The sequence below is a fragment of the Chanodichthys erythropterus genome, chromosome 9 (assembly GCF_024489055.1).
Source record: "Chanodichthys erythropterus isolate Z2021 chromosome 9, ASM2448905v1, whole genome shotgun sequence".
NCBI classification, from domain to species: domain Eukaryota; kingdom Metazoa; phylum Chordata; class Actinopteri; order Cypriniformes; family Xenocyprididae; genus Chanodichthys; species Chanodichthys erythropterus.
In genome coordinates, this window is record NC_090229.1 from 23179537 (window position 1) to 23323715 (window position 144179).

At 37.1% G+C, this 144179-nt stretch overlaps 1 protein-coding gene across 7 annotated transcripts; it reads right to left on the reverse strand.

Moving 5' to 3' along the window:
- Nucleotides 1–24504: 24504 nt before the first annotated feature.
- Nucleotides 24505–118345, reverse strand: pbx3b (pre-B-cell leukemia homeobox 3b). 7 transcript variants are annotated; one of them, XM_067393910.1, is made up of 10 exons: nt 117662–118345; nt 116901–116974; nt 44264–44505; nt 41116–41306; nt 39404–39539; nt 37525–37554; nt 34300–34465; nt 33106–33218; nt 32051–32140; nt 24505–25688 (listed from the first exon to the last, which is right to left on the reverse strand). In XM_067393910.1, the coding sequence occupies exons 1-10, from the start codon at nt 117856–117858 to the stop codon at nt 25596–25598; spliced, it is 1332 nt and encodes a 443-aa protein (XP_067250011.1). In that variant the 5' UTR covers nt 117859–118345; the 3' UTR covers nt 24505–25595. The 7 variants fall into 7 exon arrangements, with proteins under 7 accessions (XP_067250011.1, XP_067250013.1, XP_067250015.1 ...); XM_067393912.1 differs by lacking the exon at nt 33106–33218 and adding an exon at nt 33661–33738; XM_067393914.1 differs by having other exon boundaries at nt 117658–117757.
- Nucleotides 118346–144179: the final 25834 nt, after the last annotated feature.

Sequence of the window (144179 nt, forward strand, 5' to 3'; positions counted from 1 at the left end):
AATAAGATGTATTTAACCCAAAATATAAATTTAATTTTACACTTTAGCATGCATTATGTGCTGTACTATGTGTGAGTGTGTTCCTCTAAAGCGAAGCTGAAGTAAGTAGCACTGGTTCTAGGGTTTTCCTGCTTCTCTGCACTGCTGCACATGCAGGGGTGGTGACATTGACTACAAATGAGTTTAAATATTGGATTCAGGGCTGGCAGACCCTGGACCCCACTCCATTACCCTTGGGAGCCTGGCAGTCACATGTAGACATGTGTATCAGATCACATAGGAGAGGATTTAGAGGGAGAAAGCAAGATAGAGTTTAAAAAAAAGAAAGAGAAGTGGGCAGTGAAGTGAGTCAGTGAATATGTTGTAGGAGTCGAGACTTCTCCCACAAGTACTGAACAGTATGACCATTCAAAGAAACTCATGATAACTTCACAAAAATTATTCCTGTGTTTTTTACATGCGCTTAATGTTTTGTACATTTTATGATATTCTCATACTGAAATAGACGTCTTATTTTTATCAATTACACATTGATTGCTGTACACCTTTACCCACAATGCATGTGCTAGCTATCAAAAAATTACTTGATAAAATCCAAGCACTTTGTCTTGCACCATGTTTAGACTCTGACACATTGTGTCTCGGGGCCAGTACAAAGCTGCTGTTGTCAGTTGCAGCGTGTTTGATATTAACACATTGTCTTTGTCATAATGGCGTCCTCCTGGTTTGTGCCGTGCTGCTCGATCGTCTCCAATGGCCAGCAGAGTGCTGATGAGGCCTGACATGTGAAGTATGACATCATGCCAGTGGGTGGCCTGTCGGAGGGGCTGCACCAGTGAGGTCACAGGTCCTGTAATGACTTCCTCGGGGTTCGGCAGCAGCTGCAGCAGAAAGCACTGAGCCTTAGATGCTTCTCTGTGTGTCTTTCTCGTTTTTGTCTCCCTTTTTCTTGGAGGTGTTGGGCTTCTCCTTATTATCTTATTCTCTTTCTGTCATTTATGTCTAAAATAATTATCCAGCTATGGTGCTCTCCTTGTTTGTACACCCTGCATGGTCATGTATGTTCATGTAAATGAATGGCCAAGATGCACAAAAAAAATTCAATTTTTAGTTGAAAACAGTGTCGCGAAAATGCTCACCAAGGCTACGTTTATTTGATCAAACATACAGTAAAAGCAGTAACATTTGCAATATTATTACATTATAATATTATTATTACATAGAATATTACATTATTACATAGAATATTATAACATTTTATATAACTGTACTTTAAATAACTTTCACATATTTTAAAAATCTAATTTATTAGAAACCATGATACATTTTTTTTCAAGATTTGTTAAAAAGTTCATAATAAACAGCATTTATTAGAAATTGATGCTTTTAACACAATAAATGTTTTTACTGTTACTTTTGATCAAAATGTGTCCTTGCTGAATAAAATTATTAATTTCTTAAAAAAAAAAAACCTATACTGACCCCGAACTTTTGAATGCTGGTGTGTATTAAATGGAAAAATAAATAAAATGTAACAAAATTCAAACACCAAGTTTAGCTGTCAAGCAAGCTACTTTTGAAACAAATTGTTGTTATATTTTCCATAACTTGATTTGTTTCTTATAACAACATGGTTGAATGGCTTCACGAATGTCAACACTACAATATTAATACAAAATTGAAAACATTTACTGAAAGTATTTTTCTTGCAGTCATGCAATAGAAATGGAAAAAAAAGGAAGTTAAAGAATTTGTTCACGTTCAAATGAAAATTACCCCAAGCTTTACTCATCCTCAACCCATCCTAGGTGTATATGACTCTCTTCTTTCAGATGAACACAATATGAGATATATTAATAAGTTATGAAGTAAAATATCTAGCTTCCGCCAGACCGCCTTCCGTATTCAACTTACAAAGAAAGTGTAAACTGTGGCGTCACGTCAGTTAAACTTTTTTTGTAAGTTGAATAGGGAAGGTGTAGGATGTAGTGTAAGCTTTTTGAACTGCAAGAGTTTTACACTCTCTTTGTAAGTTGAATACAGAAGGCGGTCTGGTGGATATTTTACTTCATACCTTGTTAAATATGACTTTTTGGGGGGGTTCTTGGTTTCTTGGTTACACAAATGTCTTTTATTTGTATTGGTCAAAAATAAAGCTGTAACAGGGTTGTAGTTATAGTAATTTATAAAGCATTAACGTTCTCATATCTTATGTTTTGTCATGTACTGTAGTCATAGAAAGTGCCTAACATGACCTTTGAAGACAATACATTTGCTACATGTTTTGTTTCTATATTCAGAAGAATTCAAAATGATATAAAAACACCCAAACTACATTCCACCTAAATTCTCAGCTTTGTGGTTTACATGGCAGCAGGTTCATGTGACATTTGTAGAGGAACTGCAGCTACAGGTCACCGTTGTGGGCTCTCATCTGGATTTATTCTGGGCTGAATCATAGCAAGCCCCGGGCTGTCTTGATAAATAGCTACTACAGGCAAACGGAAGAGTGTGCTCTTTGACTTCGTAGGTCATGCTGCCTTGTTGTGGGGACATGGACTAATGCGATCTGAAGTGTTAAGTTATTATGGTGAAAACTAGACCAGCGCTCTGTAAGCGGGAAAGTCAGGTAGAAGGAGAAAAGCGGAACGAAGGAAGAGGAAAAAGAGAAGGTCACCAAAGAAGGAGAGAGAGTGAACAAATGAGCCACTGAAGAGGACAAGAGTCACAGTGATGGTATTAGAAGAAGGTGAAATTGCTACCTGATGACTACAGGGAGGAGGAAGAGAGATGAATGGAGGGAGATAAAAAAAACAAAAAAACATAGGCTTTATTCAAGCAAAATAAATTTTATTACTCTCAAATCTGTTTAGTTGTTTGCAGTAGAAAAAGAGAGAGAATTCGATTTTTACAAATAAGAACCAAAATGCATTTAGAAATCAGAAAAGCTAAATCAGATTTAAAGTAGGTGACACAGTCACTATGTTTAGGACTGATAACCATATAACAGGTTTGATTCCTTAAACTGTCCCATTTACACAGTACTAGAACTTTTTAAAAAAAGATGTAATATAAGTCTAAGGTGTCCCCTGAATGTGTCTGTGAAGGTTCAGCTCAAAATACCCCATAGATTTTTTTAAATACATTTTTTTAACTGCCTATTTTGGGGCATAATTAGAAATGAGCCGATTCAGGGTGTGTGGCCCTTTAAATCTCGCGCGCCACGCCCCAAGAGCTCGCGCTTGCCTTAAACAGCATAAACAAAGTTCAAACAGCTAATATAACCCTCAAAATGGATCTTTACAAAGTGTTCATCATGCAGCATGTCTAATCGCATAAGTACAGTGTTTATTTGGATGTTTACATTGATTCTGTATGAGTTTGAGGCTGTGCTCCGTGGCTAACGGCTAATGCTACACTGTTGGAGAGATTCATAAAAAATGAAGTTGTGTTTATGAATTATACAGACTGCAAGTGTTTAATAATGAAAATAGCGACGGCTCTCTTGTCTCCGTGAATACAGTAAGAAATGATGGTAACTTTAACCACATTTAACAGTACATTAGCAACATGCTAACGAAACATTTAGAAAGACAATTTACAAATATCACTAAAAATATCACGTTATCATGGATCATGTCAGTTATTATTGCTCCATCTGCCATTTTTCACTATTGTCCTTGCTTGCTTACCTAGTCTGATGATTCAGCTGTGCACAGATCCAGACGATCTGCCCTTGTGTAATGCCTTTCATAATGTTGGGAACATGGGCTGGCATATGCAAATATTGGGGGCGTACACCCCGACTGTTACGTAACAGTCTGTGTTATGTTGAGATTCGCCTGTTCTTCAGAGGTCTTTTAAACAAATGAGATTTATATAAGAAAGAGGAAACAATGGAGTTTGAGACTCACTGTATGTCTTTTCCATGTACTGAACTCTTGTTATTTCACTATACCGAGGTAAATTCAATTTTTGAATCTAGGGCACCTTTAAAGAAAGTTTTAGGAGCCGTACACACACAACGTGTTTTTTTCCCCATTCCACTGCACTGCTTTTTTTATTGTATTTCTATGTAAACATGCACTAGACAGACATGTTTGACCAGTGCGCAAGAATCTCATGTATGACACAGTGTTCTAAAAATGCGGCTCTCAAGTTAAAAGAAGTTTTCGTTTTTTAGGTCTTGCGTTTTTTTTTTTTATTATTATTCCACAGACCTGCGTCTCGCGATTTTAACTGCAAAAACAGTTAAAGTTGGCATGAAACGGAAGTTGTGATAGTCTTTACTTCCCTATTGTGACGTAGTGTATATCCGAGTGAAATGGCTTCCCAAACAAGAAAAAATGTAGGACGAGACTTGATTTTGTTCATCTGCAATTTATTGGATCACTGGAGTTTGCTGTTGCTTAGATCTCATGTGAGTGATAGACAGGTTGTTTGTCCCGCATGTCCCGCCCTCACACCAGTGAACATCAGAGAAAGAGATGTGTACTAAATGCGGCAGAGAAACGAGCGCAGCCATCTTTAGAATTTTGTGCTTGAACTTCCATTTTGTATATTTCCTGGACATCACTTTTGAGGAGTAATTAGAAGGTGAAGTGAATGTACTTATTGCAGATTGTAATGTTTGAAGCGGATGTCATAACAAATGTCAGTAGATCGGGAAGATATTAAAAAGAGCGGTTCATTCATAAGATCTTACCTTCATGCTGTGAGGAAGACAGAACACAATGAGCGCAGCACCGAAAGGGGCGGGGCTACGTACACTGTAAAAAAAAAAAATCATGATTTGTTTTAACAACATTTTTTCTTTTCTCAAATCAACTTAAATAATTAATGTGGTTCAGATATCATAATATTTTGAGTTTCTGTTGATTAACCACCTTCATTGTATTAACTCAAATTTTAAATTTCAAAGAACTCAAAATTTTAAGGCAATCAGGTAACTTACTTTTTAAAGTTAAACCAACAATTCTTTTTACAGTGTAAGGTCTATAGTACAGAAAAACAATGGAAAAGCAGTGTAATGGAATTCTAAAATGCGACCTGTCTATGGAGGGACAGAAAGCTGTCAGATTTCATCAAAAAGATCTTCATTTGGTAAAAGTCTTATGGGTTTGCAATGACATGAGGGTGAGTAATTAATGACAGAATTTTCATTTTTGGGTGAACTAACCCTTTAAGCACTCAAATAGAAGACTGACAACTATACAATACTATATAGTCTGTACAGAAACAGTCTGTTAAGCTGGTATGTTGCAGATTAGTATTTGTTATCATATTATTTCAGTTTATTATTGTATTCATAAATACACTTATTTGTAGTTTTACAGTTTACTGCACTTTGATATTCCTCTGATTGTTTTACCTGTATTTCACTGGAAATAGTTTACTTCTGCGTTAAAAAATAAGTTGGACAGACCTTTGTATGGATATGTAAAATACTGCTTCTAACTTATGTTGTTTTATGCACCTTGTGAGCTTTCCATTCATGATGCAAATAAGCAGATTGCAAATTTTCCATCTTCCCTTTCCACAATGACAGATAGTCTCATATGTTGTTTGAGTCTCTTAGCACCATGCTGAGCTTAAGTCATTATGGCAACCGATGTAGATATACCAGATATAAGCGACACAGTCTGAACAAACAGATTGGATTTAATCACTTGTAAAATGACAGTGTGGACAGTCAGTCCTAGAGATCGGATTTAAAAAACAAATTGGGTGCAGTGTGACCAAAGGCAGAGAAACCAGGATTTGGGAAGAGATGGGGATGAGGGGGGAGGAGGACTTTCAGTAATATCCACAGAGAAGGGAGGAGATGTAAAAAGTTGTTATTTTTTGGAAATGAAAATTGTGAGTACAGTATCTAGCACAGGGGCCTGTACTACACAGTGTTGCCTTGTTAGAGCACATTGTTTGGCGGAGGAGCCTTGTTTGTTTATCCAAGCTCAGTTGAATAATGCAGTAGTAACTCAACTCTCCAAGTCTCCTGAGCAAAAGCCTCAGCACCTGTCAGAGATCTGCTTCGCCTGTCGAGAGAGATGCAAAGACGAAAACACGCCATTGTTACAAAGCCAAATAAAGTCCAAGTAATCGCTTACAGATGGCAAAAACAAATCACAGCTGTTAATTCCACGTGAAACACAAAATATGAAATATAAATGAAGCGCGAGGGGAATTCGGAAAGCAAATCTACGGATCCCACCACCAATATCTCTTTATTACAAAATATGAAAACATGCCAAATTGTAAAAAGCACAATATTGCCCTGCAGACACTCCTGGTACAATAAATGTCCGTGTCCTTATTTAGTTAGGAAAGGGATGAAATTGATAAAATGATAGATTTGATTACAGGGATAATTCACCTAAAAATTAAAATTGCTTACCCTCATGTCATTCCACAATGTAGTTTTTTTCTGTAATTTTTCCAGTGGAACACAGAAAGAGTATGTTTTAAGGATCTTCACATATACATATAAACAGCAACATTAAAAGTATGTTCCAAATCTTATGAAGCCAAACATTAGTTTTGTGTGATGCACAAACCAAAATTTAAGTCTGTGCTGTTATTGACATAAAATCTGCACCATATATGGTACGAACTGTAGTTTTAAGAGTTTTTTTTAGGTGAAAATGTAGTTGTTTAGACCTGAAATATGTGACTTATATTTAATCACAACCCCTATTTTACAATTTGTTTAGACGTTTTTGGAGATGCGAGCTCCAGACCGTCAGCGGCCGTTCAGTGCTCGTGTACCCGTCGAGAACAGCTTCATCTCGGCCAGTGCTTCCGGTATTTTCTGCTGGCTCTTAAAGTGGTTAAATATGAGATATAATTCATTTTGGGTACATAAAACGGCCAGAGTTTGGTCGTATTAATCTATTACTTGTTCCTGAGCAAATCAAATTGGGCTATGTTAAATTTAATAATTTAATATTAAGGCTATATTTAACTTATCTCCTATAGAGCACTGATTTGGCTGAATTGTACAATTGTGTTTATTTCATATCTCATTTAATTTATAATGTCTATTGTTGTTCATTTAAATATTGTTGTAGTTCAATAAATATTATTTTATATAAATAATATGTTGCATGTGGTACTGAGAGAGGGTCCAGTACGTAATATGGATTGAGTGAAAGTTACATTAATACGCCATTAGGTGGCAACAAACTTTACGCGTGAATGAGTCAGTTGCAAGAGACTTTTAAATTGAAACAGACTTTTGAAAACAAAGGACATTAATGCTGTTATGGATAATTCCCTTAAAGGTGCCCTAGAATTAAAAATTGAATTTACCTCGGCATAGTTAAATAACAAGAGTTCAGTACATGGAAATGACATACAGTGAGTCTCAAACTCCATTGTTTCCTCCTTCTCATATAAATCTCATTTGTTTAAAAGACCTCCGAAGAACAGGCGAATCTCAACATAACACCGACTGTTACATAACAGTCGGGATCATTAATATGTACGACCCCAATACTTGCATATACCAGCTCATGTTCAAGGCATTAGACAAGGGCAGGAAGTCTGGATGTGCACAGCTGAATCATCAGACTAGGTAAGCAAGCAAGCACAATAGCGAAAAATGGCAGATGGAGCGATAATAACTGACATGATCCATGATATCATGATATTTTTAGTGATATTTGTAAATTGTCTTTCTTTATGTTTCGTTAGCATGTTGCTAATGTACTGTTAAATGTGGTTAAAGTTACCATCGTTTCTTACTGTATTCACGGAGACAAGACTGTCGTTATTTTTTAAACACTTGCAGTCTGTATAATTCATAAACACATCTTCATTCTTTGTAAATCTGTCCAATAGTGTGTAATGTTAGCTTTAGCCACGGAACAAAACCTCAAACTTGTTCAGAATCAAATGTAAACATCCAAATAAATACTGTACTTACGCGATTAGACATGCTGCATGACGAACACTTTGTAAAGATCCATTTTGATAGTTATATTAGCTGTGTGAACTTTGTTTATGCTGGTTAAGGCCAGCGCGCGCTCCGTGGGCGGGGAGCAGGAGAATTTAAAGGGGCCGCAGAAAAATGAACATTATATCAGACAGGTAATGCTCCCTCAGGCGATCTCTTTCTCTCTCTCTCTCTCTCTCTCTCTCTCTCTCTCTCTCTCACTCTCTATCTCTCTTAATAATACGATACAAAATACAATGAGTTTCAATGGAGGGACTCAACATTCCTTCATTACTAGTTCTAAAGTGACGTTTTAGAATTAGTAACGGAGGCTTGGTAAAACTCAATTTAAGATTTGAATCTGTGGCAGAAGGAAGTAGTTCTGCACAACAGATGGTTTTAAAGATACTTCTTTGGTATATCTTATTTATTTACACCCTTGTGCTGTTGTACTGTTGTATAAACGCAATATCACACTCGTAGCTGTGTGATATGGCTGTATATCAGCACACTGATTACCTGTGGCCTTGTGCCTACGGCTGAATCACAGCTGTGCTGATATACAGCCATTTCGCACTGCTATTTGTGCCAAATGTCCTAACTTATATATTGAAATATTATGACAACCTACTAGTGAGGACATTTTACTGGTCCTCACTAGTTATAAAGGCTCATATACCGGCCAAAACATGTTTTCATCTGTATTTTTTTGCACTTGTTTCTGAGACGGGTAGGTTTAGGGGTAGGGGTTGGGTTAGGCGATAGAAAATATCATTAACCATAAAATCAATGGACGTCGATGCAATGTCCTCACTAATATAATTAAACAAACATTGAAACAAACAAAAAGCGTGCATGTGTGTGTTCCATGGAAAAATAACAGCACACAAGTTTTAAACAACATGAGTGTTAGTAAATAATGACAGAAGTTTCATTTTTGAGTAAACTAATCCTTGGTGAGAAAGAAAGAAAAATCTGAGCAAATATAGGGCAGAATTGAGATAGAAAGGGGAAAAAGTCAGATTCTGTGATGTGTCTGTGATGTCACTGCATTTTAAGAGCACAAAGGCTTTGCTATGCTGCCTGACAACCCTGTGTTGAGAGGTAAAGAGAACACCTGTCTTCTGTCACCAGTCTTCACAGCTCTGCCATTGCCCAAAACTCACAGATAAGTCCCCATGAACAGTGTACTCTTCCTCCTCTCTTTCACACACCGTCTGCTGCCTTATAACATGTAATATAGCTCAAGGTTGGACGTGAGAGATACTGAATTGTTGTTGAAGGGTTTTGTTGAAAATGTTGTGTTTAGAGAAGGGGAGACTGTGGCATGTGATAATTAGTCCAGCTATTTACACAAGCGTGAAGAAAACAAAACGTGGTGGTTTCAGAGCTCAAAAGTTTTAATTGGATTCTCAAAAGAGAACTTCATGTTAATTGTATGGACATTAGCAAGTGTTTTGTACTGCAGTCTTTGTTTTGAAGCTGTGAATGCCTAAAAACACACCTGGAAAATAATCCAGTCAAACCTTTATTTATCACAACAGAACCAATAACAGAGGAATCAGATTCACACTATCGCCATTGAATAGCACCTCATTAGAAACCTTTGCAGAAACATGAGGTTAAAGAAACAATGCACCCAAAACTGAAAATTCTGTCATTTACATCATCTGAAGTCTTAGCAGGGTTTGGCATCATCTCTTGTGTTGGGACATCGGAAATCTTCAACAATGCCATTTTAACCCTGTGCGACTTATAGTCAGGTGCGACTTGTTTTCTGGAAAATACGATATATAGGTCAATGACGTGACAGGACATTTTTTGTTGTTGTTTAAAGGCCTTAATAATAAAAAAAAACTAAGACATGACATCCAAAGTATGTAAGGTAGTACAAGTAGATCTCTTTTATTGAATCCAAAAGGTTTGAATTATATTTTGCTACATATAAAGGTATTTTAAAGTTTTTGAAATGTCAAAAAGGTCATTCGGTTTAACAGTCCAAAGGCCAATACAACCACTTCATTTGTGTTTAAAATATATTCAAATGTAATAAATGCATGTATTTTTTTATTCTGGCATGATTTTATAACATCATATATCAACATACTGCAATATGGTATTAAAATTGTGTGTAGAAGTCGTTGCTTTGTTAAAAGAATGTCCGGAAAAATGAATTTCATTGATGTCATTCGGAATAACCAATGGATCAAGTCATGAGGTCAATGTGACAGGAAGTGACATCATTCAGCGCCTGCAAAGGACCACATGGTCGTGAAGCAAAGTAACTAACTCTCTTTTAACTATTTGAAAAATTCATGTTTTCATTTGCTCATACACGTACCGAAACATCAAGTCATTCAGTACAACTACTATAAAACATGGAAAATGTTGTAATATTTTAAAAATGTGTACTAAATATAAAATGTTTAATTGTCCTTTTGTTTGCTAGCTAGCAAGCTAACTAGCTAGCTAGCTCTATATCAGTCTGTTAGCATTGTTTGAAAAAAATCGTCATTCAGTATAACCAAAAGTGTTATTCGGTAAAACCAAAATTTTGGTTAAACCAAATGACTCCTCTCCTAAATCTCCTAAAAAATGACAAAAGCAGTGTTAATTGATTATAAAAATCACATAATCATTGTAATCACTTAATAAAACTTCCAAATTAGTTTTATCTCCATTTTGTTTTATTACACTTTTAAAACCTTATTCGTCAATGACCCATATCCATGAATTTTGAAGAGCAACCAGTATAGTTCTTTTTGTGTTCCACAGAAAACAGTCATACAGGTTTGGAATGACACGAGGATGACAGAATTTTCTTTTTTTCTTCTTAATTGTCCTTGATCAAGGGTAAAATAACTCAAGGATCACCCCTTCTTCTTTTGTCAGATAATGCTTTCTGGAACCACGTGTGTCTGTAGCCACACACCACCCAAACATGATCATATTAGACATTCCTCCATGACAGAAACTCAGGGATCATAACCTATCCTTCTTATCCACCAGCCCGGATGTCCTCCGTCACATTAATCAAACGGTGACATGCTACAACGGTGAGCAAAGTGTGAATTGAACCACAGCGGCAAACTTCAGAGCTCAGTCGAACTCCCAACCCCAAAGTATACTTAATTTGACAAAGTATCCGTAATAAATCACACACTCATTCTAAAATAACCACTCCATTTATATTCAGATATTAAAGGGCTGGACATTCTCCTTTAAAATGTAGAGTTCACTTTGGTTGGAGAATAAGAGAGACCACTGTAATGACTTCCAGATAGCTGTACTCTCCGAGAGAGCCATACATCATACTTTAACAAGTACCAATCAACACATCTCCACTCTGTTCGCCCTCCCCGTCCCCTTCTTCAGTCTGCTGGGTAGGTTGTGGAAAATTGTGTGTGGAATACTTACATGTGGGCAAGTGGGAAGTCTGACTGGTGTCCTGTGTGTCATATTGCTGTTGATATTTTTTATCGTCTCAATGAAATTGAACAAGAGGTGAATCAGGACCTGTCAAAGATCCGCCCAGTCTGTCTAGATTTGACAAAATAGCCAGTTGGAAAAAAATATAAATAAACACCTTGTTCTGAGACAGTCAGAGTAATTGATTACAGTAATTAATAACAGATCAATTACAAATATTTGATACTGATTGATCAATAGCCATGTTTTACAGTACCTGTAAAAAGTTTGGAAACATTACAATTTTTTAATGTTTTTGAAAGAAGTCTCTAATGCTCACCAAGGCTGCATTTATTTAATCAAATATACAGTAAAAACAGCAATACTGTGAAATTATTACAAATTAAAATAACTGTTTTCTATTTGAATATATTTTAAAATATATTTTATTTCTGTGTTTAGAAAAATAGATTTTTTAGCATTATTACTCCAGCCTTCAATGTCACATGATCCTTCAGAAATCATATAAATATGCTGATTTGGTGCTCAAGTAACAATTTTCTTCTTATTATTATTATTATTATTACTATTATCATCAATGTTGAAAACAGTGCTGCTTAACATTTCTCAATGGTGATACTTTTTTTCGTGATTCTTTGAGGAATAGAAAGTTCAATGAACAGCATTTATTTGAATTTATTAAATTTATTGGTCCCACTTTATATTAAAGGTGCCCAAGAACGTTCTTTCACAAGATGTAATATAAGTCTAAGGTGTCTCCTGAATGTGTCTGTGAAGTTTCAGCTCAAAATACTCCATAGATTTTTTTAAATTATTTTTTTAATTTATTTTGGGGCATCATTAACAATGCACTGATTTACACTCGGCGCCGCCCCCTTAAATCGCGTGCTGCCTGCCACATGAGCTGTCCGTCAACTATATTATAGCGCATTTACAAAGTTCACACAGTTAATATAACCCACAGATGGATCTTTACAAGATGTTCATCATGCATGCTGTATGCATGCTTCGAATTATGTGAGTAAAGTATTTATTTTGATGTTTACTTTGATTCTGTATGAGCTTGAGGCTATGCTCTGTGGCTAACGGCTAATGCTACACTGTTGGAGAGATTTATAAAGAATGAAGTTGTGTTTATGAATTATACAGACTGCAAGTGTTTAAAAATGAAAATAGCGACGACTCTTGTCTCCGTGAATACAGTAAGAAACAATGGTAACTTTAACCACATTTAACAGTACATTAGCAACATGCTAACGAAACATTTAGAAAGACAATTTACAAATATCACTAAAAATATCATGATATCATGGATCATGTCATTTATTATTGCTCCATCTGCCATTTTTCGCTGTTGTTCTTGCTGGCTTACCTTGTCTGTGCACAGATCCAGACGTGAATACTGCCTTTCCTTGTCTAATGCCTTGAACATGGGCTGGCATATGCAAATATTGGGTCATACATATTAATGATCCTGACTGTTATGTAACAGTCGGTGTTATGTTGAGATCCGCGTGTTTTCCGGAGGTCTTTTAACAAATGAGATTTATATAATAAGGAGGAAGCAATGGGGTTTGAAACTCAATGTATGTCTTTTCCATGTACTGAACTCTTGTTATTTAACTATGCCAATATAAATTAAATTTTTGATTCTAGGGCACCTTTAAGTGGCCTTAACTACTATGCACTTACATCAAATAATAAGTACAATGTACTTATTGGGTTCATATTGAATTGCAAAACACTTTTGCTGCTATTGAGGTGGGATACGGGTAAGGTTAGGCAAAGCTTTGGTGGTACGGGTAGGTTTAAGGGTAGGGATAAGGTTTAAGGGATGGGTCAACAGTGTAATTATAAATGTAATTACAGAAATTAATTACAGATGTAATTACATGCAGGTGTTTTTAAAATATAAGTACAATGTAAAAACATGTATGTACACAATAAGTGCATTGTATCAAATTATTAATTTAAATATAAGTACATAGTAGTTAAGGCCACTTAATATAAAGTGGGACCAATTTATCTATTAAATAGATTTTTTTTTTAAACATTATATGTCTTAACTCTCACTTTTGATCAATTTAATGCATCCTGAGTATTAATTTCACACTTTAAAATCGCATCATTGTTTCCACTAGGGCTGGGCAATATGACCAAAAATATCACAATATTTTTTTCATTTTTTATTTTTTTATTTTATCAGTTTCTACAAAAATATTGAGTAGCAAAAACTGTTTTCAACATTGATAATACTAATAATAATAACAATAATAAATGTTTCTTGAAGCAAATCAGCATATTAGAATGATTTCTGAAGGATCAAGTGACACGGAAGACTGGAGTAATGATGCTGAAAATTCAGCTTTGCCAACACAGGAATAAAATATATTTTAAAATATATTCAAATAGAAAAGAGTTATTTTAATTTGTAATAACATTTCACAATATTACTGTTTTTACTGTATTTTTGATTAAATAAATGCAGCCTTGGTGAGCATAAGAGATTTCTTTCACTATTTTATTTATTATTATTTATATATATATATATATATATATATATATATATATATATATATATATATATATATATATATATATATATATATATATAACATGGCTATTGCCTAATCAGCATCACTGACTGGAACCATTTTTTGTTACTTTTTCTTTTAAATTAATTAATTTATATTTATATTATTTTAGATATTAATATCAGAGGGCTGCCCATTTAAAAAAAAAAAAAAGAAAAGAAAAAAAGTTGACTGATTAAATATGTGTGGGTTTGTGATAAAGAGAAGCAGATGAGGAGAAATAGCATCTGTGAAGTGAATGAAATATTAAAGCCCTCTAATGAAAAATAGGAGGTTTGCTTTTTTTCTTTTTACACTTTCAAATGTATTTTTTAATTTATAGTTTTAAATCACAGCCATTTCATTTCTAGCTGAGGAGCATCAAGCAAAAAGGATGGTTTAAAATTTTAATGAATAAACAATGTCCTTTCGCTGAAATGTTACATGGGTCTTTGAACAATGCACCAGCAGCAATTAATCAATACGAGAAGAAAATTACATTTCATATTTAACAGAATATGAACTCTAGCTTAATAAATGATATCTTCTTTTAATTTAATTGGCGTCAGCTCAGATCTAGCAGATTGCTAATAAAATTCAGGATTTCCATATTTAATGATGCATGCTTTTCGTGCTAAATTTTACAGGGGAAATGTTGTCTTTAATGAACCTTAGAGACAATCCTAATAGACATTGTCTTTAACAAATGTAACTTCCCTTACATTAAAGGTCCTTTGGTTGATTCTGCTGATTTAAACACATTTAGCCAGTTATGGAGGACCAGAGAATTATGATGTTCTTCCTACTGTTTTTGTTTGCTGTATTACTGTGGCATTATCCATTATTCAGAGTAACGCAAAAAAAAAAAAAAGGCTCTTGCGATCTACTTTTCCTCTCCTTGGTTGGGTTAAAAGGCACGGTTCATTTTGGAGAAGTCTGCAGCGAAAATGGGAATAAATGGATGTCAATTTCCATTTTAAATTGGTAGCCAATGACCCATGGAGGAAGCCCTTTCCACCACAGACAGACAGAATAACTTGAATTAGAAGCGCCTGACATTTCAGTTAATTGCTGTGAGTGTGGCCGGCTTCTGCAGTCACCTCCAAACCAGGTTCAATTAAGTCCTCACCTTTACAACCGAGTGTTTGGAGGGGAGGAGAGACGGAAGACGGTGAGGAAGAGTGATGCTCAGACCGAGGATACTGACAACTTGGGTTTCTTACACAATGAAGTCTCAATAGTTATGAAGTGTGAATCTTGTTTTATTTTGGCAGAGGGCTGAATCTGGGTGAGGATAAAAACTGATGTCTTTGACATTTGCAGCCTTTTTAATCACATCTTAACTTTTTGACAGCATATTTCAGACACAACTTTCATCAAAATTCTCAAAATACCAACATGGGTGAAGTTGAACACTATCCATAGTATGTGATGTGTCCCTGGTTCAAGCTGCAGTGATGCAACCATTTTTTATTTTTATTTTTTTAACCTTGACAATCACATTGTAAAGATCTGCATTATGCTTAATAAGCTACACTGTAAAAAAATTAAAAAAATAAATAATAATAAAACCGTTAAATTTACGGTAAAAAAAATGGCAGCAATTTACTGTAAAAAAATGCGGTAGCAACATTTTAGGATTTACAGATTTAAAGGTGCAATGTGTTTTTTAGAAGGATCTATTGACAGAAATTTAATATAATATACATAACTATGTTTTCAGTGGTCTATAAAGACCTTATATAATGAACCGTTATGTTTTTATTGCCTTAAAATGAGCCATTTCTATCTCATACACTGCGGGTCTCTTTACATGTTAAAGGGATAGTTCACCCAAAAATGAAAATTTGATGTTTATCTGCTTACCCCCAGGGCATCCAAGATGTAGATGACTTTTTTTTCTTCAGTCGAACGCAAATTATGATTTTTAACTGCAACCGCTGCCGTCTGTCAGTCAAATAATAGCAGTGATTGGGAACAATAAGAGTCGAAAAAACTTCCATAGACAAATCCAAATTAAACCCTGCGGCTCGTGACGGCACATTGATGTCCTAAGACACGAAACGATCGGTTTGTGCGAGAAACCGAACAGTATATAATTTTTTACCTCTAATACACCACTATGTCCAACTTCGTTCAGCTTCCGGCTAGTGAGGTCTGATCGCACTCTGACAACAGAAGTGATGTCTCGCGCTCATTGAAGTATATGGGCGAGACATCACTTCCGTCATCGCAACGCATTTTTTGACCTCACTAAAGTCATCTTTACAGAAAAAGCGGCACAGAAACCAACTCTGAAGCGTCATAATACCACAAAAATGTGCATTTACACAGAACGTTTAATGCTGTTCTGAAGCGGCATAAACGCATTTACACATTTAAAGTAACAAGTTAGTAAACTGCGTGCTATATCTCACGCTTTGATGTTTGTCATACAATAAAATTGAACGATGCAGCAAAATTATTCATTATTACACCAGGTAGTTCACAACAGGATTAAAAGAGGTCGAACATTTTTTTATTTTTTTTTCAAAGAGACAGAAACAACAAATTATGCTAGCATTTGCGTGTATCAGGCAGCAGCAGATCACCAGACAGACCGTCGTGTGTGGGTGAAATATCGTCCTCAAGGAGATGATTTTTGGAATATAATATAACAGTACACAATCAAAGTGACGCCGATTGTGTTAAGCATTTACCTTATCTGAGAGAAATGTAGCAGCGCGTTGACCCGACAGTCGGAGATTACAAACGGCGAAAGCCAATTGATGACACACGACGATTCTCTGCTGTTATTTTGGTGGTTTGCTTCACGATGTGAGTACAGGACTCTTTTACTTTAATGCCCCTTGTTGGAAGACATTATTTTTATTATTTGCCCTAAGTTATATGTTTCGTTTCCTGCTTCTTGAATCTCGCGCCGCCTGAGCTGACTGGAATACTTTTGGTTGTCATGGCAATGACGTAGTTTAGAGCGGCTATATTTTGCGTTCATTTACACTGAACCAGAAAAGAATCAGACTCACCTTTGATACTAGGGGCTGAGGTGGGTCAGACCTGGCGTATTTTAGGTCTTCTTTAACACGGCATTGCGTCTTTACACTGAATTCTGAGCAGGTACAGACCCGCTTCAGAACAGCCATAAATCGTCTGTGTAAAGATGCCTTAACAGGAAGCTGAACGAAGTTGGACATAGTGGTGTATTAGAGGTAAAAGTTATATAAATAATGTTCGGTTTCTCACACAAACCGATCGTTTCGTCTCTTGGGACATTAATGTGTCGTCACAAGCCTCAGGTTTTAATTTTGATTTGTCTAAGCAAGTTTTATTTACTGTTATAGTTGAAGTTCCCATCTACTGCTATTATTTGACTGACAGAGGGCAGCGGTCGCAGTTAAAAATCATAATTTGCGTTCGACTGAAGAAAAAAAGTCACCTACATCTTGGATGCACTGGGGGTAAGCAGATAAACATAAAATTTTCATTTTTGGGTGAACTATCCCTTTAAGTCGCTATTTTGCACCAGCATGTATCTACAGTAGCTCTAAATGGACAAACTGCTCTACAGAGCGCGTTTGCCTGACTGGCTACTCTATTCTGTTTCAGATGATGACATCTTTGTCCTGTGTTGGCCATTGCAGCTTTTCTATATTGCAATTTGCAATGTCACCGCTAGATGCTTATGTTTACTTATGTTTTATTAAATGTATAGCATCCGTTTTTTTTTTTTTTTTTAAATCACTGCACAAGAAGTGCACATTAAACTGTCTCTCACGGTCACCGTTGCATTATCATCAACATACACAGCGAATTACACAAAACATTTATTACAACTAACAGTAAACAAAGATATACAGACCTTATGCCTTTCGGGGGGTGCTTAATAAACTGACTAAATCTACAAAATAAGTCAGAAGAACTGCGTGCTCTCCATTTAATTTTCCGACCTTATGCGCCACAGAAAAAAGTGCGCCGCCATCTTTATAATATTGTCTTTGAACTTCCGTTTTTGCGGTAGCTGTGACAGGCATTGCTGTCAAAGAATAACTAGCTGGTGAAGTGGATTTACTTGTAGAGTTAATGAAAGTTATCATGAGCATTGTAACGTTTGAAGGAGATGTCTCAACAAATGTCAGTAGACAGGGAGGTTTTTAAAATGAACAGTTCATTCATAAATACATAAGATCACTGTGGAAATACAAACCGGTAGTCAAAAGACAACAAGCGCAGCGCCTAAGAGTCCCGCCTTAGTAAAGGAGATTTAAACTTAGGATTTATATGTATTTAATTTATACAGTGAAGAATATGCAGTGTTGTTTTATATTTGTTTACTTTCTGTATCTGAAAACTGCTAAACCTACCTACAGTAAAAAGCACTGTTTATTTCATATGAATCTTTGTTCTGTTTTGTTTTTATGTAGGCCTACTGAATGTTAAATAAATGGATCTTTATCATGTTCATTAGAAATTATTTGATGATGCAGCAATAAACCTGCTAGTATAATTTAATGCAGGTGTTTTTGAACTTTGCTGATTTAAAACATGATCAAATCACTATCTATTTTAATGACAAAATTTCAAATAAGAGAGCAAGTGGCAAATATCGCTATTGGAATTGGCCAATAATTAAAATCCGTATTGGTATCGCCCCCAAAAAATCCTATCGGTGCATCCCTAGTAAATACTAATACATAGAAGGTGCACAGTGTCATTCACACAAACACTAAACACTAACATGGTAACACACATGACATTAAAAAAATGCAATAAACATTAATTTAACAACATTAGATGTAACAAAATCCTAATATACATAACTGATTAAAAGAACTGATTTAAAAAAAAATGAAGAAAAACGATGAAGAAACAGAAACTATTTCAACAAAAATACATCAAATGTGAAGGAATGACTTTTTTTCACTTCCAAAAGCTGTAAATTTAACTGTATTTTAATGTAAAACTACATTAAATGCACGGTTAGATCTATTGCAGTTTTTCACCATATATAGTACAGAAACTTTCTGTTAATTAACATTTTTTTTACCGTAGAATTTTTACAGTCTTTTACCATTAAAGTCCCCGTGAATCGGAAGTTGACGTATTTCCAAGTGAAATGGAATATTGAATAGAGGGCAGAGTTTTACTTTAGCGTTCCTCCTCTCCATCTTTGGCTCATAGCAGAATAACGGTTGGAGAGGAGTGGTTTAAGCATTTTCAATCCAAGCAAACTGATGTCATCAGAGAAGGAACACCATTCCAGACCGGAAGTAACTTTTCAGATTTTGATTAAAGATTACCACGGCAAACAATTTTTTTTCTGTGTATTAACTTGCACGGATTAATTGTTCACCACAAGACTAGTAATATGCACTAACAAAGTAAATAGGGTGAATTTTGATTTCATGCTGACTTTAAAATCATGATAATTTTTATATTGCGCTGCTATTTATAAAGTCACCATGAATTCAAAATCGACAATTCTTAATTTTTTATAAAATGTTGCAGTATTATGAATGATTTATCGGTGCACATCTTTATTATTTTTGTTTTAAATGCATGTGCCCTGAATCTTTCATCAAAATATTTTTTTTAGTTTGAGTAGTCAAATTATATACGTACAATAAGGGAGAAAGGATGATGGCAATTTCCATTTCAATTTGCAAGTGAAGTAAAAGATATATAGTCATGTTTCAAAACTTGTATTCTATAATATAATCTCAATTATGAGAAACAAAGCCACAATTGAGAAACATTGCATGACATTCACATTGTGAAACAGTCACATTACGATATAAAATTACATTTAGATTTTAATTTGCATCCTTTCATATAAAGTCACATTGTAAATTCAAAATTCAAAATTATGATAAGTTGAAATGGCTAAATATACATTCAAACTGTGAGATCAAAACTCGCAATTACAAGAAATAATGTCGCAATTACAAGAAATAATGTTGCAATTACCCTTTTTTACTCGTGAGGCAGAAACGGGCTTCCATAATAATCAGCTTTCAGTCAGGATAAAAACACATTTTTTTCCTTTAAATGAGCATAAACAGACACACACACCCTCTATTAGCAGTCAAATTCCTCTCAGCGCACACATTACATTAATATACAAAAACACAGATGCAACAAATGAGGCTATTGAAGGCCCACATTGGCAGGTAAATCATTCTAGTAGGATCAGAGGGGGAATTGTTTAAATTGGCTTTCATTATTCAAGGTCTGTATATGATTTGCACTGCCCCTCTAATTACTAGAGGTACTGACCACCGGGAGCAGTTGACTGAGGCAATGCTAAATAGGTTTACCTGCTACAAGATTTGAAGGTCAAACTGTTTATTGCTGTGCCTCTCTCCCGGCCATCCAAGAAAAGAAATGAAAAAAGACAATACAAAGGAAAGATGACGCTGACTTGAATCTAGGTTTGATATTTTCAGATGGGTTGACATTGAAACAAGTACTGTAGAACAGAAAACAGTTTTATGATAATTTAGGTGGTAAAATGATCAAAAAGAGTGTGTAATTTCTCATGGCATAATGATTTGACCCATGTCTTCCAGACATTAGATATGATACAATCTTCCTTTTGAACCAAAGCCAATCAGGTCATAAGTAAAGCTCCTGTTCTAGCTGGTCTAAGTAACCACTACTTTAGGTTAAAAGTGACATTTCAACTGCAGTGCATGACCTTACTCTGAGCTTGGTAATGGTTCTATCTTTTGTCAGCTAATACCTGGATTTGTCTGGGGAAAGTCAGTATTTGCACAGTACTATTGCTCTATCTGGCGTGCATATTTTACCATTGATTTAGGGTGAGAAGATCATTTATTATAGCTATTTTGGTCCATTTACTACTACCCAAACAAACTCATTGGGGCAAATTCATTAAACACATTTGCTACTTAGCTTACATGCTAACCACCCACAATCACGTTTAATAACACACTGCTGGTGTCGCACACCAAACTAATTTATTTATTGTCCATTACAGAGCAAACTAGTACAAGCCAAGGTGGTTAGCGAGTTAGTTTCACGTGTTATTCAACTTAATTTTCATTGCGAAAGTACACTATTTCCTGTGAATGTGTCAGACTTCCATTTCATTAGCCGCTATAGCTAAATAACTAGAAGACACAAAGTGCAATAAATGTTGAATTATGTCAGGATCACTATCATCAAATATGATTTATAACTGCATAGAGTTTATATTGGCGTTATGGTTCTGTTCAGGTCAAGAGCAGCAAAAACCCCCATAGGTTAAACAGAACAGAACCAACATATGTGCAGATATCATTAATGTCAATAATTTACAGGGTTAGTTCACCCAAAAATGAAAATAATGTCATTTATTACTCACCCTCATGCCACTCTACACCCATAAGACCTTCGTTCATCTTCGGAACACAAGATATTTTTGTTGAAATCCGATGGCTCAGCGAGGCCTTCATAGCCAGCAATGATATTTCCTCTCTGAAGATCCATAAAGGTACTAAAAACAAATTTAAATCAGTTCATGTGAGTACATTGGCTCAATATTAATATTATAAAGCGACGAGAATATTTTTAGTGTGCCAAAAAAACAAAATAACGACTTATATAGTGATGGCCGATTTCAAAACACTGCTTCATGAGGCTTTCGGAGCATAATGAATCATTGTATCGAATCATGATTCGGATCGCGTGTCAAACAGCCAAACTGCTGAAATCACGTGACTTTGGCGCTCCGAACCACTGGTTTGACACGCTGATTCATTATGCTCCGAAGCTTCCCGAAGCAGTGTTTTGAAATCGGCCATCACTATATAACCCGTCATTTAGTTTTTTTGGCGCACCAAAATATTCTTGTCGCTTTATAATATTTATATTGAACCACTGTACTCACATGAACTGATTAAAATATGTTTTTAGTACATTAATGGATCTTGAGAGAGGAAATATCGTTGCTGGCTATAGAGGCCTCGCTGAGCCATCGAATTTCAACAAAAAAATCTTAATTTGTGTTCCGAAGATGAACAAAGGTCTTACGTGTGTGGAACGGCATGAAGGTGAGTAATAAAGTACATTATTTTCATTTTTGGGTGAACTAACCCTTTAACATGTACACATATTTCATGATTTAGTCTGATTCAAAAGGGAATCAAAAGGACAAATCCTGACTGACGAGAGGAGGAGCTGGGGATGGAGGAGGGTAATTACTGTAGCTAATGAGAAACGCGATAGCTGCTGATAATACTGAGGAGCTTATATATGAATGCTGTGATAGGCGTCGTATTCCTATAGGTAGACGTGAGTCACGTGATGCGAGCTTGACTGACTCTTCTGATTGGCTGTGAATTTTGATTGATGTTGTATCTGTTGCGGACAGACAAAATGCTTGTCACTGGAATCTTATTGCATCACGTCTGGGGCCTCATTTATAAAATGTTGAGTAGAAACCGTCCTACATTTGATCTTAAGATTATTTCTCCAATGTGCGTACGTGTGATTCAGAGAACGTGCGTACGCCTCTCTTCCAGATGTAAAATGTATAAATCACAAATTATCTGGAAATTGTGTGCAGCTGAATGGTTTCAGATCTCCAGCTTGTAAATGCCGCCTAATTAATGTCATTAACATATAACAGAGCACCAGTCTGCGTCCAAATCCTTTACTTGAGAATGGCAAGTGGCAGGAATTGCTTAGATTTCAAATACCTACAGTACTCTGACTCTCTGCCACAAGGAAATGTGTGTACGTCTGCTCAGACCCTGACATGGCGCTAAGCACTTTTCCATGTCAAAGACCATTTTTATAAATATGAACATTGATCAAATCGTTTTATAAATGAGGCCCCTGGTTAGGACATGGCATAAGAGTGTAAAATGGTTGCTGTTACGCTAAAAATAAGGTGGATGTTTGAGCAAATACGTTTGCACATAGGCTCTGCCCATTGGCATTCAGACACTAAACGGCTGCCATTTGCCTACAATGGATGCGAGCGTCGTGCCAAAAGCAAACAGAACCCATTACAATCACTGAAGCTGTCTACACTGGATACAGTACACACAGATTCAGTTTCTGACGTACTCCACGCACTTGATTCGACATTTGTCGACAAAAGGACAAATGAAATTCGGCCACATAACCTATGGAATGTGTACCAACCACTAGGCCTCGTCACCACATCCTCCCAAACGTATTATTTTTAAAATGAGCTGCATGTATCCCATTTTTCAGCTTTTTTCCTTGTGTTTTGAATAGAGTGAGCCTTAATCCATTCTCTACAATGCCAGACTCCCATAGGAAGCACAAGCTTGACTCATTGTCTAGAGATCACATCCTGTTTATTTGAGGAAGAAAGAAAAAAAAAAAAAAAAAAAATCCCAGATTTTGGCTGGAGTGCGAATTCACAAACAGGCCAATTAAAGGAAGCTATTAATTTAGTTGCATTTGTCAAAGGGCTCAGGCAACAATTAGTACTATTAATGCAATCTTGTCACATGTCGCCATGCCACATGGAATAGCTTCTCACAAGCTGTTCCATGGATCCCTATCAAACCAAATAATTCATTTGGCCCCAGCAGCCCTCGCTATGCTAAAATCCCTCTCTTTCTCTTTGACAGAGAACAAGCCTGCGGGGGGAACCATGCTTTCTATGAGGGGACTGTCAATTCTTCTTAGAAGCTCTGTCATGCGCATGTGTGGTTTGCATAGACGTGTACTAATGCATTTAAGATATTGGCGTATGATTGTCTAAGTAATGTGACACAAGCACTTACGCGTTAGCAAAATGGGGTGTTGTGTTTAGTTCGGCGTGTGTGCTTGATTTGATACAAGCGCGTTGGAGGAGAATAAATCTCTTACTTTGTTGAAATTGGCATGAAGAGGTATTCATGCAAATGAACAAGACTCTGGTTTTGATATGTGCATGGATACGCATGTGTATAATAGAAGTACAGTTGTTTTCATATAAAAAAAATTAACATGTTTGCGCTAATTCATGTAATACTAATCAAATAACTTTAATAAATGTACATTTATTTAAATCTGTTTACAGTGTATTATTATTAGCATCATCACATTAAGTGCAATTAAAACAAAGAAGGCAATATCAAAACTGTCATGAAAGGAAAACAGTTTATTCATGTTTGAAATTACACATAACTACCACAAGGAAGACTTTTCAGTCCAGGGTGTAGTCTGGTTAGAAAGAAACACGAAACATCTTTAATACATTAGAACCACTGCCACAAATAAATTTTGTATGACTTTTTTATCAGTTTCAGAATCACATACGATACAAAAAAAGAGAAAGAAAGTCGGAACCCTGTCACACAGGGTTTGAAATGTACAATTCTGAATACTGAAACCTCTATGCATTACAGGTTTTCTTTTTTTTTTAATCATGGGTTTTTATTTATTAATTTTTTATTTCTTTTTTGCATGAATTAGTAACAAGATGAGCAACATTCAAAATGTTCTTCAGTATTTACAACAGTTTTACTGTTTGGTGTTAATTTTATGATCGTATTTCCCCCTCCCTGTTCCTTCCCCCTAGATCCAGCACAAAATTCCCCTCCAACAGCCACCGTACTCTCCATACTCTCCGTGTTATTCGTATTATTAATATTATGGTTCTTTTTTTCTTTTAAAAGTTGCAACAAAGCAACTTAGTTTTCTTAGAAGGTTAAAATATACATTAGATTACATAAAGAGCGAGAGACAGAGAGAGCAATTTTCTTACAAGATGGAACCAATCCAAACTAACAAAAGTAAATGTATTTAAAAAAAGACAAAAAAGAATGACAGAAAGTAATAGACAAAAACGGTGGTGGTGATTTTGTTGAGAGGTAGTCAGTGAGAGCACTATAAGCTAAAGAAATGTTTTAAATCTATTGGTTTTCTATGAGTTTCAATGAGGTAATAAAGCTGAGTATTTATTTGTGAGATGTATAAATACTCTCAGGCTATGTCATATACAAGAAGGTTTTTGAATGGAAAATTGCCAGAAAAGCCTCCAACAGGATGACCCATATTTCCTTTTCACGTCTTCTACACTTTCTTCAATAATTGTAGTGGACTGAATATTGATTACGTTTTGTGTTTTTAAAAAAAGACAGGCATTTAAAAATCACCCCCCAAAATGGAGTGGATTGCCTTTCATATGTGGTCATGTTTAGGTCATTGGTGTGACATTAATGAAAAAAAAAAAAGTAGAAATCAGCAATGAATTCCCCAAGCTGCCTTCTATAGCATTTAGCCCTGTTAAATGCATCTGTTAGCATCATATGAATATACTGTTGTAAGTATCAGTTGTATTCCTGCACTAAAGCTTTGCCGACAGTCTGTTAGAACAATGGAGAGGGGTTATGATCAGCAATAAACTCAAAAAGAAAAAAAAAACAAAAACTGTTTGAGCTTGTACACTTCAAATGATAAAATGTTGAATATGATTGGAGGAGAGATTGTTAGTAAAAACTGCAGTGGACTGATGTTACAGCTAAGAAATGTCCAGCTTCCAAAACACTGTGGAAAAGTACTGTGGATGATTCCATGAGGATGTTTCTGGATTAGCTGTGAGAGTTTATTCTGTGTCTCTGATTGGTCAGTCTGTGGTTTTGTAGTTCTGTGATTGGTTATCCACAGCTTGAGAAGGGGCCGTGTCAAAGAGGAGATCAGTTCGAGGTATCAGAGTGCACACTACCAGGGCCTTCTGTAGGGGAGATCACAGAGGATGGAGTCGTAGCATCCTGCCATCCCCCATTACCCTAAAAACAAAAGACAGGAAAAAAAAAAAGTTATTAACAGTGTTGGGGGCAATGCATTACATGTAACTCCAGTTACATAATCAGATTACTTTTTTCAAGTTATGAGTAAATTAACGCATTACTTTTAAATTTACAACAAAAGTTACTTTTTCAAATAAGTAATGCCTCGAGTACCTTATTGCTTTTATAAAACGGTTACCACACAATACAAATATTAAAGCCAAAATTATGTATTGATGCAACTTTCATTAAGTAAACTCCTACTAAAAGCCTTCCTTCCACCGTAAAAAATAGTCCCTGACCGTGAACAGCAACAGAAGTTACGTTATTACGCCATTAGATGGCGGCAAAGACTGTCTTTATGAGTGTGTCAGTCAGTAGCGAAGACTGAATTGTTGTGAACACGGAACAAGACGCAACTGACAAATGCTTTGACTAGCGCTGTCAGTCACGGGAAAACCCCTTAACTGTTAAAAGGACAAGATAATACATCGGACATTTAAACAGATTTTTAATTATGAACATAGGACTGACCTGAAGGAAAATGCTAAATCTGAATGAAGGTAATAAACTCGCTCACTGGATCTTGGTCTCACAATACTCTTCTACATAATACAGTAAGCGTCAATGAACAATATCAATTGAGAACAAACAGTTTATGTTGCTAAGAGTGGTTGCTAAGGGTGTAGTGTAGTGATACACAGAACTGTTGGGTGAAGCGGTCATAGCTGTGTGAATAAAACACAGCTATTGACCAATCAGAATCAAGGACAGGAACTAAACATTTTATAAAATATATATCTATGTGTGTGTGTGTGTTTATATGTACTATGAGACATCACATAAATCATGTGCAATTTGTTATGTAAAATAATACAAAGTCCCAGTATTCATAAATTTACAGAAGCATGTGTGATGGGAAGTGCGGGTGTGTTTGTTTGTACGCTTGCAGTGAAGTGTGTGTGTCCTAATCGTGGTGTGTACGTGCGAAGCATGCATACATATGCATACTAATGTATTAAGAAATTAATAAGAGAGAGTGTCTCCTCTGATCTACTGTCTGACATGCCGACGGCCATCTTGCCACGCTAAACCCACATCGGCTTCTCCCGCTCTCGGTCCCTGCTTCCCTCGCTCTCAGAAAACAAATTCGCATAAACGTTGTGGCCAATGGGAACGATTGCTGAAATCAATGTCTAATCAGATTTCAGCGGTGGGCCGACAGCTTGTCGCTCCATATTTTGATGTCAGTCAAGGGGAGGGAGGCCGGGGCAGGGAGGGGGGAAGCTCGAAGGATGCTGAGTGGAAGTGACGGTGCAGGCCTTTCCTCCACCCTGCTCGCCCGAGTGCTCCTGACTTAATCGCCCGGCTCTCATCGGAGACTAGCCTTTGCTTGATATTTTCCCTCCAAAATAACACTTTAATCCCACTACCTAATTCTACCTCTCTTTCTCCATATCACCACAACAGATGGTTAAGGTAAGCCGTAGGTCCCAACTGGTAGGTAGCGACCTGACAATCTGTAGTGGATAGGTTCCGAAAGGGTCGTAGGCCACAGGAAAAAATTAGTTTTGGTGAATATTTTAAAATGTTTGTTATCAAAGGCAATGAATCAGAACAAGGTAAAGGAAAATGTGAGACTACATTAAATACAGCTTCATTTGCAATAAGGATAAACATGGTAAAAACTGGCTTAAGTAAAACATAAAATATTGTAAAATAAAATAAACATGGTGTATAATTGCCTTATAGTAAATAAATTATATTAACAAAAAAAAAAAAAAAAAGGTGAATCATTGGCTTGATATATATTAAACAATAAATTATAAAAATATTATATAAAAATATATTGAAATATTGGCTTAATATAATATATATAAAAAATGAAATAATAATGAACATGGTGAATCACTGGTTTAATATATTAGAGTAAATAAATTATAAAAAATCATGGTAAATTATTGGCTTAATATAATATAAAAAATATGAAATAATAATGAACATGGTGAATCACTGGTTTAATATATTAGAGTAAATAAATATAATAAATTATTAAAATAATCATGGTCAATTATTGACAATGTAATATAGAAAATATGAAATAATAATAAACACGGTGAATCATTGGCTTACAATAATAAATGATAATAAATTATAAAAAAATAATAATGTTAAATTATTGGCTTAATATCATATAAAAATATGCAATAATAATGAACATGGTGAATCGATGGCTTAATATAATAAATTATAATGAATTATAAAAATAATTATGGTAAATTATTGGCTTAACATAATATAGAAAATATGAAATAATAATGAACATGGTGAATCATTGGCTTAATATATTAGAGTAAATAAATATAATAAATTCTAAAAATAATCATGGTAAATTTTTTGCTTAATATAATATAAAAAATTTAAATAATAATAAACATGGTGAATCATTGGCTTAATATAACAAATTTATAATAACATTAATGAACATGATGAATCATTGTCTTATAGTAAATAATAATATTTCTGTTTAATTTAATGACATTTTTGGTTAACTTTTATCCAATGATCGTATAATGGAATTGACACATCATGTAAAATCTGGATCCTGAAGCAAAACTGTTGAGAAGTACTGCCGTATGCTAGTTTGCTAATGAGGTGTTTGGTTATCAAAACAATCTGTCTGTGTTTCTATAAAAATCGTGGGGAGATGTGTGTGCCTGTGCATGTGTGTGTGTACAGGGACTGTTTCAGTGGCGGAATTAGGATTTTGCTGATTTAGAGTTCCTGGAACAGGTCAATAAATAGATTGTGCTGGTCTCCTCCAGCCACAGTGTCTGGACTGATGCTGAAACGCGACCGTTATGAGGAAGTCTGCTGTACCTCGATGACATGGATCACTCGCATTCAGCCTGACACACACACACACACACACACACACACACACACACACACACACACACACACACACACACACACACACACACACACACACACACACACACACACACACACACACACTTGTTGTAATGATAGAGTGACTTGAGCAGTAGACCAGAGTGAGAGAGTGTGAAAGTGTGGCGTTTGAGCCTGCGAGAGGCTGACACTTCATCTGCACAGCTACAGGCCACAGAGGTCTCCAAACACACACACACACACACACACACTGATACAGCCATCTCAGCATTAGCCACAGATACACTGCCACGTTTAGGCCTCACTGCTGTGAAAAATCAGGCATACGTTTTGACTTATGACATTTATCGTTGTGTGCTTTGCTAGAGTTAATTCATGCAAATGGAGCTCTAACAGCCATCAGAAAATACACATATGACAGCTATGCTCTATTAATTACCTCACTGAAAATGATTCCCCCATCTGATTGCATCTGTTTCTCAATAGAAAGTCATTTGTTTTGCTTTTGGAAAGCTTGTTTGTCTTTTTTGATAATGTATGAGGACCATTTGGACCGATAAATAAGCTGTTTTGTATCAGGAATATATAATAATCTTTAAGTCACATTTTACTGGCTCATTGATAATATTACAAAGCCAGAAAATGCTTAATTGTCTTTCATAAACTATAAGCTTACAAGTTTCTATAAGCTCAGCAGCCACTGAATCAGCACAGTTTTTTTTTGTAGATTAATGTTTAAGTGTAACATATCTAAGTTTATATTTTCATGAACAGTGCCCCAACAACAAGGTAACAGATACAACATATAAACCTGTGTTTAACTCAAGGAAGATATATGTCTGTATTTCTCTCACTCTTCTCTCTTTCTCATCAAATAAATGAGTCTTTACTCTGATGGTTTCAGATTACGCAGTGCATGGTGGGGGGAAAAAAGCATCATATCAAACCTCATCAAGGAAGATAAAATTCATGCCTGCAGACGGCTGCAGGCAATCATACTTTCATATTTCATCATGTTGATAAGGATATTGCAAATTCTTTGAAGCATTGCAAAACAGGCAAACAGAAGCAAGACGTGCTAGTAAAAGCCTTTTCATCTTACCACGTTATAGGTTACTGTAATAGGAACTGTTTACACAGGCAACAAACTGACTTAATATATTTCTGAATCTCATTTTCCTCATACCACTCCCAAATACTTGAGCTGTTTGAGCTTTTACTGGGCAAAGCATTTATTCCTGCTTTAAAAAATTGCCATATTTTCCGCTTTATGCATATTATGGGATAGATACTCCTGTCATCCTCTGAATCATCACTCTGTTTGTCGTGGAGTTTGGATTTATGGTGGTTTCTTGCTGTCTGACTCAGATCCTTCTGATTTATGTTATAATAACGATATGTACTGCACATTACAGAGTTTAACAACAGCATTTCTTAGTAAATGCCAAGCTAAAAATGTTGTTGTTTATGTCTCCCAATCCATAGTACATAATTATGTACCAAATGCGACAGTTAAGAGGTTTTTTTTTTTTTTATAAAAAGTTCAAAAGAACAGCATTTACATTGAATTCCTATATATATATATTTATTAGTACAGTCCAAAAGTTTGGAACCACTAAGATTTTTAATGTTTTTAATATTTAATTAAAAATACAGTAAAAAAACAGTAATATTGTGAAATATTATTACAATTTAAAATAACTGTGTACTATTTAAATATATTTGACAAAGTAATTTATTCCTGTGATGCAAAGCTGAATTTTCAGCATCGTTACTCCAGTCTTTAGTGTCACATGATCCTTCAGAAATCCTTCTAATATGCTGATTTGCTGCTCAATAAACATTTATGATTATTTTCAATGTTGAAAACAGTTGTGTACTTTTTTTCAGGATTCCTTGATGAATGGAAAGTTCAAAAGAACAGCATTTCAGTCAGTAAGAATTTTTATTTTTATTTTTTTGAAAAGAAATTAAAGAAATTAATACTTTTATTCATCAAGGATGCATTAAATCAATCAAAAGTAAAGACATTTATAATGTTACAAAAGATTAGATTTCAGATAAACACTGTTCTTTTGAACTTTCAAATAATCCTGAAAAAAAATATTGTACACAAATATTTTGTACAATTGTACACATTAAATGTTTCTTGAGCAGCAGATCAGCATATTAGAATGATTTCTGAAGGATCATGTGACACTGAAGACTGGAGTAATGATGCTGAAAAAATTCAGCTCTGCCATCACAGGAATAAATTACTTTGTGAAATATATTCAAATAGAAAACAGTTATTTTAAATTGTAATAATATTTTACAATATTACTGTTTTTTTACTGTATTTTTAATTAAATAAATGTAGCCTTGGTGAGCAGACGAAACTTCTTTTAAAAACATTAAAAATCTTAGTGGTTCCATATATATATATATATATATATATATATATATATATATTATATGGGGCGTTTCCTCCGAGGAGGCAAGGGAGGCAGTGCCTCCTCAAAAAAACTGGATAAGAAAATGATCGATATTATAAAAAAAAAAAAAAAAAAAAACAATGCAAATTTTACAAAATTTGACATTAAAAAGTCACTTGTTTTTCTAAAGAAACACTGTCAAACAGCGACACCCACAGGTGAAGTTACAACTGGGAGTCCGCGTCTCTTGTGCCTCCCTTCAGCTCATAGAAACAAAGCAGAGCCCCCAAAGCATGCGGCGGGTTTAGTGGAGGGTAATTGAGAATGAATGGGAGAAAGTCACATGAGAGGAGGCAGTGCCTCCATCGCGCTATGACTGGATATGATCGGTTACGTTTGGACATGATTGGTTTGTGCGATAAATCTCACCTCTTGCGCATTCTCGTCGAATCAGCCTGAATGAAGACAGTGATGGGGTTAATGGGAAGACTAATTAAAAAGTAAGTAAACAACTGCCACTTAGATATCACCGCTTTATTTTATGTCAAAATCAAACTCGAAATGGCCTGAAAACATGATGACTGCAGGGGTTTTTAGTGAGCAATCAACATGGTGAAATTAAAGGTGACCCGTGAATGAGTGACCAGTGTGTACAAAATCGATGACTGCTGAAAATAAATTTATAAATAATATATATTGTTTAAATTGTTACTGCCTTTAGTAATTGTTTTGGAATAAATGTAAAAATGCGCAAAAACACTGAAATTTACTGAAAAATTGATGACATTTATACTTGGTTTTAATAAACATTGCATAGTGTAAAAAATATATATATAAAGCAGCACAACTTTGTTCAACATTGGTAATGATAAAGGTTTCTTGAGCAACAAATCAGGATATTAGAATGATTTCTGAAGGATCGTGTGACACGCATACAAAACAACCTTGAGTTATAGATTATCTTTATAATGAGTGTAACAAGTTTATTATTGCTTGATTCAATTGCACTTCATGGCTGACTGAGATTGTACTTACATTCAAGCCATGTGGACTATACATGGGATTCCCCCCCAGGGCATCATTGTATCCTGCCGTCTGACTGATAACATGGCGCAGGGTATCCACCTGCAGAGGACACAACAGGAAGTCAAGCTTGTCAAAATTCTGAGTTTCAGGAACACATGCAAACATCAACACATTGATGTATGGTGACAACAGACAAAGGCAATGGTGTTTAAACAAAAAATTGGTGGCTTTGTGGTTTACTAAATTAATCATACTAAATGGAATATGCAGATAAATGAAGTTAGGGATACATATGTGGTTTAATGCAATATTTAGGACAACATATGCGTTTCCCCTCTCTATTGTTGTCTGGCAATGGTTACTCTATTTCCGGGCTTGAAACATAATAACATAGAAAGAAGAAATGCAATAATTTTGATCTGGAATTTGCTAAAAAACAACAGTATTCGCACATGACAACAGTTGGAGGAGAATACGGTGTGTGACAACACATTAACAGAGCATGAGCAGATATCGAGAATCTGATAATGTTCAATACACATTAACTTCTCTTTTTCTCTCTCCTTCAAATGGTGTCTGTTAACATGAGAATGAAATGAGCTTATGTGAACATGGAAAAATGGGATAATCATGATGAACAGGGGACAGAAAATGATATAGAGGTTTGGAGGAAAGAACAGTACCATACAACCAATACCAACCCAAGAGCTCAAGTCAGAGCCAAATGCATTCACAACATCAACTACAATATGGGGTCTGTTCCAGGATCAATATACTAGCATACTGCTGTAAATAATGAGTGTCTATTCAGAAGGACCTCTTATGGGCTGTGATATGGTAATTTGGTTGGGGGTCTAGACTGGAAATGTGAAGGATCCATCCATGTCCAGACTACTTATTAATCTTCCATGACTATAATGAGACTAATTGTTAAGGGGGTCGATCAAATCTGTATCATTGTCTATATGTTGAGGGGGAGGGGGTTGAGTTTTTAAATGTGGATGGTAGGCTAGCTGACAGGTCTGCTCTGGTTCACAGCCCCAGTTCCTGTGCGTAGCGCCTACCTGTGACTGCACATTGGCTCCGACTTGTGCCCCTTGGTAAGAATCCCCATTCAGATTCTGCATGCTCATGAACATGTCCCCCGAGTTTGGGAGGTTAAAAGAACCTGACGAACCTAGAAAGGAAAGATGTAAGGAGCTGAATAACGAGAGGATGAGAAAGAGAAAGAGAGGCTATCACAGACTCACACATACACACAATGTGTACGAGGACATACGCACACCACACATCACGCTAGGAAGTGATGCTCAGAAAGCAAGCAACAAAAGGAGAGCAAAAGAAACAAGGAAGAAATGAAAGGATAGCGATGGGGATGGTGGCTAGGTTGCAATACATCTCTACAAGGGCACGTGGGGGTCACCAAAAATGGCAAAACAAAGAGGGAAAAAAAAGAAAAAAAAAAATTCACAAAAAGGACAGAGATGGTATATGGAATTGGAAGTCTAAGTTTTCCACAGGGGTTCACACCTACTCCTACTCTAGTGGACTAGTTCAAAAGGGGGATTATATGCCAATGACAAGAAGGACAATAAGAAGCTTATGGAAAAGGCCAGTACCAGTGAACATGTTGGTTAATAGAGTGTTTTTGTTCTCTGCAGAGTCCAGCTGAAATTCTTCATCTTTCATCTGGAATCCTGGGTGCAAGAAAAAGGGGACCCCTTAAAAATTGCTTACCCACAACTCCTCAGAGTCTAAGGTATGTCTATATCACATTCAAATCTTCTGCTAATATTGTCTGAAGAGCATCATAGGAACTGCATCATTCTGCTAATCAAATATTCATTATAATTCCATACTGTACATTTCTTTAAGAGCGTAACATGCTCCGAGCAAGAGATTTCCATCAATTCACAGCAGGGGCAACACTGTCACATTTATGGATAAGAAGGGAGGACAGTGGGTGAGGATTATCTCTTCTACACCCACCAACACCACAACCCTCCCACCCCTCAATACTTCAAACATATTCAGCATGTGCAACCCGCTCACACAGTTCTGGTTGACTTTGCTCATCTCGTTCAGCATGTATAATCTCAGAGGCAGGAGAGTGAGGCTCATCCCCCAGGCTGGGACCTCTCACTGTCACAGCAACCAACCAGCGTGCCAGAGGGAGCAGAGGTTCAGAAGGGACCAAGCTGAGATAGGGGACAGCTGGTTGGTTTTTGGGGGCTCGTCCGGGATCGGTGCAAGCTTACCGGAGTTGGGTGTGGTGGGTGAGTTGGTCTGACTATTCTGGACGGCGGCAGCTGCTGCGTGCGCGGCAGTCACGGCTGTCTTAGCGGCGTACAGGTTGGCCTCCTCTTGGAACTTGCCGATGTTTTTTTTGTAGCGGATCCTCTTGTTGCCGAACCAGTTGGATACCTGAGGGAGAGATGGAAAGAAAAGAAAAGAAGGGAAAAAAGAGGAGGGGGCGTCAGACGTCAATGCAGACGAGGCACTGTGCACTGAGCAGAGTGATTGTTTCAAGATGTCATGTTTGGGTCCATCAAGTCCACAGTCCCCAGCCTCCCACAGTAATATCCGCTGGGCATGCAGACTAATTAAGCGATTATCAGACAGGGCTTGTGCGTTATTGCGGATGGAGGCGTGACATGCTCTCTGTTTGTCTCTAGACAAAACCAACACACATGGGGCTGCTCGTCTTGTGGCAAAATTAGGATCAGTGTTGTGCTTATGGGATCAGGTAGCTAATGCCAAACTATCGTTGTAAGGCTAGCTGCGATCTTGCTAAAAAGTGTTTGTTCTCCTCCCTGACCCCATTTAATAAATAAACACACTCTCAATAATAGTTTTAACATAACACTTTCTTTTGTCTTTACTTTCACTGCCTTTCTTTAAAGGTAACTTAGATACAATCAGCTGCCTTGATTTCAAAGGCAAGGCTTTTATGCATCTTAATAACACTAATGTTCTTTTCTTTTGCATAAAACCACTTTTGTGCTCTTGCCTGAAGACAAATAATAGACATAATAATAACCACAACTCACACAGTACACCTAAAAGCAGCCGCACTGCCTCAACCCAATACATTAATAATTACAATAATGCTAATTTTACTAAAAACAGCAGCCAGAAAACAATATGATCTGGGTCACATGGGGGGTGGTAGATGTGCAAATGCTAGCACTGCATAATTGTGGAATAATAAAGAGATTAAGGGTTGTTTCTTAATAGCCCTATAAATTACGGTGGCCTGTCGCCGTGGCGATCTCTCCTGCCGTATTCCAGCTCTGGCTGGACTGGAGGACCAGAGAGCCTCAGCCCCTTAATGATGCTTTATTTAATTTCCACCTCTCTGCTTCCATTTTAATATCTCCAGCAGCCCGAGCCACACTATGCTACAGCCGCTGAATTTACATGACATCAGATCATTTCTACCCCCACCATGCCTCTGTGCTTCTAAATCTTTAATATCTAGGCAATTAAAATTAATGACCATTCGGCTGAAGCCACCACCGTTGGCAGGCTTTTGCCTTAACATCAATTGTTTGATGGGTTTACCTAGAGGTTAAACTAACAAGCAAGGTTTAATTGGAAGCAATGAAAGCACTAGCCGTCATCCTTTTTACTTAACCTGCTTATGAAGCAGTTTAAGGCCATGGAAAAAAGGCACGCAGAGTCTCCTTAAACTTAGCTGTTCCTAACCCTAATGTTTCATATTTTAACAAAACAACACATAACTCATTTAAATGGTTGTTCCCTCTTTTGCCTTCAGAATCAGTTGAGAGCTATATGAGTCAATAACAAATAAGGATGTCCGAGAGGTTGAAAAAAAATAATTCTTTTAAAAATCCAGTACAAGAATTCTCAAATGTAATCTTTGTATTCATACTGGTTTCATAATTATTATTATTATTTTTTTTAAATGGCTTTCACTTGACAAATATATCTAAATACTAATATTTTAAAACAAATCTGCCTCACTGCATATTTGGTGTTCATATTTATGAGCATATTTAGAGATGCAGTAGACTTCTATGCCTGGAACCCAATACCTGGTTTATTTGCTTTAAACCAATGAAGAGGAAAGCCTGTGTGGGTGTAGTAAATAATTCACCACTACTCCCTCCCCAAGCTTTGGTCAATACACCACTAGTGTCACTGAAATGGGATGGATGATCTTACCCAGGTCTCAATACCTCCCGATTTATACTGCTTCTCTTGCTGAGAGTGGAACTTAAATGGAGACTCAGACTTGTGGCTTCATCACACACACGTACGCACACACGCACACTCCCTGTCATGGGTGGTTGCAGTGGCCAGGGCTGCTGATATTATCAATAATGAAGTGGTCTGCATTAATAGTTAACACATTAACCTGAGGCAGAGCTCTGCTACATGTATAATGAGCTGAAATATTGATAAGTGTCGCTCGTTTGAACCGCAGGAAGATCGAAGCGGAAGAACTGCACTTAATTGGGTGATGGGCACCACACTTTGTGCCCTCTCATTTGCAGGGTGCACGCTATCCCCTCTAGACTCGATGCCTAAAATCATAGTTGTTATGAAAACTCTTTCAAAAAAAAGTATCATGTGACCCAGTATGTCATGGTGCTCATTTAGAAAGCAGAGCATCACACATGCACAGAGATCATGCCTAGATAATGAGGTTGATTCTGTGCACTGAGTGAACTGGTGCTTGATAAAGGCGACTAAATTTAATCAACAATACCATTAACATCACACATCACTTCTAATCAGCACATGTCTCAGATACAGGGAAAAGGCAAAGTAGGCAGCCTCTGGGATCTACATGTTGTAGAATTTGAAAAAAAAAAAAAAAAAAAAAAAAAAATACAACCTTAGAAATGTAAATATTATGTGTTTTTTGTAAATACACTGCGATATTTTTACCTATTTCTTATTTTTATTTAAAAAAACAAACAAACAAAAAAACTTTAACCCATTGGTACTATACAGTAGCAACCAATTATACATTTGAAAAACAAAATCCTTCAGCATATTCATTTAATAAGAGATATTTCCTGAACATATGCAGAACACACTTATTAAATACGATGTGGGGTAAATGTCTATCACAGGCATGTCAAAATATACAATGACAAGACATAACACAATCAAAAGGGACACATACTTTCAGAAGTTTGACAATCGAGTGAAATTCTCTAGGGAAGAGTGAAGGGGGTGTACATATGTATAGTACATAAATACTGTCTGATATTTAGTTTGATTACTAAGCACTCCAAATATAGTCCCATTCAACACTTGCTTCAGTGTGCAGATTTGTTGTCACTAAGTGCAGAAAAGGTAGACTTTTGGGGAACAGAGTGCTGAGTACATCTTAACATGTTCTAAGGTAAAAGTGAACACACATAAAGGGGTGACAGAATAAAGGAAAAATCAACAATAAAGAAAAACAAATGGCACAAAAAAGTGGAGCAGGAGAAGTCATGACATACCTGTGCCACTGTGATGGTGGTTCCCACCCCCTGAAGGCAAAAAAGAATGGCTTTTACAGGATCTGACTCTGAACAACCCTCCATAAGCCCCTCCCCACAGAGAAAAAAACATTTATTACATCACAGAGTATGCAAATATGCTCTAAGACCAATAGGTTAACAGTACACATTTTCCTTGACCACCTCTGTGACAATTTGAAAAAAGGAAAAGAGTTTTGTCTGTGGGGAGATGGGTGTGGGTGGGTACTCTTGCCTTCAGGTGGATTCTGAATTTAGTTATTAGAGTGGGAAAACACTATACTCTTAATTGCTTTGCGATAACGAATCACACTGTGCAACTAAAAGTTTGTCCTTCTTTCTCTCTGACACACATACACTCACATGTGCGCACACATTTACTCTAAAACACAATGACTGACACAGATCACCACAAATTGTGGCATCCATCCACAACAGGGTACACGTTGTGTCTTCAGGCCCTGCTTGAGACTCAGCTCAGTGGAAGTATCAGACTGATGTGTTAGAGCAAACAGGTATGCATGCTAGACAGTGACGAGAGGAAAGAAGAGGACAATGAGAGACAGTACGCTGAAGAGTCTTTCTGGTGTGATCAATCTTGGCCCTGTCCCAAATGGCACCCTTAGCCCCCGCGATCCTCCTCCGAGTCCATACTTTGCCGCATGGGCTGCTGGGTAATATTGAAGGATGCATAGCGGCTGCAAAGGGGGTGCCTGGGTAGGTTTGAAAACCTAAAATGACAAACTGGACACCATACGAGCAAAGGTCAAGAGACCATAAGTCCACATTAAGTGCACCATTTGAGACAGGGCCTTTTTTTGCCTCATCTGACCTAGCCTTGCCAATTAGCCACTGTTACCCAAGATTATGGTACTATCCTGCTAGCCTAAGATGGTTTGATGTCTTGAAGCCTGTCAAGCTGGCCTTTTGGCTGATTTTATAAGGGTCTTAGCCACTTTTCAGCTGGTCAGGCTAGGAGACCAACTGACCAACCATGTAAAGCAGCTAAGCACCACCTTAGCCAGGGTAGGAGACCAACTAGACCAGGGGTCTTCAACCCTGCTCCTGGAGACCCACTTTCCTGCAAAGTTTAGCTCCAACCTTAAGCTGCGGACACACTAGACTTAGAGCAAAATTTCTGCAGCAGTCGTAATTTGATGTCACACTCTGTAGCACTTTTTTAAAAACACAATTCAACATATAATACATCCAAAATGTAAACAATATGCAGTCTACTCCACTTTACTGCAACTCTTCAATCCTGCAGATTTAAAGTTTACGCTCTTTTAATTGAGCTGAGAGTTCAGTCTTCTATTGGTCACACGTCTTCACGTGATACAAATTCGCAGAGCAGAATTCACCAAACTTGAACTCTGGAAAGCAGTAAAATTCGCACGAGCTTGCAATTCCTGTCTCCTTCATTCGGTTCTGGATAAACAGAAGTCAACAGAACAAAAAGTGTAGTGTGACCGCCCCTAAAGTCAAACACACCTGAACCATTTAATCAAGGTCTTTAGAATCAATTGAAAATTTGAGGTATATGTGTTGGAGCAGGTTGGAACTAAACTTTGCAGGTCTCCAAGAGCAGGGTTAAAGATCCTTGTGCTAGACCAGCTGAAGACCAGCTTAGCCGGGCTGAAGGACCATCTTAAACCAACTAAGACCAGGAAAGACCTGCAAAATAGCTTAGACTGTTTTAAAAATGTTTTTTTTTTTAACAGGGATGGCATTGGATTTACCTAAATAAACCCTGAGCATGGGGACTTTAAGTCTTCAGGCACTTATCTGTTGTTAGTCATTCTTTCCAGACTATCCAACAAAAATGGGGCATGTGCTACATGGATGGATGGTGTGGTCTCACCTGGGATACTGTTATGCTGCACTTCTTAGCCAGCTCCTCTTTGGCCTCTTCGCTGGGGTAAGGGTTACTAAGATGCGAGTAAAAATACTCGTTCAGGATCTCGGTCGCCTGCTTGCTGAAGTTCCGCCGTTTCCGTCTGCCGTTGGACAAGCGGGGGGAAAACAAGAGGAGGAAGGCAATTAGAGAAACTCAAATAAAACCATGTGTGATGGCCAAACTCATAATGAAGCTGCTGGCAGGAAATGAAGTCGGGAAGGCTATTATCGGAATACATATGTAGACACACAAATGGAGAGTTGTTGCGTTATCGGTTGAGCTCTAAGCGAAGCGTGAAATGTTCAGTGTTTAGAGCGGCGAGCTTTCACTCTCTCTTTCTCCCTCTCTTGTGCTTTCTTTCACTCTGATGGGGGCGTTTAGAGGTGCTCAAGCATTCCCAGTCAGAGCTGTATCTTGGGACATTAGGGAAATCAGGCCATGGCCAGCTGAACACTGTTCCTCAAGTACTGGGGCAGGGCCTGATGGAGTTGCACTTACTGCCACTCACTGCGACCCACCCCGCCACAGTTAAGCGTTGGCTTCTTTCTCTCGCCTTGTTTAATGCCTTTCACACGAGTGGCCGGCCAAATGATTGTGCTTCCGCTTCACTTGAGCGTTCTCCTCGAGACCTCATCCGTTCTTTTCTCGTGTTCACTGCATCATTTCCCTCCCCTCTACGCCTCTCCAGATCTCCTCTACCAACTGTTTGTGATTACAGTAATCTAGACCACCTGCCGATGACCTCCTACCCACCAAACGCAAATGACTTCATTTCCACTCTATAAAACTCTTAACTGCTTTCAGGTGCTTAGTATGACTGCGTTTAGTGGATGGCCTCTAGGCTCTAAAACTCTTGTCTTGGCAACAACACATCTTAACCGCTAATGGTTGAATAACGTTGAATGCGTTATTGTGCTCGACTGATAACAGGTGCCTGAACCCTGCACAGATTAAAAGGGTCAAATGAACTAAAAAATGAGGTAAAATCTGTTTCTACTTCAAGTATCATTGTCACCAAAAAGTATTTGAATACTTAAGTTGTACTTAAAAATGTCTGAATTTCAATATGTAAATAAAATATCAAACAAGTGGCATCTGCAGTCAAATGATGCTGGATATTTTTTCAGAGCCAACTTCACTTTTCTAAGCCATTACTGTAAAACAACTGATTCAAAGTTACTTTTAGTGGAATTATGAATCTTCTGACCTAATTTTGAACAACTTTTTGTCCTCATTTTGAACAAATAGCAATTTTTCTTTAAAATAAATATCAGTTGGTTTGATATTTTGTATACATTTTAAAGTGTGCTTGAAGGTGCAGTCACATTTTGATGAAATTTCACAGGTTAAAAAAAAAGGTCCAACTTAATGACCAACTTGAACAAGCAAAATCTGAGTGGGGTACTTCTTTGCTCGCACATGAGATGTCCAATCACAAAGATTTCCTATTAATATGACCAGATTCACCTCTAAAATGTCACTAAACAACGATAAATGTGACCACACCCTAAATACATTTGGGGCCATCATATTTGATGGTTAACTTGACGTCATATTCTCTAACCATCGCCTTCTTGCATATAGCAGAAGATGGATTCTTTCAAATACAACTGAGAATGATTTGTAATTACATGTATTATAATTTATGTAGACAAATCACACATACGGATACTAACCTGGCATCGAGGAAGCGGGACCTCAAGATCATGACGGCCTCACAGGTGCTCTGTTTAAGCTGCATTTGGATGGAGCTGAATTTGCGATGGATGATGCTGACCATGCGCTCGATCTCTTTGGGCGAGATTGGTCGTGTGCGAGACTGCTCCCTCAACAGGTTCATGACGTGGGTGGTGAACTCATTACATGCCTGTGTAGAAAGAAAATTTTGATCTGAGGACACAGCTTTTATTCTGAATAGTAATGTAGGTGTAAAATTCATTACGCAAATCTACATTTCTCTGAAGTCTTTAGGACCCACTACTGAGACTCAGCAGCTACATGTAATAAATCATTTCTGAATATACAATTCCATCATCATGTCCTCACCTAAAATCCGAAAAACATCCTAGAGATTGACCCGCTTTTTAAAATCATTATATACTCTCAGCACAGTGACAGAAATGCTCTTTGACGTTATTCGGCAGAAGCAGCACATCAGTTCAACTGCATTCGTTTGAAGCTCTCTGGAGCAGCAATCAGCAATTTTTGAAGCAAGTTCAAAGCTGCTGCTCTTGAAAGCACAGGAAAAACACCATCCATACTGTTTGTAGTGCTGCTGAGGACTTGAACGGCTTAATAGGTGAAATCATCTATGAATGCAAATGCCGATTTGCAATTTGGCACCTGCCCAGCGCCCGTAGAATTTAAACAGCTTTTCGTTAAAGCAGTGGTTCATACATGATTAATTAGAATAACTAATTTAGGTAGTGCACACTTTAGCTCATTACTCGGAGTAAAAATTTGTTAAGTATTTACATTTAGATTATTAAAATGGGGAACACCCTTAAGAAAGATGCATTAACTCTGGGTGAAAGGGTTGAGCCACCTTATTCGCATGCTCCATTTTTAAATGCTTGCAAGTTAATCAGACTAATTGAGCTCATTGGCTGGCTAAGCCATCAGCTAAACAACTTCCATATCATATTAAGAGGATTGTTATTTACAAATAACAGTGTTCTCTCAACCATTCTTTATTGTTATCTGTGAAACACACAACAGTAGAGGGGTCAATGAAAAATAAGAGTGACCATGATAAAGAAAAGGAAAAACCTAGTAAAATCTAGTTTAAAACACAAGTTTTTAGAAATGTACTCATTGTATTCATGTTGATTTCACATGGTTTGAAACAAAAGTTTGAATTTAGTGACTGAAAATGTCAAGGGCTGCAACCATCAAGTAAAAAGCAGTAAGATACATGAATATTCTTACATGAATACATGAGACAATAGACTATTCATAGAGGCAATAGACTATTTATACAGCTATTATTTTTTCTTTTATCTAGGCATCTCCTCAAAACATCCAGCATTTTAACTATATCGTATCTCAAAGAAAAAAAGATCGCAAGCCCCTCGTTCAACTTGTCCTTGATTATGAGGAAAATAACTAAAGCGCTGAATCAAAAATTAATGTCAGCTCCATTAAAGAATCAATACATGACCTCAATGAAGCAGCCAGTCCTGCATAGCGACACTCTCAAATGCACTATGCAATCAGAGGCTGCTCTCCACACTGTAACTAAAAGCGTCTGCTCAATATTTATAAGAGGATGTCTAGACTACCGCTGTTCAGGGGTCAGGTAAGTTGAAGATGTCCTAATGCCTGAATACCACCATAAATCACATCTGCTCTCAGTCGTAATCATGATAGACAGGACTGTAAAATGCAAAATGCTTGCTCAGGTTTAGACCTCTGACACCTTCAGTTCAGATGAAGGCCTCCAGGTCTCCCTTTAAACCTGTCATTAAGCTTCAGTGAAAAACATCTATTCAGACAGAACAGCAAGCTGGGATTATTCACACTCATAGGATCAATGCAAATGTGTGAATGCAGATAAAAACTTCTTTTGTATTATTCTTGGCTCAGTACCATACAAGCCGGTTGGGCTTCGTAACCACTATAGATATGCATTTTCAGTGCTTATACGGCTGAAAAAGTTTTAGTTATGTGTAAATGAAATGCTACATATTTAAGTCATCTTATTTGTTTTGGTCATTAAAATCAACCTGAGTCTTGCTGTCACAATCAACACATAAAATCTGTTAGCAATGTAAAGGCGAATATATGGTATGTTATGATATATGGCATCGTCATCGGTTAGAGTATGAATAGTGAACATTCTATGAATAAAAACTTTAATGTTTATATTATATATATATATATATATATATATATATATATATATATATATATATATATATATATATATATATATATTTAGCCTGAACTAGTCCCATTCGCACATTAGAAAAAAAGAAAATGTATTATTTGAAGAAAAGTAAATTTAAAGGGTTAGATCACCCAAAAATAAAAATTCATTCATGTCGTTACAAACCCGTAAAACTTTCGTTCATCTCCGAAAAGAAATGAAGATTTTTTTGGATGAAATCTGAGAGCTTTCTGTCCCTCCACAGACAGCTACAAAACTACCATTTTGAAGCTTCAAAAAGTTCATAAAGAGATTGTAAAACTAATTCATATGAATTGAGCGGTTTAGTCCAAATTTTCTGAAGAGACTCGATCACTTTATATGATAAACAGATTGAATTTAGGCTTTTACTCACATATAAACATTGATCAGCAAACATAAACTGAAGCTCAACCAAAACTGCTCAACAAACGAGAACAAACCTCTTCCGGAAGCTCAAAGGTGTCACGTAACACGTGAGAATGAACCTTATTGGTTCTTGTACGCGTCAAGCAAAGTGGTAGTTGCTTAGCTGTCTATGGAGGGACAGGAAGCTCTCAGATCTCATCAAAAAGATCTTTATTTGTGTTCCGAAGATGAATGAAAGTCTTACAGTTGTGGAACGACATGAGGGTGAGTAATTAATGACCAAATTTTTATTTTTGGGTGAACTAACCCTTTAGGTTTTTGTATATTGAATTGAAATATAAAAATATTTAATGTTTTACTTAATAAACTTAAATGGCTTCATTATTTAATTATTTAATTTTTTTTTGTTTTTTTTTAAGTTTTCAAAGTTTGGGCCTGTTTGGGCCAAACTTATTGAGAATGAAGGCGTACAAGACCTTCAGTAAAAAAAATATTTGTTGCAAGCTGATATAATGCCTTACTGGACTGTAGTGTATACTGTCATTCACCTGTTCATATTTCTCCAGCTCGGTGTGGTAGATCTGTCTGATCTGGGAGAGTTTGGCCCTGTAGTCAGAGTGCTCAATGGAGTTGTCAGTGGGACTGCCGGCTGCTGCTGCCGCCGCTGCCGCCGCCGCCGATCCTCCGCCCTTCTCCGGTCCTGACACGCCCTCTGCCAGAAGCATGTTGTCAAGACGCATCAGCTGTGGATCGGGTGGGTCCTCCTCCTGAGCCCCGCGGATACTTAGACCTGATAAACAAGAAGAAGAGATTGGTCAGTGACATGACAAGGTAAAAGTGACACCACAAAGGCTTTTTATATTCCTAAATCAATGTATCATACAAGAGGTGGTGCTTTCTGTCCTCTGTGGAATACAAAATACTACATTTGTTCATACAATAAAAGTCAGTTGGGCCCCAACAACATTGGACCCTATTGACGTCTTATGTTTTGAAGAAGTATAAAAGCCATAGAGGTTTGCGATAACATGAGGATATGAGTAAATGATTGCATTTTTGGCTGAACTATCACTTTAAGCACATGATCACTTACTAAAATCCTTGCAAAAACTATTTACATTATATTTTTGTAAAGGAATGCAATGGATACTACACTGTCACATGTCAAAACAACTGTCCAGCAACAAATTCTTGGTGCTTTTGCAAAAGCAAAGACAATGTAAAGGCATATAATGCCTCGCTTTGTGCCTGTCTGCTGCCCTCATGAGCTGTGAATGATGAAAGAGTGAATTAATTATTGACGAATGATTGAATTTCATATAGGCGTTAATCATTGACGTACTATCACACGGGTTGTGAGCTCTGCAATCAAGCCTCTGTCTGGCAGCAAATACCACTATCTGTCACAACAGGCGAAAATAACTCCAGACTGTATTAGAGTAAAAATACGCCGTCCACTCCGGCCCATCGCTATGCTTGAGTTAAAGTGAGACGGATCAGGGTGCTGGGGGTATTGAGAGAGTGCTGAAAAGGCCCGTAGGTACGAATTTGTTTTTCCTCTGTTTTGCAGTGCTGCCTTCTCGAATTTTCACAGCACACTGCACACACGGTATGTGTACTCACAGCCATACATGACAGGGACACTCACCGACTGACACACACTCAACAGCGTGATGGCACCTCTCCACGCTGAGGCGATGCTAAACAGAAAGGCGTGCATGTACACGTGTCTGAGCGTGCTCGCCTGCTGGTCCGAAATCACGGGTACGGGCGTAATAATGAGCAGAAAGTGTTCTCACAAGTGCCGTTATGTTTTGTTGTTAACAAACTGTTTTATTATACAACCCGGTTCTGCTCTCCGCAGAGGCAAGGCTGCTTGAAATGTATGTAAATTTGCATAGCAATCGATATGAGGGTGAAAGATAGCTCATTGTGTTTGCCTGATATTCATAATGAACCTCAGAGCAGTAAAGAGCCATTAAGATTGATTACAAACTTCCTCATCATGCTTGCCCCTCTCTCTCTCTCTGTGTGTTTGCATAATGAATTCCATTCATATAGGAGAATAATGATGCAGAAAAAGCTCTTTTTGTGAAAGATTTTAATCAAACGATTTAATCTTAACATGTATTTGTAATGGTGCCTTTAAGAAGAAGAATATGCAGAAGGCTGTGACCTTCTGTCTAGTGTTGTCAAATGTACTGACTTCGATACCAAGTCGGTATTAAAATGTTAAAAATGTGCTGTTGAATGGATTCGTAAACACCTCTGATTGGCCGTTGTGTTCTAGCGCTCAACATAAATGTCAGTAATTGGCTACAATGATCAACGCACGGGAGCGTTTGAAAGCACACGGACGTTTTTGAATTTGAAAGCGTTTTGAAAGCGGGAGTGTATCTGTGTACGCGTCATTGATGTCTATTTACAACATGTTTTTGAAGCGCTGATCATTGTAGACAATCACAAACATATCTGATGAGCTCGTGAACACAGTGGCCAATCAGAGGTGTTTACGAATCCGCTCAACAGCGCTCAAAGCATCATTCGATTTTAGTACAGACTTGGTATCGAAGTCAGTACATTTGACAACACGGCCTTCTGTATATTCTACTTCTTAAAGGCACCAGTCTGAAAACACTACTTCTGTCTTTGTTATTGGGACACATCCCGAATTCTACTTTCATAGTGCTAGTGATGTTAACCATGAGGAACAACGTTCTTTGTATCTAAAGCCGCCCGAATCACAGTTTTCTGCCATTTTATTTTACATTTTTGATAAGGAACTATGGGAAAGTAAAGTGTCCATTGATACGCCCTTCAAAGTAAAAGATTTTTCAGTGGATCCTAATACGTTGTCACTCAACACATGAGCATACTGGCATGACACACAAGCTAGACATAAAAAATAAAAACTGCCACTAAAATCAGCCATAAAACCTGACTAAAAACGAGTTGAAATTAACATACTATTATTCAGGGGGTGAAAAATCATCATAAATGCGGGACTAAAACAAGTGTGTGTATGCTGTGGTTGGTCTGGGTATTTTGGACGGTTTAACTAGTGGGTGATTTGGGGGTTCTGAGAGTTTCTGAGAGCTTCATTACAGGCTTCATTAAGATACTGTGAGATGCTGAATCCTAAATGAGGAGATTACTGAGTTTATTATTGCAGTGTGGAAGCCTGGCAACCAGCTAAGCTTCTCTTAGCCTCTCTTTCTCTCTCTCTCTCCCTCACACACACACACACACACACACACACACACACACACACACACACACACACACACACACACACACACACACACACACACACACACACACACACACACACACACACACACACACACACACACACACACAACCAGGTATGCTTGATGGCCAAACCGTTTAAAGATATTTAGATATTTACTTTACATTTGGGTAGTTGACAAATAAATGAACATTATAGTGAGGGGAAAAAACAAAACAAAAAAAAACACCCAGTTTATTTACTGTATGTGGTTCAAATCAATCCCACAAACAAAACACATGTTTGAATGCATATATACACACTAACATCATTGACTAAGGTCATACATTTGCAACGCTACAGTTGCTTCCAATTCTTGTGCACATTACAACATAAACAAATATTTACACATTCATTTTATGGTTTTGTAAACAGACTTCAAGACTCACTCCCATAAAGCACAACCACAAAAAAAAAAAAAAAAAAAAAAAATGCTACAATCCATCAACGCCTGCGGCGAGCAAACCCAGAGTACAAACAAACCCCTACCGAACACGGACACTCTAGCTAACCCACTTTTGTAAATAAACAAAGACAAGACGCTGTCAACTTGAAGAGACCATTTACTCAGCTAACACAACAAATCTAAAGAGCGGCACCTTCAGCCTAGACTGGCGATGGAGGCCGCTGCCTGGCCCGTGCGGTATTGATCAGGTGTTAGTGCATGTATGTGCTGTTGATATTAGGCCATGGGGTGTAATGGTGTGAGAGGCCGAGGATGAATGAGGTCATTTGTGTGAGACGCTCAGCTGGCCATGCTGGACAATGCAGTGTCAGCGTGCAGAGCCAAGGCCACACCAGGGACAATATGACCCTGCTCCTATGACTCCAAGTGCAGACACACAACTACACATACACACACCAAACCAATCAGAATCATTATATCGCATCTACATCGCAGAGTTTTCTTTCTTCATTTTATGATTTTTAGTTTTAGTAATTTTATTGTTTTTGTCATTTTTATTAAACTTATAAAAAGTAAGTCTATATAGTTTTATTGATTTTTATTCAAGTTTTTATTTAGTTTTTTAGTACATCAAGTTTGATACTATAATGTTTTTTATTAATATTTTGAATTATCTCTTAGTTTTATATAGTTTTTTGTGATTTTATTTTAATTTTAGTTAGTAATTTTGTTGTGTTTTTATTGATTTTTATGTTTTAAGTTTAGATACTTTAGTATGTTAAGTTGATACTAATAGTTTTTAATAACATTTGAATTAGTTTGTATATTTATATTTCATTTTGATTTTAGTTAAAGTTTTAGTAATTTTGCAGAGTGTTTTTTTATTGTTTTTATTTTTATTTGGATATGGTTTTTATTAATTTTTATTTCAGTTTTAGTTATTTTAGTACATCGAGTTAAACTAAATAAAAATGAAATGTGTTGCTTTGGCAACTATAGCTCAAATTGAACATGTTAACATCTTTTTAACATGTTATTTTCAGTTATTATATTTATATTTTAATGGTTTTAGTGTTAGTTACTATAATATAAGCCTGATTTGATGTGTCCGTTTTCATCTGGATTATCCAAAATGTTCGCTGTCGGATGTTAGAACGACACTCAGCAGATGTTGTATGCGGTTTTAGATGTTTATCAGACATTTGTACACAAATATGGCTTTAAAAAAAAAGAAAAAAGCATGATACTTTCCAGATGATGCGATGATTTGCGTGCTCACTGGGCAGTATATGCAAGTATGAGTATGCTTGGGTTTGCGTTTGATTTGTGTTACGTTCGAGGAGGTAAAGGCTTAGTTTTTGAGGTTGGTTTATTTTTCACGTTTCTGTCAGGTATATTAAATATTCCACAACTGACACATTTCCACACCAGCCTCAGTTGTCACTACCATTCCGCTCAGTCGCTCCTGAAGGACCAGAACAGGAAACGCAGCTGAGGGAATTTACAGAGCTTTTCACTTAAACAGACATAAATCAGCACTTTCATTCAAACCAAATAATCTGAGGCCATAAAGAGCTGCTTGTCTCGCACTGTATATTACCGCCAAGTTCCTGCGAGCAATAACACGGCCGTTCGCAGGCAAAGCAAAACAGAGAGGGACGTGAGGATGTGACATGTAATGCAGTTAGAAGGTCCTGTCGCCCACACTGGCCCTGACACTTTTATCATACGTGTCCATTTCTATTTGGGAAATGGCGAGGATAAAAATGATTACTCGGCTGTGCGGAGAGCGCGCCGGGCCCCTCCAGGCTGCAGACCGGGTGCATTGGTGCCACGGCAGCCCAGGAGAGCCATCCATAATGGGCACATTTGTAGACAAGGACCCCCTCCTTGTCTCCCCCTCCTTTCTTCCACCTCCACCTGCTGCAAGAGCTTCAAGCAAACAGCGTTGTGGTTTATGGAGCCACTTTCTTTTAACAACAGAAATAAGAGTCAAGACATTTCCTGTAGTATCATTACTCCGTTCACTCCCAAATGTCTTTTGGGGTGCTCCAGTTCTCTCTTTTTTAGCTTTTGTATGCATGTTTTCTAATCTTGTCTATGGTTCATTTTTTAACCAAATCTATTAAAGTTTATTTATATTTAATTAAATTTTCAAATTGTATTCAATTTATTCAAAAAGGCAGTATTATGCAATGAAAAAATTAAGTTATTTGAAAAAGATTGCAAGATCCTTGTGACTGTGTCATGGTCAAAAAGTCACTAAAAAATGTCATGTGGTGTAACTCAACTTAATGGTATTTATGAATTCATAATTATATTTTACATGATTGAAAAAAATATTTTGAAAAATATATTTAAAAAAACTAAAATATGCGTAACTTGCGTGTATTCAAGGGATAAAAAACATGTTACTCATTTTTATGTGATGGTTATACCACATTTAAACTTAAAATAATAATATTATAAAAAAATTTTAAAAAAAGACAATTTTTGGTATGAAAATGGTATAAAAGTTTTCCAAACCAAATGAAATCAACATGAATCAGAACACTACATTCAGAGAAATAAACTGAAATTTTATAAGAATTGTTCCTTTTCTTCATACACTCATATGTAATTTCACCATATCTTCCTTCCTTTCCATCTGAAATATTCTCCCTCTGTTCACTTCTTAATCTTTTTTCTTATCCATTTTATTATAGCGACACTATTCATAACTTCCGGCTCACAGAGGAACCAGACAAATAAGAAACAACCAAATCTCCTCAGTTGTAACAACACTTTTATCACTTCAAACTAAACCCCAATATGTCTGAAATGAATTAGTGCTATCACATCCACACAGCGGGTTATTTCATCCCGAGGCCTGTGGTTTCCTTTAAGCTAAGCAGCTAATAACACTTTTAGGATGAGCAATGTAAACATCGCACCATGATACTGGTAAAATAGGCTTTGAGACGATTAGATCTCTTATTGGCAGTAAAGCTGCAAATACGCAGCTGAGAATTTCCACTGCTTCAGTCACAGATATCCGCACTGGATTTACCTAATACCTCACTCTCTCAGCATAAGCTTGACGGCATGTGTAAACACCATGCACCTTTATCCAAACCTTTTACCTTCGAACTGACGCAACAATCCCTGGTAGTAGTACGAAACATCCCTTTTCAGCCGTTAAACTTTTTTTGTCTGATGCAAGTTCTTTAGGACTTAAACCTTGAGCCAAGGCGACAGAAAAAGCAGCTGGGTCTGATGCAACGTTGCGGGTATCATAGCAAATGGACAATAGGGGGTTGGGAGCTCGTTTGAAGAATGGAGGCCAAGTTTCACCTTCACAAGTTCCCTTAAAATACACAGTACGGCGAAGAACCAGCCCCAATTAAATGTGTGTTTTAGGCCTGTCACTCGATTTCATCAGCTCAAAATGAACAACACGATGAAGGGGGGAACTGTTGCTAGCATGTTACGAATCTGCGAACAAAAAATGACAGTTAGGCCTACACATGCGAGCTGTATGTATTTTGGATTGTGTATATTGTGTAGAAGCAGCAGCATGCAATACATCTAACGAGGACGATGCGGTGTAAAACGGGCCTTATACTTACGGTAAACGCACCAGACAGACGCAACGTTTCTGTGATAGACAAGTATTAGACAACTGCGTGCCGTCACAACAATTATAGTGAATTTACACCTGCTCTCTCTGTCTCTCTTCCTCAATCTGTCCCTTAGGCACTGGGCATGCCCTTACGACTGACCTCTGACCTCTACCTTGTTTACTCCCATCACTTAAGAGTGGCCATGAGAGCCATAAAGACTCATCCCCGCTGAGTTAATGTGCAGTGTTGGAGCGTGCCAAGCTCTTAACACACACACAAGCACCACTGAGAGTCGTTTTTTTTCCTTCGGTACGGTCAGTGACTTGGTGAGAATGTGTGTTTGTTTGCACTTACACAAACCTCAAGACTACTGATTCCCAGCCAGGGATTTTAGCTTTGCTAAAACAATATTAATTAAAGTAAATGAATATATTATATAAAATACTATTCAACATTTTAATTTAATTAAACAAGTTAAATTTTTTTTGTACATAATGGTAGATTTTGTCAATCAAACTAATTGTAATTTAGTTTTTTTCACTGACACTATCAATTGAATGGCCATTTTAATAATATTATTGATAAGGCTATTAATAATAATTATATCCAGTATACACAAGCTTTGGGGTCAGTAAGATGTTTTAATGTTTTTGAAAGAAGTCTCTTATGCTCAAAAAACAGTAAAAACAGCAATACTGTAAAATAAATGTATTACTTCTTCAGTGTCACATGATCCTTCTGAAATCATTTTAATATGCTGATTTGGTTCTCAAGAAAAAATCTTGAAAACATAGTGCTGCTTAATCATTTTTTCTTTTTTTTTTTGGAAAAAATCATGATCCATTGTTTTTTGCCAAGTCTATAAATGTAACATTATAAATGCCTTTACTGTCACTTTTGATAAATTTTATGCATCCTTGCTGAGTAAATGTATTAATTTCTTTAATAAAAAATCTAACTGGTCCCAAACTTCTGAATACTAGTGTAATATAAGTTTAAAAGAACATTTCTGGTTTATATTGATAAAAAAGTATTTGAGATTGGTGAAGCTGTGGCGATACATAAGATAAAAAAAAAGAGGTTAAGAAACACTACAGACAACTAAATTCTTTGTTTTCAGTTCATCCATATAACGGAAGGCTTGTAATCCGACTGTGATGTGCTGACAGCAGAAATACTTTCCTGTGTATGTTCATATCAGGAAGCGCATCTGGGTTTTGTGCAGCAACATGAGGAGACAGGGGAAAAAAAGAAATTTGTTGTGATTCAGTTATCCCCGCATGTGAGTGCCGTCTTACAGTGATTTCTTCTCGAGCGCTCTCTTTCACGCATCCACGGTCTGTGAGTTCAGTTCAATACACCTCCGACTGACCCCATAACCCCTCATCCCTTCTCTTTCTGTTCAATGAGTTGCTCTGCAGCAGACCGCTGCCTATCGACACCATGGCACGTCTAATTGCATCGACCGGCGCAGGTCTCCCAAAGCTAACTAATCGAAAGGGAATTTATTTCCTGTCAATATCTAGAAAGGTCATCTCTCTCAGAGCAGCTCAGTGCTCAGTCGTTCATGACCATGAAAAGTGCGTATGTGGCTGCAGTTTTGCAGACTAAATGTCTCTACAAGGAAAATGGCTTAATAAACACACTAAATAATGTGTTAAATAAAATTTAAAAGGTTTGTGTGATAGTTAGGGAACAGAAAACATCATTAGCTCAGTATAAAACCAATAGAAGTCATTGGAAGTGTGTAGACTACTGTATGTATGCGCAAGCTGGTGATTGCAGGTTAGACGAGTGCAGTTTCAATCGTGGGCCGAACCGAAGCAGGATTAGAAGATCCTTTGCAAATATGATGCGCATTGGACATGGACATACACACTAACAAACATATTCAACACTATTTACCATCTGTTGAAGAACTTTAAGATCAAAGTGGATAAAAATATTTTGTTCTGCCAAGTTATACAACCAAAACATCAGCCACATTAATGCATCTTCTAGTGTTCATCTCTGTGTGTATGTGTGTGTCCATATATGAGTCTTGGCCTACATCCACATGGCAAAGAGAATACTAAGGGAAAGCGCCTCCGGGCTCTCTCTTGCTCTCACATGTAGGGTAATTAACATGCCATTAACACATTAATACACATTAGCTATTCCCAATGTTAATGACAGACTAATTACCATACCTGAGACTGCACTGGGGAGGCCAGCACACTGCGCCCTCCCACCAAATCGACTCAGCCAGCTCAAATCAGAGCCCCAGTCACACACTAGAGGCTCTCTATTTCCCCACAGTCAGGGACTGTTGTGTCGCTAGACCACCGCACACCGCCTGTCGAGTCTGACAGATTTAACATGCTGGACATTTTCTAAATGTAAGGTTACAACAGAGAGAGTGACGCGAGATTCATGTTAAAAGACTATTGGGATAAAGTCTGGAATGCTTATAGAGTGCAACTGTTGGATTATGGACATACAAATCCCTTTGATTTTCTGTATAGAGACACGAATGTAATTTCAAGGTAAAGTCAGCATAAAATGAAATTCCACTCTATGCATTTTCTATATGCATGTTATTGATCTTATTTTCAAAAAGAAAAAATCTTTAATCAGAATGTCACAACTGGATCAGACTTCTCTCTGGTGACATATGCAGGACTTCCCCAATCATTTAGCCCGCCTAAACCCCGTCCCTGCAATAGAATCAAATCCCCATCCTACATTTTTTCCCATTACACTCAGATGTACGTCACAATATAAGAAACTTTTTGTTTCGCTACTTTTTTTGACTGCGTCTTTAATTTCTAAAACAAAAAATGCTACATTACCCACAATTCTGAAGTGGGAGCCACTTCCATAAAGCATTCTGGACAGGAGGAGACAAATCCCATTTGGCAGTGTAATTTATCTAACTACACTGTAAAAAAGAATTGTTGGTTTAACTTAAAAAAAGTAAGTTTACCTGATTGCCTTAAAATTTTAAGTTCATTGAAATTACAAATTTGAGTTACAATTCAATGAAGGTGATTGGTTTAATCAACAGAAACCCAAAATATGTTATCTGAACCACATTAATTTTTGAAGTTGATTTGACAAAAGACAAAACACTTTTTACAGTGTAGCTCAATACTGCATTTGATGAACATCTTAGGTCTTGTCCACACTAAAGCCGCGCACACATTTAACGATTGTAAGGCCGATTATGAATGTAGATTGATACTTATGACTGATCGCGCTCAAACGCAGCCAGTTGCGTTCAGTATGCGATTACAGTTGGTGTTCAAATTCCATGTGTGAGTATATAAATCGGCTTCAGTCGCAGGAAACAATCGCTGTATGTTGAGCACAATCTTAGAATGTTTTAGATAGTCGTTAAATGTGTGCCCGGCTTAATACGTTTTCCTTTTTCCTCCGCTTTGGCCTTCCATCCACACTAAGACATGTTTTTGTCCTTCAAAAACTGACCTTTTTGAAAACGCTCTCCAAAGTCCATACATTTGAAAATGGCATTTTTGTGTTGTAGTGTGGACTGTAAAAACTGAGGTATTTGAAAACGATGATGCACGTTTAGTCATGTGACGCAAATTATACTGATAGATACTCATGTTTATACCAGTATTGTGCCTGTTATGTGCTATTCACTTTTACACAGTTGCTAAAATGTTACTTTCATACCACAGTCCTACAAAGATCGCATTTGCTGTTCTGCGGCAAAACATGAGAGCAGTTGTATTTTAGACCAAACATATAATGGTGAGTGAGTTCGATCTGGATGCATCAGTGAATGGTGCGATATTTTGCTAAATAAAATGATCCTGCAGGAATAATTGTGTGATAACTTTATTATGTCTTGTTCCATCTGTATCATCTCAATGAGCTTTTATACGGGTTTACGCATGTGCAGTAAGGTGAATTTAGCGTTTCAGTGTGGACGAGTAACTTGGAAAACGCTTGAAAACACTAGTGTGGACGGACAGTATTTTGAAAGGAAAATGTATCTGGATTAATGTAGACTACCTTTAGTGTTTGGTTGCTGAGGTACATAGGTGGAATGTTAAAATGCACTAAATTGTCAGTGTTTACAGATTGGAAGACACCATGGCAGTGAGTGCAGGAGGAAAGAGAAATGATGGAGCAGTACAACTTCGACTGAGAGGAAGATGATGTTGATGATACACGGTATCTCTTCCCTCCGCACGGAACGATAAGCTAATCAGGACTGTTGACAGCGATGCGTGACAATACACACACAAACATCAGAGCTGGGATGGGGCATTCAAGTTTAAACATCTACATTTTAAAAAGGCAATAGAGAAGGAGAGAAAGAAAAAGGGAGAGGGGGGAGGGGGGAGAGAGAGAGAGAGAGAGACGTGACCAAAAGTGGCAGCAGTCAAGAGTAGAGGATTTCCTGTCAGTTCAGGTAGCCTGGATGTCCCTAGATGATGATGTGTTTCCTCTCCCCAGGAAAGAGGTTTGTGACAGGGTGAGGGAGAGGAGGAGGGGAGAGAAGACAGGGGTGGGAAAAGATAACCCAAACAAACATCTTGTAGACATTTTGCCAAGCACACCAAAATTAATCACTGTCCCGTTGAGGAGCTGACATTTGTCTGTAGTGACACGCAGCGTGAGAGTCCAGAGGGAGAGGACGGAGAAAGCGCGACAGAGACGGAGAGAAAGAGTGAGAGTGTCTAAACAAGAGGGCCTCTGTCACTGCCTCTTTGTGTGTGTGTGTGTGTGTGTGTGTGTGTGTGTGTGTGCCCTCCTGGACATGGAGTCGGCCTGGGGCCAAGAACCACAGTGGTCAGCGAGTAGGCCTGCTTGTGTGTCTATGTGGAGGCTGGCCAAACCAGAGAGCAAGGCCACAGTGACACAGATCGACACTCTCTCTCTCACATACAGTGACCTGACGGGACCTATTCAGCATGGGCTCCTGTGCTGGATCTCACGGGGTCACTGGCTCTGGCCAGGCTGAGCTTTATTCAATCATTTGTTTAGCCTGTATGCATAATTAGTCACTGATCAAGATGCTGAAGCCAGCATTTTTTGGTACACATAGCGATGGCCGCAGAACTTGTTGGCAATGCAATAAAAATACTGCCTTTATTTATTTATATAAAAAAAAAAGAAAGAAAAAAAGATGAATCTCTTCTGTATAGTGATGTGCAAATCATTACTTTTAACAGGTTCTTTATAGTCATTTGGTCAAACCGATCAAGCATAAATTGAATAACTGAATAACTGTTTGGAACCAAATCTTTTGAATGATTCAGTCAAACAGATTCGCAAAACACTCTATAATCTAACCTAATGGTAATAATAAAAATAAAATAATTATATATATATATATATATATATATATATATATATATATATATATATATATAACCAAATATATATAATATATATATATATATATATATATATATATATATATATATATATATATATATATATATATATATATATATATAACCAAATATATATAATATATATATATATATATATATATATATATATATATATATATATATATATATATATATATATATATATATATATATATATATATATATAACCAAATGGAAAACAAAGGATTAAATAGAAGTAGTGATACGATATGATATGGGATGTCTACTGTTTTGAACCTGTTCTCTTTAATGATTCAATCTAACGATTCATAAAGCACTCTATAACCTATGTAACCTAAAGGAAATCTATATAACCTAATTGAAAACATAGTGAGAGATTTGAATCTTTACTGATTAGTAATGTACAATTTACAAATTAATTGTTGTTTTGAACTGGTTCTGTGTAGTTAATCAGTTGAACCAATTTGAAAAACAATACATAAATCTAACCTAATGGTAATCTATATAAACTAATGGAAAACAAAGTGTTAAATAGAAGTATTGATAAGACTTGAATCTTTACTGATTAGTGTGTCTAATTTGAAAACGAAATTGTTGATTTGCAAAGTGTTCAATAATCTAACCAAATGAAAATCTATAACATAGTCAAAGCAAAATGATAAATAGAAACACCAGTAATATCTGATTAGTGCTCTCAAAACATAAATCATTAGTAAATACATTTTTTACTAAATAAAAATAAATCATTCTTTTGAACCAGTTCTTTAATGATTGAATTGAAACGATTCACAAAAAGCTCTATATTCGAATCTAATGGAAATCTACATAATCAGATCACTGTTTTTAACCTGTTCTCTGACTTCGTCGAAACGATTTGCAAAGAGTTCTAATCTACCAATTGGAAAGTTTTCACTTAGGTTATAGATTAAGTTAAAAATAAAAGTATTGATAAGATATGAATCTCGACTGATTTGTTGATACAATTTGAAAATGAATCGCTGATTCTTTTCGATAATTAGGCTGAAATTATTCACATAAAGCTCTATAATGATAAACAGCAGAATTGTATTGTGATGCATATGCAAAAAAAAAGAATTCAAGTGAAATATTCAAGTCTGTCTAAAATCGTTAAAATGAATCAAACCTTCCAACTCGACTACTGACTGCCTTTTTTCCCCAAAACGGTGGTATCTTCATTCATTCAAATACAAAATATCTTCATATTTCCAGTATTCCATGAAATATGTATATGTGCTTTGAGCATTGTTACATTTCAATATTGTACATTTCCAATTCGACTCTCTCAATTTCTAGCCTGCTTTGGGTTGTCATATTTCATGTTAATATCTGCTTAGGTTATTTGTTCTTGTCTTATTAAGCTCCTGGCCTTCATTTGTGGCCAAGGTAGTGTGCCTCTTAATGTACACCCCCAGCAAATAATGCAAATGTGTCATTGAAAGGCACTTATGAAATACCCACAGGCAACTAATCTATGCAAGCCGCCTCGTCCTTCTTCGGCACTGCCTAATTAGGCAACGGAGAAGTATGTAAAACCAGGTCACACACACACACACACACATATAAAAACAGGACACACAAATGGCAGGTTCTGGTGTATTAGTGTCATTATACACACACGCATGAGCACGACTGCATGCAAGGCAAGAATAAAAAGCTTTGGGCAGATGTGAATATTGCTGTAATATGCAGGCACACTAATCCCAGAATCCTCTCTGCCTGGTTTCTTCATTTCTCTCGCTGTGATATGCGAGCGCGCTGGAGTGTTCCTGCATGTCAGATGCCCACATGTGCGTGTCTTTTTTTTTTTTTTTTTAAATGTGCGTGTATGTGCAAGGGTGTGTTGATAAACAACAAAAGCAGCGTTAGAAACATACAGCTGGGCCGTGATCCAGTGCCAAAGAAATGACTTTTTGCAATGGTGTCCTCTGTGCCAGACTTGACAGTCCATCATTTAAATTTGGCTGCAGTGAATCCACAGCAAAGACTCTGCCGCCTGGAGCGGAGAGAGAGAGAGAGCGAGAGAGACAGAGAAGGAGAGAAAGAGCTCCCTCTGAAGGGTCTCTTCTTTCTTTCCGAGAAAGAACTACACTCCAAATTACAGATTAGCATTGCCTTGTTTTCTGCATCCTGAGGCAGGAAACCTGCGGAGCTCCAATCACAGAGGATGCACATTCACCACAGAACCCGCACGCAATTATTTCAGCAATAACACTCCTCAAAATCCATTACATAGCGCACAAGCACACAAATCAGGTGTGAAGGAACAAGTATGATGGTCTAAAGTTCCCTGAAATTCCCGTAAAATCCCTTGCTGATGCCTACAGCGGTTCGTTCACCTGCACCAGCCTATTAATGAGCACAAAGGTGTAAGAGCTCACACAAACAGTTTAGGAAACAAGATAAAGAGAGTAAACTTTCATTTACCAGCCTTTAAAGTGTTAGTTCACCCAAAAATAAAAATTATGTCATTAATTACTCACCCTCATGTCATTCTACACCTGTAAGGTTCATCTTCAGAACACAAATTAAGATATTTTTGATGAAATCCGATGGCTCAGTGAGGCCTTCATTGACAGCAAGTTAATTTACACTTTCAGTGCCCAGAAAGGTACTAAAAACATATTCAAAACAGTTCATGTGACTACAGTGGCTCTACCTTAATATTATAAAGCGACATGAATACGTGCCAAAAAAACTAAATAATGACTTCTCAACAATATCTAGTGATGGGCGATTTCAAAACACTGCTTCGAATCTTTTGTTTCGAATCAGTGGTTCGGAGCGCCAAAGTCATGATTTCAGCAGTTTGACACTTGATTCGAAACAAAAGCTTCAAAGCTTCATGAAGCAGTGTTTTGAAATAAAAATACTTATTTAGTATAATGTCTAAGATGCTCTTTTCCATGTTACATAAATAAACTACATTTTCCTGCACCCACTAGTAAAAATATATCAAAAATGTCTGAATAATTTTTGGTTTGACTATATATATAAAAAACACTCCTACACCTGTAAGATAATAACTTTTTAACATTGAATAATACTGCTAAAAATAGTATTTTTTCTCACAAATTAATGAAAAAATATATCTGTAAACGTATTTGTTTACATATCTCTTAATAAGGGTTTAGGTCTGAACTGTAGCGTCTGGCTTTTAGCTAATAAGTTAATATTTTAATTACAAATACTCACAACATCACACCTTTCCATTTCAAACTGCACTCAAACACAGCTTTCAGCTTATCGTTAAACGCTGAAGAGAAAGCGAGGTGGAGAAGGAGATAAACAGAGAGAGAGAGAGAGAGAGAGAGAGAGAGAGAGAAAGGTCTTGCTTAGCTAATTACTGTAATTAACAGTTACAGATTTAATTGGAGGGGAAGACATTAGTGGGGATAACGTTTTGTCGGTTGTGGTCGGGGTGGACCAGTGTCTTGCCAATGTGCCTTTGTCTCGGGGCGAGGAACAGCGCTCGTTGACACGACATGCGTCAGGTTGAGATGCCGGGGCTCGTCAAGCACGCGCAACCGCCGGCGCTAACGAGCTAGAGGGTTAATGAGAGCATGCAAGCTCTCCACAACAACAGCACCATTAGCCTAGCTTGCCAGCAAACAATGCGTCCTTTCTTCTCAGGACTTGATGCTTTTAGCCACCTGAGTTCAATGGTTTCAGGCTGAACATGAAGCTTTAAGAGCATTTTGAGGGCTGAGGCTGTTATTATTATCCTTTTTTTTTTTTTTTCAATTTTATGAAACAGATGAGGGGAAACATGCACTTCATCTCCATTTTCTAGCCGACTGCAGTGGCGACTGACCTTTTCATATTGGATTGCCTTATGTTTCTGTTCCACATGTATATCATTTCCACAAAAGATCAGCCAGCCAGTGCAGTTTCAGGTCAAACACAAGGCATTACATGCGCAAAAAGCCCACCCCGCTCGCTCACTCGCTCGCTTTTTCCCTGCCCCCCGTCCTCTTTCGCTCTCTCAGCTTAAAGAAGCTGGCACTTATACCGTAAAGTGCTCGCTCGATTCACAGGATCGTCTTTCAAAATGTGTTTGTGAAATCCCACACCCCTTTGAAATGCGAGGGGATTTATTGGAACATGGTCCATTGAGAGATTCCGAGACATTCTCCCTCCTTTTTTCCAGCCCTCCAAAGCCCTTTATCTCCTTGCCTCTGCTCACCCGCTCTCGCTCCCTCTCTCTGCGATTGTTGTTCGCCAGTCTGTGTTGGGCAATTACAGCACAGACTGAAAAATGAGGATCCTCTGCTGCTGTGTCCGTCTTTTTAATAAGCTTTGGTAAAGATGACGTGTTTGAATGAGTTCGATATCCTCGCAGTGGGGCAGTGGAAAGGCTGATTTTAAAATATGAGTAAACAGTGTTTAGGATTTGGGAGAGGAGGGGTTGTCGCCGTCTCGCTTGCTCTCGTTGTTTCCTTTCGTTTCTTGTGCGCTCTGTGTGTTTGTGCATATAAACTCGAGGGCTTAGCGCGAGGGAGACTTTCGCAGATGACTTCTGCCTGCTTTTTTAGAGCTTTGCAGCAGTTCACAGATTTGAATATAAATGTGTATTGCAAGGATTTTTATTAATAAGATAGAAATTCTCTGGTAATGGATTTTGGCTTCATGGAGATACACAACGAGGCCTGAAAGTTTGCGTGAAATATGGTGTATATTTATGGTTAATTTTATATGCTATGAACAAAAGTGAAGATAAAGTAGACTCATGCGATCCAGAGGGTGAAATTGAAAATTTACCCTGGTGACCTTATTTCCAACAAAATACCATAAAATCAGTACAGTTAGTATAATAGTATTATACAATCATAAAACACTAATGTAGAATCCAATTGAAACAATGTAAAAAGCTTTCAGAGGTTTTTTTTTTTTTTTTTTTTTTGGACAGAAGTGTTAGTATGTTGGTACCGCAGCATTTGTACATTACTAACTGTAATAATTTGACAAGAAATCATTATGGCTACAATGGCAATTTTTTGTAAGGATAAGAAAACAAAGGTACTGTATGGAAGCCCGTTTCTGCCCCTTAAAAAAAATAAAAATAAAATATTTCTCATAACTGAAAGCTTATATCTCATAATGTGACTTAATTTACTATTTTAAACTTTACTCAGAATAAAATTTTACATTTGAAACATTATCTCACACCTTTTCTTGACTGTGGAATATTTTGCCATATTTTGGGTGCATATGCCACAGTTTCACAGTGTGAGAACAGTCGTCAGTCGCGAGTTTCCTAAATTTCCCTTGGGTTACAGGTAATATCTGATTTTTTACATGAGAACGTAACTCAGGGAATAACGTAAATGTCCGAACAACCCTGAGTCTGAGCAGATCTGTGTAAAAGCGCCATGTCTGAGGCCAGTAAAACCAGTCCATAAATACAAGCGGCGCTGAGTGAGAGGAGCGCGGACTCCATCCGAGGGGGAAACGGAGGTGGGCTGCTTCTCTTCAACCTCTGTTCGCGCAGATGACAACCACATTATGGGCCCCTCAATCCACCCGGGCTAGCATTCACCCAAAAGCCATATCTGTCAACATTAAATACACCCGCATTACCCATGTAAACAAAAGCATCCGCTGTTGCAAGTGCATCTGCGGCCACAAGGGCAAAAAAAAAAACACACACAAGAGCTAGCAAGTATCACGCTACGGGCAGCGGCTAACACAGCTAGCTGTTTAGTCAGGTTGTGAACTCTCTTTAGCCCTCATTACTCATTCAGTCAAGAGAGAAAGAGTCCAATCTTTTTGTTTCTCTACCTCTTTCTCTCTCTTAACTCATGTTTCCTGTTTGCTGTGTAAATGGAGAAGTGATGACACTTTGAGCCATCAAAATGGAAAGCCCATTAGATAAGCAAACACTCTGCTAAAAACAACTCTCACCTGCTTGGCAGGTACCTCAGAGATGAGGGTCTGCTTTCCTCTCTAACTTGCTCTCTTTTACTTCCTTTGAAAAACCAACAGCACTTAAGCTAAGCAAATATTTCAGTGACCACACCAGGCAGTGGAGTAATCTGTTTATTTTCTTTTTTTTCCTCAATTTCCCCCCTTTTTGCCTCATGCACTCCTCCAGCTGCCATCTTCATAGGATGTGTTTACAAATGAATGGATTCCTTCTGAAAATGGGAGACTGCAGGGGCTTTAAATTTTCCTGGGCGGTATTTCACATTGGGGCCTCTTACTCTCTCTTGGTCGACACTCTTCATATCTGACTGTCTAACATACAAGAATGCCTGCAGGAATATGTAACACTGCTCTCAATTTCTCAACAGGCTGTTGCTCTCTGGGACATTATGTATTGGGGCTTTATAGCACTTAACATGTACTGTGCAGTCCTTATTTTCTCGTGGAAGTCTATAAGGACTAAATGTTTATGCACATCATGCCCCCTCTCTTCTGAAGTCCCGTATTAATACTGGCTGTGCACGGACTGAATATTTCACTAGTGGACGCACAGAAAAACCAAAGTACAAATCCCATGGACCAAATGAAATGTATTAAACATGTGGACTTCATAAATCTCAGCTGCCTCTGAACAGGGTAATGGTGGTTTGTGTGTGTGTGTGTCTCCTGCCTTTCTGAACAGTACATCTTAATGAACACAGTTGGATGAACGGATGGATGGAATAACAGAAAGAAAGAAAGAAAGAAAGAAAGAAAGAAAGAAAGAAAGAAAGAAAGAAAGAAAGAAAGAAAGAAAGAAAGAAAGAAAGAAAGGGATGGATGGATGGATGGATGGATGGATGGAATAAAAGTAAGGATTCATCTTAATGAACAGTAGGATGGACGGATGGAGTAACAGAAAGAAGAAAGAAAGAAAGAAAGTCTGATGATCTGTATTATTTACAGCTACTTTTATATTTGATTTATATTTGATTTAATTTTATAAGTAGCATTCATAATTACTCCATTCAGAATAAATTTCCAATAACTGATTCAGAAGTGTTTGACGTAAACGGGCCACATGCTGTGTGTTTTAATATAGTTAGAAAAAATAAGCCTTCATAAAGATATAAAAAGCCCAGAAGATCAACTTCAGGGCACAAATATTGTCCCTTAATAAAAAAAGTTAATTTCTAAAAAAAAAAAAAAAAAAAAAAAACATCCCTTCATTATTATACATTATATACAAGGGCAAATTCAGCAGTTCTCATTTTTTTAATCATTTCTCCTCTATCTGACTCCCTGCACAGCAGCCATTGGGAGGGGCAGAGCTCAGTAACCCTGAGGGGGCACTTTCACCTTCAGCAGTGGATGAAAGGTAGAGAGAGCCTGAAGGGTCTGCCCCGCTGCTCTCGGCGCCATGCCCTGCAAAGCTGGGCACAAGCCGGGCACAACCAGGCACACACACCTCTCATGCCAAGCAGAGAGGGTGAGAATAAAATCAGTGGGTAGATCTAGAGAAAAAGCTAAAACTAGTGTGAATTAAATAGTTAAACATAAAGGGATAGTTCATCCAGAAATGAAAATTCTGTCATAATTTACCAAACCAGTATGACTTTTCATCTGCAGAAAACAAAAGAATGCTGGTAACCATTGACTTCCATTGTATGCATCCAACTTGTAATGCAGACATTTCTCAAAATATCATCTCAGGAGAAAGTAAGTCATACAGGTTTGGAATGACACGAGGGTGAGTAAATGATGATGGATCGGAATGTTTTGTTGTGAACTATATTATTAATTTATGAAGGTCAATTGAGCATTGGGGATGTTAGATACCATTCTGATCAGCCCCTGAGGATTATAGGTAGAGTATAATCTGTCCTGTTCCCATTCTCTGCAGATGAGATAGAAGGGCATTATGTCTTTCTCGTGATAGCTAATCTGTGATCAGAAAAGATCAGGCGTGCTAAGAAAAGACAGTTAGTCACCGAGGTGAGCTCAGGAGCTTGTCTCATACTCAGAAATATTTTCGCTTCAACCGCCAAATCCTTTGCCTCCCGCTCTACATTATCCAAGCAAAACCAAGGGCAATAGCTTAGGCATAGGTTTTAAAAGCACTCACAAAATGTCATCGGTCATGTAAGGCACTGCTGAGTGCGGAACCGCGTGTGTGTGTGTGTGAGCAGACCCATGAACTCCATTAGTACAGGTTATGGTTTGAAGCCCCCGCCAGCCTCTGGATCGCAGGGAACGCTAGCCTGGGCAAATCACCAGGGAATTTGGCTTTGTAATGCCAAAGCCCTCAGATAAACACGCAAGTACATGAGAAAAGTCATCCCTCTTAGCCTTGGCTTATTACTCGAGGTCCTAAAACAAATAAGAGCCTGGCACCTTTTAAATCACTTCAATTCACATTTCAAAGTATAATTTAATCTTTTTTTTTTCTTCCTCTCCCTCTTTCCCGACATGTGACAATTACTTCATCATGGCGTAGTGACGGATTAAAAAGTTGTCAAATTAAATATTTAAGAGGTCTGTGGGCGGGCGGGAATTTGTTTAAGGTATAACAGAGGCTGAAGTTAAAGCTGCAGTATACGCATGTCATTCCTCTGGGAACGAATCCATAGATTTTCCTCCAAGCCACCTACTTCTTTCCACAGAACCGCGCCGTCCGGGGCTATGTAGCTCCATGCTGTGTTGGGCTGCTAATATCGCTTTTATACTGCGCCGTCAAAAGGAATATGGTTATGTATGATCACGTAGAATAAAGAAATGAATACAGAGTGAATAATTCGTTAATGGTTTCAATTGTGCTCCTTGAGAGTAAAGCAACCAGCTCCTTTTCATGCCATTTGAATCAAAGCCCACTCAAACAGTAGTTAACAGCATTTATTTTTCAATAACTGCAGAGATCAGGGGAAGGAAAGAGAAACACCCCTGTGGAATACCATGTAATACAAGATATGTTCTTTTGTGTTGCGGAAAAATGGAAGTGACAGGTGACAGTTACGGAACAGCAGTTTTCCTGAGATCAAAATTGTGTGCGCTACAAAGCGAGCATGCCGGATCCGGCAGGGTTAAGTCTTTATAAAGACACAAAAGTTCTCGGAGAGAATAATGGTAGCTGTTCCTGATCAACGGAATAAAAATGTTTTTTTTGTTTTGTTTTTTTTGCATTTGACTTCATTAGGACTACTTGAATGTGATTCGAAAAGCACAAATGCAATATTGCCCAGACGTGCAATATACATCCCTGAATATAGAACAGATCCTGACAGCCACGGACTCAAACTTTGGAACACTTACAGAGCAGAAGGCTGATGGCAGTGAGAAGTCATGAGGCATCACCTCTGAATTATGGTGGATGATGCGGGATGAGTGACAGGAAAGGAGACAGCACAGTGAGCCGTAAGTATGTGTGTGCACAGAAAGGAAACTGCTGTGCTAGGCTGTACTAAATCTAGGACAGGGTTTAAAATTAGCATCTCTCATGGAGAGCTGCCTGCCTTGGCGATTTGCTGTCATTGTATGTCCAGTTCAGTTTGGTCCATCTTAAAAAGCAGAGTCATATCTTAAACACAGCTGGCCCTGTCTACACAACACAGACGACCCAAATGAACATGAACACACAAACATTTCTCCAAACAGTCACTTGTCTGTAAATGTAATGTAAATAACTCTTGGTATTTGGATGGCTTTGTGACTGGATACTTCACTTTAACAGTACTATTCTCCAAGAGGTATTTTTCCATAAAACTGTTGCACTTACAAGCTGTTTGGTAGCTCAAAAATGATAGCATACACTGTGCATAATAGAAACTAAAAGAATTAAAGACAGCATGCAAATTGCTATTCACATTATTCACTATAAAGCATTTTATTTCTGTAAGCTGATATATTTGAAAAGGATGATTATGATGATTATAAAAGTGAGCACAACACCGTTATGGAACAAAACGTAATATGAGTAAGTGTTAATAGTTGAACAATAAAAACTGCCTACAATTAACATGAAAATAACAAAAGATGATAAACTGTTAAGAAATGTTAAATGACACCTGCACTAGGGTTGGGAATCGAAAATCGATTTCAATTCCGGAATCAAATTCTCAATGGGTTAGTTCACCCAAAAATTATGTCATTTATTACTCACCCTCATGTCATTCCACATCCTAAGACCTTCATTCATCTTCGGAACACAAATGAAGGTATTTTTGATAAAATCCGATGGCTCAGTGAGACCTGCATTGCAAAATCATTTCCTTTTTCAATGCCCAGAAAAACACTAAAAAAATATTTAAAACAGTTAATGCGAGTACAGTGGTTCAACCTTAATATTATAAAGCGACGAGAATACTTTTTGTGCGTCAAAAAACAAAACAAAATAGCGACTTTATTCAACAATATCTAGTGATGGGCGATTTCAAAACACTGCTTCATGAAGCCTTGAAGCTTTACTAATATTTTCAGGGGGTTCGGAGCTTGTATCAAACTGCCAAAGTCACCTGAACTATTGAAATTTCAAAACACTTATGACGTAACGAAGCTTCATTTACTGAAATCATGTGATTTTGGTGCTCTGAACCACTGATTCGAAACAAATTCATAAAGCTTCAAAGCTTCATGAAGCAGCGTTTTGAAATCGCCCATCACTAAAAATTGTTCAATAAAGTCGTTATTTAGTTTTTTTTGCTGCTCAAAAAGTATTCTCGTCGCTTCATAATATTAAATTGAACCACTGTAGTCACATGAACTGTTTTAAATATGTTTTTAGTACCTTTCTGGGTACTAACTTGCTGGCAATGCAGACCACACTGAGCTATTGGATTTTATCAAGAAATATCTTAATTTGTGTTCTGAAGATGAACGAAGGTCTTACGGGTGTGGAACGGCATGAGGGTGAGTAATTAATGACTGAATTTTCATTTTTGGATGAACTAACCCTTTAAGGTCAGGAATCGGGAGCACTTTGACTTGGCGCAGTAATATCTTCACACGTGAAAAGTCCTCTCACCGGCCCCCGCTCCCTTGCTCATAGCACTTGCTATGGTATTCCGCCATACAATATAGTTATCCATTTTTCACGCTTAGAAAAGCGCAACGTTTTGTTTTGTGTCACCGTCCTAGGTCGAGTTACACTACTCGAGTAACTGTATTTAAATAGGGAAAACGTGGAGGTGTTTGGTAGCTTCTCTGCTTGGCCCCTATTGAATGAACTGGGCTAAGCTAAGTGCTAACAAAGTTTCGCCGCAAGACAGAGCGATTTAGTGCACGCACTGATACGAGAGAGGTATGTATCAACTCGTCCTAGTTAAGGGAATAACATAGTTTAACATGAAAAAACGGTGGAGTATCCCTTTAAGTGAACATAAAAAGTTGAGAAAGATGGTACCAGTATATTAATTCAAACGATACCCAACCCTAGTTAGCACATTAACTTTGGCAGCCCTAAAACCTTAAAAAATAAAAATAAAATTGAAACTATAAATTTCTATAAAATTCTTTTAGTTTTTATTATTTTAAATGAATAAAAGTAAAAGAAAACCAATTAAAAGGAATGTGCAAGTTACATTTTGATTATACAAAAAAAAATATCCCCTTTAAAATAACATGCATCAATGAATAGTCCAAAATAAGACCAGATACTTGAATTAAGAAAACAAAAAGGTTAATGTTGACTTCGTGTTCAGGGTCACAGCAGGTTTACGTCAATTATAATGATTTCATTCGTAATATATGGCCCTGTAACGCTACAGAAATCCTCCTGGTTAAAATGGACTCTGGGCCCATTTCTTAAACACAGTTCATTTCGTTCCACTGTTTGTCTTGTCACACACACGTCTCCTTTATCCATCTCCTTTTCTCATCTCTCCCTCCCTATCTTTCCGTCTTAGTCTTACACATTCCCGCTCTCGTTCCGTGGCCCCGGGCTGCATAATTAATGCATGTACTGACAGCAGTGTCACGCACTGACTGAGGAGTCCTTCGCTCCCCCACCACACGACAGTCGTTTCACCCAGGAAGAGGAACTCGGAAGATGAGCACACAGCCCGGCATGGAGGACCAAACCTCCTCTAAACCCACCACCCTCCTCCCATTCTCTGTTGTTTCATCATTGTGATTGAGCAGGAAACAGGAGCGGAGCAAAACAGCGGCTTATGTTCACGAGGCCCCGTATATATTATGCATTCGACTTCTTGGAATATATCTTTGACTGATCCTCAAATATTTCTCAAGGCTCAGACGTGTTTTACCCCCTATTCTTCCTGGCTCAGACTCACTCGCTATTAGGCATGAGTGGGCCGCGGTTGTGTGCGCGTGTGACACGGAGCTGAAATTATGAATTGCTCCTATCAAGTGGGAGCTGTTGCAAGTTGATGAAGGGAGCACCGGTGATTGCCGGGCGACGGGAATGCTGTTTGGAGACGCAAACGGAATTCGATCTCAAGGAGCGATCCCTCCGGAATAGTCTTCAACGTAAAGAGGATGCGCCCCATTCCCAGCGCAGCAAATTCGTACATTTCAATAGAGAGCAGTTTCACTCCGTAGACTCTGTGATTAAATGCCAATGCCTGCCATTTTGCGGGAATACATAGAATTCCCTTGCCGATTCCCTGCGCGTTTTACCTGTCAAAAACAATTGGTGGAGGACAATATGAGGTAGTGTGAAATAATACATACTGCCTACTGACTGAAACATGGGGACCTCAATGTACAGTATGCCTCCATCTCAATACCTCTCTCCTTTCTTTTATCCCTACTTCTCTCTGAGGCCTTGTGTGTTGGGGTTCGAGCACAGACACAGATTAAGTGACTTGATCCTGCAAACATTTGAGGAATTCAGGCCCACAAAGGGGTCAGCAGAGGGGCGAAGGGATAACCTTACACACACATACACACGTAAACGCACAACCACACACACTCAGACTGCTCCATTAGCCCGTCAGTAGTGCTGTCACTGGTGCAGCCCTGCAGAGTTTTCTCAGGGAGAAACAGCCTCAACACGTTGCACTTATGTTCTCTGGTAGCGCGGCTCTGACTCACTGCAATGGACAATTAAAGCTCCAAAAACAATATAAAGAGGACAGAGAAAGAAGGAAGTGAAGAAAAGCAGACTGAGTCCATTGTTAAAGTATATGAATGCAAATACTCGAAATGAAACTTTTCCATTAAAACAATTGGACTCTAATTAAACAAAATAAAAACATACAAAGCTAAAGAAGCCCACTTTGAAATGTCTGCTAATGGTATTACATACTTTCCGCACGAATCCCCTCTTCTGTGTGCCCTGGATGTTTAATTGTGCAAGGGCTGGATGGGGGAAAGAGGATGAAGGCTAGACTCAGGGCATCGGCCACTTTTCACAAATTGCGTCCTTATTCGATTACGTTTACATTTTGAGGTCCGCATCCAGCTGTAATGCTGTGTCTTCCAATAAAGTTTGCTTGTTTGGAAATGCTGCATTAAGAAAACGCAAATGCGGAGTACAGTCTCCTATGCTTTCCCTCAATTGGATTTTCTTCGTCTTACTGGGACCTGACACTGTCAAACAAAAAATGTGAAATAAATCTTTTATTGTTTTTGGGGAGGACTGTACAAAGTGTTTTAAAATTTAAGCAACCGGTGTAAGTACATATCATTACTGTTATGCAGTACCTTCTAAGCTTTTAATGCTTTACCATTTCATATTTATTGATTACAGATTAATTATACACCATTTTTTTTAAAATTGATAATATGCAGCTTTCTCTAACTTGATCAAACAAAATGGAATGGAACCAACTAATGCCAAAAAACTAAATACTTACTGATGTTTGTGCTGTTGTTTTCTAGCCAAAATAATTATTTTACTTCCAAGAAGATGATGTTATTAGGAAACTGGCTTTTGTTAAAAGGCATATTACAAAAGTCTTAACAGGATGGAAATCTGTATTGTTCACAAATTAAAATAATATTGCCAAGGAAATCATTTTAAGTTATTAGATCAAAGAAAAGAGGTAGCACCTGGAACATATCTTAAATAAATTCATAAAATTCACAGCTATTTTTATTCTTTGTGCTAGAAAAGAATGTAAGTTTAATATTTTGCCCAGTACATTAAGACATACAATGTGGAAAGAGTATGAAGAAGTAAAGCCCCACTTATTATGACTTGTAATGATTAACAGTGTGAGTAATATGTCAGAGTGGTTTTCTGATTTCTCAGTATTTGCTGATGTGTAGCTAATAACTGCCTTGTTAGCATTGCACCTATGCTGTTCTGTCTTGCTTCCTGTATCACCTGAATCAGTGAACTGGAGTACATGAGTATCTGCTTCCATTGCACTTTTCTCAGACACTTTAACAGGACATCTACTACGCTGATGGTGAAGCTTAGCCTACCCAGAGTTTTGAAGGCGTGGCAGTCGGCAGTTAGCCTTTAGCATCGTGGTGACACACGTTCCGTTAGCAGCTAACACTGCCTCATTTATTTCACTTATCCGGAAGATTCTGTACAGCGACGAGAAAACCTGCTGACCTTGTCACTTCACACCACCAGTCTCTCTCCCTCCTTTGCTCTCTGTCTGAAGCTAAAGGACTCGCTGGCGCTTGGGTTCTGTGCCATTATCCGAAGAAGCCATAGAGAAACATTTACGCCTGAGCATGTGGATGATGCTAGAATATCAGTACAGTCAGAGCACCCATGGTGTGCAAATGCTTGAGCTCCTATTATAATGGACTGCTAAAAGTGTTCAGATTTAACTGTGTGACTGTAATGTGGAACTGAACTATTTTTCTGCTGTAAATTGACAGAGAAGAAAAAGGAAGGCGCGTCATCATTAGAGAGCGTGCACATCCACATCGGTGGCGCACATCGGTATGCTTTTCACTGTGTGTCCTGATAAAAGAGGGGAAATGGGTAAAGGAGGTGTGAGAGAAGCATCTTTGAGCTCTTCAATAAATTCTCATTATTTGAAGTGGAGTATTTGAGAGCTAAGAGCAGGGTGGTGTGTATTCTCTTAATCTTGTCGTCTGTGGCAGGCTATGTGAGGCAGGGTGGGTTAATGTAATATCACAGTTGGGCGCCCCACCATGCCACTTAAACCCCCTATTAGTAAAACACTCCCTTTCTCCCTCCGTGTTATAAAAATGAACCCACGCTGCCATTTCAATGACGCACAGGAGAGAAGGCTGTCAAAAACTTGTAGTGAATTTTGAAAAAAACAAGTCTAGGCTCTCAGTTATAATTATTCCCATCATACCAAAAATCTAAGATGGAACAATAGGAGTGAGCATTAATTTTCATGAATGTGAAGTTATGAAAATGTTATTAAGGTGTTTCAAATGTAAAGCGTGAAGTACCAAAAAAGAAAAAAAAGAAAAAAGGGTCCAGTATCGAGCCCTGTGGAACACCTAGAAACTTCAAATGAACGTTGACTGCAGGGCACAAAGAAAACACTAAGTAAAACACAGATGAAGGTCATATTGTGTTGAACATGGGCAGAGATAAAACCCAAGGCTCATCCAGAGGCGTAATTGGAAGTAACAGTGGAAGAAAGGAGCGGAAATTCACACAGGCAGGCATGAAAAGACGCAAATGAGCTCTGGACTAAATGGGAAAAACAGACCAGCGTCTCCTCGGACTCCCGTCTCAATTAACGGCTAACACAATCCAAACATCTCCCCATGTCCACTTGCTCCAATAAAAGCACAAATCTGCCTTTGGCCTATTTTAAGCTCTCTGAATGGTGAGTGTATTTTGCTTGTACTTTCTTTTGCCGCAGACATCTCATCAGGAGTCTCGCCGGCATATCGGATGAGTTAGTATGCCTCGCCTGGAATTCTACCCACCAGGTCTTCCTGGCAGCCTGGCACGTGTGCTTCATGGCCCAGGTGCTCGGAAATGCCATAAATTTGGGTTTTATTAAAAGGGAATTAAGAAGATGACTCAAATGGCTGTCTTAATCTCTGCGGACCTCAGATCTGAGAAAGGCAATGGGTCAATGACTATATTCGAAAAGAAAGCGTGCGAAGAACGAACGTGGGACTGTGGCAGAGAGTGATAACTGAAAAGAGTATTGCTTCGTACCGCTAGCAGCTCTGCTCTTCTGTGAGGCGGCTCTATGCCCGCTGAGCATCTGTGTCACCGCACGCCACACCGAGGCTGCCAATCTCGCATGGGCACACACCGACACTCACCGTGCCACCCGAGCCACCCTCTGTCGCTCCAGCAGCACCGCCATGCCACATTCGCCTGTGCGTCCTCCCCTCTCCTCCTCCCTGACGCGCAGGGCCTCTCCAGCTGCAGCTTAATTTCCTGTGACTTGCCTAATTACTGTAATTAAGGATTAATTGCCATTAATTATTCACACATAAGCTCATCGCAAATCATGGGGTAAATGTCTTCTGAAAGCTGCCATACTAGCCATGGATAAACACACTGGGATGCTTCAGGCAGCTGAATCTATCACTTCACCCTGCAGCAAAGAGCCCTCCTGGCCCGCCAGTCTTACCAAAACAGCCATAACTCTCCACGAGAGATACGTCAAGTCCGACCCACAAGAGGAGAGGTTCTGTCACACCTAGCATGTTCTGCTATCAGTGCTTACACTACTGTAAAGATGGATGGAGGCAGGCCCAAAGAGCCAGGCCAAGAGCACTGGAACGGGCCGTCGTAAATTATGCAAGTTTAACATTTGAGGAGAAAAAAGGGAGTAGAAAACCTCTCAGAGAGAGAAATTGAGCAGCTGAACTTTGAAGAGCTTATCAGCTAGTTTAAACAAACAGCAAATGTAAGGCGGTGTCGACAGGGCATATGTAAAAAACGGGCTGGATTTATGCCATTCCGTCAAGCACAAGGTTACTGTGAAAGGGGATTTTCCTCAGACTGAAGTACACAGGCATCCTAAATCCCCCTATACACTTTTTTGATAGAAACATCAAATCTTTACAAACTCCAGCTTAAACTAGCTCAAGGTGGTACCTGGTTTTATATCATTTCTAGCTTGAAGATGGCCATTAGGTGGTCCAAAATTACTGGTTAGGCTGAAATACTAGCTGAGAGGGCCCACATAGAACATCCTGAGCAACCCGGTTAGAACTGTACACAAGGTTTTCCAATACACAGCTTCAATTCGCATACCACCCTAACAATTCAACGAGAAATGCCATTTGCAACACATTGTACTGCCGTTATTTGATGTATTAAGTAAGAAACCAAACAGGTTTGGTTTCTTATCTCTATCCCTAATCTGAGCTTCACTCTTTGTTCTTTATGGTCTCTTCTAGTCATGAGCTTGTGAACTATCTCAGAAATTGCCCCAGCGTTTCAGAGGCAATAGTTTTAAAAGCTCACGCTTCATAAAATCATAATAATGGCCATCATGTAAATCTGCTGAATATGAAATGTCTGCCGGGAGGCGGCATGCAAACAGTATTTAAAAAGCCGACACTTTTACAAGGCCTTAAATCAGCCTAGCTTCAGTCTGGTCCTCAAAACTAGAAGCTCAGACAGAGGGAGAGAGAGAGCAAGATGGAGAGAGTCTGATGCCTCGCAGCTGGTCTGTGAAACTTCACAGTCGTCTGACAAACTCAGTCATAATACACCAGGCTGACAATTACTCGCCAACTCTTGAAACAGGTCTCTAAAGTGTCTGATGCTTCGCACTAATAGGGGACCGGAGAAGTGCCGTCCTAGGTCTTTAAACATAAACACTTGCGGAATAAAAGGGAGGCTGAAAAAGAGAGAGAGCGAGATGGGGGAAAAAGAAAGAGTGGGAAAGAGCGAATGAGAGAGGCACTAATTGTTCTACTAGAGCCTTCTGCTCCAGATTAATGCAGGAAAACATTTTCATTTGGGTACATAAGTTTGTTTGTCTGATTTAAACATTTATGCTAATGGCCCTTCTGCCAGCTCTTTAATGCTTTACACACTGCTGTAAACAGCCCCTGAGCTTATCCATCACACTTGCACTCTCTTGCGCTCTCCCTCTCTCTTTCTTTCTCTCGCTCTTCATTTCTGTATATCCATGGAATCCAAGACAATGCGAGAAAGAAAGACAAGTGCAACTACATAGTCTCTCTATCTCTTACAAACACACATATATTTACTTATCCAAATGAGGATATTCTATCAAATTCTGTCCATATACTGTACTTGTATATAGATAATAAATATTTAAATAAAACACTACTGTTTCAAAAGTTTTAGTCAATAGGATTATTTGAAAAGAAATTAATACTTTTATTCAGCAAGGACACATTAAATTGATCAAAAGTGACAGTAAAGACATTTATAACTTATAACTTATAAAAAATTCTGTTCTTCTGAAGTTTCAATTCATTAAAGAATACTGAAAACAAAGTAGCTAAACTGTGTTCAACATTGATAATGATAAGAAATGTTTCTTGCGCATCAAAACAGCATATTAAAATGATTTCTGAAGGATCATGTGACACTGAAGAGTGAAGTAATGGCTGCTGAAAATTCCATCACAGGAATATAAATGTATTAAAAAGTGTACATAAAATATTTTACATATGTTAAATCAAAATCTTTGACATTGAGACTTCTGAAACAGCAGCAAAACTTTGGGCCATGTTTGGGCTGTGCAGCCCCTCTGTGCTCATTTTCCATCTGTTGTCCTCATCTTAGTGCTTACAGACAGCATTAAGTGACACAGACCCCATGGCGCATTCAAATCCTGCAGTCTTCTGGGTTTAGTCCCCACACACAGTCTTCATCTGACACCTTTCAGAGAGAGCATTCATCAGTATCACTGTCACTTAATTGATACTTACTAATTTCTCCTCTTTCTCTCTCTGGTTCTCTGTGTCAGCTGCCAGGGGCCTCAGCAGTGCCCTCATTTGTGGACTTCCAACCGACTCCACAGGGGTAATTACACTTTATGTGTTAATTGGTGTAAATACAAAGACGGGAGCTACAGTACACCTGCACATTTCACATCACAACTTGAAACTGTGAGCAGATCGAACAGAGTGTACGTATGTGTCTTTCTGTGTACGAACGGATTAGCGCTACGCCAACGAGCCTGTCATGTACTGGATCAGTCCCATTCAAAACGAATCATTCAGACTGGTTTTGCAAATTAAATCAATTGATTTATTGAAAAGATCAGACCCAAAAGAATAATTTGATCATGAATCATTGTTACTATTTTTTTAGCAGTGTGCTAAAAGACATTTTTTATATTAATTATCAAAAGTATCAATATATGTGACCCATGCTGGCAAAATGAGTTGGAATGTGCATGGGCTAATTTCGAGCTACAGGCAAAACAAGTGAAAAAATGCCAGTTTTGGGTGACATTGAGGTTCTCTCAAACATGAGTTCATTAAGCTCTTGTCTAGTGATCCCAATGCTCCAAATAGCAATTAAACATCTAAAGTACCTTTTTTTTTTTTGCACGTTTTCTGAGAGGAGTACCTTTTCGTTTGACCATGAAAAATGCCGTTTTTCTCTGCTCGCTTCCAGACGACTGCCGCTTCCAACTTTGTGAATATTCATAGCGAATTCTCGTTGGTATGGGTCCGAAGCAATGAAATGTGATTTTCAAACTCATGCCGATGTAAATAAAACGATCTTACTCACAATGACCGACAGATCCCAAAAATGTGCACAAAGACACCACAATCCCGATGTACACAAATACACAGAATTACAGTATTTCAAAAAATGTTATAGCTTAGGTGAACATTTCGTTAACTGTTGTGGAAAAACATCTTATGTGTAATGTTATATTAGATCCATGAGATAGAGAAGGTCTCAATATATAGGCTGTTGAATATATATATATATAACCTTCAGGACCTGATTCTTCTCAAAATTGACATTGCTGACTATCAAATTCAAACAAGTGTAGCGCAGTCATTTTTTCGTTGGATTTCAACAAATCATGCATCATTTTGATGCTCATTGCGACTCAATTTGCCAGCACGGTTCACACATATTAAGTGTAAAAGCACTTTTATAGTGCTTTTGTGTCCTTTTTGAAGTTTGAAACCATCAGTCTCCATTCGTTGTAGTTGCTTGTGTCCTATGGTAAGGCAGGAAGATGTACAACTTTGGAACAACATGAAGAAGAAAAATCATTTATTTTATAATTATAATAATTATAAACATCAAAAAATAAATAAAACGTTTTTTATATAATTATAAATACATTTATTTCTTTTAGCACCAAAAACAGGCTGTTTTTGCTACTGTACCTTTAGGACATCTTTTATGCAAATGAACAGACCTTCAAGTATAGTTGTAGTTCACACCAAGGCATTTATATGTAAATGTAGACTGTTACAGTGTGTTACAGTGATGTCAGAATCACAAAAACAAGCTGTTTGCTGTTTAAATTCTATAGACTAAATTAAAGATTAAAAATAATTGTAATTTTATTTTTATATAAGTTGTATAACTTTTAACAAATACCCAGATTCCCACTTTTTTCTTTCTGTTCCACCACTGTGGAGCCCTTTGGAAAGTGTCTGTTGTCAGCAGATGTCATTCCACTGGAGACAAAGGAAATGAGAAGGGCTTTGGATATCATCAGCATAGAAATGAGCCCCTCTCTCTCTCTTTCTCTCTCGGTTTGCACCACAGTCCTAGCCCGGACCCCAGCCCGCGGCTCCAGCCACTGTGCTACCTTTTCAACTTGCAAATGACAGTGTCACCAAACGCTATCCTTCCATCAATCAAGTCAGGGGGGTCATGAATATACAAAAGGCGAACGTGGAGACTCGGCCACCTCCCGCAGCTTCGCTTGGCCCAATTATAAAGCTCTCTCTCTCGCTCTTTCTCTCGCGCTCCCTCGCTTTCCTTGTGCGTTGTTTGTTTTTATTTTAAAGGGTATGGTCACGTTCAGCCGTAGGCTAAAACAAGGTAGGTCAGGCATGGTGGCCCTTGTCAGAAAAGACTGCAAATGCAGGTACAGGCTGGATAGCCAATGTCATCTCTCTTTTGCGTCACTATTTCTCAGGCTTGGCCACAAGGAGTGGTACGGTAAGGATAAGTGCACACAAGTCGGTGAACGGTCCACTAAGAATAGAATACAGGGTTCAATTGTACACACGCGCAAACAATTTAGCATGCGATCCCTTGATACACCATCCTCAACACAGGAACAACCCTACAGCCACCCCTCTCTCACTCTCGCTCTCCCTCGTTCTCTCTCCCCCTGGTCCAGCTGTCAGCTCCTAGCGTGTGCATTAGCATTCTAAGTGATCCACGGCTGCCTTCTGATGAATGTGTGTGTGTGGGTAACTAATGACCTCCTTGCTGCAAGTGGAACTGATAGTCAATGGCTGCCACTGATCAATAGCACAGAGCTGAGCCTGGCCACCGAGAAATCATTTCCAAGGCCAAAGACATCTCTTACACGCAGAGACAGCACAGCTATCATCAAAGGCATGGAGAGAGAGAGAGGAAGAGGGAGGTGGAGTGAGAGGGAATGGTCAGTTTCTAAAGAGAGAGAGAGAAAAATGGTTTGACGTAGAATCTTAATCCATTAATTTGTCTCTCCGCTGCAGTGGTTCGCAACTGATTTTTACGTGATGACCCAGAACTCGAAATTGTTTATTTTACAAAAGTAAACTAAAATATCATTGGTTGAACACTGAAACGCATTATTATTGCATTCTTTGGGGATGAAGGCATTTTATGCAACCTGCAGTTTAGCCTGAAATATTAATATTACTTTAATTGGACTTACAGCCATTGACATTAACAATACAAAAATGGAAAGCTTTTACAAGTTACCAAACCTATTTATCTTGCTATTCTAAATTGCTTCATTGCATACACATAATTTCATCTTGGTCTGGGCTTACTGTAAACATGACATAATTCACATATACTGAGAGCAAATAAGAGCAGTGGTAATATTTTACTAAAGCTTCCTGTCTAAATCGTCTTTGTCTTTTTAAAAGATAGCATTGTTCTATTAAAGTGACACTAGTAAGAGCTGGTATAAGTATAGTAAAGTGATTTTATTCCACCTTGTTAACATTGTTGTGACCTACTTTGCCCTGCACCAGGAAATATAAGTTGAGGGAAAAACATCTGTTTATATTAAATGTAAGTATAGGATAGAATACAAAAAATAAATGTTCTAAAAGAGGCTTTTCACAGAAGAACCATTCTGGGTTCCCTAAAGAACTGTTCTTAAAAGAATCACGTCAAAGAACATTAAAATAATCTAAAGAACATTTCTTCCACTATAAAAGAACTTTCTGTGCATCAGAAAGGTTCCATGGATGTTAAAAGTTCTTCATGGAACCATCAATACCAGTAAAGGACCTTTATTTTTAGGAGTATAAGATAAGATTGGATATTAAAAGAAAGGTCAACAAATAAGTAAAGTTGAAAAGAAAAGAAAAGAAAAGAAAAGAAAAGAAAAGAAAAGAAAAGAAAAGAAAAAAGAAAAGAAAAGAAAAGAAAAGAAAAGAAAAGAAAAGAAAAGAAAAGAAAAGAAAATTCCTGGAGTGAGATGTGAGAGGTCATGTTTCGAGGTCTGCCCTTGAGCTGTTTAGGAAGTGTTAATGTGACGGCAGAAACCACTGCAGCAGCAACACACACACACACACACACACACACACACACACAGGCCGATGGAGAGAAAGGAGAACCAGTGTGGGGTTAACGTCTGGCTCCGGCTCAGGGAAAATAAATTGCTTTAAATATGGAAGTGGACGTCGGAATGGTCCCTGCTAGAGTGGAGTGGGTTTGGGTAAACCAACAGTCTGTCGGCCGTAATTTATAGACAGCTATGATAAATACTATTTGTCCATGACAGTCACATGAAATAATAAACCTTGGCTCTGCTATAAACATTACCAAATCCTGACACTATTGATTTATAACGGCTAACACTGACATCAAACCAAACAAGTGACAGAAACAATGCCCGGGCTTTAGGCGCAGTTTGTCAACTATTAATACTGTCAGAGGGGGCTTTCGCTTTAGCTGGGAAAGCCTGTCGCCCAGTTGTCAGTCGACCATGCTGAGGAGGACGCGGGAGTGAAAGAGAGGGAATGTGCTGGAATTGCCAACAGGGGTCCTAGCGGCACGGCTGCATTAGCCCTAATTACCCCCCCCCCCCCCCCCACCACACACACACACACATGCCTAACCCCTCCTTCCTCTAAACGGCTCCTGCTCTGCCAGCCCCAACTTAAAATTGCATGTTAATTATGTAAATTATTAATTGGGCTGAGACTGCTGTTTATGGGATTTTGGACTTAATAACTGGATCAGCCCGCACCCCGAGCCTGACCTACGACAAGCCACGGCCAGTCAGTGAAAGTGACATTTTCCGAAACATTAGCTCCTCTACACACACACGAACACACACCTCTTCGGAAGGCTCATGGCGTGTATGAGAGAAGGGAGGGTTTTGTGCAGGTGCTGTGTAAAACCCTATTTGGCTAAATTTGTGTTTCATAAATGTATTTTATGATTTTAATCAAGTCCAAATTGAGCCTTAGTAAAAATGATAGAGCAAAATCCCTATTCAGAATGTAATTGTTTTACATGGGATTTTATTGCAGTTTTCTCCCATAACTAGCAAGAAAAAATGAAAGAAAATTAAGAAAACTGGAGCTAAATTGCACATTTGAATATGTAAACATGTATTACAGTTATACATACAAATATCATTTATAACTTACACAAACCATGAAATGCTCATACAACAGTGTTCAACACTGTCATGTGACTAATGAAGTATACATGAGAACAAATTTTCGGGTTTGAATGTTGACAGAACTGACTCGTCTCTAGTGATGTTTTATCACACAGCAGATGTAAAAATATCACAGGCGAAATACAGTCTTTTCAATATGAATCCACATGATTGGGAATTTTGCATAAGGGCGAATTTCACGATTTCAGTTTGAGTTTTTGTGCGCAAATTCTACTTATTGACCAATAGAAATCTGCTTACTTGGCTTGGAAGTTACTTTGGTGTAAGCAGTGCTTTGTAACTGTCTATTGACAGTGCACAATAGACCTTTTTTTGCTGGCAACAAAAAAAAAAACAAAAAAAAATAACGACTTTTCAACAATATCTAGTGATGGGCGATTTCAAAACACTGCTTAGAAGCTTAACAAATCTTTTGTTTCGAATCAGTTGTTCGGAGCGCCAAAGTCACGTGATTTCAGCAGTTTGGCAGTTTGATACGCGATCCGAATCACTGATTCGAAACAAAAGATTTGTTAAGCTTCTAAGCAGTGTTTTGAAATCGCCTATAACTCAATATTGTTGAAAAGTTTTTTTTTTTTTTTTTTTTTGGTGCACACACATTTAGGTTGAACCACTGTATTCACATGAACTGTTTTAAATATGTTTTGAGTATCTTTCTGAATCTTGAGAAGTTTGGTGACATTGCTGGCAATAGAGGCCTCAATGAGCCATCAGATTTCATCAAAAATATCTTAGTTTGTCTTCTGAAGATGAACGGGAGTAGAACGACATGAGGGTGAGTAATAAATGACATTATTTTCATTTTTGGGTGAACTAACAGTTTACAAAACAGTTACCATCTGAATAGTGCTATATTACTTGTTTTCCAATGAACTGTCACTGGCTGTGGTTTATTATTTTTACTATTTTTTAACTAAATATTGTAACTAAAGCTATTTTTTTTTTTGTTAAGCCGCTTAGTAAATCTACTTAAATGTAGACATTTTTGCCAACTTTCTCAATAATAATAATAATAAAAAAATCTTGACAAAAAAGTAAATAAAACAAAGAGAAGCAGATCACAGACAACAATCATTCTTTGTTTGATTTCAATCGAGAGAGGGTCAGGAAGATAGTATGATATAGGGATAGAGGGAAAAGTGAGAGTGAAAGATAGAGGGAGATACTAGTATCTCATTTCATGGCTGTCCAGGACTGTCCGTGGATCTGAATATACACACCTGTGACAGGCGGTGCTCGAACCCTGTCGACACCTGCCATGAGAAACCAGCTGAACCCAGTGCATACTCCATGAACCCTAAACGTTCACAGACACTCAAATTCAAACTCACCTCAAGCACACACCTCCTGAACATCCCGACCCATTTGGCAGTGCCTTCTTATGTAGTGTCCGATGCTTCGGTGACTGAATAACCCTGTAACTGATACCATCAGATAACTCTAGCCTGGAGCTCTGTTTCAGCAAACCAACCCACAACAAACAAATCATTACAGATCACCATGACCACATGAGCCTTGTAAGGAAAGCCACATTTCAGAATAGAACTTTTAAAAGAACTTTTTTCTTCTTCTTTTAAAAGCAGTCTGGGTTGTTCCTTTCCAAAATCTTACCGTGAAAACACTTTAGGGAAAAAAAGAAACCTTAGCCATCATAAACCATTACTGTTAACACCCCAATAAAAAAGTGAATGTGAAAAAAAAAAAAAAAAAAAAAAGTTGGAGTAAGGGAAATTCCAGAAGCGTTCATCACTGACACATACGCACAGTGCGTGAGTCATATATCACGGTCCGTCCGCACTAGCCGGGCTTAACTCGGCCGCTGCCAACATCTCGTCTGCGGCTCACCGGGCCCCTGAGACTTGAAGCAGGGCTTCCTGTACGGGGACTGGGGCTTGATTCAGTGCACAGACAGACATGCATGAGCGAGAAAGCACTACACAACACCCTCGGGCTCTAGCAAAGAATCTCTGCAGCCAAAAAGTCCCACATTAGGGGACTGTATAAATATTTTCTTTCCCTTTTCTTGCTCTCGACGTCTGTACGAAAATGCCTTGAGGTGTTTTTTCCCTGTAGAGAACCTGGATATTGTTGTAGGTTATATGACCGCAACTGATTATATAAACAAATAAACTTAATTATACATAAAAGCAATTTATCTTAAAAGTCAGTGTAAATATTACTTAAAAAAAAAAAAAAAAACTCTTTACGTAATTGGGTGTTCCTTCAACTTCGGGCACTGTTATGTCCCAGTGGTTTAGCTTTATTAAAATTAAAATATTTAAACATTCTTTTTGTTATATGAATGTCCTCCCTGGAAACTGTTTTCATACACAGTAAAAAATTATTTTCATAATTTTTTATCACAACATTATGTCAAATCAATTTATCTTTTGTCAAATCAATTTAGATTATTAATTTGGTTCAGATAACATAATATTTTGAGTTTCTGTTGATTAAACCAATCACCTCCATTGTATTAACTCAAATTTTTAATTTCAATGAATTCAAATTCAGGTAACTTACTTTTTTAAGTTAAACCAACAATTTGTTTTAACAGTGTACCTTCATCATTTATTTTTGCTACTTTTCAAATTACTTTTATTTATCAATTTTGTTTTACCCACATCACAAACAGACTTTCAATACTTAACTATAACCAATTCTTAAATTAGAATTACTACATTTAAAATATTCTGAACCAAACAAAGAATTACAGTAAATACACCATTTTAATATATGTGTGATTGTCATCAATTTTCAAAAATTACAGCTGTCATTTCCGCCACAACCAAGAATTTGGCCTTAATATTTTCCAGCTAAAAGACCTTGAGACATTTAATTTGTGAAGAATTAAGGTAAATTTTACATGTAAAATCAGTATAATTGTATTAATATTTTACAGAATATTTTTTGTAAATCTTATTTTATTAATATAAAAATAGTAATTACGACAAGCCATAATAATGTCAAATTATGCAAAAATATTTAAACAAATATTATATAATTGTTAATTTAGGATACATAAAAATAAACAAATTTAGCCTTAGCAAGACAAAGGAGTCGTCCATGCTATATTAATACATAAATTGAGATGTGGTGAAAACGGTCATGAAACAAAAATTACATAATTATACATTAGTGGACACATTAAATCAGCTAGTAAGACTGTAAAAAGTCTGTTTTCAGAGAGTTTATCAGAGAGTCCACAGGGCCAAAAGTACTTATTGTTGAAGAAACACCCAGTTGTGCTTTTAAAAACAAATGTAATCATTTAGTTGCTGTAATTCGCCTACCTCACCAGTTAGCAGCTACTAAAGGTTTTGCTTACAATGCGAACATGTAATCCAAGCTCTTTTCTGAAAGCTGTGGTCATTTGTGCAAATGGTTTCTTCTTTCAGGAACAGTAGCAGAAAGAGAAAACGACCAGCATGCTAAAAGGAGCTGGGAAGTGCACATCGGTATGTAAAGGATCTCCCCGCAGCTGAAATGGTAAGACAGCATGAGGTTGAGATGTGCAATGGCCCTTGACCATCATAAAAGGCAGCTGAAATTACATCCTTTGATTTATATACTAAGAAGACAAACTTGGAATAATTATAAATATAGACATGCAAACAGAGTACGAGCCGCTTTCTCTGTCAAACACAGAGAATCCGTACATACTCTGTTCTGAAATACAGCTTAGGTTGACCTCTAAAAGAAACCAAACAAACACGATGCTTGTGTGGTTTATTTTAATTCCAGCTCAATTGTTCGCAGGGCACATTTAAATTATAGTTTGATTAGAGCTGAGGAGAAGGTACTGTAAATTCTGTTCTCCTTGAATGTTTGCTGCGATTCCTCTAAAATGGGAAATATTGATCAGGGTGATTTCCCTGGGCACCCAAAGATTGGAGAGAGAGAGAGAGAGAGAGGGAGAGATAACTTAAGACACCCAACAAAACAAAATAAAGCAACAAAGCCTCAAGACATGGAAGGGCCATAAAATTTAATGTTAAGAGCTTAAAAGTCATTGTTGAAATCAATAAATAAGATCATTGAAAAGATCACTGCATGCATGGACACAACATACACAATCATATCCGGGATCACTCGATTTGAACTACTATAAATATACGTCTCCACAGGAAAACATCGAGCATCAAGCTCGCAGACCGATTACAAAATCGTACAAAAAGCTAATAAGAGTTTCACTGTCCTAAGTTCAAACAGCCTGGCAAGTCTACAAAAGAGCATATCATGTGCAGACACATCAGCCTCAATGTGCATTTGATCAAAGAGGCTGATTTTCGTGGTGCCAATCAATACATTCAATCAGCTTTGCCGTGGATGCTTGTCTTGGCTGAACTTGAATAGAGACACATTTTTTTCATTGTTTATTTTCCCTCCCTCTCAGACAGATGAGCTTGCATGAAAGGCATCAGCTTGACAAGTGCAGGTAAAGGATGGCCAGACAATTGCTTGGGAATCAGGCAGTTGTTGATTTTACATTATTAATTAGAGACGTGCAAGGCCATCGGGGCCCCCGGTGCCATGGGAACGGGTCATTATCATAGAGCGACGCACAGCGTACCACGCACATTGATTGACGTGCCGAAGGCTGAATTGATTGTTAGGAAGCACAATCGATGTGTATCAACCAATGGGATCCTTTCTTAAAGTTTAAAGCTTTAACCCTTTGCTAAAGGTGCGGACCATTTCGGTGAATTTTGCAGACAAAAAAAGTTAATTGTCTATTATCAATAATGCATAATGCAAATCTCACACAGAAGTCACTTTGATCGCAAGGATTCCTATAGAGTGGTGCAGGTATGATGTCAGAACCCAAAAGACTAATTCGCCATTGGTTCCTTCGAGATTTTCCTATGGGGTTTTACAATGGGATTTTTCGATTTATGTGTAAGATAAAGCCAGTGGTAAGCATAACTTGACTATACTTTGACGTTTTGTTCTACAATGTAAATTACACACACATAGTGAAAAACGTGAATTTTGAAAATGTATATTTTTAATAAATAACTCGATAAGACACTATCCGTCAAAGTATCGTCAAGTTATGTTTACCACAGGTTTTATTTTACTCATAAATTTAAAAACCCCATTATAAAACCCTGGAAAATCTCAAAGGAACAAGCAGCGAATTAGTCTTCCGGGTTCTGACATCATACCTGTATCACTCTGTTGAAGTGACTGAATTTCGCCCACAAACAAACTGGCCAAACAATGGTAAACTTGACTGCACCTTGACTCTCAGTCTAATGTACTTGCACTGTACCTAATACATTGAAATACAACAAAAGTTTATTCCAACACTGAAAAATATGACCCCTGTATGTAAATGCCCCACTAGGAAACACGTCTGCCAGGTCAGGTGATCCTAAAAAGCAGACTACTTGTTCAGGGCTTTCTTAAGATCGATTTGTTGACTGGTCATTTAGGTGACTTAGCACATTCCCAAAATCATCACCACCAGTGAGACATAATTACATTTCCAATAAAACCCACACTGAACAGCCGAGGTAAAATAAACGCTGTGAACATGCGGCATTTCTACTTTGAGAGACTTGTTATAAAACAGAACGGCCGGGGCACTGAGCAGCTGGCATCAGCCAAACACTTCTACTGAGACCAGTGCCAGTTTCCAATCGCCCTAAGCGCCAACCCCGCGCCAAGCCTGTAAACAGCCTTTATCAGCAGTAATGGTGGCATAATCCCAGCTAAAGAGGAAGCGGCATATGGCCCAGGCTTTACAAATGCAATCCCAACAAAGTAACGGGACTCACAGAGGAGGGGTTAACAGTAATGACCATTTAAACAAAACTGTGTCAACACTTCATTTATTTATTATATTTAAATTGATTTACTCAGCCTCATGTTGTTCCAAAACTAAACCCAATAGTGACCAAAGGGCTTTCAAGCTGAAAGCTATATTTCAAGTCTTCTGAAGCCAAACAATATTAAAATTGACAGCCATGGTCACCATTCACTTTCAATCTATAGAAAAGTGCAGCTTGGACATTATGCTAAACTTCTTCTATTTTTGTTTTCCACAGAAGAAAGCAAGCCATATAGGTTTGGAAAGACATGAGGGTGAGAACATTTTATTTTTTGGAAAAAACTCTTCTGTTAACCATCAGAATATGTAACAGTTTCATAAAGCTAAATCGAATGAAAAGTTGACAGTATAAAGTAAACATCACAAGCTGACTAAAACTAGAGTTTTGCGTTTCTCAATATCAACTGCCTAACCAAATCCAGCACAACAGAGGATTCAATCACTTTCTACTGCCTCTGCACATTTGATTAAGATGTATCTTCAATAAGTCAGACTGACAGTAGTCTGCTCTGATGTGTGAAGCATTGCACTGCTGAATCTATATCTGTATTGTCAGCTTTCTCTGGATCCCTCCTTCATTAAACCCATCAAGCTTTCCTTTTTGATCACAAGTCCAGGAAGATGGATCTTCAGCCGTGGGATGGCGGGCACTTGCCAAGTCCTTTTCTAAACACCCCACCCCCAGCGCACGTACCTTTCCCCATTGATTTTTTTCTCAGCGACTGCCACCATTCATTGTTTGTGACATTCTACTGTCGACTCTTTAACACCCGTCAACCAAATCAATTTCATATTTTTTGTCAACGTCTGGCTAGAGGATGGCTCCTATTTGAAAGGACTGACGTCTGATTTAGGATGTTGATTTTCAGCAACAGTTTTAGCCTTGAGTTTTATGAGATTTGTAAAGTCAGCCAAACGTGTTGGTTTGAAAATACATAATGGAGCGGAAAACGTTTTTTAAAGCATTTTCAACTTATCCAAGTCTGTCGCTTTGCCACAGCATGTGTCTTTCAGTCAGGTTATTACAGTAGAACAATGACAGCAATGATCGTCCAAACTGACCTTGACGTTTCCTGAGAAATTTATTAGGCTAATATTTGATAAGGACATTAAGAGAGATGGGTAAAGAGATGAATATTCTTCAGTCAGCACGCTCCGCCTGGAGACAGACTCTAAGGGGGGGATATACAGGTCGCTCCGGGTACGTGCTGGTCACTCTTAGTTGTCAGGACTGATTTATTGCCTCCTAGCTGTTCAATTTCGCATTTCGTCCTCGTCATATCCCTGCCTCGTGATCATTCGCCGCTGACCCTTGTAGGGCAGCCCGGGAATATTGATAAAACAATTATCTGCTCGCCGTTCATTTGATTTTCCATTTCAATTACGGATTGGAGAAGGCAAAAAGAAAAAGATTGCGCCATTGATTTTTTTTCTCCCTTCTTCCCCTTGCCCTCTCTCTCCCTTTCGTTCTGATGGTGTTTTTCAAGTGACATGACATGAATGCATGGGCTGTGCTCTTCATGTATGTAGTATTTAGTATTTTCACATTCGTAGTATTATGCTACATTGCTTCAATACAGGGTGTATATATTATTGTATAAATTGTACACCCACACACAGTATAAGACATATTTGAAAGAAAGAAATCCCAAGTGAATGAGAGAGAAGCACAACAACACACACAAAAAGGGAGACAGGGATGAGAGTAATTCCCTTCATATCATCCACAGCAGAGCTGCTCTAAGCACTCGTTCACCTCTCTCAATCACACGTCTCACATGAATGCAGACATGGTGTTACACAAAAGAGAGGGCAGCTTTAATCTCCTCATCTCTCAACCAATGTCTGCTGTGGGGAGATAAAGAGGAGGAGTGGCTATCCCTAAAGACAGGGGAAGATGTCTGCTATAGAGCCTGCACATGGCCTGACACCAGGAGTGAGATCTCTACACTTACTCCAGACTGGGAGGCCTGTTTCTGAAAGTTCTTAACAAAAGACCACTGCAATCCTAAACTGGGAAACATTATTTTCTTGTTCTTCAAACCAGGGGGATTTCAAAACGTAGTTTCAAAATCTATAAAGTAAAAATCTAAAAACAAATGTACAAAATGAAAAATGATTATTAACCATTGTTGGACACACTTTACTTTAGGGTCCAATTCTCACTATTAACTAACCATTAACTATGACTTTTGCCTTAGTAAATGCCTAATTACTGCTTATTAGTAGTTAGTAAGGTATTTGTTAAGTTTAGGTATTGGGTAGGATTAAGGGATGTAGAATATGGTCATGTAGAATAAGGCATTAATAAGTACTAATAAACAGCAAATATCCTAGTAATATCAAAGTCCCTTTAAGAGGAGTCATTTTACTCAGTGGCTATCTTTTAAATGCCTCTCGGGCATCCAAGTGCAGCTCCTATCTCTTTGAATGAGAAAACATCAAATTCTCCAAAGCTGTTCGCCAAGCTTTTGATAAAAATTTCATATTTGAGATCACCAATGAAATCTGACAACAACATAAATTTTGTATCTAAACACTCAAATCATGACAATAAAATGTATTTTTCCTGGATCAAGCTAATGCGCATGCGCAGTCCTAAGTAAGCATATAGAAGTGGGCATCTGACTAATTTTAGGAACTGGAACTTCTAACGGCCACTGCAGTGAAGCAACGTCTTTATCAATTGGCGAATGGCTCTTATGTAGAAGGCGGGACTTATTCCGCCATATTGCCTGTTGCACTTTCTCCCATTCATAATAATACAAGTGCAACGTCTTTCTATTTATAAAGTCTTTGGAAATATGCATTCTAATAAGGAACTAGATAATAGTGAGAATTAGACCCTCAACTAAAATGTTACCCTATTGTTTGTATTGAAGATACAGTTTCAGGAATCACAAAATTAATTTTGGTAAATGTAATTGATCAAAACTCCCAGTTTCTGTACATAAATAAAGTTTGAAAACCGAAGCTTTGTCATAATTACAGCAAAAATACCAGACCCTATAGGGTTCCTTTGAGTCAAAAGGGTTGAGAACCACCATTCTTCATCTAACAATAACAGTGGGGAAAAATGATACCATGTCAACTTAATTTCAAGTAAATATTTCCAAGATAATATCTGAATAATTTGATTTGGCTTCAATACAGTAACAATCAAAAAGTCAATTATTCAACTTAGAAAACAACATGTTTTTCTCCAACAGTATATATGGGTCTTTATTCAAGAAAATATATAGCAGACCCTATATTTTAGGAAGTTCCTTTGAAGAGCCTATAATGAAACATCAACCATATGGCCAACTCAAGAACTCTATACAGCGAAAATATGGTTCTTGACAAGAACAGGGCTTCAGCTGAACCTAAAGTGCTGCAAAAAAAAAAAAAAAACACTCGAGCAAATTTAACACTTCATTTAAGTGTGTGAGGTAAATTTTGTTTGAAAGAAGTGATATGGCAACACAGCTCAGTACATCAGACTCAAAGACATCGAGCCTTACATTGATTGGAATCGCAGAATCGTTTGGATTCGAGCACTTTGAAATCAAATTAAACTCTAGCTTTTGAAACAGAGCAGTGGCGTCAGATGAAAATGGAGAAGTACTTTAGTACTTTGACTTTCATATAAATGGAGAGAGAGAGAGAAGGCCATGAGAAGTGAGTTCATTACAGTATAAGACTCAATAGATTCTCTGTAAATGATTTGGAACATTGATAATGGGTTAAGGCCCAATGGGAATCATGCTCAAATAGCCCTGTGGGAGCCTGGGAAAATCTGCTTCAGCTGAAGTAGCCGGCTCCTCGCCAAAACCCTCAGCCCAGGAGGAGTGGAGGGGCACGGTTTGTGTGTGTGAGAGAGAAAGACAGAAAGAGAGAGAGAGAGAGAGAGAAATATCTGCACATGCACCGAGAGAGCTTTTCACAAGGTGAACTCAAGAAAAGAGATAAAAGAAAACATCCTCACTCTAGGAATCTTCAGTCAAGACTGCTATCCGGCTACAGCGTTGAACATGATCAGAGGGATCCACATACTGGAGGCCAGGACTGATGATAATGCAATGGCTGGTCAGTGATCCAGCACGGGCACTCCAACTGTACGCTCTTTCTCTTCCCACACACACACACACACACCACGCTCCTCTTGCCCTGCGCTCCAGTGCACACTAACACCTCAGGGGGAATTCACATGAATGACCTTAAGGAAGTTTGGCTTTGATCAAAGTTTAAGCTGGGTAGCATAAAAGATCAGCATGTCCTTTAGATATACTGAAAATAAATTGCTTTCTTAATCAGTATTTTAGTCTTGTTTTCCAGTAAAAATCTTGAACATACTTAAAACAAGACAAATATACTTAAGAAACAAAACTGAGTCATTTATGACTTGTGTTCAAAGAATCGAGTAAATTTTGAACTCCTTTAGCTTCAATTTTGCTTCAAGAAAATTTATTTAGTTAAGGATTTTAGCAAACAAGACAAGAATACTGATTAAGAAACTGATTTTCATTGTGAAACTCTTCCTTAAGATCTCCGGAAAGGAGAAACTCCCAGAACCGCACTTAAAGTTCCCCTCCAAAACAGGATTACCCACAGCAATTACGCTAATGAACTAGCTAATGTAACAAAGCATAAAGATCTGTCCTCTCCAGGCCTCTTCTCTGTTTCATTATGGCTGTTTTGAAACACTTAACTCAGGACAAGACCGGGCCATTGCGCTGTTTATCCGGGCCGTAATGTTAAACATATGCCGAGTATTGAATATCATAGGGGCCTTGGTGCTCAGTTTCAAAGCAGTCCTTCAAAGTGACATTTCATGTTGTCATACTCTCATGTTGGTGTTTTCCTTGATGATACAGGAAATGATTTCATAAATTTGCAGAGCACAATGGAGCGCTTTGTCCGAGATGGTCCTCTGTAAAATAACACTTCCTCCGCGGTCGCTGAGACACAGAGAGGACTCTTGTTTTAAAACTGTGCATGAGGAGGAGAGATTGAAAAAGAGAGCCAGGGCCCGACGTCCATTTGTATGGCTGTGAGTTTTATTGTTCTCACGGCCCCCTCAAAATGTCCCACCTCCTCTACCCCCACACACACAAACACACTTCCCAGCTCCTGATTCAACTCTTCTGTTCTGCTCATGGCTGCCTTTTTCATTTAAACACATTATCGGGCCCCAAATTTCACTTCAATATCACCTCATCTCTCCATAGTACATTAACCCTTGCCAATTGCATTCCAAATGACCCCATTACAGTCTGCTTTCACACTCTGCAGTAATTCTGCCCCATTCACGAGAAACACACACACACACACACACTCATTCCATGTTCCTCACCCCTGTTGAGGCGTACGGCCACTGACCACAGAAACACATACGAGCAAGGCATAGCAGGTGTCATGAGCGTAGTTTAATGAACAATCAAAAGTGAAACAGTTTTCACATTCACAGTTGGAAACGTCAGTGTGCACCGTCATCAGAAGTAGGAATGTTCCAAGTTTGTGTTGGATTTCATAATGTATACTAGCCTCTTTAAGATCTCCTAAAAGGATTTGTTCACTTCAGAATGAAAATTTCCTGATAATTTACTCACCCCATGTTATCCAAGACGTTTATGTCTTTCTTTCTTTAGTTGAAAAAATAATAAAGGTTTCTGAGGAAATCATTCCAGGATTTTTCTCCATATAGTGGACTTCAACAGTTAACAACGGGTTGAAGGACCAAAGTGCAAAGAGCTTCAAAGGACTCTACATGAACCCAGCCGAGGAATTCTTAAAGGGTCTTAACTAGCAAAACGATTGGCCATTTTCTAAAACAAATAAAAATGTATATACTTTTTAACAACAAATGCTCGTCTTGCACTAGCTCTGTGATGCGCCATGCATTACGTAATCATGTTGAAAAGGTCACGCCTGATATAGGCGGAAGTACCATGGTAGGGCGAAAAACTCCATCTCATTTTCTCCTCCAACTTCAAAATCGTCCGACATCGTTGTTGTACCTTTTTTTGTAAAGGCCGTTTGACTTAGCCTTTGCACGTTCGCTTTGTAAACAATTGCCCGGTACTTCCGCCATTGTCACGTGTGACCTTTCCAACATGATTATGTCATGCGTGGTGCATTGCAGAGCAGTGTAAGATGAGCATTTGTGGTTAAAAAGTATAGCATTTTTTTTTTTTTTTTGGAAAATGACCAATAGTTTCGCTAGATAACACCCTTATTCCTCAGCTAGGATCGTGTAGAGCCCTTTGAATTGAAGCCTGCATTTAAACTCCAATTTGTACCTTTAACCCATTGGTAGCTGTTGAAGTCCACTATATGGAGAAAAACCCTGGAATGTTTTCCTCAAAAAACATTCTTTTCGACTGAAGAAAGAAAGACATAAACATCTTGGATGGCATTGGAGTGAGTAAATTTTAATTCTGAAGTGAACTAATCCTTTAAACCTCTCAGTCACAGATGGGATGCTTGCTAACTATTGACAAACCTTCTGATTCATATTGCACACAAAAATGACAAGAGCGCACTCAAAACGACAATTTCCATTCTGATTGGTTTGCTTTACGAAGTTTCTAGTAATGCACAGGTGCACAGGTTTGATGAGAGAGAGAAAAATGCATTTACATGTTACCAGGCTGCTACATCTTGTTTTCTAGTACATTTCTTAAAAAAGGAGGCAAATTTACTTGAGAATTAAGCAACTTGGGCATTATTCCACCTTGTGTACTGACTTATTTTTTTTCTTTGTCTGTCTTTCAGTCTTAAGGCTTCAGACCTTTTCTTCTTTGGTTGTACATACTGTATAGGCCTACTGAATCTCCTGTTGTCTCTGCTTGTAAAGCGATTACAGATGTGTATTTTTCGCTCTTCACAACGACAATGTGTTATGCTACTGACATGGCACCCAATGAGCTTGAGGGGATTTTCTCAGATGTTTTGAGAAATGTTCAGATCATATCATTTTAACATTACACCATACATAAACCACTTTAATTTTAGCAACAAACAACAAATTATACACTGAACTAGTGCTGCAACAACGGGTCGACGTCATCGATTATGTCGACTACGAAAATACGTCGACGTCCATAAAATGCGTCGACACGTCACATTGTTTACATTCATCTTGTGTAATGGCGGCTTCTGCTCCTGGGAATGGATTAAGTTCTATTCTATCACAAAAACCTAGACCACGATTATCAAAAGTATGGGAATACTTTAAACAGAGGCCAAATAAAATGGTCCTTTGTTCCCCTTCGCAAAACCGAGATGGCAACTCGATGCACTAGCACTGAGGGGTGTGACGAGAGATTAAAATGTGACGAGATTTCTCGTTGAGGCAAAAAGAAGTCTCGTGATGTTGCCATGACAGAGTGTTAGGATGATTATGATATGCCACCGCTATGTTTACATTACGCCTCCACTGTCGCTTTGCTTTGTATTTAAATAAAAAAAAACATTTAATTCAGTTGGATAACGGCCACCGCTGCTCCATATTTCCAGAGTTACGCGCGATCGCCAAAGTGAAAGTAAACGCGAGGGCGCATTCAAACGCGATTTCAATACCCCGCATTTTAAAAGCGGCTCCCTGATGCATGCAAATATCTCTCAATATGAAAGCTGTTTTAGGCTGGGCTGTCTTATTTGCACTTTGAATATTGAGAGAGTGTGATTATGGTTGCACTTATTGTAAAGTGTTACCATAAAAACAAATAACAGTTTTCTCTTAATCTTATTAAGCACAAACAATAAGGTTTCATTTGTTAACATTAGTTTATGCACTGTGAACTATCATGAACTAACAATGAATGACTATTTTTATTAACTAACATAAAGATTAATAAATACTGTAGCAAATATGTTGCTCATTGCTGTTGTTGGATAACACATTAATGTTTATAAATGAGACCTTATTGTAAAGTGTTACCATTTTTATTTATACTGTTTTTATTTCTATGATCAGTTTGTGGAAAGGAGTTCAGTTAGGAGGTCAAAAGTTGTAGAAGCTCATAAATCATGTACAGTAAGGTCTGAAGAGACTGAAATCATACAGAAGAGAAGTCAGTCAGTTGAGTTTGTGGCAAAACCTTTTACAGTACTTGAGTATTGTTGTCTTTTACTGCATATGATAATTCATACTCAGAAAGTTGAAATGTTTTAACTAATCATCTTGTAACGAATACTTCTGCAGAATATGTGTTAGTTTTTTTCTCAGGAAGAGGCAAAGCTGTGTACAAGATTTGTCACTGTTTGCACGCCCCAGATGGCCGTTACACTTACCGATAGCATACTCAACATGATGTATACTGTAAAAACTTCAACCACATTGAAGTATTTTTTGGAAAAAATGTAATAAAAGTTGAAATATTATATTAGAAGTTGTACTTATAATTTTTTTGTAAAATTATCCAAAGGATTCATTAGCTAATCAAAAAAATAAAAAATAAAAATAAAAAAACAATCGTTAGATTAGTCGACTAATCGAAAAAATAATCGTTAGATTAGTCGACAGAAAAAATAATCATTAGTTGCAGCTCTACACTGAACAGTGCTTGCCTCATCAAATATTCATGTGTTTTGCATATCTGACTCTGCAAATATGCAAATAAGAACATTAACCTAAGGTTAACGAATGTATGGTGTGAAACCTCCAAACCAGAATATCAAAATAAATTCCTAAACATGGCTAAGAGTGTGACAACATGTTGACGTCCTATTCCTCTCTGAGTGGGCGGTTCTTGGTCACAATGTCAACCAGACTTTGGGCCAACAGTTGAAAGTCTGTCAGTGCTAGACTACCTCAAACCTAACCAACTGTATTAGCTAAATCAAAGTGCCCTAAAGTGGTAGCCAATCAGAGTCGTTTCTGTCCACAGATCCGCATCTGACACAGCCGGAACTATCTCACGGGTACAACTCTTGCTCTTGATGCATTCAGATCGCCCCGTGGACAAAAAATAGAAATCCTCAGCCTTCCATTTGAATGATATTTTGAGCGTCAGAGCAGTGGAGGGTGGTGAGGGGACCTGGCATCTCCATACGCACCCTCACCTACAACCGCTCCCACCGGGGAGTGTGTGTCAGGAGCGCTCAACTCTCCCCGTACACACACTCGCGCACATACACATGTGCGGATGGGTGGGGAAAGCGGACCTGACAGTGATGTATTGCAACTGGTTGCAGGTGTCGAAGAGAGGAGCGAGACTCGACCAGTCATGGGTGGGTGGGCGAGAGAGAGGGATGTGAACCGCAAGAGAGGGAGAGAGAGAGATGCTCTGTAGGGAATGGAACTGATACCCCCCGTTTACAAGCTGACCCCCCTTCACTTCTTCTGTCCTTCTCTTGCTTTCCATGCTGTCGGACTTAGACTCCTATTACTGCCTTTCTCTATTTCTCTTTCCCAAATGCTCTATTTATTCAGAGGGGAATTTTTACATCTATTGAGTTTCACTGTTAAAACATTTTTAGTATTGTCATCTAATTTGACCCCCATGCAAAATATACAAAATATATAGTAATCAGTGCCTTTCTTTTCAAAGTGTTTGTTAATGCAGAGTTCATATGAGAAAAGCAAAATCTCTCTCTCTCTCTCTCTAAATATTATATATATATATATATATATATATATATATATATATATATATATATATATATATATATATATATATATATATATATATAGTGTTTAAATAACATGTTTTATTTATTTATAAATGTGTTTAGAGGTATTAAAATGAATTTCAATGAATAAAGAAATATTTGAAAATATTATTTATTTATTTATAAACATGTAACAGATGTATTAAAATGTATTTAAATAAAGAAAGAAATATTTGAAAATATTATTTATCTATTTATTTATTTATAAATGTGTTTAGAGGTATTACAAAGTAATTAAATAAAAAAATAAATATTTGAAAATTAGTATTTATTTATTTATTTAAATTATAAAGGACTAAAACTGACATCAGACATAAGTCATATGGGTTTATGATAAACTTTAGAAATAACTATATACAAACATCCCCAATGGCTCTAAAAATAAATAAATAAAAACTATTAATGAAAAAAGAATATTATATATATAGAGATTTTCAGAGCTAACATTCATTGTCCACCTTCATATGCCTCACCAACTGTGTATATGTAAACATGTTAGCGACGATTTTTCACACACGCTCACACAAAATCAAGAGCAATCTGCATCTCTCTCGTCCCTGTGTTTGTTAAAGCGCCATTCATGTAAGATCTCTTATGTGAGGCATTTTGTTTTTATTGTGGAATATGGAGGTGTTTTTGTTGCGAAGCTCTAACTGATCCTGCGGGATTTGATTCCAGCAGGCTGTTCCCCTCAGCCTTTCAACACTAAACTTAGCACTCCAATCAAACCCGACCACGAGGGACCCCCACCCCACCTCGATTACTCCCATCCCAGCCGCGTTTCCATTGATCGCGGGGGAGATCTTTCCTGAAACGCGTGCTACACAGCGCCAAGAACAAAGGCCTCTTCGCCGCCTCCTACACTCCTGAGAACTGCATCTTCTTTCGTCTCTCTTTTCGAACAAAGGGCTGGAAGATCTATGCAGCTAAAAGGTTAATCAGGGTCTTCAGATGTTCACAGTTCACTCTCTCTAGAGTGTCGACTCTGTGATAAACTCTGTCAGTTGTGTGTCTCAGTCCACAGTGTTTAATTTTGATTTTTTTTTATAGACTATCTGTACTTTTAGTGGCTTGTTCTTTGTTGCTGTGATGACTGTATAACAGAATATGGATATTAAAGAGCTTAAATTTAGATTGAAGTCAATTAGGGAACACGGTTGATTATGAGAATGTACAGAAGTCACATGACCTCCAATCATTCCAGCGATTGGTGGACCACCAAGACACAAGAGCTAATTATATCAGAGAAAATGTGTAATTCTTCCTGGTGAGGCTTAAAAATAGCCATGCTATAAATACAAGGCATTCATTTAATCAGAGGCTAATTCACTTCTGACAGAGAGTAAATTCCACTATTTTCTGTGAGGCTTTCTGAAATTGCCATCATTTTTAATTAATTCTTAATTAAAATATATTACACCACAGCTTCTACCCATCTCTCTTGATATTGTAACATAATCAATTCAGAACCATTTACATATCATTAATTAAAAGCTTTCCCCTCTCATCCTTAAAATCATAATGAGGCTCTATTTCTCATTAAGATGGCATACGAGCAAAATAACAATGCTACAGAGAATGTAAGACACGTAGAGGAAGGTCCGTCGTCACAAGTTCGACATCCTTCTGCTGTTTCTCTTTTGTCAATAAATGACAGAGCGAGATTTCAAGATAGCTTAATAATGTGTGTGGCTCGAGGAGCCAGCATTTTCATCATTGCAGCTTTGCAATGTGATGTGTGTTTAGCGTTTTCATAACACTGAAAACTGGGAGCTGATGTAATATGTATAGCATTTTCATAAACAAACTTTGATATGTGTAGTTACTCTAGAAATGTGCAGCCAAAAACAAAAATGATTTACAAATTTGTAGAAATCAAATAAATACATAAATAAATATCCCTAACCAATAATGACAGTAAATTTGGAAGCTGACAAAAAAATATATACTGTAAATAAACGATAAGAGATTTAGAAATAAACGCAGAAATTTGTAAACCGTAAACGCTAAGGCTCAAAATAATTCATTGGTTTTGAGTAGGGCAAACTTAAATTAAACAAATTAGTTTAGTCAAATTAACTTTTATGAGTATTTAGCACTTTCTTTGTATTTTAAGTAAACTGAACCGTTTCATTGTTTTGAGTTGTATGAACTTATTTCTTTTAATTTAGATGAAAAAGTTTAACTGAAACTGGGCTAGGATTTCCCAGCATGCTTTGCCCATGGCACTCGAAAGGGAGAATAAATGCTAAAATTAAATGTTATATAATGTTTTTTGTGCAAGATTAATGTTAAGTGGGAGATTTAGTAGTGATTAATGTTTTGTTATGCTTCTTTAGAAGAGTTTGTTAATGTGGGTTTTTGGAGAGTTACCATCAAGTGGTACATGCGGCTTGGTTTGAGAGCAAATATGTTAAATGCTTTATATTCTTGCACTCATTCAGCAAGTGCTATTGTTAACATGTTAGCAAATTAGCATTTTCTGAATTAGCTTGATATAGCTAGCTAAGGTTAAGCTAATAAAAATGTTTACATTGAGATTACATGATCATTTTAATTTAGCTAAATGTATGAATTAGTGTACTCAAACATTTCAAGTTAAGAAAAATTAAAATGTATGAGTACAAAACAAAAAATCTGCCAGTTTTGCTTACTTAAACTTTGAATTTCTTAACTAAAAAAGAATGTGAATTTCTTAACTTTTTGAGTTTTGCCAACTTATTCGGGTTTAGAATATATACAAACAAAAGTCTGCAAAAAAATAAAGTTATATGTAACTAAATTAATTAATAATTAAATAAAGAAATGAAAAACAACAAAAAAAAGTTGCAAAAAAAAAAAAAAAAAAAAGCGAGAAAAGAAAAAAAAGAAGAAGAAAAAAAAAAAAACGCCTCTCATGACAGCAGTTGTCCAGTGGTGCCAAAAGTGACATCAGCAGCTTGTTGACAAGCAGCGGTGCAAAATATGTGATGTCACATCCTCTCCCAGTCATGTCTCGTGACATGCATTGCTCTTTTCTTACATTCCTAATATCAAGCATTGATGAGCGCTGTGGTGTAACGGATCAGCCATATCCTGATTTCTATCATCCCTCTCTCTTTCCATCTCCCTCCCTCGCTCTGTCGCAGGTGTCCCGGCGTTGGCTGTCAGGGTGGCACGTTTTGAGTCCTCTGCCCGTCAGATAAAAATCGCAGAAGCTGGCGTTTGGACTTAGTGACAGCAATTTATTTGAATGTTTTGTCAGCGCGGTGCTGCATTATATGAAGGCCGCACGCCAATATGACACGTCTACCCCCTGCCCATAAGTATGCAGACACACACACACACTCATATATATATATATATATATATATATATATATATATATATATGCACAAAATATAATAACATGTAGCTATTGACACTCATCCACACATAGTTTGTCTAATTCTAATGAAGAATTATAACACCTAAAGTGATGAGATGCAAAAAAAAAAGCATGTTTCTGTTTATAATTGAATTCCTGTGAAATCTGGTTACACATTCCAGAACAATTAAAGATTAAACCTATGAATGCATCTTGGGAAATGGTGAAAGTTGTTATATGCATGTATTATCTACATAAAAAAAAAAAAAAAAAAAAAAAAAAAAAACAATGCAAAACAGAAAAGAAAATTCTATTTGCACTTCACTGAAAGAGTGCTAACAGGTTATTAGCGCAGATTCATATACCTGTCGGAAGCCTGCCGCATTTTCACGTCTTACTTCAGACAGCCGTAAACATAAAAAAGTCTAGTGTAAACGCTCGTGTGTTGGCAGGCAGCTGGGTGAGTCTTGTTAGGGCAGTGTTAATGCTGAAACACACAGTCAGACATAGTTAGCAGCTGTTTCAGGCATTTAGAAGATCGCCTCTCCTATTACTCTGTAACACTTCCACACGCAGCCCTCGCTCGGCACCAGACACACCAATTACAACGTAAACTCCCGCTCTACACACTTAACCACCACAAGCGCGTGCAAACACCCACAAACATGAAACCGCAAACCAGCATGCCTTTATTTTCCAGAGCGCTGAACTTTTCCCTTTTCTAAACATACATACTACTTAAGCGTGTATATGTACACACTTATAACAAGTCCACTTGACAGTGCACAAGTACCGGCAGGAGGAATGATTAATTCATCTGAAAACACAAGCACATTAACGAGTCTCTAAGCACGACTCAAACTAGGTCTGTGTAATCCTTGATGTGGAAGGCTCCTTGGCCATAGGCCGTCTGGACTTGAATGTATTTACTATATGAACATGCACACTCACACACACAGAGCCAACAAAATAATACATATTAATGGATAAATACACAAAATGTGAAGTGATTTTCTATATTTCTCAACTGAAAATACAGCAGCAGACAATCATCCCTGTTTTAAATCAGATAGCATCTCTGGAATTGTTTGTCCGGCTCTAAACAAGAGAAGAAAAGTGACAGTTTCTTAACACTGGACTGTCAGCAACTCTGCGGGATGTTATTTACATTGGGCGCCGACACAGTACGCTTGTTCTCTATTTTAGGACACATTTTCTGCAGGACTGAGAGAAATTTCCACATAGTTATACTACCGTCCAAAAGTTTGCTATCAGTAAGATTTTTGAAAGAAATTAATTTATTTTTAATTTATTATTTATTATTAATTTATTATTTTCATTTAATTTTATTCCACATGGATGAATTAAATTATCAAAAGGTTGCATTAAATACACCAAAAGAGACAGTAAAAACATTTACATTGTTTAAAAAAAAAAACTAATTCAAATAAATGCTGTTTATTTGAACTTTTCTATTCATCAAACAATCCTGAAAAAAAAGAAGAAAAAAAAACTACGCGGGACAACTGTTGATTTCTGAAGGATCATGTGACACTGAAGACTGGAGTAATGGCTGTTGAAAATTCAGCTTTGCCATCACAGGAATAAATTACATTTTAAAGTATATTAAAATAGAAAACCATTATTTTAAATTGTAATAATATTTCACAATATTACTTTTTTTTACTGTATGTTTTGATCTAATAAATAAATATCACAACTTAAAACGAACAGTATTATGCCTACATTATTACATTTTTGATGACTGAAACATTGTCATTGTATTTAAATTGATAATTTATCATTATTAATAATAATAGTAATATAAAGATTACATAAAATTACCACTATTGACATTAATCAGCAATAGAAAAAAATAGCTGACAGATACAAGAGGAACATAAAACTGCAAGTGTGATGCTTACGGTGTGTTGCAAAAGAAAAACACAATTTTTCCAGCATTGCCAGATCAATCAAAGATCAGGTAATGAAATATGCTCTGTCCTGTTTTGTTATCTATTTATTTTTAGCATGCTCCCAGAACCTCTGACAAATTGTGTGCGATCGCAAATCTCCATAAATCACGATTAAAGACAAGTATATCATCACCAGAGCATATATCTTCTCCGGCCTGACCCGTCCGCTAATGAGAAAAGGCCCTGGACTATCTCGGCTGATTAATTAATTCAAAATGTCGGCTGTTATTCAAATATGAGGCTGGCGCTATTTGAATAACACTTGACAGCGAATGCCTGAAGAAATAATTTCCAGTTTGTGCGACCCTCCACTGGATTGCTGATGATGGCTTATGGAAATGCTATACGTTGACTTGCCTACTCTCTCTCTCTTTCTCTCTTTCACACTCACTCTATCTCTCCTCCCTCATCCTCTGAGCCATCATGTTGTGTTTTCATTACTTCATTCCAAGTTCTGGTTGAGCTCAAGGGTCCAGTGCTTCCATTCTACTGCAGACCCTGTGTGTTAGCAGTGTGCCCTACAGTCTGGGTTGATCAGTGGTGCCTGGATAGACGGGGGAGAGAGGTAGAGTTTGCAAACTATTGTGCAGTGTGTGTGTGTGTATATTATATATATATATATATATATATATATATATATATATATATATATATATATATATATATATATATATATATATATATATATAATTTATTTATTTACATATTTAGTATTTATATTCGGAATTTTAGAATTTATATATAAAATATAAATATAATTTTATATAAAATAATCAATTTTATTTTTTATTAATAATAATAAATATAAATACTTTTAGAAATATTTTTTCTGAATTTAAAGGGTTGCATTTTTTGCTGAAATTTTGTGTTGAAATATCTAAAATACACTTTAAAATGCATATTATGGAGTGTGTATATGTGTGCGTGTATGTGTGCTCTATTTTTCCTCCACTCTATCTCTGCTCTCATCAGGCAGAGAGAATAATCAGGGCTCAGGAGACAGGAGAGGTTCAGTCATTAAATAAATTAACTCTGCTACACTACCATCCCTGAGCACCCGCGTGACTATGACCGTGCTCTGCAAGCACACATATATGCACATACACACATATAATGCTCATAACATTTCCAGAAAAAAAGTCAGTTAACTACCCGACGCAAGCGAGGAATTAGCAGACATGCATAAGCTGAAATTATATAATAGGAATGTTACTGTACACCTCGCGTCACGTTGAAAGGGTCTCTAATTTGAGGAGGAAGTTAAGAAACGCCCTCTGCCCTTGGAGTATCATCTTCATTTGCATGTGATAGGATGCCTTACTCTACATGATTATATTAAAGGTTAAGAAAAATTAAGAAGTGATATATGAATGAAAAAAAAAAAAGCCTAATTTATCCTCTCATTTTACTCACACACTATATTTATAGTTTTCAATTATATATGAAAAAGTAAAACAAGAGGGAAATATTTGTTAGAATCAAAATCAGCTTTTCTAGGAACAAAAAGGGATGTCAAGAGTCAAACTATTTTACAAGTTCATTACATCAATATTTGACATGTAGTTTCCCTGTGAAATCGAAAAAACCCTCTTCAGCACTCATCTGTCTATTAAAGACAGCATTTTTTTCCCTAAACTCATTGCTCCACTTCTAAAAACTCTCAACTCCTTGTAAGCCAGAAAAAAAAGAGTGAAAAATCTCAAACTGTGCCACGTAAAACAAATCGCTATCAATCATTCTGACAGAGCTGCCGCTTATTTGAGAGGCAAAAGTGAGCAAAAAATCTAGCTGTCAGCAGTGTGGCCAGTGTCTAAACCCACACTTTACATTTCTGCAGCTACCAGACTTCACTAAAGGCCTTCAATCGCAGGTACAGACCTGGTCCTCGTGTTTTTCTGTTCTAATATGAAACATACGGGATGAACAGCTTGATTAAAAATGCATGGCGTCTCTAGTAGTAGTAACAGAAAATGATATCGCGACCGCCGCCTGTCATTGAATTTGGTTTACCTATTTCAACTTTGATGGGAAATGAAACCATGCACTGGAGGTTTAGTGATCAAAAAGAGGATTTGGTTATTATAGGGTGCATTTGATATTTGAGATCTAAATCATAGGGGGCGAATGCAAAGGTCTTATGAGTTCAACTTTTTTCACATGTCTGATGACCGAACAAAATGCTTAATGCATAAAAATAAATGCAATAGAAATTCGTCTGTATTTTGTAAGGATGGATCAGCCTGCGTCAGAACCCTGCTGTGCTGAGTGGAGTGGTGTGTGTATTGACAGGGATGAAAGTCTCAGGTCGCGGACATGCGGTTTCCTCTGCGTCTCGCTCTAAATAAGATTACTGCACCAGCCAGGAGAAGAGCAGAGTGCCAAGATCCCTGATTAAATGAATTAACAAGTAACTGAGGCGATGTCCCTGGGACCCTGCCACTGCCAGAGAGACAAAGAAGAGAGTGAAGGAAGAAAAACTGTGTGACAGTGATTAACCTCACTATCTTAACTCATATGAAGGCATGAATGCATGGTGTGAACAAAATCAGATCTAGTCTGTGAATTGCGGTTTTACATATGAATGATTTTAACTAGAGTCCAAAGTTAACTTTTGGCAGTTGAATTGAGAACATTTTCCAGCCATAAATATTACTTGTAGACCATAAAAATAGTTTAGATGTTTTTCGTTGCATTAGCTCACAGTAACCCATATTTTATGTAGTCTGTGTCTTTTCTTTTGCTTTGTTTAGTTTTAATTCATATTTTTTCAAAAGATGAAAGGGCATGTCATAGAAGCTGTTCTGGTTGGCATCTATATAAAGTGACATAAAATGCTGAAAAATACCGTAAACTTTAAACGGACACATGACCTTCATTCCAGATACAGGAAGCATTTCTCCTCCTTTTTGAAAGCTGTTATCATAATTATACACAATTCTTTGGCTAGCTGAATTTTAGAATTTGCATTTAGCATTATTTTTCCCAACTATTTGTAACTCTATCAGAACAAAACCTTCTCGACCTACAAGTTGAGAACAATTGCCTAGATCACGTAAACTACTGTTTTAAAGTTTGAGGTCAGTAAGATATATCATTTTGAAAGAAATGAATACTTTTATTCAGAGAGAATGCATTAAATTAATCCAAAGTGACAATAAAACATATTTATAATGTCACAAAAAGTTATATTTCAAATGATTGCTGTTCTTTTGAACCTATTCATCAATGAATGCTGAAAAAAGTTTGAGGTTTCCACAAAACTATTAATCAGCACAACCATTTTCAACATTGATGATAATAAGAAATGTTTTCTGAGCACCAAATCAGCATATTAGAATGGTTTCTGAAGGATCATGTGACACTGAAGACTGGAGTAATGGCAGCTTTGCCATCACAGGGATTAAAGTATAGCCAATAGAAAACATTTCATATTTTATATTGCAAAACAGTATTTCACAACGGTACCGTTTCTACTGTTTTTTATTGTTGTTTTGTTTGAGGTTTTTTTTATCAAATAAATGCAGCCTTGGCGAGAGACTTTTTTCAAAAACATAAAAAAAAAAAAAAAAAAAAAAACCCAATACCAACTTTTGTACAGTAGTATATATAGCGGCAAAATATGATGATTGAAAATCCCATATCATTCGACCACTACTCGGAAGCGTCATTGGGACAATATCACAGCAAAGACCTCCAACCGACAATAACACGCAACACAGAGGATGGAGAAGTGAGAACAGGAAAGAAAATGGAAAGAAAGGCAGCAGGAAATAGCAATAATGTTCTCGAGGATGACCTCCACGTTGTGAGAGAATAAAAACCTGACCCTTTTCTTCTGCTGCTTTTCAATCCCCATCAAAGTGTAGCAGGAGGAAAGGAGAATGTTCCCCTACTCACTGCCATTAATCACCACTTTCCCAGGAGCTGAGTGCGTATTCATTTCTGTCATCCCAAACATCAGCAAGTATTGTTATGGTGCTGCTCACTCCTAATTCAAGCAGAACGCACTGGCCAGGTTTCATCAATGAGGAGAGGAGAGGAGAGGAGAGGAGAGGAGAGGAGAGGAGAGGAGAGGAGAGGAGAGGAGAGGAGAGGAGAGGAGAGGAGAGGAGAGGAGAGGATGTAAAGTTGCTTTTCAGAGCACACCGAAAGAAAGGGAAAGAGAGAGGGAGGCAACCAGAGAGAGAAAGAGAGAGACTATCCCAGGGGCTCTGACACCAATTAAGCCATTTCACCATGAGCCCAGAACAGGATCTGCCCCCTCTCACTGAAACATGAGACAGCACCTAGCTCCGGCTGGCCCTGCGCCATCTTTCCATTGCTTCAGCTTACAAAAATGAACTTCAAGGGCTTAGGGTGAAGAGACAAGCTCTGTTCCAAAACCTGCCTCGCTGCCTACTGCCTACACAGGCAGCTGCCTTCTGTCTATCATGGAACATCAGAAGTGACTGATTTGGAACTTTCTAAGTGGTCGACACGTCTGTGTGGAACATAAATAGCGATCGCTCGGCTGGCAATTGATTTCAAGTTTGAAGTTGGCATGTTGCTAAACTAATGGAGCCACTACTCTAAAAACCATTAAATAGCACAGATGAATGTTGCAGGGTAAAATTATTTATTTTTAATCACTGTAAAAAAAAATATTTTCATGACTTATCACATTTTTTCTTTTGTCAAATCAACTTAGATAATTAATGTGGTTCAGATAACATTTTGAGTTTCTGTTGATTAAACCAATCGCATTCATTGTATTAACTCAAATTTTTAATTTCAATGAACTCAAAATTTTAAGGCAACCAGGTAACTTACTGTTTTTTTTTCTTTTAAGTTAAACCAACAATTCGTTTTTACAGTGTGAACTAATTCTATCCATACACCACTGTTAATTAATTCTGAATAAGTTTTTTTTAAATAATTAATACTTTTATTCAGCAAGGACACACTACACTGATTAAAAGAGACAGTAAAGACATTTATAATGTTATAAAAGATTTATATTTTGAAAGAAATGCGGTTCTTTTGAACCTTCTATTCATCAAAGAATTCAGAAAAAAAATTATCACTTTGCTCAAAAAAAAAAAATTAAGCAATTATTAAAACTGTTTTTAACATTGATAATAATAAGAAATGTTTTCTAAGCACCATATTAGAATATTAGAGTTATTTCTGAAGGATCATTCGATTCAGTTGATGAAAATTCAGCTTTGCTATCACAGGAATAAAATATATTTTAAAACATATTAATGCATAAAAAAAGTCATTTTAAAATTAATAATATTTTACTATATTACCGTTTCACTGTATTTTTTTATCAAATCAATGCCGACTTGGTGAGCATAAGAGACTTACTTAAAAAAAAACATTAAAAACATCTTTACCCCAAACTATTCTGCAGAGTTTATATCTTTGAATAATAAAAATGCACAATTCTGTTGGCCACCTTTTGGAACAGTCTTTGCATCAGAATGATGACTTAAAATGCTGCCTATGTAGGCAGCTCACTAGATACTCTTGAGAAAAAGAATGTTACATTTAGTTGAGGCTTTCTGGATTGTTCAACTGATGGGATGTATAAAGATGGAAGAGTTTGACAGAGGAGCATTCCCTCTAGCACCGTTAGCAACACGTAGCGTAAATCTCGTTCAGTCAGGAGTTAAACAGTTTACTCTCTGTGAGATACTTTGTTCTTGTTTCCTCAACCAAGACTGAAAATGTCCCCATGGTTGCAAAACCACAAACATTAGCATTTAACTTTTCGGTTATAATAGCGGGTTGGCTTTAAAACTTCCTGTCAACTGTGTGAGGGTCATTTATTCATGGGAGTGTATGTTTAACTAGGGAAAAAAAGGGACATTAAATGTGAGCATTAACCGAAAACGCCACAGTCAAAGTGAGCAATGGCATTAGGCTGGATTCTTGATGTTAAATAAATAAGTGCAAATCAATCGATATGTAACCCCTCCAGCGATTAAATCCAAGGAATGCCTAGTAGTCGATTTTTAGAAACCACTCCTGAGGACGCTGCCCTGCTAGCTTTCGGACATTTACGTCTGCTTATAGGGTTTTTTTTTTAGCCGCTGCTCCGTGCAGACAAAGCAAGGCTTGTCAAGGCCGCAGCAGAATAACGCCAGCTTTGTTATGAATTAAATATTAGAAATCTTAACACAGCAGCCAATAAGAATTATTTGCCTTGTTAAAGCAGCAGAAGACGATGATTAAAATTTCATTGCGTTGCAGTCTTTTTCCCATTTCTGCTTTCAATATATCATTCTAACGTATGAAATGCTGAAGGAACAATGGCACAGGGACTTCATTTGAGGAATGCAAATAGGAAGAGGGGAGGATAGAGCAGTGCTGTGGGGAGAATAAGACCCTGAAATGCTGCTTTAGGCTAAAAAATAAAAATAAAACAGGCTTAAACTTGGGTTTAATTTGCCATTAAAGGACATGATTGGATTTCTACACACATCAGGCAAACTGATCTGGGCTCTATAAATGCATCGGCCAATATCATGTGCATATTTGCAAGATATTCTGAACACATTCCACATGTAAACTGCTTTTAAAATCTCCAATTTTGCAAAGAGAGAGAGAGAGTAAACTTAGCAAACCAGAATATCCATGCAATTATAACCAAAATTTGAACTTTATGAGATTGAATGAAAATTAAATTACAAATTTAAATAAATATCCAACCAACCGACGCCACTGATTAAACTCAATCATATAATTGCTACAAAAAGATTCCAAATAAACGATACAGAAAAATAGCAGTAGTTCTGCCCATGAAAGGCAAGTGTGCATCGACAAACCCTGCATATTACACATATGAGGACAGTGCATGAGGAAGTATATGGACTTGCATCCTTTGCCCCTTGAGAAAATCTCACCACTGAAACAGAGGAGGCTAATGAAATGGAGATCTATAAATAGCGATGTCATTACAATGAGAGGACCACTCTCCTCCCCTCCCCTCCCACCTGACCCTTTTTGTGCTAATAAGCATTCTGACAGTGATGCAGGTTCTGTTGGATAGCCGTGCAGAGCCGAGGTCCTGCGACCAGAGTGGTATCTGTGACCCAAGAAAACCAAGTACTTGGACATTACCTCGGTGGGTGATTGTAAAGATTCTGAGACAGAATTGAGTAATGCACTGGAATTGTGTAATCACCTGCAAAATTTATAATCACGGCAGGGTTATTTGCAGGTCTTTAAGAGTAGTGGAGGTGGAATGATTGTAAGTACTGCACAATTGTAGTTTGCGGTTCTCCAGGTGGTTCTTGAAACTCCCAATGATTTTACAGTAACATTTTCTTAATTTCAAGGAGTCTCATCCTCGTTTGACCTTTGGTCAGTCCAAGGACGCCAATAATGCTTGAAAAATGCTTATCCTCATCTAGATTTACATCTTTTTCAATATCCTAAATTCACTGTTCCACTGTCTTTCTACCATAAATTAAACACATTCTGAGAAACAAATTGAGATATATGTACAAATGATTATAAAAAAAATTCGATACAAGTCTAAGAACCCCCTACAGTACCTTCATGGGCCTCCATGGAGTTCTTGGTTGAAAACCCTGGCTTTATTTTAGTGCCTTGTTGAACGTAAATCAGAGTAACACAACACTGAGAATAATTCAAGAGAAAAAAGGCTTTATTTCCATTACTGGATGCAGTACCACAGCTTGCAATATCGAAAATATCTATATAAAACTGCACATAACAGCCCATGAACCTAGTGTCAATAACAAATGGGACCCGTGTTAGACAGCGGCGTATGAATTGAGTTACACAAATATCATATCCAGAACGTTTGGCCAACGTTAGCATTGCTCATCGCATCACAGTTTGCTTCGTATGCGACACAAACACTGCTGTGGGTGGATGGGTGTTTCACAGCTTTTACGCCCTGGTGACAAAATTATTGATGACAACGCATCACAAATTGCACTTATTTCATATACAGATGACAGGACGAGGGGGGGGGGGGATGTAAAATATTAAAACAGCAGCGCCGGGTGGGAACATTTACTTTTTTAAATGAAAATTTAATGTTTCAATACAGAGCACAATTTAGTTAAACGGCAAAGGATAGCTGACAATTCAAAGGTGATGTGAGATTCATCAGAGGTTTGCGCCAGCCACCGCATCTGAGGAACGCATGTGTATGTATATAGAAAGCATTTATGTGGCACCGGTTAAGGTGTAGGTCAAGCATCAAGGGGGAAAAAATTAAGAAAAAAAAATCATCATGTAGCATATTGAATTAGTGTAGTTTTTTATGTCAAAATAAAACAATGAGCCAAAAGTGGCTGTGGAAATCCTGCTCTGATTGGCCATGAATTTCAAAAGATCTATATCAACTATTTCACGTCCACTTCCTCAAATACAGGCTACAGGAGCAATCTGAAGTCAGAGATAATTAAATGAAACATGAGCTCATCTTAGATTGGGTAGAACAGGCAGTGTGTGTGAGTGTTGAGGAATCAGGAGGCAATTTATGAATAAGACAAGCAAAATAAAGACAATGTCACTAACAGCCGTACAGATTCTGGGAAAGTAAACATCTCTCTCCTAATGCACAGACCACATACTGAGAAACACTGCAGTGGATTTTTAAAGTCACACTTTCTATCAAGACACAATGGCTTTTATTGAACCCAAAGGAGATTCACAATCTGAAAAAGTCTAAGTGTTATCTATAGCTCTAGACGCACTGAGCCTTGGTGCTCATGTGGGAAAAACGGATTTGAATCTAACCTGCAACATGTCCTGTTTTCAATTCCTTGACGGTGTCTCAAAGAAAAAAAACACAAGCCAGAGCCATTCCAACAGCATTTTCACCAGCTCTGCTATTGCTAAAGGTCTATTTGCATGTACATTCGGGACATTTCCTAATAAACCTGCCAAAATGTTATGCCATAAAAGGCTTATTTGCATAGCTAATGTGCTACACAAAACGTAAACAAAAAAATGTACAAAAAACCAACAACTATGGATCTGTTTTTCACAAAACCTCAGACAAAGACTATGGCAGATAAGTACAGTGAGAAATCATACTGATGTACATAGAAGCATTATTTGTTCAGCAAAGCCTTTGCCATATGCAACAAGAAGTAGATTAGCCTCATATATGTAAAAAAATGTCTGAAAAGATAGAGTGGGAACATTTGTTCGAAAAAAAGACAAATGCTCAAAGCGTGTGCAACCTTGTGATTACAGATTTTCTCCTCTTTTTTTTTTTTTTTTTGCATTCTTTTTACCTTTCACCAGCCTGACATCCATCCGTACCCTCTCTCTTTCTTTTGTTAATTCCTTCATCTGCTTTTTCTTTTCCATACCCACCTTCTACCGGAAAAAAAGCAAAGGGTTTTACGGCACTGTAAGGAAGATAGCAGTCACTCTTCCTCGATTTCAAACATAAAGTCTAGTAATGGAAAGAAACAGAGAAAGAGAGAGAAGGACAGAGAGATAAAGAGAGAGAGAGAGAGAGGCCACAGCATTCAGGAGTCCAGGCGCCCCGCTGAGCAGAAGCCATTCTGCCTTACACTATCTTGTCACTGCAGACGCATCGCTGGGGCAGACGGGAACAAAAAGCAGCCCAAAGTCAATTGTCTCCACTGCTGAATGGCTTTCTATTGCAGGCTGCATACATTTACTCAGGCATTCGTAGAAAAAAAATAAAAAATAAGCTTTTGCTATTGTAACTAAAGGCAAGAGAGGAGGGCGACACTCACTAATATTTACTTTGGATCGTAATGACCGGGCTCATGATGATGTCATAAAGAGACTGAGACGCACGGCTTTCCACCTACACAAATATGGATCACAAGCCAGAGTCAATTTTTCATAGTTTCATGGTTAAGTGCTCCTTTGTTATTTCGTAATTAGCAAACAATTAATGAGTATGTTCTCTCATTAATTAATTATCTGTAATTACAGAGTATTAAAATAAGCCGTCACATTCATAATAATCCAATCGATTGATATTGAAAATATCACTTTCATATTATTTTACCTGCTATTATTTAAAAATAGAAATGTATATAACAATAACAATTCAAGTAATAACAACAATAACCAAGCAGATGTCAAATTAACTTCAGGCTAGATTTAGTTGGCTCATTACCGCTTTGTCGGGGCGCCTCAAAATGAATGGTCCCCGAGGGTTTAAGAAACGCTTACTCTAGAAATCCTTGCATTCCATTTTTTCAAGGTAATGCTTTTAGCCGGCCTCGCATGTGGTTAATTACGATGGTGCCTACAAATTAATTCAACCGGTTCAGAGTGCACAAAGAAGGGTCTCGCCGCGGATGCACAAATAACAACACACGGTTCTGAAAAATAGCGTACGTGTGCATGTGTGTGTGCGTGTGAGGGGAACAGCGCAGCGGGGGCCACACTGCCGGCTTCCTGCGGTCTCTCCTCCAGACCTCCCGTTTCTGAACTTGATGAGTCAAAGGTCAGAAAAACAACAAGTCAATAGGCAGGCAGCCGCCGCCGAGGCAGCAAACAAGAGAAGAGGAGAGAAACCGAGAGAGAAAGAGGAGCCTATGATTTTGGCCCTGTAATAGTTTTCTGTAATCTCTCTGTATTGATTAAACCTCACTTCAGAAAGGAGTGTTGCTTCGGAGCACACCTAACCCCCCCCTTCTTTCTTTCTCTCTTTCCTGGTCAGAAATGCCATATGGAGGTAATCTTTCACCTTTGTTATTCCTCGCTGCTCCCGCTGCATCTGCCACTGCTGCCGCCAGCCCTGCTCTCTACCGGCGGAGAGAAAGCAAACAACCCAAACACACACACACACACACACACACACACACACACACTCTGTCTGATTAGCACACAGTCAACCCAGCAGAGGTCTTCCTCAATTCACTGCTCCACTTCTGTATTCCCTCTCGAAACAAACTAGACAAGTTTATTCTCCACACGTTAAGGCTTCTTTCACCCTTTGTGCTGGGATTTCTCCATCCCTGTAGCCCAGACGCATTATAAGTTAATGCCACCATAGAAATTAAACTAAAATCATCTGATTTGTTAATTATGCTACCCAATAAACTGACCCTGAAAAAATAGCAGTGAACGCCACACACTTAAGAGACTTCGGAAAATCAGATACCTAAAAAATGAAAAGGGAAAGAGGGATAGACTGAGAAAGAAAGAAAAAAACAGCATCTGCTAACAAAAAAATGATTTTCAAGCATTCTGCCACATTCCCTTCATTTGATTCATTTAAATGCAAAAGCGAGAGAAAGTGGAAGGGAAGAAAAAAAAACAAACCCCTCCTGCTAAAAACACTCAATTTACTGACAGGCAAATGACTTCACGCTGCCACTTAATCTCATTTCTTGCATAATGCCCTCTAATTAGCATATCAAAGTGAATTAATACTTCTAGGGCATTAGCAATGGGGAAATCTACTCAGGGCCTCCAGTAGCAGTTAGTGGAGTGCCAAGAAAGCTCCCCAACACTACAGACAGCTTTGCATTGCAAAACGCTTCTATCCATTTATCCGCCATGTATGTATCTCTCTCCTCCTCCTCCACCCACCCTCTATCTCTCTCTCTCACATCATCTTGCCCAGCCACTCTTTGAAAAAGGGAAAGAAAGATTTTTTTTTTCATGCCGATTCTCCGCAGTGCCCCGGGGATCCCAAAAACAACTCAAACCTATCAGCCCGACATGACTTTGAATTTGCAGTAATCTGTGCTTAATCTGACAATTAACTCGGCACGTTTTTGTACTCGTCAACATGGCGGTTGTCATTCGCAACCTTCGAAGTTAGCGATAAGAGAGATCTAGAGGCTCTCCACACATCTACATATCACCGTTTCAGGGCGCATATGTGTACATCCCTGACATTCTCATAGTCAAGGCAAAGGTACACACTCATGCATCCCGAAGTCACACACATCATCTCTGTTCGCTCGCTCTACAAACAGATGTACATACACAGCTTTTCCTTCTCACTGTTTACATAGTTACAGTACAAACACTTCAGGTTTGATTTACCCCTTTTCGCCTTTAAGCCCCCTTTGCATCAGATCCAAAAGCAACAATGAATGTTTCATCTTTTCAAAGCTCTGTTCTCTGCTGCGATTCATAAATACAAGGCCAAGAAATCTCTCCGATTGGAACTTATTCATACATCAGCACTGGCAGTTGTTAGCATTTTCTCTTACTGTATAAAGAGAGATACATTTAGCAGTGACTGCATGATATAAACTGTACAATATCAATATCACACACACACACACACACACACACACACTAAGTTCAACGATGAAACCTACTATTTAGAAAAAAAAACGATTAAATGAGTTGTGACGCAAAGTTTTGTTATTTTCTTTAGTGTGTAATAAAAAAGATCTACACAAATTAAATCTCTATGGCAGTCGTATACTGACAGAACATGTCCGACATGTACAACAAGTTGCAGAAATTGCATGCACTAATTGTGCACAAATAACCCAATAACTTTCAGGAACTTAATCACGTCGCAGATTTCCTCTCACTGCAACGGCATCAAACCCTGACAACAACCTCCCAACACCTCATTTCTTTTACGCATCTGTTGAGTACGATAAGCAAAATACATACTGCTCTGATACAAGGTGTTCACTAAGTATGTGTGTGGTGCGTTAAAGGGAAAAAAAGCCTCACAGAAGATGTGTTGGGCTGAAAAAACAACAACAAGGAGTAGCATGCTTATCAGAGAAAGTCTCTCTTATCACTCTGATGAGACAATGTCCTTCAACGGGCTTGTGGAGAGAGAGAGAGAGAGAGAGAGAGAGAGAGAGAGAGAGAGAGAGAGAGAGAGAGGGAAAAAAAAACCCAAAGTCTCGCACCGAGGGAAAAACACAGCTTTCCTACGTACACACTATAGCAGGAAAATTTAAGTATCGGTTGTTTCACATTATCTATTTTTAAATAACAATTTTAACAATTCGTTCCTGTGATATTATAAAACAGAGCCGGAAGCAATGAAAAGTAAACATACATGTACAGAGTAAGAAAATATCATACTTGTGTTCACTTGTGAGTTAATAAACAAATTAGCAGAGTGAAGCTTGTTAGGAAATTAGTCCGGATGCGTTAAGAAGGCGGAAAAAAAAAGAAACCATTCAAACAGGCAGCGTCAAAGGGATTAACCGAGATTACAGCAACTGAGCTAGTAAACAAGCTCATTTAAATAATTAGCATACTTAGGGACTCTACTCTTTATGCATATTTAATTAGAGCTATAATGTAATAAGGGACATAGCTGTATTAAATGTAACATGATAGGTGCACATGGAAGCACACTCAACAGCTGGAAGTGCATTTATAATAATGAAAATACATGTACAATGTAAAATTAAATGCAAAAAAGTTTTTATATAAAATGCTATAAATGTGCTTACATTTAAATGTATTTGTAAGCAATAATGGATTTTTTATAGACAACAATTAAATTTTAAAGAAAAGTATTGCATATGTCCACCTATATACACAATCCACTATAAGCAAAAGTTTTGAGATATTATAAACACACACATATTATATATATATTTTACAATATTTAAAATCACCTCATAGCAAATCACAATGTAAAATTCCTCTCTCTCCTTGCAACTATCCATCTTTCCTTGAGACACAACAGCATACCCACATTAGCTTACATTAATAGTTACATTAAGACACAGCTTCAGAATTCAGTAATCAATTTCTTTATTTCTTGCTCCTCATTCTATCTTTTTCTGGACAGGCATAAAGAACATCTCAAGCAGACCGGGCAGTGGAGCAGGGCCTTGCCCTCCCGCAGTTGAGACCTCCAACAGCCGAGAAGTTCATTAAGTTTTATGATCTTCCTACAGTCACTTCTGCTTATAAGCCACACAAAGGCCACAAATCTGGCAAAGCACTAGTCTGCCTATACAACCACACAGAGACCAGATAAACACATGAATTGATATTCAAATGTTATTACATTGCTGTATTTATCATAGTTCAAAAACTTTATTATTTAGGCTCTAGCATGTGAAATGACTATCTCTTTCTTTTTCAAAAATTAAATGAATTGTTTGTGAACCCATATATAAAGTTCATACATATAAATATAATAAATTTGTTTGAAAAAAAAGCACCAAAATAATATTTTGACATTATTATTTCAACATGGTATTAAAAAAATCTAAACATTAAAAGTAAAGGCAAAAGTTCTTAGTCTAATTCAGTGTGTTTGCCATTGTGTTTTGGGCTCACCTTACGGATTTCGCTCTGCTATTCTCCTTCCGCATTATCCAGAAATACATACTGCACATTCCTGGTAAAAATCCCCTTATCTAAGGGTCTCTCTGGATTCTGCATATCTGGTTATGTGGTCATTCTCTCTTTATACCTGCGCCCTGCATGATTGCAGAACGCGCGCGCCTTTGCGCACATCACGCGCGTGTGTTAACCGTCGCAGCATAAAGGAAAACTGCACATTAAATTACATCTCCTAAGCTACTGGACGTACTGAACCGATTCTGCTTCAAAGGGTTCTGATTTCTCCCTCAAAGAAAAAAAAAACTATCTTTTGTGAGACAGTGACATATGCTAATGTTCCGTGTCATTGGGGCAGGCGGTATAGCCTTGGTAACGCACGTGCTGAATTGATGTTGTATCTGTCATTGGACTTCATTTACAGTGCGCGCGCGACAGACTGTTTCAAAGGTGCTTGAGTGTCAGAAAAAGTGAGGACAGAATATGTCTGTTTAATACAGACATGCATATACACTCAAATATGTTTCTCAATTTCTCTAATTTCAACAAAGATATGTGTCCATTTTAAAATAACGTGCGTTTGTAGATCTGCCGCAAAAATTATTTTATTAAAAGGTCCCTAAATGGTGTTTGTAGTCAATAAAAGTAAGCTTGCCACTCAGGGTCAACGTTTTGTTTTAGTCAAAAAAACAGAAATTTACAACATTTAGGCTACAAGATCCAATCAATAGTCAAGTCATACACTGTAACTAATAATAATAATAAATGATTAAATCAAATTTAATTGTACTTTTAAAATTTTAAAGTGGTGCAAAGTGACAACCTGCAGTTCATTAGACTTTTTCAACCACGTTTCATTAAATTACTGATAAAGAAAATCAAGATGAAACTCTAAACAAGCATAAAATAGAGCATAAATTGCATAAATTATCATGACAAGATAAAACAAAATTGCTGTATAACAATGAAAGCATTTTCCAACGTAAACTATGTCATCTAAATATTTTTTACAAGTTAGTCTTCACAACAAACTAATAATAACTGACATATCGATCACTCCTTGCCATAAGTCGGTTTTAACACAACAATAACGCACCATAACGCCAAGCGTCTGCACGTGTCGGTGAACGATGTATAACCTTCACAGCGCTGGCGTCTTTCATAATAAAACGGGGGCAATAATTAACTGCAGGACCGCCGATACTGCCAATAATTATCCAGTAAATTGGTCGCATAATTAGGCAGAGGAGCGCAGGAATTGGACCGCTCTCCGAACCACGAACACGCGTACACGCTCACTGGACTTCCAGTGGTACAATTAAGCAAAACAAGCTTGATATACAACACCAACACTGCACAAAACATATCCTCAATGACAAACCCTGAGTATCCCGAAGATGTATAATTGTCTAGCAATTCACCAACTGTGGGTCTTGAAAGATTACATGGACGGTGGGAGACTAGCGCGTTGTAAACAAGGGAACTGCCGAGGTGCCTCTCTCACACATGCCCCCAAAAGAAGGCACTCAGTTCAGCCTCACGATGCAACACAGAGGGGGGGAAAGCTCATCATCGTATATTTCGTACTCGTATGCTGATACATCCAATTATGACTATTCATTTTCAGAAGTGGGATGCAGAGAAATGTGGATGCTGGCTTGGTACAACTGGACTTCGCTGACGAGCAAATAAAAAAACACCAGTAAAGATGGCGGTGTCTGAAGGATTAGTGGCATTGTACTGTTGCTTTTTTTTCTTCTTGAGATGTCTGTGCGTAATTTAGCTTTTTTTTTTGTTTTTTTTTTGTTAGGGTATGCATTATCTTACCTGTTTTCTCTTTGATCTCGCAGAGCACACTGAAGAGGGCTGGCTTCATTCTGTGACAGTTGAGCCCATGTTTCCTGTGCCATTTGGGAGCAAGAGACGAGATTGATATATAGTCACTTAAAACTCATAATTCCGTCGCATTAAAACTTTATAAGACATCAAGGCTTGAGTTTAAATTTGCCCTCAAACTGCATTAGTTTTGATAGTGAGGCAAATATGGCTTTACTCATCACAAAAGTTCAAAACAAGGCTACGTAAAATTACTAATATTTCTCATAATTCTCAACAAAGTTTTTTGCAGTTGCTATAAGGGCTGTGGAAGTGTCAAGGCCTTCTCAGTTCAGAAAGTGTGATGTAGAAACTTTTAATGAGATGCCCACATGTGTTGAGTACTTTACTGTGTATGTGAAATACAGAGAGGCTATTTTTAATATTTCAATACACAAGTTTAGTGAACACTAACTGATATTATAAACTTTTACTTGAGAAATAATAATAAAAAAAAAAAGTAGTGATTTCAACCTCAGATGTGGCCACCTGGATTTTTAGATGCAAACGTTACTCTCAATGTTTTACTTTGGTAACATTTGGTGAAAATTACTGTTTGGACACGAGTGGACAATGATGTAAGATAAAAGTTAGCTATTGTGATGTGTAAATGTAAGCACTAAAGCCATCGTATAGATATAAAAAATAAAATGAGAGAACATGAATTTCTAAAGAAAACAATGAAAACGTGTATATCAACAAAATGCACCAACTTTGCTTGCGCCTCGTCCAGGCTTTGGTCGGTGATGGTCATGATCTGATGCAGAATGTCACCGATGTCTTGTTTTCTTCCATCCCCATCGGTTCCGTCGTGTCCATGAGGAGGCGGCAGAGCCATGCCTCCCTGTACCGAGTGACCAGCCAGGCTGACACCGCCGAGAGCCTGCATGATCCGGGCTTGCTCGTCCATAGTCCGCCGCAACACAATCGATGCGCTCGTGCTCAGTCACTGAGATGGGTGAAATAAAGTCGGAGAATGCACATGCAAAAACAACTTGATTATTTCATGTGCGGCGTTTAACGGGTCGCTATCGTGCACAAAATATTGACCGTGAAGCAACGCGGCAAATACAATAAATCGCTGGATGAAATATAGTGGAATTGATGTCCCAGGAATCACTTTATGGAAAAGATTTAAATCGTCTTTGATCCTCCTGTATGAATGTCCATTGGAGAAAAATTAGCGATGATATTTCTTGTCTATTATTTAAGTAAACTTCAGCATTCAGGTGACAGTGGTTTCCCGTTCAATCCTGTCCGAATCTTCATGCCAATTTGTCTTTTTCTTTGAAGAGCTGGGGTCCTTTGCAGATGTCTGGAATTCTTCTTAGGATAATTTCGCCTTGTGCACTTCTTGAAAACTTGGACAAATCCGTAGTATTACAAAGAGTTGCAAACAAAACATCCCATGCCTCTGATGGAAAGTAATAATTAATGAAAATTAATGATTTTGTAATTAAAAAGAAGCACGCTGAGTGTGAACAACGGGCAAAATATTGCCTTTTAAAATATATTTTTTTCTCTCTCTCTCTGTCCAAAAAATAAAATATAAGAAAATAAAAGAAGCCGAGTGAAATAAATTAAACCATCAGCACCGGCGACCAGAGCTATAAAGATTGTAGGAAAAAAATATAAAAATGTATAAAAAAGTTTTCTCACTTTCAGTAGGGAAAATAGAAAAACTGGCGAAAAAAATTAATCACGCGCCATAAAGCGATGCGCAAAAATATCTGCTGGCGGAAATTTATGAGTCGAGCGCGCGGGCTGTGTGTGCTTTATGTTGTTTGATGGCAGCGGTAGTGAGCGATTGACAATGTGCCAATGCCATTCACTCAGTGCGGACGTGTCAGAGAAGAAAAAAAGATACAAAATCGACATCAAAATGCACGCTCCGCCCTGCAGAGGAGGGGTCTTAGATTCTTGTCACTTCTCGCCGAAGCCCCCGAAAACAAAATGCCAGTTAGCTACTAATGATACTGCTGGTGATGATAATGATGAGACCAGAACATCAAATCAACAGCGTTTAAGTCTCCACTTTACGCGTGCCTCATTTAAAAGCGCGCCCGTGCATTGAGATGCCGTTACATTATAACCATTTCCAATAAAACAAACAAAAGGTCGGAGTTTTATATTGTCTGATTCAAACTAATAATGAATTGCACGGGCCCCCTCGCTTCCTTACACCATACTATGGTCGCCTCCAACAAGCCGTGCTTGCAGGGGCAGGAAAGCAGAGGACATGTTTATAATATTGGAAATAGACGCCCCGAACCAATCGGCGAAGAGTCCGTCTTTGAGTGGCGGCCCGGAGGACCAATGAGAGACTCGAAATGATCACGAACGCCCGCCTTCAGAGCTCAATACCTTTGCTACGGTTGTACAGAGAGATATCAACTTCTGATTGGCCGTTGCCAAGGGTGACATCTACTGCAAAAGCAGGCGGCGCTGCGCAGCGCTCCTCGGCAGTTGCTATGGTAGCAGACTGCTCGGTGGGCTTGAAGCAAAGAGACACACTGAAACGTATCTGCGCCTTCCTCCGGTTGCCTCGATTCTTACATTTCGCCTTACTAAACCCACTGTGGCTTTCCCGCCGAACCACTGTATTTCCGATTCCAAATCACAACATTTCATGTACTGGCGTTGTTAAATCAGGCTACGCGTCTTTTATTCGTGTACTGAGGTAAATAAGAGCCATTCACAGACCAAAACTGGTTACAGAGGGAATATAGCCTATATATGTGCCAGCTCCGCTATACAGATTTACATTATTTAATGATGTGTATATTTTACTAAAATGTATTTTTATATCCGTATGATAAACTTTAACTTTAATATCTACTGCTTATACATTGCATTAATGCATTCACTTTTTTTTTTTGTATCTATTTTATTTGCATATTGTTATGGCTAATTTATATTTACATTGGTTAAAGGTATGTAGACAAATAACCTGATTTAATTTTATTTGTGAGTGAAAAGAAAAAAAAACATACTATATGTAACTAACTTACAGGTTAATATTCATTATGAAATCCTCTGGTGTCATAGTTGAGGTAATGCACTTCAGCAGGGTTGCACTTGTGACATGACAGCCTCTGATGTGATGGGACTAATTACCAAGAATCAGAGACACATACAGAGGAAACAGAGCTGTTAATTTTTGCACAGCAAGAAAGTCAATCAGATGCCCTTCCAAAGGCACCAACATGTGATGCTACGCTGAGAATTTGTGAAAGCTGGCACCAGAAAGTCCCGTTCCATAGTGCATGAACTGACTGAAGGCCCTGTGGACTGCCTCCATCACTGACACACTCAACACGGGAAATTAACACAGGCTAATTAAAGAGCGAATAATCAGATATGCAGAAAATCAAAACTTCCTCTGGGATGATCCAGTTGAGGATAAACAATGTGAAAAGCACAGAAGAATCTGTCAGCATGCCTGGAACTTTAAGAGCTTCATGATATTCAATACATAACATTTTTTAATACCAGTTATCATGTTTCTTTAAAAAAAAAAAATTAAAAAAAATGTAAGAACATTTAAGTAGAGGTGGGGTGAGCAGGGAGTGTTGTACACAGACTGCGTTTTTTAAAAGATAATTTTCACCAATTAGAAATGGGCTTGTACACACCACACCCCCCACATCTAAGGTAATTTGAAGCAATAATTTCATGTCTGGTTTATAATTTGACTTGTGAGTGTTAATGAGTTTTACGTGACAGAACTGGTATGATCTGAATCAGCGGTTTCTATTGTTTAATTTGATATATAACATCCAGTTTTTTCAACTATATTTTAAAAATATTATGTCTGAACAGATGGCAAGGGTTGTAAATCTCTTTTCCGTAGTACTTGTAGATTTTGCAAAAAAGAAAAATGGGGAAGGGTATTCTGTACATTTGCCAAAATTATGAGCGTAACACACACTTACAGTGGCTTCCTAAATGGGGACATTACACAGACTTCTATTGGTTTTTACATACAGCTATAAATACTTTAACTGAAAACATTTTAACTTTTTTTTTTCCAAATAAGGATGTCCACAAAAAGAGGGTTTGTCAGTTTTAGCTCACTTCTGGGTACAAATTTTCCCCAAACTATGGTTAAGAATATATACACACACACACACACACACAGTGCTGGGCAGATTACTTGCAAATTGTAGTCCGTTACTGATTACAGATTACAATACTAAAATTGAAGTTAGTAACAATCTAGATTACTCATTTTAGGTTATATATTCTGACTACTTTCTGATTACTTTTGACCTAAATCGTTTACCACTTAGATTTTAATGAGATTATTGTGTACCATATATATATATATATATATATATATATATATATATATATATATATATATATATATATATATATATTAAAGGGGGGGGGGGGCAGAAAATATTTTCCATTCTTTGTTATCAACAACATGAAATGCATTATGCATTACATTATCCCAGTGTTTCCCTAACTGGGATTAATGAAAAAACTGCAGGGTGATTGTGAGTTGATGAAAATATATCATATATATACATCATAAAAATGTCAAATTAAAATGAATAAATTATTTGACAATAAAAATAATATTAATTAAATAATTAAAATTAAATAAATTAATTAAAATTATGAATAATTTTCTGCCATTGTGTGGATATGCAATCATGTAATCTAAAAAAAAAAAGTAACTGTAATCTGATTATGAGCATTTAAAAACATAATATAATTTTTTGGAATCTGATTATGTAATCCAGATTACATGTAATTAGTTACTACCCAGCACTGCACTCACATACATAGTTTTTAGCTTATGTTTTATGTATTGGTTTTGCATTTGTTTAGAATTGTTTTGCAGTTTGAATTAATTCATATAAGTTTGCATTCAAATTCTTAACTACTTTAATTCATAACAGATAAATATGGAAACATTATAGCAACATTTGAAATACATCCCCCATCATGTCCAGTAATTAAACATGATATTAGGCGATTCGGCTAAATACACAACATGACTTTGTTCTATTATAGTTTGATATAAGTATCCTATTTAATACACAAACACTGGCATCTGATTTACACATATCCTCCTGAACAATACAGATCAAACAGTAGAATTTATAGTGGCATATTTACTTCAACTCTTGTGTATGAATTGGTGTTCAGAGCAATTGATTCAATTCTTCGGGTGCAATAAGTGGGTGATATATTAGTCATGGATCATGTTAACACAGTTACTGGATCCTGAGCAAGAATAATGAGCTCACCTTTAATTAACCATTTCACACATATCACAGAGTAAGACAACATGCCACAAGCCCTGTAATTCAATTGTTTTGGCTGCGACTGAGTGTATGTGTGTGTGTGTATCACGCAGAGTTTCACCATCATTTTTATACAGTCGTTGTCATTTTTATTATCAGTGTGTAAATGAACTGGATTGAATATAGCATGTGCGGCTGACAGATTATGGATTTTTAAAATCACAAACATCTAATAATCACAGAACGATGCTGTAACACAACATCTGTGCTTATAAAGCACGTCACATGAATTTAAGCAACATAACATTTAGAAGTCGTCCAAGTTAAGGAGGAGACATGAGACGCTCGCTCTCTCGTTCTTTTTAGCAAGCTGTGTGGCTCGGCTCTTTCATATTCACTTGACCTTGAAGTATCAGCCCAGCACACTCCTGAGTTTAGTGAATGGAAGTCCCAGACCCACTGCATTTATCACTGAAATACTGTGCTGTCAGGTGGCTCTGTATACCTGTCATAGAGGGCTCAAAGGAACAGCTCCAGATCCTCTCCTCCACAACACCGCATGATTCTTCATTGCCTTACGTTGCATGCCTTTCCACCATTGTTTTCAGCCATATGTCAACATAATTCATTTTCCCCAAGTATGACAGCAAATCTTTTGGTGGGAGGGAAAAAAAAAAAGACACTTCAGCTTATTGTGGTCATGATGCCATGCTTACATAATGACATAAACACAATTTCTATTATTGGATGTTTACTGCCCACTTCCTTCAACCGACTTGAAAAGTGAATTTATGGAGAACGAGTAATGAAATCATAATTCAAAAGCAGTTTGGATCATATAAACATTTAAACAAGGGAATACTGAAAACCGTGTAATGCAGTACGCCTATAAGCCGAGCGTCTTGAAAATATCAGCTGAAGTTTCTCCCAAATATGGCTACGGTTACCTCGTTGTTGTCAGTGGTAACTGTTGATATTATTGCTCTTGGACAGAAGCCCACCGTTCATGATTATTTTCACTAATGAGCACACCACAAGTTTCAACCCCAAGTGGTTACTCTTAAAACATTAGAAAATGGAAAGGGGAAAACTGAGACCCACAAAGCAGTTATCACTGAACTTACAGAAATCATTTCACTTTTAAAAAGCGTTCTCTCAACATTGCAGCACTGCATATCTAATCAACTCCTGATGAACACATTAATTATTTTTTGAATTATCACTCACTGAGCAATTTAACCATGTATTAGTGTCTTTGGAAAGCTTTTGTCTTTCAAACACGTTAAAATGTACAAATTCATGTCATTTCATATTTGCATGCAATGCAGGGAACTTCTTTCAGCTGTACCTCCTGAGAGTTTAGGTAAGTAAGGCCAATAATAAAATTAACAGTTGTCTGATGTTGGTTAATGGTCACATGACATGCAGGTAAACAAATAAAATATACTTTTTATCTTTTGTTAGTAAGTGTTTTTTTTTTTTTTTCATTGTTTTTATTTTAAAATGATATATTTTAATGTTACATTTTAATCATTTAATTACATAATAGCTTTCCAATAAAATGACGAACCCCTGCAGTTCCTTTACAAAACCCGGACTTAATGTAATATTTAATGCACTTCATGTTGTTGATAAAGTTTATATATTTTCTTGTTCTTTGTATTTCTATATCAATTTGAGATAAGATTATCCTATTCAAATCCATTTGATAATTGAGCTTGGTCAAGTGATCTAAAAGTAATTGAAAAGTAGTCCGATTACATTACCTTAAATGTGTAATGTAATGGATTACGTTACTAACTACAATTTCTGTCATGCAATTTGGAATCAGTAACTGATTACAATTTGTAAGTAATCTACCATCTTTTTTTTTTTAATCTACCCAAAAAAAATGTCTTTGCATAAATAACCAATATCAGATAAGACTCTCCATAATCTTGTCAGACATAATATAATAAAACACTAAAAGTGGGTAACGCTTTATTTCGATGCTCCCCAACAGACATTCTACTCACTATAAGTAACTTTGCAACTACATATCATCTTATTCTACTAACTCGAACCCTAACACCTAACCTTGACCTAACAAAGTTACTTATAGTTAGTAGAATGCCTAAAGTGGACCATCAAAGTAAAGTGTAACCTAAAATATTATAAAGTTACATAAGAAAATCGCTTTAAAAGCCTAATATTTATCTTTAAATTTATGTTTATTATATTATTATTTTAAGAATGGAGAAAAAAGCCAGCACATACAACATAGCTTCATTTATCTCTTCAATATTTAATAAATACTTAATTATTTATAGCTTATTTATGCATATGTGGTGCTAATTAGTCATAAAATCGTTATTATCTGACAGGTTTAATTGACAGTCTCAAAACAAATAGCCCCTGTCTCATAACATACACATCATTTCCAAGAGAATTAAGTTTTTGAAAACTGAACAGGCTGTCACCTTACTTTTTTTTTTTTTTTTTTTTTTTGTAGTGACAGCCAAAAAGGGGCCCACAGGTGTCTCAGAAAGCAGTGACTGTGTTGTCATAATTCATTTAGGCATCCTTCTGCAAAGCCATAATTACCTAATTAGCTTGTTAATTAGGAGATTAGCATTTACTGATAGAGTGGCTTGTTTAGTGAGGGGTGGAGTGGAGTTCCAGTGGAGTAAGTTACGAACGTGTTGCCTTAAAGTGCCTCCCAAGTCATTTCGCTCTCTATTCGGGTCAGAGATTGGAAGCTTTGATGGAAAGATATTAATAGTATTGAAAAGTTATGCAAATAAATGGTTTGAGCATCTACCTTACTGATAAACTATGTTTAAATTTCTGTTTAATATATATATATATATATATATATATATATATATATATATATATATATATATATATATATATATGAGGATTTAACAATAAACACATTGCTTTATTTTCTTTCATTTTACTGTCAAATAGCCTAAGAAATGCAAACATACCTTTACAATGTGTTTAAGATTCCAGATGAACTGCTGAGCATTGCTCTATGTCTGATTTCCCAGGTTACAGCACAAGTAGTCTAGCAACTCAATAGTCTCTCGTCTATATGCCGCCAAGTCATGTCCTGTTGCTGAGGAAGATTGGAGGAAATGACTTGAACGGACAGTGCCAGAGACGTTACTAACTATGTTAGCACCAGTCTCTTATCTAGTTTATGTGTTTGTTTATTCATTTCCCGATATTCACTGCAAGCAGGTCATACATCAATGTTACCATCAGGCATGCTTTATGTTTAAGAAGACCAGTGTTGGGCTGTAAATAACTAAAATCAGTGATACTACTAACTAAAGTAAAAAAAAATTCAGGAGCGTTAGAGTATCTCAGCAACTTTTTTGAACAAGTAGTGATATAAAAACTAACGATGCATCACTATTACTTATGTCATATGTATTGCATATGCAGCTTTCAAACATGCTCTCCTAAACTATGCTCTCTTTCGCATGTAGAATTGGGAAGTCCGATTCATTTTAATGAATCAGTTCACTATGAATCAAGCAGTTCAAATAAACTATTCACAGATTTATTTTATTTATTCGTATATAGAAAATATCAAGTTAATCATTAACTTACATGTTTATGACTTTGTAATAGAAATTAAAGTATTTCTAGTTTCATTTGTTGTGTAATTTAGTGTAATGCTGTAATTATGTTTTAATAAATGCTACTTAAATTGCAAAAAGAAATACATACGCACACTAGATATGTGTCGAAATACGGTAATGCGATTACGATAATGAACATACACGGACTGTATTGTTATCGTGGGCACTTCAAAATACCGTGATATACACAAATTATTTCTGATTTTTAGAATACTTTTCCATCAACCGGATAAAATGTCACACACATGTATGCGCACACAGTATTTATTATACATATAAAATTAGCATTTAATTAATGTTAGTAGCTATGCAACTACATTTTAAAAGAGATGTGCTGAAAAAGTGCTGAAGAAAAATTAGTATGTGTTCTAATGTGTTTGAAAATAGCAATAAATTAATATTTCTATGTTCTTACTAATTTAAAATATTTACACTATACAGTTTTAAAGTAGCTTCACTAATGCTGGTTAGTAAGTGTACGTTTCTAAACAAATATTAGCTTTTAGAAAGAAAAAAAAAAGTCATTTTCTACTGAGATGTGATTTTAAGTGCAGTTTAGATAATGTGACAGCTTTATTTTTCACTTTCTTTTTATGTTTAAACAGGCAAAATTGTTATCCAACCGAATGCAATTTTCATAATTATGTCTTATTATATTTTTGGGGGGTTTTTCTAAGTACAAAAGAAAATTAAAACATTAATTCTATTTTTACAGTTCTGGTCTATATACGTCCCTATAGCTAAAGCTCTTCGCCCAGCAGACTTCCCCTTCATTCAATCAAAGCTGCTCTGTCTCTCTCACAGGCCAGGTTGATAAATAAGAGGGAAATATTGTGTCTGCCAGGGCATGTTGTTAACTCTCCCCCCACAGTCATTAACTCATTTCAAGTGCAATCATAGAGTGGGAGGTAAATTAACAAACCATTAAAAATGTTATAAATGCACAATTAGCATGCCAACATTTACAGGACACATTCATTGAGCAGCAATAATTTTTGATTGGGCAGTTCCAATTCATCCCCCCTCTGTTTGTCTGTCTGTCTCGCCCCACTCTCTTTTTCAGCCTCTCTCTCTGACTGTCGGTCTCTACAGACATTTTGGTCTGGTGCCTGTTTGGCGAAGAAATTGAAGGAATGAGGCCTAATTTAATAGGTCATTGGTGGTGAACATTCACCTCTTACGTCATAGAGCATAAGAAAAAAAAAGAAGCAGAAAATGAGAGGAAAGGGAAAAATTATGAGAGACATGGAGGGCTTTTTCCTTCTGTCTTCCCTTTCTCATTTGCTACATTATGACTTGTGTTGGATGGATAAATTACGTGCCGGTTTGTAATAGTCTAATAGTAAGGATGATGATACAGCAGAGGGCAGCCTGCATGAGGCACCGCAGAACCTGGAGAATCTCTTTCTCAGCTTCCTGGGTCGATTGTAATAGGGTCATTAGCTAGTCTGGATCATATTTTAACATTTAGCCCCAGGTTATTGCATGTAACTTGCTTGATGGTCTCTGATATGAGATTACTGCTAAATCGATGAGCTAATGAAACCATAATGGTGTATTTCAATCAAATATCAAATGAATGTTTTTTATAAAGTATCGCTTCAGTTTGACAGGTTAGTAACAATGTCCTGTTAAAAAGAAATAGGCCCCTCAGGTTGTAAAAGAAGATCTTTAACATTTCTTAAATCATCGAAGAGAGCCTGATAAAAACGTTAGCTGCTTTTTACAGAGTGGAGAGTGCTTAATCTAAACGTTTTGGTTTACAGAATACCGTGTTTGATAGCTGATTAAAATTCATTAGGCATTAATAATACTGCTTGCACGTCCGTTTCATAAACAAGAAGTTAATATTGTGTAACTTACATTTTAGACACGATATTGTCTGGTTTTGATCCGCCATCGAAAATTGATCCAAACGCCGTCGCTGAGTTTCCGAGTGAATCAAACGAATCGTTTGTGTGAATGGCTCGCAATCACAGAAACTCGACTCGCTTGTATCGTTCCTGAATAATTTAGTATTTTTAACCACTCTGTTAAGTAAATAATTTAATGCCACACTCATAATGCTGTAATTTTTTTAGTTTCTGAATGAATCAGTAATTTTGAACAAATAGTTAGTTAGCTTCACTAATGCTGGTTAGTAGTGTTTGTTTCTAAACAAATATTAGATTTTAGAAAAAAAGTCATTTTCTACTGTTATGTGATTGTATCGTTCCTGAATAATTTAGTATTTTTAACCACTCTGTAAAGTAAATAATTTAATGCCTCACTCATAATGCTGTAATTTGTTTAGTTTCTGAATGAATCAGTAATTTTGAACGAATAGTTTGAGTGAATGCTTCAATGACTCACCCATTCTTGTTGTTTCGAATCAGTAAAGTAAACGATTCATTCATTCACTTTAAAAAAGACACTTGTCAACACCTATTGGCGTAACGATGTAACATGCAGAAAGCAGTGTAAATTTATCCGTCTAATATTCCAGTATTTTAGACTATAATAACATTTCTGCAAATATGGCATCTTATTTAATAGGCTAGTATTTATTTTTGTAAAACAGCTCCTTGTTTTTAAAGTGAATAGCTATCACTGATTTGCTTCGAACTTTCCAAAATTAGCTAACTATGGCATAACCAATGAACATATATGTCTTTTATAGCCTAATATATGTTTCAATACTCCTATCACACAGTTTTGTTATTGTGTTAAGTAATTTAAAAACATATGCAACATTTCCTTCACTCATATAAAGAAAGCAATGGCATCAGAGTTTAAGGTTTGGCCCATGTTTTCTGAGCCCCCCCATTCCAGAGTACAGGGACATGTGAGTAGATCCAGCCGGGCCTCCTCCTCCAGCTCTGCTAAGGGCAGGCAGATGTAAGGGATCAGGGGCAGACGTGGAGCCTCGCAGGGGGAAGGTGAGAGGTACACAGCCTCTCCGCTCCTAGTGATCAATCATTCTCCACTTGTCCTCCTCCCTGGCCCGCAGCTGTTCCTCCAACATCTCCTGTGGAAACACACTCTTCACTTTGCTTAAAATTATTACACAGACCATAAACCCAGAGAGGGAAAGCTCTGTTAACACTAGTGCTCAGGGTAGTCACTGTAACCTTTAAGATGAGCCAGTGGTGCTTTGGACGAGAGCCATACCAGCCGGCGCTGGCTCGCCTCTTTCTTTTCATACCTGTGGAACTGATGTTTTTGCTGTGGAATTTATTTGCCACTCGCAGCCCAATCTCAGGAGCAGCATTGATCCCCTTGATGACGGCTTGAACCACGGCCTTCATTCCAAGGGCAAGCTATCCGGAAAGCTTGTCAAATTATGAAGGTGTGCAGACCTGTTTTGACAACATCATAAAACAAGCAGCCAGAAATTGTTGACCATCATGATGATGACTAAAATGATTATGTGAAGAGGTGGGGTTTCAGATTGCCTTTTTTTTTTCTTTTTGCACTGTGAAGCGCAAAACTATTTTGTGAGGTACTGAACTGTTTTCTAGTCCTGTTCTTGATTTGAAAATGTTAGACTGAATGTAATCTCCTATTCCTATATTTATTGATTTTTGATACAATACAAGTCTTATCATATGAGGAGTGTTTATCTGACCTAGAAAAAGTCAAGTGTGAACAAATTTATAAAGTAGTGGTGTTTCTGAAAAGAAATATTCTGGGTTCAGCTCAGGCAACAGCATTTGCAAGCATAATGTTGTTGAATTTTCACCTTCCCATCTTTTCTTAAAAAAAAAAATAAAAAAAAATAATAATAATAAATCACAAATTAGGGTTAAAGTGAGGCACTTACTAAGTAAATGAGGGCAATTTGTAAATGTTATTCATTGTTTCAATAGCATAGCCACAAGACATAAACAATAAGCATGTTAACATGATTTTAGTGGGGGAAAGACATCACTTACTAAACTTTTCTGTGTGTCAAATCCAGTTGTATAACATAATACCATAAACCCTAAAATGATAATGAAAATGATGATATAAACAGCTTTAAAGTGTTAGTTCACCCAAAAATGAAAATAATGTCATTACTCACCCTCATGTTGTTCTACACCCATAAGTCCTTCATTCATCTTCAGAACACAAATTGAGATATTTTTGATGAAATCCAATGGCTCAGTGAGTATGGAGCTAGAAATATGACAAAATGATCTGAATTTGAATTGTGTAAATTTGAATTATTGACAAGTGTCATTGAATATTAAGTGCCATTTTATACAGATTTGAATTAGAATTTTTTAAAACTTGAATCCTGGACATTTGATATTTTGTCCACTTGGAATTATAAGCTTCTATTTATTTTTTATTTATTTATTTTTTCAAAATTGAGTTATTCACATATTCATATTCTGTGACAACTTATTTACATTATGTGATGTTTCTTTTTTTTTTAAGTTGTATACATTTTGGTACTTTTTTTAGAAAACAAAAAGGTTCTATCTACAAACTCGCACTCTAACTTGGTTCTATAAGGTTCTATCTGCATGAGCCAATCAGCACTTTGAATGCACACACGAGGACCAATCAGGATCAGCGTTCTTTGTCATGTCACCGCGATAGCGGAACAGAGCGCACGAAAATGCTAAATCGGTGAAGAGAAGACTAAATAATTTCACACAACACAATGTTTATTAGAAACCTCATGATCTTATTTATGATGTTGTCAATGACAGCAGCCCAAATTCCAGGGAATTACAGTCTTTTTGTGTGTTTTGCTGTATCTGTTGCTGAGGAGTTATTTTCAGTTAGAGACCACGCTAACATTAACTAGCAGTGCTATTAAGAGGATAGGTTCGGGTTTTGTAGACTATTCGCTTATTTCCAGTCACGTCATGTCATACGAGGGAAAGTTATGTATATATTAGGTTATGTTTTAACCTTGATCCATCCTGTGTACTTGAATTGAGCTGTATAGCTATAAAGCTCTGCCCCTTAAGTGAGATGAAATGTTACATTTTACATTGTTGGTAAAAAACTGAGTTGTTGCATAGTTGAAGTAATTTAAATATGAAATATTTTTAATTATATATAGTCATTGAAACATTTTTCAATGTTTATTAAACTTTGTTAACACCTTTGCTGAAGCATTTTTAGTCTTAAAATGTCTTAAATGTTACAATATTAAGCCTTACAGGTCAAATAGTCAACCATTTAATTGATGGGGTCTTAATTACAACAATAAACGTTTGCATGTTATTTCAGCCATACTGATGTCAAGAGAGAAAGCCATTTTACCTGTCCCACTTTCTGAGGAATAAAGTCCTGCTCAGATGTATTATAGTTGCTGCTTTCTGTATAAACAAAAGGAAAATTAAACTTAAATGGTTCCTGCAATAATGTGTTAAATTACCTACCATATTCCTACCTAAATTTAACATTGGACAAAAGATTTAGCACTGCCTTTTATGCTTAACTTGAACAAGAAAAAATAATATTCATTTAGAATATGAAATAAATGTCATAAAAACCATTAAATTTAACTTTCTCATGCATGTAAATACATTGTTACAACACTAATTTTATGTTTTAAAACAAATTATAAGCAAACTGTTTGTGTTTCTTGAAAATTATTGCTTCAATTAATTTTTTGGCAGATAGAACCTTATAATTCCAAGCGAAAAGTGTTTTTAGAATTATAAGGTTCTATCTGCATTTGACCCGATCCAAAAATCCCCATTTACAAATTTGAGAGCATATTGATATTGTATATTTAGAATAAATTGAGGGTCCCTGCCATGTTCATGTTTGAAATAAATTTGTTCCCCTTATAGTTTTTGCTATATGGAATGCAAAAACTTTGAAACTCAATATCTCAAAACTGCTCAGAACACAGATAGAACCTTGTAATTCCAAGGGGACGAAATAAAAAAATTTTATGGCATAATTTTCAACATATGTATTTTCAAACAGCGTATTTTTTGTTCTGACTTCTTAGACTGCAAATATTCTTAAAAATACAGCTTCAAATTTTCAACATGAATAACAAATTCAAAACACCAAATTCAATATTCAAAAATTCAAAACACAGAAATTCAGATCCTATTTCCAACTTCTGAGTTCCACAGACAAGTGTAAAGGATCTCGGAAAAGTCGAACGCTGCATTTTGGCCAATAGAGTACCACAGAGATGACGTGTTTTTTTAGGCCAACCCGGAAGTTAGCGGCGCACGGGTTCCCTATGCATTTTTCCCATAGACTTTTGGAAAATCGCAGAAAATAAGCTCTGTGTTTAACAAAGGGTTATGACATTTACATGTCTTGTCTATCAAGATAATCTTTACAAGTTAACACAACATTTATACATTTTGAAGCCTAAATAAAGTCGTCAGATATAAAAGGCTAACAGTAGACTATAAACAGACTACAGCACACCATGGTCGCTGATCAACATCACCACCACCAAGCGTCCTCAAACTTTATTTAGAAAACAACTTTATTTATAAACATGCTCGCTGATTATGATCTGTGCTGTTATGAATACTTATCCACTTTTTCATGAGAAATGCTGTCCAAATGTCCCGTTTTTAATGATGACGTCTAAAGTCCCCGCCAAAGGAAGTAGTCCCTTTTAGCAACGTGTTAGCAACTGCCGATTTTAAGACACAGTAAAAGTTAAAAAAATCACAAGTGGGTTATAACTGGTGTGTTTTATGTCATAGATCAAAACGTGAAAGTATTTAGAGGCTTTGTTAGACCTTATTTCAGGCGATTTAGCAAAAACCCATTCAAAAAACCCATAGACTTTACGGCGTTGGAACCGGAAGCCCTAAAATGTTAACTCGCTTCCGGGTTTTGCCTACAAAAATGCGTCATCCCTGAGGCACTCTATTACAGAGAAGCAATAATTCTCAGCATGCGAGACATTTATCCCTGGGGGTCTTTGCTTCATCTATTTGTTTTAGTATAACGTTTATTTAGTATGGAAGTGATTAGCATGCGTAACAGTCACACATAACTCTATAATTACTATATTTCTGTTGCATTCTGTTATCGAAGTTGGATGTTAGGCTATTTCAGGCTATTTCGCTGGCGTTTTCAGTTCAAGATGTGTAACATAGCAGCCGCGATTACATGATTTATTTATTTCAATATCATGCAAATTGTAGGCTTATTAAATTAAATCAGAATGGATGTGTCTGTGACCTATTAAAAATAGCATGGTAGCCTGTTCATGGTCACATCGCACCTGCTGCGCTTCTGTGAACGGAGAAAAACAGACTTCCGAGATCCTCTACTCTTCCCTGTGGAACCCGGAAGTTGGACCTCTGACCTACTTTCAGTACAATATGAATTTCTGCACTATGAATTTTCGAATATTGAATTTGGTGTTTTGAATTTGTTATTCAAGTTGAAAACTTGAAGCTGTATTTTTAAGAAGTGAATATTTGAAGTGAATATTGAAGTATTCAGAATAAAAAATACGCTGTTTGAAAATACATATGTAGAAAATTATGCCATAAAAAAATTTCAATTTCAAATGTCCAGGATTCAAGTAAAAAAAAATGTAATTCAAATCTATATAAAATGGCACTTAATATTCAATTCTGTTAAATGACACTTGTCAATAATTCAAATTTACACAATTCAAATTCAGATCATTATGTCATTTTTCTAGCTCCATAAGTGAGGCCTCTACTGCCAGCAATGTCACTAAACCTCTCAAGATCCAGAAAGGTACTCAAAAGCTTTACGAATCTTTTCGAATCAGTTGTTCGGATTGCGTAACAACCTGCCAATTTGCTGAAATCACGTGACTTTGGTGCTCCGAACCACTGATTCGAAAGCAGTGTTTTTAAATCGGCCATCACTAGATATGGTTGAAAAGTCTTTATTTTGTTTTTTTGCCGCACAAAAAGTATTTTCGACACTTTATAATATTAAGGTAGAACCACTGTACTCACATGAACTGTTTCAAATATGTTTCGAGTACCTTTCTGGATCTTGAGAGGTTCCGTGACATTGCTGGCTATAGAAGCCTCGCTGAGCCATCGGATTTGATCAAAAATCTCTTAATTTGTGTTCAGAAGATGAACGAAGGTCTTACGGGTGTAGAACGAAATGAGGGTGAGTAATAAATGACATCATTTTAATTTTTGGGTGAACTAACCATTTAAGTCCAAAGTATAGTTCACTTTTTACACATACACGAGGATCAGCAGTGAAGTGTGATGTGAATTTCGTCATCAGAAGAGTACGCGTACACGCGCCGCCAGATTTTTGTAACTGCACGTACTTGTACGCACAGGTCGCACAAGCGCATTTAATTTTTTGGCAGTAATTAGTTTATCCAAAAGATGGCAATCCTGCCCTGGGGCCGTCAATTCAGCGACAGCGACAATGGAGGCCCTACATAGATGAGAGATTGTGCAAAGAGGTTAGAAAGTACACTCATTTGTACAACTCTATAAAAGAATACAAAGATGTTTACATGGGTTGTAACTTGTGGTGAGAGATTGCTCAAAACTGTGCATGTGTCATGTCAAATGAAGTATACTTTCCGAGGCTGGGCGTTCGACTGTGCACATACATTAGCGTACGCATAAAAAAAATGAAGTATACCCAGGGCTTTACAGTTCAAACAAAACAAGAAAAAAAAAATCACTTTAACAGAAAAAATAAAGTGATTTCATGAAATATTAACTCTAACCTTTCTGCTTTTAAAACTCTAAAAATAGCTCCATTCACTCACCGCTCAAGTGCCTTAACATAACCATGATTTTTGTTTTTTTAAAACAAAAAAAAGGAGACGAAAGAAAGTGCTAATAAACATTATGCCATGAATTGTTAAAGTTTAACTTGTTCAATAAACACAATTGCTATCACAAGTATTCATAATGCATGTTTGGTATTTATGATATAGGAAACAATACAATTGTAAATTCTTTATTTGAAGCATATGCTTACTCTCATCACAAATGTGCATTCACAGATATTAAAGGTGCCGTAGAACGTCTTTTTAAAAGATGTAATATAAGTCTAAGGTGTCCCCTGAATGTGTCTGTGAAGTTTCAGCTCAAAATACCCCATAGATTTTTTTTTTATTCATTTTTTTAACTGCCTATTTTGGGGCATCATTAAATATGCGCTGATTCAGGCTGTGGCCCCCTTAAATTCTCATGCCCCGGAGCTCGTGCTTGCCTTAAACAGCATAAACAAAGTTCACACAGCTAATATAACCCTCAAAATGGATCTTTACAAAGTGTTCGTCATGCAGCATGTCTAATCGTAAGTATTTATTTGGATGTTTACATTTGATTCTGAATGAGTTTGATAGTGCTCCGTGGCTAAAGCTAACATTACACACTGTTGGAGAGATTTATAAAGAATGAAGTTGTGTTTATGAATTATACAGACTGCAAGTGTTTCTCCGTGAATACAGTAAGAAACAATGGTAACTTTAACCACATTTAACAGTACATTAGCAACATGTTAACGAAACATTTAGAAAGACAATTTACAAATATCACTAAAAATATCATGGAATCATGGATCATGTCAGTTATTATTGCTCCATCTGCCATTTTTCGCTGTTGTTCTTGCTTGCTTACCTAGTCTGACGATTCTTCAGTGCACAGATCCAGACGTTCTGCCCTTGTCTAATGCATTGAACATGAGCTGGCATATGCAAATATTGGGGGTGTACATATTAATGATCCCGACTGTTACGTAACGTAACAGTCTGTGTTTTGTTGAGATTCTCCTGTTCTTCGGAGGTCTTTTAAACAAATGAGATTTATATAAGAAGGAGGAAACAGTGGAGTTTGAGACTCACTGTATGTCATTTCCATGTACTGAACTCTTGTTATTTAACTATGCCAAAGGTAAATTCAATTTTTAATTCTAGGGAACCTTTAACTCTATCCCAGGACCAGGTATGTGACTGGCATACCAAACTGGCCACTCCTAACCATTTCTGCTTTAAACACAGATCTAGGAACAGTAATCCATCTATTTCTGCTCATCTGCTATGAATTAAACATAGACGCAGGTCAGCACACAGTGTGTCTAAATCACTGCAGCCCGGCTGCCCTTAGCTCAACTTCTCTATTGACATAATGTCAGATATGACACTATTACTCAGCGAGTGGCGATGGTCATTTGATAAATAGTACCATAAATTGTTGACAAAACAATTTGTGATGTATTACGTTCGTGATGGGTTGTACTGCTTATCAAATCAAAGTAATCTGGTGGCGGACACCATTAATCAGCCTAATGTGCATAATCCTGCTGCTGATGGGAGATGACTTGCAGATTGTGGATGGTTTTCTACACAATTCTCTCTCTGGATTTAACCAAAACACTTCAAAATTAAGGTTTTTTGTTGGCATGTACCAGTGTTTCCAAACCGGGGTGCTATCTGGCGAGAGCAGAGGTGTTGTGTAAAAAATACTTTTAACATTTTTACATTTTTAATTTCAAGTGTTTGTTAAAAAAAGCATGTGATCTCTGATGTCTCCAATAACAACAAATAACACACACAAATTCATAACAAAAAATGCAAATCACAAGAATGGTTGGTCTAAATTTCGGCTTGGGATTGCAGGGGTTGCACATAATTTTCAATCCTGTGCTCACATCCAAAGCCGCCTCTCAAACAGCTCGCGAGTGAAAACACAATCGGTTATGTCCTAAGTGAAAGCAAACAGTTCAGAAAGAAAAAGCATTTTTATAATAAAGACTATCCAGGTTATTTTATATTTAATTTGGCCTACTTCATCATATAAAGCAATCTCTTCAGAAGAACATCTGGACAAAAAAAATAGATAATATAAAAAATATCTATATGACAATATATGGTTCTTCCCCGTGGTATCAAATATCAATACTTTTTAAGGTATCATATCGAAGTTAAAAATTCCAGTATTGTGACAACACTAGTGTAGGGTGCCACAAATTTTTTTGTAAATTTTCAAAGGGTGGCTTGACTGAAAAAAGATTGAAAAACACTGCTTTAGACTATAAGAATGTCAGACCAACACTTTTAGAAATAAAAGTTCCAAAAGGGGGTTTTCGCAGCAAATTCAAAGAAGAACCATTTTGGGGTCCACAAAGAACCTTTCAGTGATCCCTTCTGAAAAGAACCATTTTTTTTCTTTGTGTGAAGAACAATTTAATAATCGAAGAACCTTTTTCCACTATAAAGAACCTTTTGTGGGATGGAAAGGTTCCATGCATGTTAAAGATCCTTCATGGATCCATAGATGCCAATAAGGAACCTTTATTTTTAGGAGCGAAGAATGAAATTGTTCTTTTATGAACCTTTCACTCACAGGTTCTTTGAGAAACTAAAAATGCTTCTTCTATGGCATTGCTGCTAAAACCCTTATTTTGAACCTTTATTTTTAAAGTCTAAAACCTTTTTCTTTTACAAAGACCTTTTGGTTCTTCCTGACATTTTATTGCGTGCATTTTGAAAGCTAAGATTTTGTTTATTCTGCTGAACTAGATTGTGCTATATTTTTGATTATACAATTTTAAAATGTATTTAAAACAACCCTAACCGTAACATTTTTAAAGCATATATTTGCATAAAACACATATCTATGTTTCATAAATGGCCATATGATTTCAGATTGAAGCGTTGAGAGACTCTAATTGTAGCTAACAGACACATTCTAAAAGTTTTTAATTATTTTATATATGGAAAAAGTTTTAAATTATATATATATATATATATATATATATATATATATATATATATATACATATATAACTATCATTTATCCCAGACCGGCAGTCATGTCATGTTGGTTCCATTACATTCTCTCTCCTCACCAGACTACACACTCTGTAGTGCCGCTGTGTGGTGTGTTTCCACGCTAAGTGAGCAGCCGATATCTCAGCTATCTCTGCTAGTGAACTTGCTCATCTCTCCTGTCAGATACAGATGACAGAGTGTTATTTTCAAAAGCCCACCACAGACAGGAGGACTTGTTTAATGTGTGACAACATCCTGTGATCACTCAGCTCTCTGTATTATGAGCAGAGCTTTGTATGTCCGTTTGCAAAGGCTCAAAGACTTGAAGCGTCTGAAGGAAGAAGCGACAGATACAGAGACAATATGTGGAAGTCCACGGGAGCAACACAAAAGCTGCTTATCAACTCTTGATAAGAGTTGAAAGGGTTTGCCTTTGTTTCTGCTGTCCGCATCACTTGTAATTGAGAGGCTGTCGAAAGTTGAAATGATTAATTCGCACACCATTAAGACACCATGACTGTCAACCCTACAGGTTTACAACAGATTTCAGTATTTATAGTATATTTACAGTATGCCCTCCCCCATTGCTTTAATGTGCATTTTGAAGTAAAAAAAAAAAAAAAAAAAAGCTTTCAAATATGTCATATTGCTCAATCAATAAACTTGGACAAAACTTGGTTTTATGTGCTGCATACAATTCTTTAATTGATCTGTAATTGTCCAAATATGTATTGACTAATATTTCAGCAGCACTTTATAATAACTTAAATTAATAAAATTAACAAACATTATTATATCATATAATACTTCAAAGATCATGAATGTACATTCAAATAGTTAAAAATATAAGTTGTATATTTTCATAAATATGTATATTTGAATGTACATGCATCACATAGGACTGAAGATTAAAATGTATCACAGAAAGTCCAGTTAATTAAATATTACCCTTTCAAACACGACACACAGTGTCTGAACTAACTGCATCCTTAAAAAAAATGCTAAAAAATTATATTTAAAAATCACCCATACAAAAAAAAATTCAGTCCAGAAACTTGCCACCCATGTATGACATCACCTGTTTCACACTTTGCCATTGTTTTAATGTAGTCTGTGGTGAAAAAGTGATCAGAAGGCTTTTTGCCCTTTGCTAATTAGAATCCAGCAAGAAAAGCCTGGAGATTTATGAAAGGGTTAGAACCTACACCCGTAAGTCTTTCTGGTGCACCGGTTTAAAGTCAAGCAACCTTGAGAGGGAGGGAAACAGATTGCTCACAAAAAAAGAAAACATGTTCGTGCGGCACATTTCGAACAAAGATTAATTAAAAAGCCAATTGCAATACATATTTTTTACAGAGAGAAATTAGGGCATTTTTTAAGAGTGATGCATAATTTCCACCATCTTTATCATTAAGGAAATTTCCACTCCAGCCAAATTTCCACTCCAGCTTTTTTTAGCTTGACTAATAATATCAGGACTTTTTTTTTTTTCTGCTGTTTTGTGAATGAGATAAAAACTGTGGATATTTAAAGGTCTGCTGCTTTCTGGTGAAAGCATCTGTAAAACATAGTAATTAAGTCAAACTGTCAATCATTGAGGGTCCGGTGGGGAGTGGGTGGCAGATGAGGGGTGTTAAAATCTCACTTTTAAAAGAAAAATCTAGAGGTCATTGATCAATATGGTTGATTTAAATGTAAAAGTTCATTCATGGTTGGTTGATGTGAGACTAATGTATAATACTTTTCCTAAGCTGTGAATAATTTTAAATTCAAATAAGTTATATTACACTAAAAAAAATGTTTGAGAGGAGAGTCCTGTGACCCTGTGATTTGGTAATAAAAGCAAAGCTAACTTGAGCTTCCCATGCATTGAATCAAATGGGCTGATAACAGAGCAATAAGGTAATGGCTGCTGAGTCTAATTTCTCGGCTCGTTCTGCCAATACATGTACTATAAATCTGAGGGTGTTTTTTTACTGCTATTTTTACAAAAAGCGAAGGAACTGAGACTACAACGGCGCATTTCAACTTGAATGTTAACTTTGTGAGCGGAGCGGAGCGGCACATAATGCAGTGCTGTTGCCTGTTCATCTCTCATGAATGTGCCGTTTCAGCACTGCTGAAGTCATTAACAGTCCCTCTGGTTTAATGAGTAAACCCAGTCTAATCTAACATTCACCACCCCATTTTCTCATTTAATACTCAAATCCTTTTTAAAAATGGATAGCTGTAACTTTGCTTTTTTTTTTTTTTTAAGTTAAAGATGAATAGCAATAAATGTGTTTTCTTGGAAACAGGGGGTGAAGTTTGTTCTCCATTAATGAAACCACATAGGCTATAATGTGCATGCTGAACAACAACAATAGTCATAATAAAACGAATAATGTAAAAAATAATTATACAATTGCTAAAATTAATAATACAAAAACTACTACTACTACACTGTAAACCCGAATAACTTGGCAAAACTCAAAAAATGTTAAGGTAATCAGTTACATCAATTTTTTCATTAAGAAATTCAAAGTTTAAGTGCACACAACTGGCAGATTTCAATTTTGTACTCATACATTTGAATTGCTCTTAACTTTAACATTTTAAGTAAGTTAATTCATGCATTTAACTGAAAATGATCAGTATTTTTAGTATTGGAAATTTAGCTAGCTATAAATAGCTAATTCAGCAAATGCTTCTTGTTAACAGAACGCTTTGATAACATTAGCACAGCAGAGGAATTGCTGAAAGAGTTCAGCAATATAGAACATTTAACATATAGCAGTTCTCAAACTAAGCTCATAATGGTAACCCCCGAAAAAGAAAGTTCTAAGTACTCATAAAAGTTCATTTGATCGAACTAGTTTGTTTAATTTGAGTTTGCCCTACTCAAACCAGTTAATTATTTTGAACATTAGGGTTTACACAACTAATAATAATAATAATAATAAAAGATCTATAAACCGTAATCTATCTATTTCTGCTGACATGATTTAATATAATTGTATGGTCACACTTTAGGATCCAGTTCTAACAATTAACTATGACTTTTACCTCAATAAAGTCCTAATTACTGCTTATTAATAGTTTCGGTATTGGATAAGAATATGGTCATCCAGAATAAGGCATTAATACTTTATAATACACATAAACAGCCAATATCCTAGTAATATGCATACACTCTAAAAAATGCTGGGTTAAAAACAACCCAAGTTGGGTTGAAAATGGACAAACCCAGCAATTGGGTTGTTTTAACCCAGCGGTAGGGTTAAATGTTTGCCCAACCTGCTGGGTAGTTTTATTTAACTCAACTATTGTTTAAAAATTACTGTATTGCTTAATTAAAATTTACCCAAAGTATGTTGGAAATGAACATTTATTAATGTTCAATGAATAATTATTAAACAATAAACATTTATTAAATTGCTTATTAATAAATTTATATTAATAAAATATTAAAGCTTATTAATAAACATTCACCTTTTGTCTATTATTGTTGTCTCTAATTGCATCTGGTTTTTAATTTCCCAACTATTTTGGGTTCATTTTAAGCTAGCCATATAGCAATCTTTAAACAATAGTTGGTTTAAATAAAACTACCCAGCAGGTTGGGCAAACATTTAACCCAACCGCTGGGTTAAAACAATCCAATCGCTGGGTTTGTCCATTTTCAACCCAACTTGGGTTGTTTTTAACCCAGCATTTTTTAGAGTGTACTAATACGCAACTAGTTAATAGTGAGAACTGGACCCTACACTGTAAAAAATTATTTTACGATGAAGTAAATACTACAGCAAAAAAAATAAATAAAAAATGCAATTTTTACATGAAAAAGTTAGTTCAGGCAAGAATTAAAAAAAAAAACCTAAGTAAATTCTATATTAGTACTGAATTTAAGCTTGTAGAAATTAAAGCGTAAATATCAACACTATAAAATTAAGTAAAACTACTCAGCTTTTCTGATACTGGTGTTCCCATCATGCACTGGGCCTTAAATAATTAATGAGGTCGATTTTTCACTGTTTTCCAGATGTTTTTACACTTTTATCATTGCTTTTGTGGTTATGTTTAGTAACTTGCCATTTTGTGATATTCGGAGTTAATTTTCTACTCAAAACGATCCATCGAATGTTACCATCATTGTGTATTGTGTACCAAGTACTGAGGTCTCTGTGTTCAGGTGCCCCATTTCTTCTAATATGAAGATATTGTTTTATTTACTTAGATATTTCTTAGTAATGCATACACTTTAAAAGCATGGTTTAATTCAGTGTTATATTGTTTGAATACAAGGTATTGCAAAAGAAACTTCAACAAAGTAGAAATGAATCAAACTTTTACTGGCCAAGTTAAAATGTTATTCATCTTAGTTAAGTAGAGTTACTTAATTCATATTTGAAATTTACCTAAAATGTATGCATGCAAAAACTTGTGAAAGAAAAACTAAGTAAATTTGACTTATTGTTTTTTACAGTGAGTATTACCAATTGTATTTATAATAATAATTTTCCCATGTCACAAATTACACATAACTATTAATATTTACTTAATCACTGTCAACTGGTTGAAATCCATTTTCAAATTTGGGAAACATGCACATAAAATCATGTTTATGTTTAGGGTAATTTACCCTCATGCCAAAGTGATTTGTAATAGATGCGTGTCTGTAAGCCCTTTTCCACTGTAGCAGAGAAAGCTAACCACATCCACGATAGCATCCATGGCAGACAGACACAGGGAAAGATCCTATACATAGGAGATGACCCGTTAATGTGGTTTGTCCTGTACGCTTTAGCCGCAATTCATTTTAATTGTGCGTATGAAGTTTAAAAGTATTAGTGTCAGGTAAAGATTCATTGCTGCAGTTTGATTTAAGGCCGGCCTAATCGGAAGCAACCATGTGTTCTGGCAGATGTTTACATAAGCCTCACTTGCTCCCTGACAGGAGTTAAAAAGTACAGTTGTGGTAATCAAATTGTGGTGTGCCAAGTCAGATGCACGAGGCAGATTGAATTAAGCAGCCTTGCAGATTTATGTATGAGGAGACGCCAGCCAGGGATACAACATTCATCTGAGTCGGAGCAGGGGGGGGGTCTCTCTGAAACCTCCCCAGTTCGGCTGTTCTCCTTTGTGTCTTGTCGCTGTATACCGGACTGACACGTGATATCGATGTTGATGCGAAGCAAACTTGCGCGTCGGCGTTTACCGAGACGAAAACAGGTTAGAAAGCGTCTCCAAATGAATGAGAGCAGTTTTTCGCTCACGACTCAGATTGTTACACACTTATTCGCTCACAACAGACAGAGACAGAGTAAAGAGTCTGGAACGGCAAGAACAATTGAAGTCAGATTATGTCTGGTTCAGTGGTGACAACGAGGCAGCGGAGGAGGGCGTGATTGGAGAGAGAAGGAAAAATCATTAGTTCTCCTCCTTTCATGTTGATTGCATATGATTGAGACAAAAAGAACATCTAACAGGACCCTTCGATTGTTTAAAAATATCACCGCTCAGATATGTAGTTTCCAATGGACTGCGCTGAAGAATACGAACATCTGGCCTTCTCTTTGTTGTGAAAATGAATACGATCCAACTCAAAACGATCTGACATAAATAGGCTTATTGACCGTGAATGATTTTCCTCTTCCCTCGTTTTTCGTCAATTCTGTCAGCGCAACATATTCTTCAATGGAACGGGTCAGCATTAAATTAAACCTCAACCAGTTTCCAATAGTAATTAACTTGAGTATATCGCAGGGCTATTATTCACATCTAAGTAACCTTTTAATAGCAGTACTCTTTAAACCCCACTGCAGGTAATGACTTTAAAGAGGCCTTATTAAAAGAGAAATGGTAATGAGCTTTAATAAAGCAGAGCAACTCTGAAATGAAGAAGCATTTTGTATAGAGGAGGACACAGGGACCAGTGTCTGAGCTTCATTAATGAGAATGATGATCCCAGCAGTCCCTCTTCAGTGTGTACATGAAGTTAACATTAACCATGATGGAGGACAGATCTATCCAAGTGGAGAGAGAAATGGATTCTTCTAATCAGAAAAGAGGAACCTGAGTAAATTCAATAAAAGGAAAGTCCTGATAACACAATTCATGTGATCTGCGAAGCAGCGGAGACTTATGGGACGGTTCTCGCCCAGTAATTATGGCGCAACCCGGAAAACGGTGACATTATATAAAAATGGATGTGAATCAAACTGAATGTCAGGGCTGAATTTTTGTCCAACGTTATTGTTCGGGGCTCTATTTTTGCTCTTTAATTTGGCAAAAGTTAATTAGGCTTCAGATGTATGATGTATATTTATAATTGTGAGCCTGGAAGCAAAGCACAATTATGGGAATGAATTGCCGTTTTAATTTATTTATATCCTCTGCTTCTCGCAGTTTTGGCAAAGCATGAAAAGTTTAGAGCGCTGAAGAAGAAGAAGAAGAAGAAGAAGAAGAAGAAGAAAAAAACAACGAGGAAATAAAACCGGTAATTCTCTGATTTAACATTCGCCAATTCACAAGACAAGCAATTAAAGAAAAACACAGAGAAAACTGAGAGAGAAAACAAGGGAGGCAGAAGAACATAATGAAATCAATCTTCTCCAAACAGCTGGAGTTGAATTCCAGCTGACAC

Excerpts from the sequence above, each read along its gene's own strand:
- pbx3b (XM_067393910.1), bottom strand. The coding sequence starts at position 117,858 with ATGGACGAGCAAGCCCGGATCATGCAGGCTCTCGGCGGTGTCAGCCTG. Across the intron at positions 41,307-44,263 it reads AGCTGGAGAAATATGAACAG|GCATGTAATGAGTTCACCAC; the intron begins GTGAATGACAGT and ends CTTTCTACACAG. Across the intron at positions 25,689-32,050 it reads ATAGTCCACATGGCTTGAAT|GGTAATGGGGGATGGCAGGA; the intron begins GTAAGTACAATC and ends TTTTGTTTTTAG.